Raw genomic sequence first — 144,179 nt, forward strand, 5'->3', positions numbered from 1 at the left:
CGCACTGCTCCTGACACGCATAGGAACTCAATGAGTGTCGGGAGCAGCGCGGGCCATTCAGCGTGGCTTCCCATGCTAAAACCGCTAGTGCGGTTTAGTAGAAGAGGGGGTAGATATATAGCCCTTAATGGAGACTACATAGTTTAACTTGCTTTTTTTACCAAACTTTTCAAATCACTCTCATATACTAGTACCATTACTATTATTGTTTATTGTTTTAGTAGAAGTTACTAAAACAAATTTAGGATATGCTAGATCTGTCCTTGGGACTTATATAAAGGAAATTTTAGAGATAAATAAGAACATAACATAAGAACATAAGAAATGTCTCTGCTGGGTCAGACCCGAGATCCATCGTGCCCAGCAGTCTGCTCACGCGGCGGCCCAACAGGTCCAGGACCTGTGCAGTAATCTTCTATCTATACCCCTCTATCCCCTTATCCAATAGGAATTTGTCCAATCCTTTCTTGAACCCCAGTAACGTACTCTGCCCTATTACGTCCTCTGGAAGCGCATTCCAGGTGTCCACCACACGTTGGGTAAAAAAGAACTTCCTAGTATTCGTTTTGAATCTGTCTCCTATCAACTTTTCTGAGTGCCCTCTTGTTCTTTTATTATTCGAAAGTTTAAGAATCTGTCCCTCTCTACTCTCTCTATGCCCTTCATGATCTTATAAGTCTCTATCATATCCCCTCTAAGTCTCCTCTTCTCCAGGGAAAAGAGACCCAGCTTCTCCAATCTCTCAGCATATGACAGGTTTTCCATACCTTTTATCAGACGTGTCGCTCTCCTCTGAACCCTCTCGACTAACACCATATCCTTCTTAAGGTACGGCGACCAATATTGGAAGCAGTACTCCAAATGCGGGCGCACCATTGCCCGATACAACGGCAGGATAACTTCTTTCATTCTGATAATGATGATAGTAATTAAGACTTGGAGTTGAATATATCAGTTTTCAGAAAAGAGGGGATGTGCACATCGGAGTAAGAATAGCTTTAGAAGTTATCAATAAAATAAAATACATTGAAGTGCAACTGGCTGGGGAGCTATGGAATGGCTTGATGATATCTATGAGTGTTGGAGCTTTTATCATGGTGATCCACCGCGCGTACCTTTTTAAAAAATCTTCTGGCGCCTCACTCGCTGAGAGTGGCGCAGAAGGGTTGCTGGCTACCTGGTCCCCGCTTCCACCGAGAACGGCAGCCGCGTCTGCCGTTCTCAGCAGAAGCGGCAGAAAACAAGCAGCCAGCAACCTTTCTGCCGCTCTGAATGAGTGAGGCGCCAGAAGTTTTTTAAAAAAAAGTACGCGGGGGGGGGGGAATGAGGAGGGAGAGACTGGGGCCTGCTTGCTGCCTGCCTGGGAGGGAGAGGCCGGGGCTTGCCTGGAGGGAGAGGCCAGAGCTTCTACTGGCTACTACACTTAAATCTCAAGAAGATACCCAATGCTGACAAAAAGTTAATCTAACTGTATATATTCTCTCTTAAATAAATTGAATGTACATAACTTCTTATGTTCTTATTGCTAGGAAGTTCTTTTTTACCCAGAGGGTGATGGACACATGGAATGCACTTCCAGAGGTTGTGATAGGCCAGAGCACAGTACAGGGGTTTAAGGAAAGTTTAGATAGGTTCTTAAAGGATAAGGGGATTGAGGGGTACAGATAGAAGCAGAGGTAGGTTATAGAAATGGCCAGGAACCACTTCACAGGACATAGACCTGATGGGCCACCGCGGGAGCGGACCGCTGGGCGCGATGGACCTCTGGTCTGACCCAGTGGAGGCAACTTTTTATGTTCTTATGTTCTTATCACCAGGTGAACTCATAAAATTAGAGTTTAAAGTACTACTTTTTGGCAAAGCCCCTCTTTTACTAAGCCACAGTAGAGGCTTCTACTGCTGCCTGGAATGCTAAATGCTCTGAAGCTCATAGACTTCCTATGAGCATCAGAGCAATGTCAGAGCATTTAGCACTCAGCTTAATAAAAGAGAGCCATAGTAACATAGTAAATGACTGTTTTGACAGCTTTAGCGACAATCGCATTTGCCGATCCGATGCACAAAATGGCTTACAGTGTGTTTTTCCCTTGATCGCCCATTTTCCAGTCTGGCCAGGCAAATTAGCTAAAATCCCATGTAAACTAGTCAAGCGATTGATGCATTAACATCTCTTAGCTGCACACAAAAAATAGGCAAGGGTTTTAGCGATCCCCCCAAAAAATGACAGGTTTGCCTGATCTTTTTTTCCATTTCTTTTTAGTGGCACAGATATTTTGAATGTGTTAAACAATATATCTATCCCATGAAAAAAATGAAAAAAGCCGCCCCACGTGGATGACGGCCCTTCCCAACGAACCCAGCTCAACGCGGTACTGGGCAATCCCACCACCACACTTGAAAAAATTGACAGGAGGGAAGTCCATTCCCTCTTGCTATGCTGCCCCCCCCTACATGAGAAAAAAATGGCAGGAGGGATGCCCACTCCCTCCTGCCACCGAAGGCCCACACCCATGCTAGACACCCCCCAAACATCTCCTACCCTACCCCTTCCCTCATAAAAAGGCAGAAGGGATGCCTACTCCCTACTACTGCTGGAGGTCCCCCCAAACTCTCCTTTACCTTTCAAGGAAGATGGGAGCAGGAGGGATGTTCAGTCACTCCTCCTCTGAGGCCCACCTGTCAAAAATGGAGGGATTTTCCCTCTCCGGTGCATCATACCCTGGGGTTAAAACCCACACTGCTCTTTGTGACCCTGGGCAAGTCATTTAATTCTCCATTGCCCCAAGTACATTAGATAGATTGTGAGCCCACCAGGACAGATAGGGAAAAATGTTTGAGTACCTAAATAAATTCATGTAAACCATTCTGAGCTCCCTGGGGTGAACAGTATAGAAAATTGAATAAATAAATTGTATTAGCCTGGCTGTAGGGTGGAAATGACTGCATTAACAGGCTTTTAAATATGGTCTAAATTAATGCTTTCAGAGCAAGTGCTGAACCCATTTGGCATATAGTGTATACCAGTGGTCTCAAATTCAAACCCTTTGCGGGTCCACATTTTGGATTTGTAGGTACTTGGAGGGCCGCAGAAAAAAATAGTTAGGGGTAAATTCTCTATTACTGCGTTTAACTTAGACGTGCTTTGGACGTCCGATGTAAGTGAATAATTACGGAGTTAAGGGTCTTAATTAATGTTAATTGGGAGATAAACGACACATAGACGTCCCTAAGAGGTAGTTGACGGACTGACGTCTATAGAAAGCATAGTCCCTTCTCCAGCTCTGGACGTGGGTGTTCCGTGGGTGTTCTGTGGGCGTTCCGTGGGCGTGCCAAATGGGGACGCTAGATAGGCACTACCTGAGCGAACGCCTGCGTCTAAATATCGTGTATTATGTAGACGTAAGAAACCCTGGTCTAACTTGGATTTCAATGCCGTTTCAACTTTCGTAATTGCGGCTCTTTGTTAGACGCGAGGCAGACGTTCGCTGTGTTTTTTCATCAATAATTCCAATAGTGAGTTTGAATAGGTAATTTTCATCTTTTCTCTGTCCTAATAAATATAATGTCAATGGAACACATTATATTGCATGGATAACAAACCACATTTCTGCCCGAACAATAATATAATTTACACATGGCTTTTACAACCCCCTTTTTTTTCTCAACAAACAGCACTGCAATTGGCTCTCTTTTGAAAGCAAAGAAAAATCAGCATACATTATCAGCACTTAAAAAGAGAATAAACAGATACACACCTTAACATTCAGCTTCCCTCATTGCAAAATGGAGGTCTTCAGTTGCACAAAACTGACCTCATTGTGACCTCATCAATCTGCACCTTCAAAGTAGTATGCCACAATTAAAAGATGTGCTGGGTGTAGAACTCACAATCTCTGGATGTTAGGAGCACAGGCTGGCTCCTAACACATAGAGCTACAGCTGCTTCTACTTAGGTCCATCTCACCACCCTTTCATATAATACTTGACTGCGCTGTCTATGCTCATTAGCTGTGCGGCCAGTCTCCTGCTGCGGCGAGGCGGCGGTTGTTGGCGAGGCGGCTCCTTATTAAAAATGGCAGCCATTAGGCACTCATTAGGAGTTTTCCACGTGGCGTGGCTGGCGTCCTTTCCCTCCCTAGGCACTCCGTCGGTGGTGATTGGGTGATTTAGGTCTACGACCTCTGGCGGCAGCGGGCCGCGGCCTCCAATGGCCCCATCGCTGCCTCCCAGCCGCCCTATTCCCACAAAATTATTTTAACCTCATGCAAAAAAAAAAAAAAAAAAAATTTTCAAAGGAGGAAAAAGGCCTCCGACGTGACGTCGAGTATAGCTACACCAAAGCTATGGTGGAAAGAGCTGTTCAAACATACTGGCTCCCCCACAACCCTCTATCATCAGACATTAAAAAAAAAAATAAAAAAAAAAATTTTCCTTACTATAAACAACAGCTGGAACTTGAAAAACAATGCTACGGGGGGGGGGGGGGGGCGGCAGGCACTCGCCGCAGCCTCTGCCCAGGACCCCATCTCTGTCTTCCGGCAGCCCAGCTGGCCGCGGCCGCATGGCTCGGCATGGCCGGCGCTGCTGTTTCTTAGTGAGGACAGCCCCGGCTGCCGTGGGAAAAAGTGTACTCCTGCTCCTTCCACAGCAAGTGGAGAGATCAGCAGAATGGATTTTCTTGCTGGTTGTTCCCATCTCTGTGTGTTGGGGATGGCATTGGTCCCGGTGCGGCCCCCTCCTCTATTTGTTTACGGGGGGCCCATTTGAAAGTTGGTGCTGGTCTGTGTGGGAGGATTGCGGGCTTTGTTGGGGAGGAGGAGGGCTCCAGATTCTGGCCTGCCGCGATTGCCTTGGTGCAGTTACAGAATTAGGAGGGACCTCATTGGCACGGGGGGCCCCTCCTCCGGTTTGGGGGTGCATCGCCCGGGTGGCCGCTGGGCCGGTGCCGTTCCGGTTCGCTGTGCCTGGCTCCGAGGCCCTTGTGGTTCCCCTATTGCTATCTGAGTCTAATTCTCTGCAGTCGGTGATTTCCCTATGCCTATCTGAGTCTACTTCTCTGCTGCAATGTGCTGGAAAAAATATAAGACCTTGCCTTCAGGGCTGTGTTACATGGGGATGTTATGCTTCACGGTGTTATTTCTAGTCTTGCCATCTATCCAATCAGCTAATTTAATGATCCTATAATTCTTATCCTTAGGATGTGAAATATTGCAAAATTGCAACATGATCATGATGGAAATAGCTGTTCAACGGGATTTGACTGCCGACAACCTCCAAATGTACTGTGTTTTCATTAATAAGTTCCTGCTATATAACTTTACCTCAGAAAACAATGAAGTGTTCCACCCTCCTTATGCCGTTACTTACTGTCTCATTCTCAAAGTATTTCTCGACAGCGCAAGTCACGATCCCTGTCGCCTGTGCCGAAGAGGCCTGCGGCCATCACACGCACTTCTACCGCGGCTTCTACGGCCGCACAGCCTCTGCAGGACTTCTCCGACTTACTGATTGAGAATAGGGGTTTTCCTTAATACGTTTCTGCTATATAACTTAACCTCCCAATCACTGAAGCCACAAGTTGGAGGCCACTCGGTTTCTTGTACATGACATGCTTATTGGTCCCTCCCTACTCCATTCTCTTAGTATTTCTCGTAGCCATGCCATCTCGGCGCAAGTTACGATCCACGGTACAACAACCGATAGCCATGCTCGGTGTTCACGCACTGACCCAACGCTTATTAGCGGGTTCTTCGCCTGCCGCAATCTACGAGCAAGATACATCAAGCCCTACACACCCGACTCCCGCCATAGGGGCATCCTAACCTTCGTGGTTCCCCTTGATCTTGCGATCTCATTTTCCCTCTTCGTCACCGCTACACAAGTCTCTCTCACGGATGTCTCTCCTAGTACTGCCCCGGACATCCTGTATTCGTCCATCGATTTGTTATTGACATGCTTCTCTTCTTATGTTCCCAACACATAAGTAATTACTGCAGCTACTTTAGCTGCATAGGGCAAATGAGATAGTCCAGTGGCTTAGATAGGATCTCCCGAGATCCACTCGGCGGGGATTTATATTCACAGGTCCTGCCCTTAGACTTCGATTCACGGCTCTGATGCATACTACTGTACAACACTTGCTCCATACGGGGCACAGGTAGTCGGGGTTTCGTCTTCCACGAATCCTACAACCGATGGAACCAGATCCAGGCATTTTACAATGGTATCACTTTATCTTCTCTTCGCGTGGAGGTAAGGAGGAGGCCGTTACAGCATTACTGGGTTATCTGACTGGGCTTCCTTAAATTTTCTTTCTGGACCTTTGCGGGCCCCTTATACGAGGACGCTATACGAGCTCCATTAGCCACACCAGATCGTTTTACCTCACTTCCTGCACACCTCATGTATTCACGGTTTTCTTTCCCACACAGTCTATTCATACCATCTTGCTTACGACCTCATTACCAGAGACCACAACAGCTGACATCTGGAATCCTGTACTCGCAATCAGCATCAGTACGATAATCAGCATCTGGGAGGTAAGTTCGATACATGAAGGGACAGGGCTTTAGAGGGATAGAGATGGAATCGGCGTGCTCACATATCGGCTACAGATAGAACAATTTTACTTTGGTTATATGAAAGTTATAAATGGATAGAAGCTGGGTCCTAAATCAAACGAATTGACAAGGAAGTTGGCTAGATTCTGGCTGTAAATTCACAAATTATATTAATTTACCTTAAGGGGTCTACTTTCGCTTTATCCATTTAACGACTTACATATGGGATTTTATAAGACCTTCAGAAGGAGAGTTTACTTTACCTCAACAGCATCTACGGGACATTATGTCCGATGCCTCCCTTACGGTTTGCATTACTTCCAGACCTACTACACACACATATTAGGACCGAATACACTGCACAACAAAGTTTTTGCTTCCTGAACACTGCTGGGTGTTTCTTATAGAATTTTGGGTGCTGATCATGAATATTACATCAAAAATTACCCATCACGTACCATTTCAGAGAAATCTTCAATTTTGTCGTGATTTTTTCTTATATTTGGATGCAAACAATTTTTTCTCCCATAAGTGTCTTATCAACAACGGTTTGTGCCGCCTGGGTATGTCCATGCATAAAATCTAGCCAGGTTGGAAGCTGTTTTATGGAAGATGACATCCTGGGCATGTCTGGGCAGGTCTGAACGAGCTTGCGCTGTCTCACCATGCTATAATGGTGGCTTCCATACACCGATCCTGCTCATTTGGTTAATATAGATAGTCCGTGTGTGTATATAGTATCAGTATAGTAAAGTATAGTAGTATAGTAGCTGTAGCAATATAACAGTAAGTAAGCTTGATGCTATAGACGTTTTGGTGTCGGGCAATATGTCTCGTCGGTGTCGTAACAGCCGCGACACATTCTGCTATATCTGTGGGGAATATACACTTACGCCTCAGAGACGTTCGATGACTGCCCTTGTAAAGAAAGCCTATCATCTGTATTTTGGCTGCAAAATAGGTGATCAAGACAAGCAATGGGCGCCTCACATTTGCTGTGCGACATGTGCTGTTAGTCTGAGAGCCTGGCTCAGAGGTACTCGAAAGACGATGCCATTTGCTGTTCCGATGATATGGCGAGAACAGAAAGACCATGTGACGGACTGTTATTTCTGTTTGACTAATGTGTCTGGTTTCTCTGCCAAAAACAAGAAGTCAATTGAATATCCTAATCTGCCTTCAGCAATGAGACCCATGCCACATGATGACAGTCTTCCAGTTCCGAAACCACCAGAGGATTGGACCTTAGACGAACCAGATGAAGAAACTGCAGTGCAGGGTTCTAACAGTGACATTGACCCGGATTTTGAACCATCCTCATCAGGCGATCCACATCTGATAACACAGTCCGAATTGAACGATTTGGTCAGAGATTTGGGTCTGTCAAAAGCAAAAGCTGAGCTGCTAGGTTCGAGACTGCAGGAATGGTGTTTGCTATCACCAGGTACGAAAATTTCTGTGTTTCGAGACCGGCATCATGATATAACCAAATTTTTTGCACAAGTCGACAGTCTCTGTTTCTGTTGTGACATTGAAGGATTGTTCTCGGTCTTTGGTTGTGATCACAACCCGGAAGAGTGGCGTCTTTTCATTGATTCGTCAATGTTAAGCCTGAAAGCTGTTCTGTTGCACAATGGCAACGTTTATCCTTCAGTACCTGTTGGCTATGCAGCACATATGAAAGAAACATATGAGAATATGGAAATGTTACTAAAGTATGTCCAGTATACCAGGTATAACTGGAATATCTGTGGAGACCTCAAAGTCGTTGCTCTGTTACTAGGACTGCAGCTTGGCTATACAAAGTACTGCTGTTTCATCTGCGAATGGGACAGCCGAGACAGAGAGTCGCACTATTCTAGAAAGAACTGGCCACTCCGTAAAAAGTTAGTTCCAGGACAGAAAAATGTAGCACATGAATCGCTTGTTGACCCGACAAAGATATTTTTGCCTCCTCTTCACATTAAACTGGGACTCATGAAGAATTTTGTGAAAGCAATGAACAAGGAAGGGGAAGGTTTTCGTTATTTAAGACAGATGTTCCCAAGAATAACTGATGCCAAGATCAAAGAGGGTATTTTTGTTGGCCCCCAGATCAGACATGTTATGAGTGACAAGCGATTTGAAGATCTGTTAGTTGGGCCGGAAAAAATTGGCTGGAAAGCCTTGAAAGACGTTGTTGACAATTTTCTGGGCAATTACAGAGCCCCAAACTACATTCAGCTGGTAGACAAACTTCTCAAAGCATACAAGAGAATGAAGTGCAATATGTCACTCAAGATTCATTTCCTCCATTCACACTTGGACTTCTTCCCCGCAAATCTCGGTGCTGTGAGTGACGAGCACGGTGAAAGGTTTCATCAAGACATAGCTACGATGGAGAAACGATACCAGGGCAATTGGAATCCGTCAATGCTTGCCGACTATTGTTGGATGCTACAACGTGATGCACCAGACACTGAATATAAAAGAAACTCGGGAGCAAAACACTTTTAATTCTGTTTCATTTAGTCGCTTGTGCGAAACGTAAACTTGACTATATATTTTATTGTCAGTAAACATAAAAATGTCTATTTCTCATAGTTCTTACGTGATGCAGTAAAACCAAAACCATATTTGAGCATACCAAGTTGGTACCTGTCATAATCACCAAAAACTTTTCAGGAATCAAGACTTAACCAAAAAATTGTTGTGCAGTGATATTTACTGGTCTCACATGCTTGGATTATTGGGAATATGAGACAATTAGTGTGATATTTACACACTGATCCAGATATGCTCCTGGCTAGGCTCCTGTACATTGCTAGGCTCATCAGTACATTGGATATGCTCCTCTGTACATTGCTAGGCTCATCAGTACAGGGGACATGCTCCTCTGTACATCGCTACGTTCATCACTACATTGGATATGCTCCTCTGTGCATTGGCTAGGCTCATCAGTACATTGGATATGCTCCTCTGTACATTGGCTAGGCTTATCAGTACATTGCATGTGCTCCTCTGTACATGGGCTAAGCTCATCAGTACATTGGATATGCTCCTCTGTACATTGGGTAGGCTTTTCAGTACATGGGATATTCTCCTCTGTATCAGTACATTGGATATGCTCCTCTGTACAATGGCTAGGCTTATCAGTACATTGGTTATGCTCCTCTGTACATTAGCTAGGCCTATCAGGACATTTGATGTGCTCCTCTGTACAGTGGCTAGGCTTATCAGTACATTGGATATGCTCCTCTGTATCAGTACATTGGATATGCTCCTCTCTACATTGGCTAGGCCTATCAGTACATTGGATGTGCTATCAGTACATTAGATGTGCTCCTCTGTACATTGGCTAGGCTTATCAGTACATTGGATATGCTCCTCTGTATCAGTACATTGGATATGCTCCTCTCTACATTGGCTAGGCCTATCAGTACATTGGATGTGCTCCTCAGTACATTGGCTAGGCTTATCAGCACATGGCATTTGCTCCTCTGTACATTGGCTAGGCTTATCAGCGCATTGCATTTGCTCCTCTATACATTGGCTAGGCTTATCAGCACATTGCATGTGCTCCGCTGTACATTGGCTAGGCTTATCAGCACATTGCGTGTGCTCCTCTGTACATTGGCTAGGCTTATCAGCACATTGCATGTGCTCCTCTGTAACTCACATTGCATGTGCTCCGCTGTACATTGGCTAGGCTTATCAGCACATTGCATGTGCTCCGCTGTACATTGGCTAGGCTTATCAGCACATTGCATGTGCTCCTCTGTACATTGGCTAGGCTTCTCAGCACATTGCATGTGCTCCGCTGTACATTGCCTAGGCTTCTCAGCACATTGCATGTGCTCCGCTGTACATTGGCTAGGCTTCTCAGCACATTGCATGTGCTCCGCGGTACATTGGCTAGGCTTATCAGCACATGGCATGTGTTACTCTGTACATTGGCTAGGCTTATCAGCACATGGCATGTGCTCCTCTGGCTTCTCAGCACATTGAATGTGCTCCGCTGTACATTGCCTAGGCTTCTCATCACATTGCATGTGCTCCGCTGTACATTGGCTAGGCTTCTCAGCACATTGCATGTGCTCCGCTGTACATTGGCTAGGCTTATCAGCACATTGCATGTGCTCCTCTGTACATTGGCTAGGCTTATCAGCACATGGCATGTGCTCCTCTGTACATTGGCTAGGCTTATCAGCACATGGCACATTTGCTAGGCTTATCAGCACATTGCATGTGCTCCTCTATGCGGCCTATCAGCACATTGCATGTGCTCCTCTGTACATTGGCTAGGCTTATCAGCACATGGCATGTGCTCCTCTGTACATTTGCTAGGCTTATCAGCACATTGCATGTGCTCCTCTATACGGCCTATCAGCACATTGCATGTGCTCCTCTGTACATTGGTTAGGCTTATGTACATTGGCTAGGCTTATCAGCACATTGCACAGCACATTGCATGTGCTCCTCTATACATTGGCTCTGCTTATCAGCACATTGCATGTGCTCCGCTGTACATTAGCTAGGCTTATCAGCACATTGCATGTGCTCCTCTGTACATTGGCTCGGCTTATCAGCACATTGCATGTGCTCCGCTGTACATAGGCTAAGGCTCATCAGTACATTTGATATGCTCCTCTGTGTTAGTACATGGGATAGGCTCCTCTGTACATTGGCGAGGATTATCAGCACATTGCATGTGCTCCTCTATACATTGGCTAGGCTTATCAGCACATTGGCTAGGCTTATCAGCACATTGCATGTGCTCCGCTGTACATGGCTAGGCTTATCAGTACATTGGATATGCTCCTCCGTATCAGTACACTGGATATGCTTGGCTAGGCTCATCAGTACATGGCCATAGATATATATATTTAATGCGCAGTACCCATGCAGTGGGTTGCATATATAACTTGATTACACTGACACAATGCAGTTATCGGTACCTTGGCATATATATATATTTAGTGCGAGACGATGAAGTTATCCGTACCTTGTCATATATACCATGCAGTGGGTAGCATATAAGTGGTTAGCATATAGGCCGCAGCTACAGCACTTGGGGGAACCCGCGATAAGCGAGGTTTCGCTATCCCGGGTAGTGGAGTGTAAGCACAGCATATGAGTCAACGACATACACCTTTACATTGCTTAGGAAATTGGGCATGTCACCTTGCTTGGACGGCAGGGAGGCCAGGCCATGATCTTCACAGCAACGTACTGCTGATGAGAGGACACATCCTTGAACGGGATAGGTCTAGCGAGCAGGGGAAGCTGTTAAGGCAACCCACATTCGGAGAGGATGGAGAGGCATATGCTGTGCACCTGATCATGTGGTGGTCAGACCTGATTGGTTATTCTGCTCAGTTGATGACAGTTGCGATGTAATAGTGCTGTTATGGCTGCGGCCTAATAAATTCCACACTAGTTGAAAACGCTTGTCTAGTGTCTTTGTTTTCAGGACAGGGGGGTAGAGCACCAAGTGCTGAGTGCACGATTTGTGTTAGCAGCTCTGTTACTTCTAGGTGTGTGTTCTGCCACAACTTCAGTGTTTAATTTTGGAGACATAGGTCTTTGTTAGCAGTTTCTCTCTATTCTTCATTTCAGGTTAACTCTGCTCATCACCTATGTGTTTGCCAGAGAGAGACCAGACGAGTAGCTCAGCACACCAGCTTGCACCTAGCCAAACAGTTGTAGGTGAGAATGATATATGGTAACCTTTATTTGCTTACTCTACTATTCTTCACTTGAGTCACTCTTCTGATGAGTGAAATAAATGTTTCACACTTCTATTGTTCTCTTCACACAGGTATCCTTGATGACTTTCAGGAACAATAGTAAATTGATAATGTTGGCCTCATAGAACACCATGGCACGCATTCCTGCTGTTATATGCACACAAACTTTTTGTTTTCAGTTAGTCTATTCCCTCACATGAGTTCTAAACAGTAGCAGTGGAGGATTACAGGTGATATTAACCCACATCATCAGCGAGTTAAGGCTATTGCTTTAACAACTATATCACAGTGACATCTAAGCAGCTCAATATAAATGAGGTTAACACATTGCTTCAGGGAAGGGAGGACAGATATGGACCTTGGGGGTTGAACCCCCTGTTTGTGAACCTTGTGTAAACCAGCTTCTCCTCTTTTCTGTTTTCAGGTGTCTTAGACAGGCAACTGCAGTATTGTCAGATGGAGTTTTGTATTACTGAGAGCAGTGCAGCTGTGAGCATCTTTGTGGTTTCCACACCTGCTTAACCAAAATAGTGCAGCTCAAGAACCAGGAGGATAGATTGAGGTATCTGGCCTTTACTTCCATCACCTGCAGTGAAAGGAAGAAAAACCCACATGTCTCATTTGGATTCTCCTGGTGTGGAGCCAACTCTTACTAGCAGTAACCCTATTCCTCAACAACAAATCTACCACAGTGACTTATATTCTCTTCCTTTTGTAGCCATTTACTTTGGAACAGGGACTGGCTTACTTTGCACATCATAGCTGAGATGTCGTCATCTACCTACAGTTGCATATACCCTTGCATTCACTTGCTTCTTTCCTAGATTCTGCAATGATTTGACATCAGAGTGGCTAGCAGGTAATAGAATGAATGACAGACCCCAATAAAGATTGTCAAACTTTCTATATGTCACCTTGTTGTTATATTGAAAAGGGCCCATTCAGCAGTCCCTCCTGAACCCCTATCTACCTTGGACTCTGTCCACTAAACTGCTGATGCTACAAGGTTAAAACCACACAGGAAAGTTTAAACTATAAACAATTTTTTTATTCAAATATAAAATTTTTAAAAATGTAAACTTTTGAAAAAAAATAACTATTTACATAACACATAACGCAGGGAAAGAGGGTGGGTGCCCCCCCAAGAGCAGCTTGAGCTACCTCAGGCGAGGGGGGCGGAAGAGGTGCAGTTATTGAGAGGGTGTATGGCTGCTGGCACCATGCCCTCTTTCGGCTACCAGCCGCAAGAGGGCATGTTCCATCCTCTCAACACACCCTCTCAATACCTGCACCTCTTCCAAGAGGGCAGAGTAGGGCTCTATCTCCCTGACCGTCCCCTCCTGAGGCTGGTCGGGCTGCTCCTGGGGGGAACAGCAAGGAAAGGGGGTGGGATGTGAACAGGAAGGGCAGGAGAGTGAGGGGAAGGGCTATGGGTGGGGGAAGGGGAAGGTCCAACAGGGGATGGTGGTGGGGGTCCTGGAGGTAGTGGTGGGGCAGGCGGTGGGGGTCCAGGGGGCAGTGGTGGGGCAGGCGGTCCAGGGGGCAATGGTGGGGCAGGTGGTGGAGGTCCAGGGGCAGTGGTGGGGCAGGCGGTGTGGGTGGCTCAGCAATCTGCCATGGGGAACCTTCCTCTTCTTCCCCCTCCTCTTCTTCCACCTCCTCCTCCTCCGCCGATGACCATGGCGGAGCCCCCTCCCTCACTTCCGGGGTCCAGAGTGGGGTCATGGGTGCCACCTCCTGAGGGGGTGCCTGCGCTGCTGCTTGACAAGAGAGAAATAGGATACAGTCAGATATGTCCACAACACTTTTGAACATGACATTGTTTACTACGTTATTTTCTTCAAATGCTAATAACAGGATGCAAAGCACCTACTCCACTGTAAACATCAAAATGTAGCATAAGTAAGTGAGGCAAGTAGAACACCATAAAGCCATTGTGACATGATATCACAATAGCAGCTTTACTGCAGATTTTATGATTACGAATGGTTTACAGCTACTCAAGCATTTTCATCTATTTATTCTGGTAGGCTGATCACAAAGAAACACACGCTGGACTCATTACTCACCGGCTTCAGCGCGCAATTCCTCCCTCACCCCCTCAAGGAAGGCTCGCTCATAGCGCCTCAGCAGCCGCCCCCTTTTCCTGAGATCCTCAACCTGGATAATAGAGAGAGAGAGAGAGAAAGAACAGAGAGGGAGGGATATGATGAGTGCCATCTAGCACTGTGGCATAACATGTTTACTTAAGTATTGACCTCTATAAGCACATAAAAATGGAGTATGCTATCCTCCAAGAGCCCCTATCCGCTTTGCTGCCTGCCTCCACCCCCTTCTGCCACATGTTTTACATGAATGTATTCAAGTACTCCAGCATTTTCCCCTTTCTGTGCTGGAGGCATCGCTATCTCTCTACTGTACCTGGGACAGTGTGGGGGGGGGGGGTTTGAGGTGACATGGCCAGCATCACAAGGAGGAGTGTGGGATTGAACTCACAACCCCAGGGTGCTGAGGCTGTAGCCTATCAGCACTGCCCCACATTACAGCATGTCCTGGTGAGCTTACAATCATGCAACAGGGGCAATAAAATAGTTTGGTCAGAAGGAGCAGCGTGGCTTGAAACCCCTGACATCAGGGTACTGACGCTGTCACTTTAAACGTCATGCCACTATCTCCCTAGACCAGCAGATTGATACAGGAAAGTTGTAGGTATTTGAAATGACATAGCAGCACTTTAATTTATTTGTTTTCCTTTGGCAAAGTTGATTTCAAGATGTTTCTATTACAAATGCGATGTTCATGACCCAAAAAGTAGTTGTGTGCATGTTGTGAATGGAATAGATGCCTTATAGGAGCTGAATTTGTCATTTAAAATCCTACTACTGCTCCTTTGGGATGTGCTTTAATTTCAGTATTCAATGTAAAAGATTTATTATGCACAATTGTAGTTTTTAAAAGGAATCAAGATTTACCCACAATAACATGACCAATTTGATTGAGACAGGTTTCCATCATCATTACATGATTATTTGTGAGGGCCTGACTTGGAATACTTACTTCCCTGGGACATGAGGCTCTTCTGTTATACCGCCGGGTCAGGCGGGTCCAGGAGTTCCTGAACTGCAGGTATGACCTGCGATGGCCTGCCACTTTAAAATAGTGGTGCTCATGTACCAAAAAGAGCCTGGCCAGCAGCCTGGAGTCCTCTGTTGAGAAATTTGGCTGTCTCCTGGCAGCCATTTTAGGAGAAATAACTGCGTATGAAGAACGGGCGATTCTATGACGTCACAACGCAAAAAAACGCGATGACGTTTTTGTGCTGCTTGGGCGTGCTTGCAGCGGCCACTCCGCGCTACATCAACACTGTTGATTATATCCTAAACCACGCCGATATCGCTGTTATACAAAAAAGTATAGCAGAACGCTTAGAAGCTTACCATGTAAACCTAATGAAACTTCACTTCCCCCAAACACTATGACAAGTTATAAATTAAATAAATAAGGATTGGGAAGTGAGGTTCACATATTTTAGCTTAGCTATGCATGTTTGGGTGGGTGGAAAAAAAAAAGAATATTATGTCTTTGGTAACCTTAGTCAGGACTTGAACCCCTGACCTTTGGAAGATACATGCAGTGCTTTTAAGCACTGAGCTATGTTGGGGACTTGGGAATGGGAGTCTCCAGAAATGTCTTTAGGTACAAGCTTTGACAAGGGGTAATCATTGCAAGTATCTACAGGTGTATTTGATCTGAGAACACCCAATGAACGTCCAAAACGATTTCAAAATTCTAACGGCTTCTATGACGTCAGATGCTACTTTATGGTTAGGGTTAGGGCTACAGTTAAGTAGCTTGGTAGCTCAGTGAATAAACGCGCTGTACCAATCATCCATAGGTTGTGAGTTCAACTCCCGACTTGTCTTTTACTTGATTATAACATGAGGGGTTTATGCTGCAGGAGTGTGTTGTTGGGGTGTTGCAGGGGTGTCTAGGATGACAGAGATTAGTCACTTGCATTTTCAACAATGCATTTGAATTTCTTAAGATGAAACCTTAGTGAGCCGGGGGAGGAAGGTCACCGCAGCCTCGCGCCTCAGATGAAAAGGTTAATTTTTTAGGGACTGTGTAAGCTGATCTGGGACAGTCTTCAGCGACTCGGAGCCCTCCTCCCGGCTGGGCAGAAGGAGGAGGCTTTGGCGGTGGTGGTTTTGGTGGTGAGTGAGCGCAGGAGGGGGGAGTTGCCTGGCTGCTGCATCTGCACTCCTGCTGGCCACAGACCTACTGATCACAGAGCAGAGATTACAGAAGCATGCAGGTATGTGCGCATGCGCGGCTAGGGTTTTATTATATAGGATATACACCTATCGCATCTCATTTTCATCACAAACACATTAGCGAGACTATACACAATACATTACAAAGTTGAGCTTGGGTTTGATAAAATAAACAGCATAATTTTGACTCTGTATTACATTTATTGAACCATACTTAAGAATATGGGTGTTGCATCCGTGACGACGGTTCTTTACACCATTGAGCTACCAGTCTTTTGCCTCAACTGACTGTGATATGATAGCTAAGTAGAGTATACTTTAGCACATCACTAAGGTATGCTATGACAGGGGAACCAGAGACACAGGAGTAGGTCAGTGAGTAAAAGCACTATATCGATCATCTGTAGGTTGTGAGTTCAACTCCCGGCTTGTCTTTTACTTGTGGCATATCTATCTTCCAGGTGCACCTTGATGATGTCACAATGAGGTCAGCATTGTGCTGCTGGCTACTTCCTCTTCCTGTGAACTAGAAGCCACATTCAGGTCTAATCTGTGTTTTGATTCTGTTTCTAAGTTGGGCCAGTGTAAGTTATGGGATTTACCTTTGTTCTGAAGAATGAGCTGATTGTTGCAATGTTTTAAGACCAGGAGAGTGTTCTTTCGAGCAAGATATCACTTCTAAACTATCCTCTCTGAAATAATGTCTCTGGGAAATCGAGAGAAAGCTTATTGGATGACTTAGGGTGCCTTTCCTGCCAGTCTTTGTGGAACTTAAACGAAGTTTATAAGAAGTCTATATGGTGTTCAAAGTCCTATCCTTTCCACTTCTAATAGGAGGTGAGTATGACATTTCTGTACAGCTTTCTGTGTAGGATACATCTACCGGTTCCCACCTTCCATACTGATAATGTAAGTTCAACACCCACTCGGTACGTTTCATCTTCTAGTTCTCCTTTGAAACATAGCATATTTTTTTTTCCTTGTATTAATGGTAAACTGTACAATTCTGATATCCTAGAGGAAAAAGATACAACACAGCAGTGTTCTCTGTCTGCTATTCCCTACCTCACTGATATTGCTAGATCAACTAATATATAGTTTACAAAATGGTATACTGTGTTTTGGTTATCTTTTTCATCATCCTATACTTACAATGCTGAATGAGTGATAATAAAGAGTATAATCTTAAAAAAAAAAAAAATTGTACCCACGTCTATCACGGGTCCATTGGAGACGTCTTAATGAAGTTTCAGAAACCTGCGTCTATCTTGCGCGAAGAGGTTGTAGGGACGTCTACCGCATGCCTAAGTACCGTTTGATTGATACTTGCGTTTGCCGGACGTCTAAAGCACGCCTATGTTAGACGTACTAATAGAGAATTTACCCCTTAATGTCTTATTAAAGAAATGACAATTTTGCATGAGGTTAAACTCTTTATAGTTTATAAAACTTTCCTTTAACAGTTAAAAGGAAAGATATATAAATTATAAAGAGTTTTACCTTATGCAAAATTGTCATTTCTTTAATAAGACATTAACTATTTTTTCTGCGGCCCTCCAAGTACTCTATTTTTTTCTGCAGCACTCACATTTAAAGTTTAATATCTTTTCTTTCTCAAAACTGGCACATTTCAATCACTAAATTGAAAATAAAATCATTTTTCTACCTTTGTTTGGTAATTTCATGAGTCTCTGGTTGCACTTTATTCTTCTGACTGTACATCCAATATTTCTTCCCTTCTTTCAGCCTCCTGTATGCTTCCTCTCCTCCAGACCTCATTCCCTCCCCCAACTTTTTCTTTATTTCTCTATGTCTGTCTTTCTCTGATTCTGTGTCCCATTTTTTGCTTTGTTTCTGGCTCCCTGTCCCCCCCTTCTTTCTTTCTTTATTCCTTCCTGCCCTCCCCCATGCCACCGCCGCCGGGGATTAGGCTGCTGCTGTTGCTGCCGCTGCCATCGGGAACAGGCCAAGATCTCCATGCTTCTCTTCTCCACAGGGCCGACCGCCTGACGTCAATTCTAACGTCAGAAAGGACGTTCCGGGCAGCCAGGCAGCGATTAGCTAGCCAGAACGTCCTCTCGACGTCAGAATTGACGTTGGGCGGCGAGAGAAGCAGGGAGATCAAAGAGCACGGTGCCGGCATGTTCCCCGATGACAGCGGTGAGAAGGGAAGGGAAGCAGGTTGGGCACCACTGCTCTAGACGAGCCGCACTCTAGGGAGAACAGTGAAGGGTGGCCAGCTGTGGGGACCGCCCCCCCCTTGGTACACCACTGGAGCAGCAGCGTGTCTGGCCGGCTCGTTCCATTCAAAGCCGCAGGGTGGCGGCTCCTTGCGAGATCCGCGCCTGCATCTGAAGCCTCTCTGATGTTGTGATGTCAGAGAGGCTTCCGATGCAGGAGTGGATAGCGCAAGGAGCCGCCAACCCGCGGCTTTGAACGGAACGAGCCGGCCAGACATGCTGCTGCTCCAAAAGGAAGAGAATGATCCAGTCCAGACTGCGGGCCGCAAATAAAACCTGGAGAGCCACATGCGGCCCGTGGGCCGCGTGTTTGAGACCGCTGGTGTATACAATCCTCCATTGCCTCAGGTACATTAAATAGAGTGTTAGCCCACCAGGACAGACAGGGAAAAATGTTTAAGTACCTGAATATAAACCACTAAGGCTATAAGTGTTATATAAATACTAAAACTCCAATTACTGCTAGTGGTAATTCTGAACATCAGCCCTTCAGCTATTATGTCATGCAAATAAAATGAAAGATGGAACAATTATTTCAAGTAGGAAAGAGACCAAAAGGAAAAAAAAAAATGCCTCTTCTATAAATAGTCCTTCTTTGGAGAATGTGTATCCATTGGAAGAAGATCATTTTTTCTGTAGGGCTCTCTTCAGTGCCATCTTCACATCTCTGTTCCTGAGGCTGTAAATGAATGGGTTGAGCATGGGAGAGAGAACATTGTACACTACACTGGTGATTCTATCTTTTGTCATGGAATAACTGGAAGAAGGCCTGAAATACATAAAGAAAAGTGTCCCATAAAAAAGCGTTACTACAGTGAGATGGGAGGAGCAGGTAGAGAAGGTCTTCCACCTTCCACCACTGGACTTGATCTTCAGGATGGTAGCGATGATGCGAATGTAGGAGATCAGGATAATCAAAAAGGGTAACATGGCTAACAGCGAAGCCTCTGCAAAGATCACCAGTTCATTAATGAAAGTGTCTGTGCATGATAGTTTTAGCAGTGCTGCAAGGTCACAGAAAAAGTGCTGGACCTCATTGGACTTACAGAAGGAAAGTCGGTATACCAAAAGCGTATGCAGCAAAGCATGCAAAAAGCTGATTATCCAGGAAGCCACGGACATACTTAGGCATACCTTCTTGTTCATTATCGTGATATAATGCAGTGGAATGCAGATGGCAACATAACGATCATATGCCATGATAGACAGGAGTATACATTCTGTGCCAGCAAAGAAAATGGAGAAGTAGAGTTGGGCAATACACTCAGCGAAGGAGATATTTTTGGAGTCAGAGATAAGGTTACTTAACATTTTGGGGACAGTGACGGAACTGAAACACATGTCTACAAAAGACAAATTGCAAAGGAAGAAATACATGGCGGTATGGAGCTGTGAGTTGCTAGCAATCACTAAAATCATGGTTCCATTTCCCAGCACATTCATCATATACATTATCAGGAACACTATAAAGAGAAGACTTCGTAGCTCCTCATGTTCTGTGAGGCCCAGGAGAAGAAATTCATGTACTGTACTCTGGTTCCTCTGTTCCATTTCTATCCTCTTGATATAGAAATCCATGAAATATTAAACTGAGGAAAACATTCATAAGGATAACAATAAGAAGTGTCCTTTTCTTAAGATCAAAGGTGAGATAGTTCTACAAATTAAGACCAGCTTCAGATGAAGTCTTATAAACAATATGAAAATGTCTGGAAAAGGAAAAATAACAGCTGAAATATTTATCTTTTTCATTTACTACTAAACCCCTCCCCCATTATCTTTTTTTACTTAGCCACAGTAGCAGTTTCTACCGCGGCTCAGAGTGCTAAATGTTCTGATGCTGCTCTGACACTCATAGAATTCCTATGAGCATCTGAGTAGCGACAAAACATTTAGGCCCTGATTCTATAAAGGGCATGTCTATAGTTAGGCATGCTGTAGGTGTCCAATCTAAGTAGTTAATGAGCCAATTAAGTGTTTTAACAAGTGATAATTGGTACTTAGGCATCCAAAGGACGTAGATACTACTTTGTAGATGCAGCCACAATTTCATGGATGCCCATGTTTAAAACTAGGTATTCAGTATTGCATATTTCCATCCATAATCTATAGAAAAATAAGTGAGGATGCTATGTTACATTCTGAAGTTCTTCTCCTCCACTTATTATTCTACTTTTCTCTAACTGGGCCTAACCTTAGGATCTCTTAAGTCTGTTCAACGCTGTACAGTGTATTTCCACATCCTTAAAACTCATTTTAAACTGGCCACAGTTCAATCAAACTGACTGTATCTTCCCTGGTGTTCAATTTCTTTTTGTCTTTGAGTTCACTAAGGAGCCTTTTTAAAAATTTTTTTACAAAGCTGTGGCAAAAAGTGTCCTTAACATGACCTTAAGAAGGGCCGCTGAAAAATTCTCAGCCCAACCGAGAATGATGTGACACCATGAAACTTACAAGTCATTCCACACTTTTCTTGATACTTTTCATTTCATTTCATATCATGCCGCTAAATATCCCTTCTAACCAGTCTGCCAGCACTGGCTAAACTGGGGCTGGGCTGGAAGCAGAGTTAGGGCAGATCAGAAACTTAGATAGGTAGCAGTAATCTTCAGTCCACTATCCAACTAAGCAACCGCATAAAGTTAGGACAGAAAAATAGCTGTTCTAAATTTTGCAGGGAGTCAACTGGGCACCAATGTGAATATCAGTCAGTGCCCAGTTAACTTCTTGGTCCTGCCCAAATATGTTACAATCCCTCTCCCTCTCTCCTACCTCCTGGAAGCAGAGAAGTGGTTAGAGCTACAGCCTCAGTACCCTGAGGGTATGGGTTCAAACCCTGTGCTGCTCCCTGTGACCCTGGGCAAGTCACTTAATCCTCCACTGCCCCAGGTACATTAGATAGATTGTGAGCCCACCAGGATAGATAGGGAAAACACTTGAAGTAGCTGTAAGTGAATCACTTTGAGTGTAGTTGTAAAACTACAAATAGGTGGTATAGAAGTCCCAATCCCCCCTCTTTTAGCCCTTTTTCCAATCTCTCTCCCTCCCTGGAAGCAGCTCCCTTCTGATTTCCCCTCTCTTCCTCTCTCCTTCCCTCCCAAGTCTTCCCTCTCGATGGTAAAAATAACTCACCAGACCCACCAACCAACCCTCCCGAATTCTAGAGGCCTCCTTGAGCCTACCGTGATCTGTCCAGACCCACCAACCAACCCTCCCGTTTCTAGAGGCCTCCCTGGGTCTACCGTGAACTGTCCTTGTGTCTAGTAGGATCCAAAGGGCAGGAGCAATGCCTACTCACTCCTCCACATAGTGGCTGCCTCCTTAAAATGACTGCCATGACCTCTTTCAGCAGCCTTGCTGTACTCACATTCATAGGAGCCAACTTTTGAAAATGATTCAGAGTGCTCAACTCCTAACTCACAACAAATTTCCCCTCACTCAGCAAAGAATAAAAAAAAGAAAAAACAAAATACATCTAGTGAATGGTAGTGATGACCAGCCTGTATCCAAATGTCAAAAGCAGGGGCAGGGAATGTGGACAAATCAAAAGCTAGGGTCCAGCTACTCTCCACTTCCCAGTATGTCAGCAACATATTCTCTCTCTCTCTCTCTATCTCCTGCCATTCAAGCCAATTATAGCACTTTCTCCAACCAGTCCCTCTTTTCCCTCAGCCCATCTACCCCACACTCTATTCCCTCAATGTTTTTTATTCTTCCTTAATTTTATCTCCCCTCCTCCATTCTCCCTCTGTACTTTTTCATTTTTCTCCTCCTGCATAGGCATAATTTGATGCTTTATCTATATTTGGGGGCAGGGAATTGAATTACGCTTGGTCTGCTCTACTTCCTAAAGCTGTTCAATATGTTTGTGAGCGATATTGCCAAAGGGTTAGAAGGTAAAATTGCCTTTTTGCGGATGATACCAAGATTTGTAACAGAGCGGATACCCCAGAGGGAGTGGAAAGCGTGAAAAAGGATCTGCAAAATTTAGATGAATGGTCTAACGTCTGGCAACTAAAATTCAATGCAAAGAAGTGTAGAGTGATGCTTTTGGGGAACCGTATGTGATGGGAAGTGAGAGACTAATGTGCATGGATGGGGAGAGGGACCTTGGGGTGATAGTGTTTGAGGATCTGAAGGTGACAAAACAGTGTGATAAGGTGGTGGCTGTAGCCAGGATACTAGGATGTATTGAAAGAGGAGTAACCAGCAGAAAAAGGGAGGTGTTGATGCCTCTGTACATGTCATTGATGAGGCCACACTTGGAGTGCTGTGTTCAGTTGTAGAGGCCATATCTGGAAAGGATATAAGAAGGCTTGAAGCGGTCCATAGAAATATGATGAAAATGGTAGGGTGGTTTGTGCCAAAAGAAGTACGAGAAGAGACTGGAGGACCTGAACATGTATACTCTGGAGGAAGGACAGGGGAGCTATGATACAGACATTTAAATACTTGAAAAGTACATTAATATAGAACCAAATCTTTTCCAGAGAAAAGAAAATGGTAAAACTAGAGGGCATAAAATGAGGTTGCAGGGAGGTAGACTTAGGAGTAATGTTAGGAAATTATTTTTCACAGAGAGGGTAGTGGATGCCTGCAATGCCCTCCCATGGGAGGTGGTGGAAATGAAAATGATGACAGGATTCAAAAAACTGGGGAATAAACACAGAGGATTTCTAATCTAATATAATAAAATGGTAAGCCGCGCATGCACACTTCCTATGTGTGCGCCGGTTTTCCATGAGCTGTAGCGACACATAGGAAGTGCGCATGTGCGGCTTATGGTTCTTTGAAAGACGCAGCGGTGGCTACTCTCACGATCTCCGCCTGCATTGGACTTCCGATGCAGGTGGGGCTCATGAGAGGAGCCACCGCCGCGTCTTTCAACCAAAAAAAAAAAAAAATCAAGACGGATGTCGGCTGCCGCAGCTGTCGGCGGCTGCAGGCCGCGGCAGCTGTAGCCCGCTGCGGCCGAGCACGGAGACGGGCCAAAGTTTTTTTCAACTTCAGAGTTAGACTGCTGGAGGCTCGGGCTGTTAGGTCCAACACGCGAAAAGAAAACAAAAGAAAATAAAGAAAACGTTGGCCCCCGCCGAAGAAGCGGAAGGTGGAGGAGGAGCGTGAGGAGCTGGAGAGCTGTATGTAAGTGTGTGTGTGCATGTGTATAGCCGAGGAGGAAGTGCAGCAGGAGCAAGGAGGTGGGGAGAGTGGATTTCCCCTACTTGGATGTCAGGCATCAAGAGGATTGGAGTAAAAGCTTTGGTCCTGTGATCCTCACTCTTTTCCTGGGGCTACTGCTGGACAGGGGGGGAGCAGCTGGACAGGGGGAGATAAAAGGAGAAGGGCTACTGCTATATGGGGGGAGCAGGGAAAGGGGAGGAGGTGTTGCTGGACAGGGAGGAGGTAAAATAAGGGAAAAGGGCTGCTAGCACCCGTTAATGTAATGGGCTAAACAACTAGTTAGAAAATAAATGGTTTGAACTGAAGAACTAAGGCCGATACTGGGAATGCTTGTTCAGTCTGTGTCCTATATATGCTTGTTCAGTCTGTGTCTAGTAATTCAGTATAGAATGGGCTAGAAGGGACATTGATGGAAACTCTAGTAACTTGAAACATGAGGATGTTGGTGGGCAGACTTTATGGTATGTAACCCCAAACGACAAGATGATTAGATAAGCTGGAATGAGCTTCAACGGGAACTCCAGTAGTTAAAATCTAAGCACAATGGGCTCGATTCACTAAGCAAACCTAACATGTACCGATCGGTTAGCGGTCACTTTCTGACAACGGCTCGATTCACTAACCTTCCTCCAGACTCCGTCCGCACCCGAGCCAATCTGTGCATGCAAATGAGCAAAAAGGCATGTAAATTTCTAAAAGCATCAATTCATTAAACCCCCCACCTCCTGCCTACCTTACCTGCTCCTCTCCGCCGGCGCCGGTCCATATTTCCCCACTGCTCCCTAAGTATGACAGCTCTTCAAACTGTCCGGCGGAGACAGGCCGGCGCTGATCCGGGGAGGCGGAACACCGCACTGCTGCCTAAATCAGCTGCCGCAGCTCTCACCCAACTCAGCCACCATGGCTCCAGCGCCCTGCAGGACACATACGTCCTGTGAGGGAGAAAAACATGCACCACCGCCCCACCCATTGCAATTGGCCTCCCAAAAGGGGGCACTTCCACTGCCTACCTGCCTGCCTCGTGCTACATGCCGCGTGGATGTCCTATTCCACTCTGGGAGGAAAACCATCCGACACGGAAAACTCCCCTTTTAAAACGCGACAAGTATGGGCGAGCAGGCAGCAAGACGCACCCTTGAGGCGAGGAGGAAAACGCCAAGAAGCTCCCTTGGCAAAGTTTGAACTGCAGCCTCCGCCTCAGTTCAGGTCACCTTGCCCCCTTTCCCCGCCCCGGTGCCTATGTCCCTGCCCCTGATTGGCTCCCTGCCTGTTCCCTTCCCCCTCCTCTCTCTTGACCCTTCCTAGCCCCTCCCCCACCACCATCCATTCCCCTCCCCAGGCAATGGTCTCAGCCCTTTTGTCAACGCACCCACCCTAGAAGGAGGGGCGCTTGTCCTTTTCGTCCAAACTGACTGGCCTTTCCGATCCATAAAGTTTTGACTGCTGAGGACCAGTTGCTTTACATCCTCGCCGACTATTTCTGCCTAGCAACTGTCGTGTGCATGTTAAGAACCCCATTAAAAATATATATCTACTTTAAATATATGTAAACTTTCATGTACATAAGCATTAGAAATATTTTTTGGATTTTTTTGGAATGTGCATAGCGAGCGCGGAAATGAATCTCGGATTTGTAATGCGCATGGCAAGAAAATTGCAGATTAACCCCGTGCTCTCTTTGCACATTGTACATTTCATATATCAATGCCAAATTAAAAAAAAAAAAATCAAAAATAACTTTTAAGGGCCAGCTATCTGTCCCCCGCCCACTTCCTTCCAGCTAGATTGTTGCATGCATCTGACGTCACGGAGTCGCCTTTGGTTACTTTTTGCTTCACGGCAGAAAGAGCCGCACAGCCTCCTGGGATTCATAGGCTCTATATAACAGCACGTGATCCCAGCGCATTCAACTGCTGTTAACTGTTGTGCCTTCTACTAACTTAGTTCTTTTCCTGAGAGAAATGGACGGCGCTCATCGGTTACGCTATCTGCTTCTTTTGGACCACAAGTATGCCGAGGAGAAGTTGGTAAAAACTACAGTTCTTATATTGCATTTTTTTACGACAACAATGCTTTACGGTAGGCGCATTCGGAGCCCGCCAATGACGTCCGCAATTAAACCTCGCCCCTTTTCTACTCAGTGAAGTCCTAAAGAGCTAGCGCATGCGTTATGTGCTTCAAAACCAACAAGGATACAGTGCGCATGCGCATCGATCGATGTTACAGCGAGACATGTGCACGAATGGGGACGTGTTTACGATTTGATCATTTGCATGGACAAGCTTTGCTGAATCGATCGGCCAGAATGACTCGGGAACGGATAGGACACGAATAGGATCAATTTGTGGACTTTAGTGAATCTAGCCTATTATCGGGTGGACTTTAAGGTCTATGGCCCAGAAATATGAAAGAAAAAAGACAATTTAATTTATCCATCAATTTATAATGCAGACTGGATGGATCATTCAGGTCTTTATCTGCTGTCATTTACATTTCTTTAAATATGCACATGGGCCCTGATTCTATAAAAAGTGTCTACTGTTAGGCACTTAGATCGTTGCACCTTAGCTGATCTAGGCATCTAACTTAAATTTTCAATTGGTTCAATTGGAACCATTCATTTTTGGACAGACACCTAACTCGATAGGCATCAAATAGACGTTTACAACTAGGCACCTACATAAAAAGTAAACATTGTTAGGGGTGGAACTTGGGCATTGAGTAAGTAAGGTGCCTGCATTTTAGAGCATGAAAACCTTGGCCTAATATACTGGCGCCTAAGTTACCGATATCTACCGGTGCCTATTTTGAATTAGGCACCGCTTGGTGCAATTCTATAAATAAAACCTAATAATAATAAATGGCGCCTAACTTTGAATGACATGCAGTAGGCGCTGTTTTCCTAGGCACCTATCGTTATAGATGCCGTTTATCAGTCCCATGCCTCATATATTAGGAAGGCCTGTCTTTCGCAATGACTGGATACGTCAACAACATATCCCATTTCACCAGCAGAGAAAACATGGAATTCCATCTTCTTTCTTGCACTAATAATAGTGGACCCTCTTTTGAAAAAGTGCACACTCCTTCCAATAGTACACCCATTCAAACCATTACACATATGTAATCCACTGTTCATTTGCATGCTATTGGGGTGATATGATAAAGGTCTCTACAATCCTAAGTCAATAGAATGGGCAAATTTGACTTGATTGTTTATTTTTTCATAAAGGGCAAAGATTAGGGAGATACTCCATGAAGTTACTAAATGGTACATGGAGTCATGTGGTCCGTTCTTCTACATCATACATGAATTTTAGGAAGCTCCTGAAAACTTACCTCTTCCCCTAACCTGATGACCCAGTTTTAAATGAACCCTTGTTGACCCAAGACTAGACAACTTTCACTCATCATCTTACCCCATCATAAACCTCAATTTTTTGTTTATTGTTTTTTATGCATTTGTAAAACTGTATTATTCTAATTTGTTAAAACTTACTGTTCCTGTTTTTTTTTACTACCCTTTACACTGCCTTGAACCAAAAGGCTAATGCGGTATATAAATAAACATTTATGTTTTGTTACATAAAAAAACAATAAGAAAAAATATGCATAGTTAAGCTCTAGAATTCATTGTTGGAGGATATAGTATGAGGTGCCGCTGAAAAGTTCTCAGCCTAACCAACAAAGTCAGGGCAGTATGCATCGAGGGCTACACGTGTAGTCCAGCAATTTTCCACTTTATTCATTGCATATTTTTCTGAAAGAACGAAAAAAATGGAAAATCACTGGACGAAGGGCTCCTTTTACGAAGCCGCGTTAGCGGCTTAATCGCACGTACCTTTTTAGCGCGTGCTAACCCCCGTGCTAGCCGAAAAACTACCACCTGCTCAAGAGGAGGCGGTAGCGGCTAGCGCGGCCGGCAAATTAGCATGCGCTATTATGTGCGTTAAACCGCTAATGCGGCTTCGTAAAAGGAGCCCTAAATGGGTAGCCCTCGATGGAGACTTCCCCAACTTTGTGGGTTAGGCTGAGAACCTTTCAGTGGTCCTTCAAACATTGTTTGTTTATCATTTTTCCTTGGTTTCTTAGTAGGACCAAGCTTCTTGGCTGTCAGCTTTCCCCTGTTGCTTTGGCATTCAAGATGACACTGTGGTTGACGACACGGTAGCATAGGGACAAAGATGGGGGTTATCTACATCTCAATGATATGATATATGAGTTATTCTGTGTAACTTTATGTTAAATATAAAATACTTATTTCTCTTCCTGTCTGTTGAATATTTATTAAATGATATTTATGAAACAAACATATTTTTAACATACTCTCACTCCATCTAAATCCTGGTTGTCAAAATTCTACCTGTCAGGTTGTAAGATTGTCTCCTCTTTTCAGCTTAAGGAGGAAAGAGACTTTCAATAAACATCTGTATACTAGAAAATCCCCAAACACAACTCTGCTAATGCATCTCTCTCCTGCTAGTCCAGTTTTGAGACTCCATGCACAGTCATCTAATGCACCTTAACTCTGCCCAGCAGCACCTCTACAACTCCAGTACCAGACCAGTACTCTTAGCTCAGTCTCAATGTTTACCTCTCTCTTCAGTGATGAAAATGTAGTAAAATTAATCTGTAACAGGAGTTTTACTTCAAAAATTCTGAGCAATCCAAGTCGTGTCCTCTCTGAGACTCTTGGAAATGGTTCCAGAATTGTGCCTAATGAATCCTATATGTTACCCAAAGTGTTATTTATGCATCTTTGAGAGTGTTCATTTCATAGATTCTGAGTGTTGTTGATTGCTTCACTGTGTTTATATAATCTCCTGTGAACAATGAAACTCATTTTGAGGGGTCCCTGATGTTTTCTTGCAGAGAAGGGAATTCCTACAGTTCCCAATAGTATCACTGGATTTTTACATAACGCAAGCAGTAAGGCACTTTGATCTTTATCTGGAAGGGAGGAGGAAAAACTCCTTAAATATTGTTTTGAAAGTCTTTTCATCTTTAATTCACCATTTACATATTATATGGTACCACTATCACTACTACTATGTTCAACATTTCAGTAGCATCCCAGACCCATATAGAAACATAGACACATATAACCCATTTATTACATAAACACAGATACACAGTGCAAAGTATATAAAATATATATTAATTTTAGTAAATACAGTTAATTTTGATAAAGTGATCCCTAGAATACAACAGAGGTTCAGTTGGGGGGAGGGTACTGGAAGCGTGTCAAAAAATCTTACTGTTTCATTTTTTTTGGTGAACAGCAGCAGACTCTGTGAGATGCTTGAAGATAGATGTGACCCTAGAAGAGCTGGGGAGGGGGGGGGGGGGGGGTTGGAGCCCGGAAAAGGTGAGAGGCCGGGTGTTGGCTCTGGAAAAATGGGAGGGCATGGACAGGGCAGTGATGACTCTAATGGAAGCAGTGGTTGGGAGATAGAATTTGCATCTGTTGCAGCCCTGGATTAACCATTAAGCAAAATAGACATGTGCTTAGGGCATCAAGCAAAACATATATAGAGTAAAAAAAAGCATTGCCTAACTGTTGTTCTTTGAGGATCAAAGATGTCCTTCCAACCATGGGATAATGCCTTCAGTTATACAGAGGAACATCTACAGGGATTATTGCAGATACCAGAATCATCAGAACAAGAACAGTGGACTGACATTATCCAATTAAAAAATAAAGTTATTAGAAAAGATATGTGTTGTGTTTTTTTTTTTTTGGGGGGGGGAGGATTGTTGGTAAACTGGACATCTTTCTTACCTTTTTTTGTCTTAGGACATTAAATAAATTTGCATATAATGGAGGCAGTGTACTGTATACAAATCAAATTTATGCATATTAATTGTGGATATCCTGAAAACCTGACTGGCGAGGAGGTACTCCATGACCAAGTTGAGAAACACTATGATTCCCTCCCCTTCCTTGGTGCCCCAGTCAGTGTTTTTATAAACTTTATAAATATACAGTTTATGATGTTTTATTTTCAAACAATAATGATATTTCTCTGCACTTATTGAGTTAATGTTTTGTCAGTGAAGTGATGGAAAGGCATCAGTTGGCCTTAATCCAGCCCTGATCTGTGGAAATAGATTAGGGGCCTGGACCAACTGGAATCTTAGACCTCTCTCACAGTGCATTCTGGGATGCACTGGGAGTGGCCTAATATTACGATTTGCCAGATCCCTTAGGCAAGATTCAAGATGTTACTAGAGGGATGATCAAAATGGTACATGCATACTCTGGATGAATTCATTTTGGTGTTATTAAACACAAGCAAAAAAGAGGCAAAATTATTAATCAATTTTAAAATTATTAGTGAATTTCATGCTTTTGGGAAGGACCTTTTTCAAAGGGATTCTCTGTATTTACCTTAAGCAAATGCACATTTAAAGATTGTCCTGGCCTCTTTTCAGGGGCAGTATTGATGTTGGCTGTAAAGAAGGGATAGGCCCAAAATCCAAGTCCTTGGATTTCTTTTTTAAATCTTTATGCTTGTTTCTTAAATCTTTATGCTTGACCTGTTTAATTTATTCTTGCAATGTACATTATATGGGTTAAAGATCCCCCATTGGCACCTGCCTTTGCAGCTTTTCATATGAAAATATTGCAGGGATTTTTTTCCTTTTAAGGTCTTCTCTATGGATACTAAATTCAAACAGCATAGCAAATTATTTAAATTGGTTTGGGGCCCATTGACATCCTTTGTTACTTCAACATAGTTGTCTTTGTTTAAATTTTTTTGTTTATTTTTATACATATCCAGGATGGGGCGGGTGGGGGTGGGGGGAATAAACATTTTGGCTTATTTCTTAATTAAATTGTTGGATGGGAGGGGAAGGATATTTTTCTTCTGCATTGTTATTGATTGACTTTAAGAGCTTATGTTGATTATTAATGTTTGTACAATTATTGCCACTTTGTATTAGTTTTGAAAATTAATAAAGATTTTAAAAAAAATAAATCAAATTGCTGGAATTTATGAATTTATAACATTGAACATTTTTTTCACTACATTATCAATTTAATTGAGTTTCAAAGAATTAATCTAGGATATATTGTGTTGCCATTTTCTTGGAAGTACTGAAGACATCTCATTCTCTGAGGTGGAAGAGGGAGACTGGATACAACTAAGACCTTTCAAGCACTCAGCTACTGTGAAATATGAATCAGATTCAAGATGGATCTACTATTTGTTAATGTAAATAGTCTTTTTGGGACAATATTTACCTTCCAGAAGAAGATCATTTTCTCTGTAGAAATTTATTCAATGACATTTTCACATCTCTGTTCCTCAGGCTGTAGATGAATGGGTTGAGCATGGGGGAAAGCACATTGTACATCACACTAGTGATCCTGTCCTTTGTTAAAGAATAACTGGAAGAAGGCCGTAAATATGTAAAAATAACTGTCCCATAGAAGAGAGTAACCACTGTGAGGTGGGAGGAGCAGGTAGAGAAGGTTTTCCATCTTACACCAGTGGACTTGATCTTCAGGATGGTAGTGATGATGCAAATGTAGGAGATTAGGATAATTAAGAAGGGTAACACTGTTAGCAGTGAACCTTCTGTGAAGACCGCCAGTTCATTAATAGAAGTGTCTGTGCAAGAGAGTTGTAGCATCTGTGTAAGGTCACAGAAGAAGTGTTGGATCTCACTGGACTTACAAAAGGAAAGCTGGTATACTAATAGTGTATGCAGCAAAGCATGCAAAAAGCTAGTGATCCAAAATGCAACTGACATACTCAGACATACCTTCTTATTCATTATTGTGATATAATGCAATGGATTACATATGGCAACATAACGATCATAGGCCATGATGGACAGGAGCATACATTCTGAGCTGCCAAAGACCATGAAGAAATAGAGTTGGGCAATACAGTCAGAAAAAGAGATAGTCTTGGAGTCAGAAATTAGGCTACTTAACAATTTAGGGACAGTGACAGAACTGGAACACATGTCCACAAAAGACAAATTACAAAGAAAGAAATACATGGGGGTGTGGATTTGTGAGTTACCAGCAATCACTAAAATCATGGTTCCGTTTCCTATCAGGTTCAACATGTACATTGCTAGGAACACTATAAAGAGAAGACCTCTTAGTTCCTTGTGTTCTGTGAAACCCAGGAGAAGAAATTCAAGCACTCCTGTCTGGTTTCTCCATTCCATTTCTATGTTCTTGGTACAGAAATCAACAAAAACATTATGTTAGGGAAACCATGTCATAAGAACAGCAATATGGAGTGCCCTTTTCTGAAGTTCAAAAGTGAGACAGTTGTCGAAAATTAACACTTCAGCCTCAGATGAAGACTTGGAGAGAATATGAAAATGTCTGAAAAACAAGAAAATAAAAATGAAAACATCTCTGTCAATATTCTCCCTGTGGAGGTGAGTGTATTTTAAAACATTTACTGCTGCAGCAAGAATTATACCTGGATAGTCTGTTCCAGGCCATGTCCAGAAACTGGCATTAAATATATTGAGAAAATTGCAAAATTGCTTCCTGCTGGTGCTTATGTCTATCCTAGCCAATATTTAGCTGGGATCCACATATGAAGTTCTCAGCCCAGCCAACCAACTTCTTAAATTTTGAGCGTTATTTTGCCACTGTAGCTGAAAAGAGTGTTATCTTATTTCATTAAGTGCTAATTTGCAGAAACAAAATTCTATGTTTTGACTGTTTCAAATCATTGATTGAATCATATCCATGTCATTCTCTTCTTGGTTGGGCTGAGAAATTTATACAGCCCCCTTGTAAGACCCTTATGTGGACGCCAGCTAAATACAAGATGGTACACACATAATGGATGCAGGCGTTTAGATTCCGATCACTCCCTTATACCTCTTCTCTTCATCTATTTTTCTCAATGTCCAATAACTAGCATAGACTGTTTCTATGTTTTTCTATTATTTTTACATTGTTAGTACAAATATATTCACCAACCCCTATATTTTATTCTACATACTTCTGTTTTGCTGTCTTACCTTTTCTCATTATTCTCCCTTTTTTAACTGTTTTTCAACTCCCTCATTCTGTTCTCAAGCCCCTGATCTTTTTTTGTTTTCATGGTTTCATAAGAACATAAGAACATAAGAACTGCCATCTCCGGATCAGACCTTTGGTCCATCAAGTCCGGCGATCCGCGCACGCGGAGGCCCTGCCAGGTGTACCCTGGCGTAATTTATAGTCCATCATATCTTTATATGCCTCTCTTAAGGAGATATGCATCTAGTTTGCTCTTGAAGCCTAGGACGGTCGATTCCGCAATAATCTCCTCTGGGAGGGCATTCCAGGTGTCAACCACTCTCTGAGTGAAGCAGAACTTCCTGACATTAGTCCTGAACCTGTCCCCCCTTAGCTTCATTTCATGTCCTCTAGTCCGTGTCAAATTGGACAATGTAAATAATCTTCTCTGCTCTATTTTGTCGATTCCTTTCAGTATTTTGAAGGTCTCGATCATATCCCCACGCAGTCTCCTTTTCTCTAGGGAGAACAATCCTAGTGTTATAAGTCTATCCTCGTATTCCAGTTTCTCCATACCCTTCACCAGTTTTGTTGCTCGTCTCTGCACCCTCTCCAGCAGTTTTATATCCTTCTTTAGGTAGGGAGACCAATGTTGGACGCAGTATTCCAAGTGTGGTCTGACCATTGCCCTATAAAGCGGCATTATAACTTTCTCCGATCTACTCGAGATTCCTTTCTTTATCATGCCCAACATTCTATTTGCCTTCTTTGCCGCTGCCGCGCATTGTGCCGACGGCTTCAGGGTCCTATCTATCAGTACACCCAGGTCCTTTTCTTGTTCACTCTTCCCCAGAGTTGCACCTGACATTGTATACTCGTATTCCTTATTCTTATTGCCTAAATGCATTACCTTGCATTTCTCCACATTGAACTTCATCTGCCATTTCTCCGCCCATGTTTCTAACCGACACAAGTCGCTCTGGAGTTCCTCTCTATCCTCCTGCGATCTGATTGCCCGGCATAGTTTTGTATCATCTGCAAACTTGATGATCTCACTGGTTGTTCCTTCCTCCAGGTCATTGATATAAATATTAAAAAGGATCGGCCCAAGTACCGAGCCCTGGGGTACACCACTAGTCACTTTCTCCCAGTCGGAGAACTTCCCATTTATGCCCACTCTCTGCTTTCGGTTTTCCAGCCATTTGCCTATCCACCTTTGTATATCCCCCTCTATGCCATGGCTTTGTAGTTTCCTGAGAAGTCTTTCATGTGGAACTTTGTTTCCTTCAGTTCCATCTTCTCTTCCTTCTTTTCCTCTAAATGCTTTTCTTTTGTCCTAACCTCCTTCCTCTAATTTCTCCAACTTCACTTAATGCCCAAATCCCCACTCAATTCCCATCTTCCATTTTTCCTTTTATTAGAACCTATCCTGATCCTACCTTTTCATCTCAATATCTCCCCCTCTGAAACAGTTCTTCTAATGTTCCCTGCCTACACCTCCTTTTTCCTTTCTGTTTTTGTCTGCCTTTCTCTCTTCATACCCAATGATATTTTGTCCTAGTCTTTTCCCTTTACAATCTATCTTCTAACCCTCTGTGTTGTATTGTTTGCTTGTTTATAATTTTTCTTTTGCTTCTTAGTGGGATCAAGATTCTTGTCTCTGTCAACTTTCCACAGGTATTCTTGGAATTCGAGATGGAACTATGATTGCAGATATGGAAGCACAGAGACAGAGAGGGGGAATATCACATTTCACTGACAGAGAAGAGATTAAGAACATTACATGGTGTTACTCTATAATTTTATGTTTAGGATGAAATACGTATTTCTCTTCCTGTGGGCTGAATGTTAAGGACAGGATACTGCATTTATGAAACATATATTTGTTCAATATTTTTATTATTGTATTACAATCACATACAATAATTCATCCCCCAGGACATAATTCATAAATGCAAACCTTAGAAAAGTACATGCTAACAAGTTGATAAAAAGTGTCCAAAGGAGCTCAAACTTTCATAAAGTTGTGTACACATCATTTCTTAATATCTGCAATTTCTTCAAACTTCCAAATAAGACAAACCATGTTCCATCATGCATTCATTTTAAAACAGCATTATCTTTCCACCCAGACAGAATAAACTGAAGTGTCACTCTGATAAGCAGATCAAACAGCCTAATCTAATCCCTAGGGTGATCAGGTTACCCATTCCAGAAGGGAGACTTTTTCACCATTCCTGGATTTCTGACAACCTCATGCTGGTGCATCATGGGGTCTGCAACACTGATTTCAATGGATAGAATCATGGACTACAAATAGTACACTGCTTTGGGATGTAATTTTAAAACCAGGTCTGGTCAAAAAGTCTCCCTTCTGGAACGGGTAACCTAGAAACCCTACTCATCCCTTTGCAGAAAATGAGACAACTGACTTTAAGATAACTATTTGATAAGTAAAGTCAACCTGAATATTTAATACACATTATGAGGGTCAATTGAAACGTTTTCAGTCTGACCAAGAAAGAGCAAGATTAATACCACAATTCTATATCTGTCCGACAGATGGCATTGACAAACATCTATGGCTAGATTTTTAAGTCTGAACAACTGCTCCACTTTATTAAAAAAAAAAAAGGACAACATTGAGTACCATGCAATGATAAAATTCCTATAGATGAAAGGAAAATTACTTACCAAAATTAAATCTGAGTTAGACGCAGTGTACGGTGATGTGTCTGCTTCATTTTCAATTATGAAAGCATGGGCTGCTGAGTTTAAATGTGGCTAGATAAGCATTGTTGATGAAGAATGCTCTGGATGTCCAAAAACAGCAACAACTGACTAAATGGTTGATTAAGTTCACCAAATAGTGATGGAAGATTGCCGATTGACCCTAAATGAGATAGCAGAGGATGCTGGCATTTTATCAGAACATGTATACACCATCCTACACAAATATTTAGGCATAAGTAAGTTCAGTGTGCGATGGATTCTGCATTTGCTAGCCATCGACCAAAAATGAGTTTGAATGGACATTTCAAAAGCGTATCTTGAGTGTTTTTAGCACAATAAGAATGACATTTTGCAGCATTTTGTGACTGTGGATGAGACTTGAGTTCATCTTATATTCTTGAGACAAAACAACAATCCAGTCAATGGACAACAACATTAACTGACTCCAAAAAAAGCAAAAATGGCTTAATTGGCAGGGAATGTGATGGTGACTGTCTTTCTACGGGTTAATTTTTATTGACTTTCTTGAAAAGGGAAAAACCATTAATTGCAATTATTATGCTGAATTATTACAATGTCTAAGTGCCAAAATGAAGCCAAAACATCCTCATTTGGCCAAGAAGAAAATTCTCATCCAGGAGGACAATGTAACAGCTCACTTATCAGCAACCACGAAGGAAACAGTCCCCTCTGCACACCCAGCACCAAGATCCAAGAAAGGGTGCCTGGTCTTCAAAATCCTTCTTTATTGGTAGCAATTAAAATATATGCAAACAGTCTAAAAAAGTCAGATACTATATATTTTAATTGCTACCAATAAAGAAGGGTTTTGAAGACCAGACACACTCTACTCCTTTTCTTTGATCTTGCAGCTCACATATTAATAATCACAAAGGCAAAATTGCATGAATTGTGGTTCAAATTAATTTCACATCTACCATAATCTCCGGGTTTGGCACAGTGCAACATCTTTCTGTTTCCAAAAATGAAAAAATTGGCTTTCTGGGAAGAAATTTGTTTGGGATTTTGCAGTCATAGATGCTGTAAATAGCTATTTTTGCAGTTTAGACATTTCATATTTTACGGGAGGCATGAATGGTCTGGAAAAATGTTGGAGCAAGTATATTGAGTTAAAAGGAGACTATGTTGAAAATAAATTTCATTTCCCCCTCCACTACAAAAGAAAATAAATGTTGTTTTCTTGATTAGATCAGAAACATTTTAATTGACTATCGTGGTTATCCTCCTCCAAACCTGATCTCAGAACTACTTTAAATTAGTACATGCATATTGCATAGGACAAAAAGTCCCCACCAATGATTTTCAAAACCATCAAATCCCTATCCCATTCTCAATCAAATTTAACACCTTATAAGAAGTCCAATGCTCTCTGTGCACTATATAAAATAAAAATTGAGTAATTGATGCCAAGATAGACAAACATATTTTTAACATACTCTCATTCCATCCAAAACCTAGTTGTCAAAATTCTGTCAGTCTGTACTGTAAGATTTTCTCATTGGGGAATTTATTGCAAAGTTTAAAAGTGAAATTCTATATTTATGCGGATGACATCACTATGGGTTCCTTTTACAAAGCTGCAATAGCATTTTTAGCACACACAGAATTTTAGCGCCCGCTAAACCCATGCTACGCGGCTAGAACTAATGCCAGCCCGATGCTGGCATTAGCGTCTAGTATGCGGGGCAATTAATTGTTCCCCTTACTAACCTGATTCCTGAGATAAAAAAATCATTTATCCTTTATCTTAAACCAGATTGAATTGTGGATGACTGAATTTAAATTGAAACTTAACTCTGAAAAAACCAAATTCTTTCTGGCGAGCCCTAATGACAAAATTAAAGATACGTCGATATTTTTAAATGGTCAGGATTTTCCTATAGATGATTCCATAAAAATTTTTTGCAGTGACATTGGACCGGCATCTCACTTTAGAAAAACATACAGATTTTCTAGTCAGAAAATGTTTCTCGGTCTTATGGAAATTCCGAACCATTTAAAAAAAAAAAAAATATATATATATATAGTATATTTTGATGTAGCATCATTTTGTCTGCTAATTCAGTCTTCCATCTTAAGTATGTTCGACTATTGCAATATTATTTATATGGGTGCATATAAGAAAACACTGTAAAGGCTTTGAATTATTCAAAATTCAGCAGTTCGGCTGATTGTTGGTTTGAAAAAATGGGAACATATTACTCCCTATTATCAAAAACTGCATTGGTTACCGATGGAGGCAACAGTTTTGTTTAAATTTTCTTGTATCTGTTTTAAATCAATATTTGGTATGGCTCCTGAGTACCTGGTCTCTCATTTTTTTCTAGACCGTTTTAACAGGCCTACACGCAGAATCCATATGTTTGCTTACCTAACACTAAATGCTTGTCGTTTTAAAAGATTTCTGGATAGAACTCTTGCATTTCGGGCAGGCAAATTGAATGACTGGTTGGGTAATATTATTATGCTTGCTCCATCTTATTTTACTTTTAGGAAATTAGTAAAAACACAGTTTTTTGATCAATTTGTAATCTGATTCACTGTTTTTAATCTTTTATCTTTTAATCTTTTATGTATTTCTGATGATTTGTATTGTATTTTTTCACTGATTGTCCAGTACTTCTCATTGTAAACCGTCTCAAACTATTATGGCTTTGGCGGAATACAAGAATAAATTATTATTATTTTTACAGCTTCTGTTTGAGAAGAAAAGAGAGTTTCAACATACAATTTTATATCAGAAAACACCACAATTCAACATAAAACAAAACAAAAACCACTCCGCAGGCATCTCAGCCCTGCCCTTCAGTATCTCCTACTATTCCACATTCAATCCTTTCATGCGCCTCAATCCTTCCCAGCAGCCCCCTGCAATTCCAGTACCAGCCCATTACATTTAGCGCAGTCTCCATGATTACCTCTTTCTTCAGTAACAATCTTTTGGCAGAACGGATCTGAATCAATAATTCTTTAATTCTGAGCAATCTAAGCCTTTTCCTTGCTGAGATTCTTGGAAATGGTTCCAGAATTGTGCCCGATGATTTCTGTATGTTACCTAAAATGGTGTTTGAACATTTTTCAGAGAATCTCAAATCCTAGACGCTAAGAGCTGCTGACTGATTTATTGTGTTTATATCATTTCCTGTGAACAATAAAACTACTGTTTTGTAGTCCCTAATGTTCTCACATAAAGAAGCAAGGGAATGCCTACAGTTCCCTATAGTGTCTCTGGAGCTTTAGACGATTCAGTCTGTAAGCAACCTAGGACATTATCTGTAAGAGATAGAAAACAATTTAAAAAATTGTGTTTTGAAAAGCAATTTAGCACATTGTTATTAATATTCAAAGTTACTCGAGAGGGTTCAGAGGAGAGCGACGCGTCTGATAAAGGGGATGAAAAATCTTCCATATGCTGAGAGATTGGAGAAACTGGGCCTCTTTTCCCTGGAGAAGAGGAGACTTAGAGGGGATATGATAGAGACTTACAAGATCATGAAGGGCATAGAGAGAGTAGAGAGGGACAGATTCTTCAAACTTTCAAATAATAAAAGAACAAGAGGGCATTCAGAAAAGTTGAAAGGGGACAGATTCAAAAGGAATGCTAGGAAGTTCTTCTTTACCCAACGTGTGGTGGACACCTGGAATGCGCTTCTAGAGGGCGTAATAGGGCAGAGTACGGTACTGGGGTTCAAGAAAGGATTGGACAATTTCCTGCTGGAAAAGTGGATAGAGGGGTATAGATAGAGGATTACTGCACAGGTCCTGGACCTGTTGGGCTGCCGTGTGAGCGGACTGCTGGGCACAATGGACCTCAGGTCTGACCCAGCAGAGGCATTGCTTATGTTCTTATGTTCTTATGATTTAACTGGCCAAAAATGGTTCCTGGCCAGTTCAATTGCCTATTCCAGGCTAACTACCGTATTTTCTCGCATATAACGCGCGCGTTATACATGTTTTTACAAACCGTGCATAACTTTGCGTGTTATACGCGTGAGCGCGTTGTACAAATTTTTTTTTACATAGTTCCCCCCCTGACGTCCGATTCACCCCCCCCCCGCAGGACCGCTCGCACCCCCACCCCGGAGGACCGTTCGCACGCACCTGCACCCCCACCCCCACCCCGAAGGACAACTCGCACGCACTCTCACCCGCATCCGCACCCCCACCCTGAAGGACCGCTCGCACCCCCACAGCCTCCCGACCCCCCTACCATCATGTAGAAGCTCCTACTGGTGTCCTGCTGCTTCCTCTTGGCGGTCCCGGCCCTTCTGTGAGCCCTGAGCCTGCGCTGCTTCCTCTTCCAGCGGTTCGCCCTTTCTCTAACGTCAAGCCCTCTTGCCCCGCCGACTCCCCGACACAATCGGGTCAAGAGGGAGTTCAAGCCCTCTTGCCCCAGCCAACCGCGGCACCCCCGACACGATCGGGGCAAGAGGGAGCTCAAGCCCTCTTGCTCCCAGACACGATCGGGGCAAAAGGGAGCCCAAGCCCTCTTGCCCCGCCGACTCCCCAACTCCATGACAATATCGGGCCAGGAGGGAGCCCAAACCCTCCTGGCCATGGTGACCCCCAACCCCCAACCCGCACTACATTACGGGCAGGAGGGATCCCAGGCCCTCCTGCCCTCGACGCAAACCCCCCTCCCCCAACGACCCCCCCCCCAAGAACCTCCGACCGACCCCCAGCTGACCCGCGACCTCCCTGGCCGACCCCCACGACACCCCCACCCCCCTTCCCCGTACCTTTGTGTAGTTGGCCGGACAGATGGGAGCCAAACCCGCCTGTCTGGCAGGCAGTCAATGATGGAATGAGGCCGGATTGGCCCATCCGTCCCAAAGCTCCGCCTACTGGTGGGGCCTAAGGCACCTGGGCCAATCAGAATAGGCCCGGGAGCCTTAGGTCCCTCCTGGGGGCGGGGCCTTGGGCACATGGTTGGGTTGGGCCCATGTGCCTCAGGCCCCGCCCCCAGGAGGGACCTAAGGCTCCCAGGCCTATTCTGATTGGCCCAGGCGCCTTAGGCCCCACCAGTAGGCGGAGCTTTGGGACGGATGGGCCAATCCGGCCTCATTCCGTCGTTGGCTGCCTGCCAGACAGGCGGGTTTGGCTTCCGTCTGTCCGGCCAACTACACAAAGGTACGGGGAAGGGGGGTGGGGGTGTCGTGGGGGTCGGCCAGGGAGGTCACGGGTCAGCTGGGGGGGGCGGTCGGAGGTTCTTGGGGGGGGCGGTCGTTGGGGGGAGGGGGGTTTGCGTTGAGGGCAGGAGGGCCTGGGATCCCTCCTGCCCGTAATGTAGTGCGGGGTGGGGGTAGGGGGTCGCCGTGGCCAGGAGGGTTTAGGCTCCCTGCTGGCCCGATATTGTCGGGGAGTTGGGGAGTCGGCGGGGCAAGAGGGCTTGGGCTCCCTTTTGCCCCGATCGTGTCGGGGAGGGGCAAGAGGGCTTGAGCTCCCTCTTGCCCCGATCGTGTTGGGGAGTCGGGGAGTCAGAGGGGCAAGAGGGATTGACGTTAGAGAAAGGGCGAACTGCTGGAAGAGGAAATAGCGCAGGCGCAGGGCTCACGGAAGGGCCGGGACTGCCAAGAGAAAGCAGCAGGACACTGGTAGGAGCTTCTACATGATGGGGGGGGGTCGGGAGGCTGTGGGGGTGCGAGCGGTCCTTCAGGGTGGGGGTGCGGATGGGAGTGCATGCGAGCAGTCCTTCGGGGTGGGGGTGCGAGCGGTCCTGCAGGGGGGTGGTGAATCGGATGTCGGGAGGGGCATCAGGTTTTCAGGGTGGGGACAGGACTTCAAGGGGGAGAGGAGAGTCGGGCGGGTGAAAGGAGAGTCGGGTGGCCAGAGGAGAGTCGGGGCGAGCGAAAGGAGAGTCGGGTGGTGACGGGAGAGTCGGGCAGCATGCGCGGTATACGGGTGTGCGTGGTATATAAAAATTTCTGTACATAAATTTGTGTTTTCCGCGCGCTATACCCGTTTGCGCGTTTTACATGGGTGCGCGTTATCTACGTGAAAATACGGTACTCATTTTCAGCAGCAATTGACCGGTAATGCCACTGGAAATAACCCACTAGGTGCTGAACTGAAAACTGGCTATTTGGGGGTGCATTGGGGAGCACAGTTGGCATTTGACTAGTTACGTGCCGATATTTAGAATTTAACTGGCCAAGTTAACCACATACATAGGGCCACATAAAAGTCATTTTTATGTGGCCCTATCTTTATGTGGTAACCCATAGCCGGTAAAATGCTGAATATCGCAGTTAACTAGGGTTACCAGATTTTTCTGAAGGAAAATCCAAACCCGTGGCCACGTCCCTAGGCCTACCCAATTCTGCCCTGTTCCACCTGTGTCACTTCTTGTTCTGCTCCCCCGGCCCCACCCCTAATCGGCATCCATACATGTGCATATGCGACGCAATGATGTCACCGCATTGCATCCATGCATGTGTAGATGCCTCTTCCCAATGCGATTTTAATGGGAAGCTATATATATATATAAATATTGTGACAGGGAAGCTCCTGTCACCAGTTTAAACCCGGTTTTAAACCCTGCCATGCAAAGGGCTGCCCCTATTCCTAAGCCCAGGAAGCTGCCCAGTAACCCTGTTCCTATCACGAAGAGCCAATAGGCAGGGCAAGGCAGAGAGAGAAGGGCAGAAACCACAATATCTGGTTTAGGGCACTATAATCCCTTTTATATCTCCTTGGGCAGTTCTGCAGTAAAACCTCTGGTAAAGAAAACTAGCCCAGGAAGGGTTAAGGAAAGGGGCGGAGCTGACAGGCAAGAAGAACCTAGAGGGAGAGTGGGAACGAGCCTGCAGCATAAAACCAGCACACCTGGGAACATTCAGGGGAACTCAGGAACTGCTAGAGAGAGACGTGCCGTGCAGAGCAGGAAGGAGCCAGCTAGGAGTTCTCTTTCCCAATCCAGGGCTAAGGAACCGGCTGTCTTACAGCCCTCCCGAACTAACAAACTTCTGGCTCTTAGGCAGAAGCTCAAGGGAGGAGAAAGGCTTCTAGAGCAGGGCTGGCCAGTAACGGGCACTGAAGGGAATCCCTATCCAGCCTCAGAGAGCGGAGAGTCCCTAATGGAAATAGAGGGAGAGGTCTCTGAAGGCAGTGAAATGGATTGCAGTCTAGCAGCCTGGGATCTCCTATCTAATCACAGTCAATAAGGTATGAATGGGGGAGGGGAATGAAAGTTAACGTATTTCTGTGCAGTGTTCTTTCTCCTTTAGGCAGGACTGTAAGAAAGTGTGAATGTGTCAATTAGAGCCTGAGAGATATGCCGGGCAGAGAGTGAAGGAGGTGGGAACCCTAATTAACTTCCCAGAAAAGCCTGAAGTGATCTGATATTACATAACCCTGAATAGGGGAACTTTTGGGAGGGGACTTACACCAGTCAGAAAAGGGTGGATGGTTCCCCAGCCCCTACCCAGGAGCATAAGGGTAGTGGGGGATTGTACTTCAGGTGGGTCAGGTGGGAAAAGCTTCCTGAAGTATCCACAGGCACAATTAGTAAAACTGAAGAGAAAACGTTTTTGTGTATTTTGGCTTATCTGCCTGAGCAACAGGCTGGACTGTATTATAAAAGAGAAACATTGTGGATGTAGTGTTTATTTTAAGTCCACTCAGCCAAGAGGGACTACTGGAGCCCCAGTGCCGTGAACTGGGGATAATAAAGAGGAAAATTTGAACTTTACCAAAAGGGCAGTGTATGCTGATTATTCTATTGAAATTATCCAGCGGGAGTCCTCCAGGGAGCGCTCCGTCCTACGCCTGGGGCGGGAGCCGGGTTGCCAGCGCTAGGCTTATCCCTGGCCCCACCACAATATATATATTTTCATTTTGTCATACCATCTTGCTGTAGCATCTTCCATTTCTTTCAGCCATTTCACCTTATCCCACCAACAAACCATTGAGGGTTCTTGATGCTTCCAGTTGGATGTAACCAACAATCTTGTAGCTAGTAATAAATAACATGCTAAACCTTTCCCTCCTAGACATCTGCTAACTTGGCTTTCATCAAACCTCAGCATCATGGCGGCAGCAGTGAGACAGAGCTGAGGCCCTTATCAGGACAATATTCCAATATAATTTACTAAGATCTCCCTTTTTTAGCAGAGCTGAAACATTTTCTTTTTTACCTTACCTTTTGTTTTTACCTTGTTTCTTTTCTATCTAAAATTGTAATTCTCCCCTCTTATCCTATTGTACAAGTCGGTATGTCACTTTTTTTTTTCTGTCCTTAAATGTATTGGTTATTGTAAAACTATCCGCAAATTTTAACTGTAAACTGCCTAGAAATTATGTATAGGTGATTTAAGAAATTTAAATAAACTTGTAAACTTATATTTTCTCTATATGACCATGTATGTCAGTCCAGAAACTTCATATATATGGGCATTCCCATCAAATATTCCTTTTTGATTACATCCTTGCCAACTGGTATCAGGCATGTCTGCTGTCATTTCATGTAGCCTCACCGAGGTTATATTCTGCACGTTCTGTCTGGAGGTCTAAGTGAGTTAAACAAAGAAAAAGTTAAGGAATATTTTCCCGCACTATTTTTTCCATTCTTTATGCAACCATGCTATCCCTGCCTCACTCTCCCATTTCTGAAAGTGTGCTAATTTGGGATCTGCTATTTTAACATCTTGTTCAACAAGTATTTTATGATTTCTCACTAAACTTTCCCTGCCCCCTTTCTAGTTATAGAAGCACCATCTGTCAAATCTCTAGTGGAGCTGCTTGAGTCATGAGCACAAATCTGGCATTGCCGAGGTCATGTGGAACCTGCCGACCATCTGACACCGAGTGAAAAGTCACTTTACACACAGATAAGCTTTATTGTTTTATTTTACATCATATTTAGTTGTCACATTATATACAGTACACGGTGGCCATTTATAGATTTTAATTATAGGTGGTCGAGACAATGAAACATCATGATTGTCCCAATAGCAAAACTGGTTTGGTTTATATTTTAACCATCACAGTTGCGGGTCTGAATGTTTCACACACATTGAATAATTTACAAGTATGTTAATTGAACACATATTTCAGCTGGTATCTTGAATTTATATCCTAGTGTATAAGTATATTATCCCTAATATATTGTGTCAAATCTCTAAGTTATTCAGCTTTCTTAGAATGTTGGTAGAGCTGTACTTGAAAAATGGAGAATATTCTTGGGGAAGTAGGACACCTACTGTGTGTTCAATTGTTGCCCTGGTAAAGGAACCCACCTTATGTAACAGAATCTCTTGAGTCAAATTTTTAGCCAGCATCCATTGAAACCTACAACAAACTCCACATCACACAAAGTCCTGCTCAAATAGAATGGAATGTTTATATATGCAATAAAACCTTGGATTGCAAGTAACTTGGTTTGCAAGTGTTTTGCAAGACAAGCAAAACATTTTATTAAATTTTAACTTGATATACAAGCAATGTCTTGCAATACAAGTATATACAGTATACACACATCACAACTGTGCCGATGGTTCTCTCTCTGACACTGCAAGAGTGTAGTGATTGTTCTAAAGTAAAGTCTTGCAATACGAGTACAGACAGTATACATGTGTCACATCATCACAAATGAGCCAATGGTTCTTCTCTCTCTGACACTGCAGGAATGTAGTGACTGTTCTAAATGAGCAAAGTCTTACAATACGAGTACATATAGAATTTTGTATTAAAGTTTTTGGGTTGTGGAACGTATCGTCTGAGTTTCCATTATATATATATACTGCTTGGACAATGTGTATTAAGTGGTTTACAATCAGTTACTCAAGCATTTTTCCATTGCCAGGGTCACAAGGAGCAGCATGTACTTTGAACCCACCACCTCTGGCTGTTGAGGCTGTAGCTCTACTATGCCACACTCTTCTCCATCATAATAGAAGATGTGGCAGGATCATACTTAAAATAGTGTTCTGCTTGTAGCAATGCACTACGCACTGGACCCACTAGTCAATTAATTTCTGATCCAGTTCACCATTTTGAGATATTTTCCTAGGCTGATCAGTTTATTTTTAATCCTCCTATGACATACTGTTTTGCTGAAATCTAAATAGGCCTTATCCAGATCATGACCTCAGTCTGGTCACCCTGTTGAAGAAATCTGTTGGATTTGTTTGACATCATTGTCTTTTAGTAAAACCATCTTGCCTAAGATCGCAAAACTCATTGATTATATAATATTTCACTATCCTTTTTTTCAGCAGTGCTTCCATTACTTTTCCTACCACTGAGGTAAGGCTAACTAGCCTATGGGGTCCTCGGTTTCTTTGTTACCACTTTTGTGAAGAGGGAACCAAATCAGCTGCAGAACTATGGAAGCTCACCAACATCTTATAGGGAACCCAGCAGAAATTAAATAGCAGTCATAGTCAATGCCTAAGTAAATATAATATAATAATGTAAATTATATAAGTAATAAAGTGAGGGCTCCTTTTACTAAACTGCAGAAGAGCTTCTTACTGTAGGCTGGTGAGGTAAATTCTCTGATGATCATTCAATTCCTTTGAGTGTCAGAGCTTTACCTTGCAGGTTGTGGTATGAAGCTTATTCACAGTTTAATAAAACCCAGTGTAAATTCAGTGAGAGGAAACACACTCATACCTATACCCATTGTAACAGTAAATACAAAGGAATAGTAAAAAGTGATGTAGAGCTGTTTGGTATTATACCAGTATGATAATAAACAAAACTATAAAGAGTTATATTGAACATTTATTTAGACACACATTACACACAACTTGTTACCACTGTAGGTAGCACACATGTGGATTAACTACAAAAAGGCAGTATACAAGTCCCAGTCCCTTTCCCTGATGTCATAATGCCTGGCAGAAACCCAAATAGTAGCAACATTCCAGAGCTCATATTGTGATGTAATAATGCCTCATTTCAGCAATACCTAAGAGCCAACCTCATCAGTGATGTCACAATGGCTTCACTGTTGTATACTTCGTTCACTTCTGAGCTACTGAAGGAAGAGTCTGGCACAGTGGTTAGAACTACAGCCTCAGGACCCTAAGGTTGGGGGTTCAAATCCCATGCTGCTCCTTGTGACCCTGGGCAAGTCATTTAATCCCCCATTGCCCCAGGTACACTAATAGAGTGTGAGCCCACCAGGACAGAGAGGGAAATGCTTGAAGTACCTGTATGTAAACTGCTTTGAGTATGGTTGTATAACTACAAAAAGGCAGTATACAAGTCCCATTTCCCTGCCTTTTCTCCTAGTGTTTAGAAATTACTGGATTACATTCAGGATAGCGGTACAAGAAATTTTTAAAAATCCAAACACTCATAGATTTCTAATAAAAACAATGAAAATAAATATTTTAAGATTAAGGGCTTCTTTTACAAAGGTGCGCTAGGGTCTTAACGCGCACTAGCCACTACCGCGGTAATTTTGTGCATGCGCTAAAAACCCTAGTGCACCTTCATAAAAAGAGCCCTAAAACTCATTGTTTTAATATATTTCTTGAGTTCACGTTTTTGTATCACAGTTTAAAGGGTGTTAATAAATTCAAATAAATAGATAAACATAGAGAATGACAAGCCCAACTTTTATCAAGAGAATACAAAAATATTTATTTATTTAAGATTAATACATGTATTATTACTTGAATATGCCATATGTGATCACACACTTTTCTTTTTATGAAAGAACTTAAGGAAATTATCACAGACACTTGACAGACCTCCCCACCACCACAATAATAATAATAATAATAATTTTATTTTTGTATACCGCCATACCCAGGGAGTTCTAGGCTGTTCACAACAGTTAAATGCAGTACAAACAGTGTAGTTGGAATTGAAGAACATAACAAAGCAATCATAGAGTCAAACAAGCTATACGTCTACAATTTAAATGAAGGGAAAAAAAGGTACATACACGCCAATAGGAGGGAGCAACAATCTTAAATGTCATAAAAATGTCATAAAAAACGACATAAAGTCTGTCAGCCACGCTAGCAGCTGCCGCTGCAGTAACTGTCCCGAAACCCATAGAGATTTAAAGGGTTTTGAGGGTTTTGCGGTGCAGCAGCTGCTAGCATGGCTTTGTAAAATCAATGGATAATTCACAACATTAATGGTGAGAGACAAACACTTCCACAATCACAATAACACACACTCTAGATGGATTCATTGTGTTGCTGTTATGTATTATTTAAATACAAGCAAAAAAAAAGAGGCAAAACAGTTACTCCCCCTTTTACAAAACAGTAGCATGGTTTTTAGTGCTGGCTGCGGCAGTAACAGCTCTGACACTCATAGGAATTCTATGAGCGTCAGAGCTGTTAAAGCCACGGCCGGTGCTAAAAAAACGCACTATGGGTTTGTGAAAGGGGGTTTAATGAATTTCATGGTTTGGGGTGAAATTTTAAAAGGGATTCTCTGTGGCTGCTTTAAATATTGCTCTGGTGCCTTTTCAGGGTCAGAATTCACATTGCATTATGAGAATAAGATGGGCCAAAAATGCAAGTTCGTGATTTCATTTTCAAATCCTCATGCCTGTTCTCCACAACTTTAATATTCATACTTTGATCTTGTAACTCCTTTTAGGAAATTGAAATCCAATTGCTTGGACATTATGGAGCTCATAATCAAAAGAAAAAAAACGTCTAAAAAGTGGCCTAAATGGCTACTTGGATGATCAAAAAGCCTGATCGTCCAAGTACCCATAATCAAAGCTGGTTTTAGATGTATCTAAAACCAGCTTAGGCCTTTCCCCTGCCTCTAAACACAGAGAGAGAAAAGAGGCGTTTTTAGAGGAGGGGAAAGGGCAGGTGGTGGGCGGGAGGTGGGCCGACCTAGACCTAGGCGTGCAGCAGGTATAACCAAAACTTTAGGCAGGTTGCCTAGTCGGCACTTATACGTTTTGACTTAGACCAAATCAAAACAGGTATAAGTGCCGAAAAGGGGCCGCTGAGCTGATCGTGGCTGGCGTGATCAGTTCAGCGGCCCGACAACCTACCCCCCCATCGTAACCATCGCGGCAGGAGAGATGCCTCATCTCCCATACCGCGATGCGATCACCCCTCTACCTGAACTGCTGCGACCTGTGGCAGGAGAGATGCCCAATCTCTCCTGCCGTGGGTTGTGGCAGTTCGGGTAGAGGAGTGATCGCATCGTGGCAGGGGAGATGGCCAATCTCTCCTGCCGCGATACATCACCCCACACACACACACACAAGCCCTCCTGCCCCGTGATCTCTAATCCCCCTCCCCAAGTTTGATGGGGCCAGGAGGGAGCCCAAGCCCTCCTGGCCAGGTGGACCCCCTACCCCCCACCCCCACTAAAATACGGGCAGGAAGGATCCCAGGCCCTCCTGCCCTCGAATCGCCCCCCCATGACCGCACCCCCTGACCCCCAATTGGCCCCCCGCTGACCCATGACCCCCCTGCCAACCCCACGACCCCCCCTACCCCCAATCACACCCTCCATACCTTGTCAACGTTGGCCGGATGGACGGGTGCCAAGCCTGCCCGTCCGGCAGGCCAGCCGGCTCCGGAATGGGGCTGGATTGGCCCAGGCAGCTTAAACCCTGCCCACAGGTGGGGACTGAGGCACCTGGGCCAACCTGAACAGGCCCATGAGCCTTAGGCTCCTCCTGTGGGCGGGGCCTTAGGCAAATGGGCCCAACCCGGTGGTGGTCTGGGCGTTTAAACAGCTGAATGTAGAAGCAGGGCATTATTTAAAAAAATCCTCCTTTTGGACGTTATTTTGATTATGGACATTTTCCCTGCTTCTACTTTCAATGTTTAAGGCCTTAGGCCAAAGGGGACTTAGACGTTTTTTTTTATTATGCCCCTCTATGAGTTTTAAAATATTAACAACAATTTAATTGAGCTTTATAGAATGAAACTAGAATTTGTTGCTTTTTTCTTAGAAGAATTTAAGACATCTGAAGCAGGAAAAAAAATGAGATAAAACTCCAGGCTCATGGAATTATTATTTGGAGAAGATTGAAACAGACAGAAAAGGTGTATCTTCTATATTGTTAATGCAGATAGTAGAGAAAGACATGAGGACAAATTTGTCCCCATCCCCGTAGGAACTCAAGTCTTCTGTCCCTTCCCCGCATGTTTTGTCTCTGTCCCTGTCCCATTCTTGTGAGCTCTGCCTTAACTGCACAAGCCTCGAACACTTGTGATTTTAAAGTGTTTGAGGCTTGCGTAGATGAGGACAGAGCTTTCAGGAATGGGTCAGGGAGAGGAAAAGTACTTGCCAGGACGGGACAGGAAAATGAGTTCCCACGGGGACAGGGAAAAATTTTTCCCCGTGTCATTCTCTAGCAGGAAGCCCTTCTTTGGAAAATGTTTGCCTTTTGGAATAAGATTCTTTCCTCTGTAAGACTCTCTTCACAGCCCTCTTTACATCTCTGTTCCTCAGGCTGTAGATGACTGGATTGAACATAGGCGACAGCACATTATACACCACACTGGTGATCTTGTCCTTTGCCAAGGAATAACTGGAAGAAGGCCGCATATACATAAAAAAAAGTGTTCCATAGAAAAACGTTACCACAGTGAGGTGGGAGGAGCAGGTAGAGAAGGTCTTCCACCTTCTCTCAGTGGACTTGATCTTTAAGATGGTAGTAATGATGCGAATGTAAGAGATTAGGATAATAAAGAAGGGCACCATTCCTAGCAGCGAAGCCTCTGCAAATATAACAAGTTCATTAATGAAAGTGTCCGTGCAAGATAGTTTTAGCAGCGCTGCAAGGTCACAGAAGTAGTGCTGGATCTGATTGGACTTACAAAAGGAAAGCTGGCGTGCCAACAGTGTATGCAGCAAACCATGCAAAAAGCTGATGATCCAACAGAGAACTGACATGCTTAGACATACCTTCTTATTCATTATTGTGATATAATGCAGTGGCTTACAGACGGCAACATAGCGGTCATAAGCCATGATGGATAGGAGCACACATTCTGAGCAGGCAAAGACAATGAAGAAATAAAGTTGAGCGATACACTCAGAGAAAGAGATTGTCTTAGAGTCAGAGATTAGGTCACTTAATAATTTGGGGACGGTGACAGAGCTGAAACACATATCCACAAAAGATAAATTATAAAGGAAGAAATACATAGGGGTATGGAGCTGTGAGTTACTAGTAATTATTGAGAGCATGGTTCCATTTCCCATCAGGTTCATCGTGTACATTACCAAGAACACAACAAAAAGAAGACTTCTTAGTTCCACATGTTCTGTGAGACCCAGGAGAAGAAATTCAGGTGCTGTTGTCTGGTTTCTCCATTCCATTTTAATCCTTTAGTATAGAAATCAATGAAAACATTACACTAAGGGAAACATGTCATATCGGTAGTGATATGACTTTTTCTCAAGGTCAAAAATGAGATGATTCCTCAAATAACTCTTCAGCTTCAGACAAAGGCTTAGAGAGAACATGAAAAATTAAACCTAATATACTGGATTTTTCGCTCCATAAGACTCACTTTTTTATACCCCCCCCCCAAAAGGGGGTAGAAAAGTAGGTGCATCTTATAGAGCAAATACACCTATTTCCAGCCCTCCCTCCCCCCCCGGCCTCGGTACCTTTTTTTAAACTGGTGTAGTCAGAGCTGGATGGCTACCTTTCTCCCTGCAGAGCGGCACATAAGGCAGGAGCCTGACCTTTGCGCTTCCTGCCTGATCCCGCTCGGCTCCGTTATTGGCTTGCCATCAGTTCTCGTGATTCGCAGGACCAGGTAGGAAGCGCAAAGAGCACTCCTGTCTTATGCGCCACTCTGCAGGGAGAAAGACAGCCTTCCAGCACCAACCACGCCAGTTAAAAAAGGTACCGGGGGGTTTTGGGCTGCAGGCTATGGGCATCGGGCTGCAGGCTTCCCAGCACCTGATGCACCAGACCACCAGAAGCACCTACTTGTAGAGGAGGAAAAACCAAGAAAAAAATTCTGGACCAAACTTTTTTTCTTGGTTTTTCCTTCTCTATAGGTGGGTGTATCTTATGGTCTGGTGTGTCTTCTATAGCGAAAAATACAGTATTTATCTTTTCACCTGTTAATAAAAAGAATTAAAACTTGGTATGCTACATCAGTACATTTATAGCTTTAGGTCTGGATTCTGCAAACGGCGCCGTTATCAGGCGGCACCTCCAACCACAGCACCATTCACTATGTCAATCATGCAATGGCACTGTTTGCAGAATCATGACTACGTGAAAGGTAGGCGCCAGAAATCTAGGCCAGGGTTTTAAAGGACTATATGTCCGGCACCTCCCTTTCATGAGAATCATATCTACAGAGGCACCTAAAGCCATATTTTAAATGGCGTGTTAATTGGTTTTTTCAGCATAGTCAATTACTGCAGCAATTGAATCAATTAAAACAATTAAGTTAGGCAGCATTAGGGCGCCTAATGTTGCCTAACTTACGGCACCAGTATTGGAATTTTGCCCATAATGTCTGGGAAGATAATTGAGGATACAGAAATACAGTATACTTAGAAGATAAATGTGGATACAATGATATATTTAGATCAGGGCTGCCCAAGTCCGGTCCTCGAGATCTACTGGCAAGCCAGGTTTTCAGGATATCCACGATGAATATGTATGAGAGAGATTTGCATACCAAGAAGGCTGTGCAGGCAAATCTCTCTCATGCATATTCATTGTGGATATCCTGAAAACCTGGCCTGCCAGTAGATCTCGAGGACTGGACTTGGGCAGCCCTGATTTAGATCATGTTGCTTCCTCTTATATTCTCATTTTCTCTTAATAAGTCTAACTTCAGGATCTCCTAACCTCTTTGTAACGCCTGTGTTGGCCTATTGAATTGATTTTTTGATTCAATTCAATTTTCCTGCCCAATTGGATAATTGGAACAGGAATATCTTTAGTTGGGTTTAAGGGTTTTTTTCCATATTTGTTCTCTATCTTCTATACCATTGAGTGAATACTGACTTGGACCCCTGAAGAAGGCTTTTTGCCGAAACACGGACTGTGTAGGGTCCATATTATATCATACGTCAGTTATTCATGAAGTGCAGATTATATTATATTTTTTACTTTTATTTGACTTGTCTTAATAAATGCTTTATCAAGATCATTGCATTCCACAGTTTTTTCTTCTTTTGTTCTTTGGACATCCGTTCTCTGACTGTGGAATACCTGTGCTTTTGTTTTGTTTGCTCCTGCCCAATTAGGCAATTTTTTTAAAAATAGCCTGGCGTGTTTATTTTTGTAGCCTCTTCACCTACCCCACCCCCATTTTCCCTGTGGTGGAAACAAAGCAATCAAGACTTTTCCTCTCTCTGTTAGGTCCTAACTCACTCTCTCTAACACTAGCTGTGGCAGGATACACATTTCAAATCTGATATCTTGTAATCACAAAATAGAAAATAAAATTATTTTTCTACCTTTTCTTGTCTGGTCATCTTATTCAAATCATGTTGGTCCCAGGCTCTGGTCTCTGTTTGTCTTCTGTTAACTCACTCCCAGGGTCTCTTGCCCATTTGATGTTTTTTTTTTCTTTCCCCGTGCTCACCATTCATCTTTCATCTCTGTACCTTCCCTTTCACTGCCATATCAAATATTTCTGTTTCTTTCCCACTGTCTACAATCTTTCTCTCTCTCTCTCTCTGTCTCTCGGTTGCTCTCCCTGCATTGTACCCTGGGTCAAACCTCTCTAGTCTCCTCCATGCAGCATCTCTTCCTTCCTCCCCTCCATTATCATGTGCAACATATCTTTCTCTCTCCCATGTACATCTCTTCCTGCCCTATACCCTATAAACAACCTTTTTTTAACTGTGCATATATCCCTTCCCTCCACCATATGCAATATTTCTCCCTCTCACCCCTTTCTACTTCTTTGTTTACTCCTGGCAGAATTCTGTGCAAAAAAATTCAAAATTCTGCGCAAAGAAAATCACAATTCTGTGCACAAAATTAGCAAATTCTGCAAAATTCTGTAAGTTTATTTGTCAAAATTTAAACAATATTTTTTTGCAAATTATTATCCACATTCCATTTAAACAGTTAAAATAAAATGGTTTTATTCTACCTTGCTTGTCTGGATGTTTTATTTTACTGTCATGTTGGTTCATTTTTTTTCTGCTTTCCTGTCATCTGCTAATTCTCCTTGAAGTAGTTTCTATCCATTTGTCTTTTCTACTCACTCCTGTCTATCCCCTCACTATACCTGCCTCAGACATATTGATAATTCCTTTTTAGTCCTTTTCTGTCTCTTTCTTACCCTTCTCTTTTCCAATTTTCAGTTACCTATCAAATATCCATCTCTCTCATTCATTCCTCAGATCTCCATTCCATTTCATCTTCAATGTACCTCCATTACCATATTTCTACCCTCTGTTATATCTATCCTCTTATCTGTTTCCTTGCCAGCCTCTTCTCCCCCTCAGGGTTCTACCATCTTCAGCATCTTCCTTCCTCCACTCTTATAGCCCAGCATCTTCTCACCACCCTCATAGCCTGGCATCTATCTCTTCCCTGCTGCACTCTCCCACTTTCTTCCCTCACTCCCATTTCCAGGCATCTCTCCATCACTTCCTTCTGCTTCTGGATCCAACACCTCCCTCCTTCTCCCCTTCTACCTCCTGTGTATCTCTCTCTCCCTATCTTATCTACCCCATGTCTCTCTCCCTTCCTTGTACCCTATGTCAAATCTCTCTATTCCCCTCCATGTACCATCTCTCCCTTCCTCCCTTCTATTATGTGCAATTTCATCATCTCCCCTCACCATGCATTTCTTCTTCTCCTCACTCTGTGCCACTATATTTCTTTCCTCTTCTCCCCTGTACTCCAAGGTTTGCTTCTCCAGGTTGCGGTATTGGCAGTGACTCTCACATGCTGCCTACTGCTAACCCAGAAGTCTCCCCTCTGGCACAGAGAAACTTCCAGATCAGCGACAGGTAGTATGTGGGAATTGCTGCTGATAGTGGACATGGCAAGATTTGATACTGATATGGCTGGTGTGACGAGATTCTGTGCTGGAAAAGGGAATTCCATTCTTCCCTCCCATCCCTCGGTGCAGTAGTTTTCCATCTCTCCCTCCCATCCCCCTGTGCAGCACTTCTTTTGTTCAATAACTGTTCTTATATCCAAGGTAATCTTTGAGACAACTGTTGAGAATATCTATTCATTTGCAATAAGTTCTGTATTTCATTTGGTTTGGTTTTTTTGAGTGCCTACATGCTGGTGATTTATTTAACCTTTTGTGCCATGGATGAGGCTGAGTAATACCTAACAAAAGAAGATTACCTTGGATATAAGAACACTTAATGAGCAAAAGAAGATTAACTGCTTATTAATCATTGATTGAGATTTAGAAGATTATCTAAACATTTGTAGCTGTATTAAATAAGCAGGGGAGGTTTTTATACCAATGATTGGAGCTCAAGGTATATCATCTGTTTTCTAAGATGGTGCCTCTTTAAATGAGATACATTGCTCTAATTTCTGAGGCTTTTCTTGCCCTCTAGAATATGGATTTTTAATATTCTATCCAGTATATGGCAGAGTACAAAAAAAACACCAAAGTGAATGTTAGGAATTATTAGAAATGGAACAGGGATTAAAACAAAAACTATCACAATACCACTCTAAAACTCTCAAATGCAATTCTACTCAATGCTTCAACAAAATGACATAAAACTATCTATGCAGCAGAATTAGAAAAGATACAGAGAAGAGTAACCAAAATAATGAAGATAGAATGACTCTCATATTAAGAAAAGCTGGGAGGTTGAGGCTCTTTAGTTTAGAGAGGGGACAGCTGAGGGAAGATATGATAGAGACCTATAAATCCCGAGAAGAGTAAACTAGGCAAATGATAATCAACTGTTTACCATTTCTTAAAGTAGGAAGTCAAGAGGGCACTTATGAAATTGCTAAGTAGATCATATAAAACAAATAGGTGAAATCAACTCATAGTTAAATTCTGGATTTCATTGGTAAAAGCAGTTAGAATAGCTGAGTCTAAATAAGGCTCAAACAAATTCCTAGGGAGAAAAAGTCCATAAACCCTTATTAAGGTACACCTGGGGGAAAGCTCCTGTTTATCCCTGATGGTATGTAGCATGGAATTTTGATGCTTTTTGAGATCCTGTCAGGTATTTTTGACCTGGAATAGCTACGGTTGGAAATAAGATGCTGGATTAGAGGAACCTTTGGCCTGACCCACAAAAACAATTCTTATGTTCTTATAGAAGCCAAGTATAACCTACTGTATATTTCCTTATACTATTTAAAATACAGGTTTCAAAATTAGGAAACATATGAGGTCTAATGATTTTTTCCACTATCCCTCTCTTCAACTTGAATAAAAGAAGATATTTATATCTTCTTTTATATAGATAGATAGATGTGTGACTCCTTCACCCACCAAGCACATGCCAGGCCATGACAAAAGAAGGGCTCCATTTACAAAGCCATGGTAGCAATTCCCCCATGGCAAATGCACCAAAGTCTATGCATTTCATTTAGATTTGGGAGCATTTGCTGCAGGAGAATTGCTACCACGGCTTTGTAAAAGGGACCCTAAATTATGGATTTCTCTTCCTGTTTGCTGCTTTTATGAAACAAAATATACATAATTTTGAACATACACTCGTTCCATGGAAAACTTGATTGTCAAAATTCTGCCAATCAAGTTGTAAACCTTTCTCATTTATACAGCTTCTAGTTCCAAAGAAAAGGGCCTTTCGACATATGTTTGCATTTAAGTAAATTCCAAAACATTTACTATTAAAACATCTCTCAGCTGGCACCTAAACCTTGCCCTTCAGCATCCCATGCTTTTGAAGTTTTGAGAATCCACACACAATCCTCTAATGCACATTAATCCTACCCAGCACTACACCTGCAACGTCATTTCCAGACCAGCATTTTTAGCTCAGTCTCTATGCCTACCTCTCTCTTCAGTGATGAACATGTAACAGAATGGATCTGTATTGCGCATTTTATTTCTTTAATTCTGAGCACCTCGAGTCTTCTCCTCTCTGAGACTCTTGGAAATGTAATCCAAAGGATTATTTGAACATCTTTCTGAGAATTCCTTATCTAGACTGAGTGCGGCTGATCGATTTACTCTGTTTATATATTCTCTTGTGAACAATGCAACTCAATTCTTGGAGTCCCTGATGTTCTCACACAAAGAAGGGGATTTCTACAGTTCTCTGCAGCATCACTGGAGTTTTATCATAGGGTGTTTATAGGCTGATGTCTATATGTCACTTTCTCCTAGATTCTACACATGTGCCATGTGACATGTGCACTCAAATTTTGGTATACACCCAAAATGCGTGCACAGGTCAATTGAGTAAGGAGCTCTTAACTATTATTAATTGGGTCCTAACAACCAATTAATGAAGTTAATTGGAACTCATTAAACTTTGCACATACAACTGGTTGCAGCTGTTCTATAAGGCATGGTGCCTAAGTTCTATAAGGCATGGTGCCTAAGTCTACTAGCACATAATTCAAAAGGGGACCTGACGATGGATGTGTCAAGGGCCCACTGAAAATTTGCATATGTATTTATAGACTATTGCTTCAGTGGACCTAACTTGTGTGCTAGCATTTACACCAAGTTTCAGCAGGCATAATTCTGGTACCTAAAGTTAGGCATGGGAATTGGCACCAAATTGTATACTTTAAAGGGTATACACCCTTTATTTAATATACCCTTTATCTAATCATCTATTTTCCTGTGCTGAATTTTGGGTGTCATTTTTAGAATTCCTCCACCCCCCTCCCGGGACTTATCTGTAAGAGAGAGGTTAAACAATTTAAAAATAGTGTATTGAAAAACTCTTGATGCATGCAATTTGTTTGCTCTTCATATTTAAGTCACAGGGATTAGTACTATTTTTAAATCTTGGCAGAAACCCAAATAATAGCAACATTTTTTGATACTAATCTTAGGGCAAGCAGTGACTTCCCCCATGTCTGTCTCAGTAGCAGACTATGGACTTTTCCTCTAGGAGCTTGCTCAAGCCTTTATAATTCCTGGCATTCTGGGGTTTTTTTTGGCTGCTTCCACACACTGGGCAGAAGATTTTAGAATACTGTCTATAATGCCACTTAAATATTTTTATTTGGTTTTGACCCCTAATATTGACCCTAGCATCTGTTAACTATTCTTCCCTATGTGCATCACTTTTCATTTGGCCCCATTTAAAATTTTTAAATTTTAGCTGCCATTTGGATGCCCACTCTTCCAATTCCCACTAATTTCAAATAATCACTTTTTTTTGTTGAAAATAAAAACAAAAGGAAAAAGAAACAGAAGGAAAGAGAGGGGAAATAAATAAAAAGAGATGAAATTGATAGCAGAGAAGTGATTGTGAGTAAGAGTAATTGGAGTGTCTATAAGTGAGCTTGAAAAGCCAAGGTTTAATTCACTTTTCAAAATCAGATAATAGATATTGGTAACCGGTTTAACGGAATGATTAGCGGTGCATAGGTGTTGTGAGTTCATTAACATCTCCTATTATTCTGCCTTCTGCTACACTGGTCCTCAGTTCTGGAATGCCTTGCCTTCAAACATAAAGCTTCAATCTCCAGTGAAGACACATTTTATAAATTTCAACAGTTTTTTACTGCACAGGTAGAAAACTAACTTACTGTAGTCTGTAGAAGGAGATGAGGGTAAATGGATTAAATCATACTGAATTGCTGTCTCAGCAAATATTGAAACTGTATTGGAGATTTGGAGTATTTGCATTGTGCAAGCAATGATATATGTACTTAATGGTGTGCTCTGAACCAACCCAAGCTAGAGAGGAAACCTTGTAAAGAAGCAAGACCAGTTCCTAGGACCAGAAACAGCTTATCTCAGCCAAATACACAGACTCCTGAGGAAGGCCATCTTGGCCGAAACATGTACATGTCGAGTCATTGAGTTACTTTTGGATGAATAAAAGGACATTTAAAAAATATATATATTTGAGTCCACCAGTCTTTATAGGATATTTCCACTCCTAGGGCTCCTTTTATGAAGCCGCGTTAGCGGCTTTATCGCATGCAACTTTTTAGCGTGCGCTAACCCCTGCCCTAGCCGAAAAACTAGAGGAGGCGGTAACGGCTAGCATGGACGGTAAATTAGCATGCGCTATTACGTGCATTAAACTGCTAATGCGGCTTCGTAAAAGGAGCCCCTAGTCTTGTGCTCTTTATGTGACAACACTGACTTTGTCACTGGCATCACCCCATTGCAGCATGATGCCTTGTTGCAAGGAGTCGAACAACATCGCAAGCTTTATCCTGACTATCTCAAGAAATCATTGAATGCTTGAGTGTTTGGAATGGCATTGGTAGATGACTACACCAAAGTGAAATATGTTAAAATTCAGTTATTTTCCAGAATAAAGTGCAGATATTGAAGGTTCATTTATAAAATTACTGTTAGATTTTTTTTGCATAAAATATCTTTTTATCAATGTATCAATGCTGAGTGTGAAAACATAAGTTATAGCTATTATACCAGGAAATTTGCTTCATTAAGCAAAAATAGCAAATTTTAAGAAAAATGCTCATAGATGTTACATTACATTACATTACAATAGGGATTTCTATTCCGCCATTACCTTGCGGTTCAAGGCGGCTTACAAAAGATTTATAAAAAGGGGTTACAATGGGAGAAAAATTGATTTACTAGAGTAGTAAAGAGTAGATCTTTTGACATTTCTCGGGTTGTTAAGATTAAGGCGACTTATAAAAGAATTATAAAAGGGGGTTACAATGGAAGTAAAATTGTCAATTTTAGCGTTAACAATATGTGAAGTTAGGGCCGTTTCAGGAATTTCTTGGAAAGTATAGTTTTTATTTCTTTTCTGAATGTCTTGTAGTCTGGGATGGTCATCAGAAGGTTGCAGATCTGGTTGTCTAGCCTTGCGACTTGAGTGGCCAGGAGGCCGTCATGTAGTTTTGATTGTTTTACTTCTTTGATCGAAGGGGGTATGAATGGGGAATGCGTTTTTCTGTGATGTTTTAAAAAACCCCACTGAAAACAAAAAATTTTAATACCAAATCTCATTTTTGTAATATATTGCTAGAATTTGCATTTCCATATCACAGTTTAAATAGAAAAACAACATATGGAATTATATGAAACACAACTTTTATCAAGCGAATACAATAATATATACAGTATATTTATTTGTTTTAGACTAATACATTTATTGTGACATCTAGTATATAATCACACACAATTTTCTTTTTATGAAAGAACTGAAGGAAAATAATTATTGCAAATACTTGGCGGACCTCCCCACCACAAACTATTTAAATATCATTAAAAAGTGACATAAAGCCCCTCAACCTTTTTATGAAATATGATTCACAACGCTGATAAGAAAGAAACACTTCCACAATCACAATAACACACACTCTAGATGGGTTCATTGTTTGCTGTTATGTACCATTTAAACATAAGCCAAACTACTAGTAAATTTCATGATTTGGGGGAAGAATTTTTAAAAGGAATTCTCTGTGACTGCTTTAAATTTTGCTCTGGTACCTTTTCAGGTATATGGGAATAAGATGGGCCAAAATGCAAGTCCATAGACTTAATTTTCAAATCCTTATGCCTGTTCTCCACAACTTTAATTTTCATACTTTGCTCTTGTAACTCCTTTTAGGAAATTGAAATCTTATTGCTTGGATGTTATGATTTTTAAAATATTAATAATTTTTTTCTACTATAGAATAAATTTAATCAAACTTTAGAGTATAAAGCCTTTTTCTTAGAAGAATTTAAGATATCTGAGGTAGGAGAAGGTGATAGATAAAACTTAGTATTCATGGAACTATTATTGGGACTGAAATGGACAAGGAAAATGTTATCTTCTATATTATTAATGTTTCCCTTCTGGAATAAGATTCTTTTCTCTTAAGACTCTCCTTAGTACCCTCTTCACATCTCTGTTCCTCAGGCTATAGATCAATGGGTTGAGCATAGGAGACAGCACATTGTACACCACACCGGTGATCCTGTCCTTTGCCAAGGAATAGCTAGAAGAAGGCCGTAAATACATAAAAAAAATTGTTCCATAGAAAAGCGTAACTACAGTGAGGTGGGAGGAGCAGGTAGAGAAGGTCTTCCACCTTCGCTCAGTGGACTTGATCTTCAGGATGGTAGTGATGATGCGAATGTAGGAAATTAGGATAATCAAGAAGGGTAGCACTGCTAGCAATGAGGCCTCTGTGAAGATCACCAGCTCATTGATGGAAGTGTCTGTACAAGAGATTTGTAGCAGCGCTGCAAGGTCACAGAAGTAGTGCTGGATCTGATTGGACTTACAAAAGGAAAGCCGGTATGCCAACAATGTATGCAACAAGGCATGCAAAAAGCTGATGATCCAACAGAGAGCTGACATGCTTAGACATACTTTTTTATTCATTATTGTGATATAATGCAGTGGATTACAGACAGCAACATAGCGGTCATAAGCCATGATGGTCAGCAGCATACATTCTGAGCAGGCAAAGACAATGAAGAAATAAAGTTGAGCAATACACTCAGAGAAAGAGATTGTCTTAGAGTCAGAGATTAGGTCACTTAACATTTTGGGGACGGTGACAGAACTGAAACACATATCCACAAAAGATAAATTATAAAGGAATAAATACATAGGGGTATGGAGCTGTGAGTTACTAGTAATTATTGAGAGCATGGTTCCATTTCCCATCAGGTTCATCATGTACATTATCAAGAACACAACAAAAAGAAGACTTCTTAGTTCCACATGTTCTGTGAGGCCCAGGAGAATAAATTCAGGCACTGTTGTCTGGTTTCCCCATTCCATTTCAATCCTCTTAGTGTAGAAATCAATGAAAACATTACACTAACGGAAACATGTCATATGGATAGTGATGTGATATGAAGGGTCATTTTCTCAAGATCAATGATGAGGCGATTCCTCAAATAACTTCAGTTTCAGTCACTTTATCGAATAAAGACTTTTACATTGAACATTTGGTTTCCTCAAATATCCTTTCTGCCATCAGTGGACAGTCGTCTCTGCTGTTTGCTTTTGCATTTTTCTGTAGAGATTTTTGTTCTTCTTGGTTTGGTTTTGTATTGGAGAGAACATGAACTTGTCTAGCAAAAAGGAAAAATTAAGCGTAATACATTTATCTCGTCACCTTTTAATAACCCCCCCTCAAAAAAAAAAACACACATTAAAACTAGGCATGCTATATCAGCACATTTCTACCTATATCTAGGAAGATAAATGAGGATACAGAAATACACTCAGGACCTGATTTTATAAGTGGCACCTAAATTTGGAGTCTCATAGTCGAGTTCTGGATGGAACTCAAAATTAATTGGCTTAATTGGTGGGGTAATTGACCATGCCATTAAAGTTAATTTAAAAAAAAAAGAATATTCAATTAAGAGCTCCACACAGAACTCGGAGCAGTCCCTAGTGACTCCTACATTGAGGCGCCTAGAGGCATCTAACAATGCCTGCTTGAAAAGTAGTCATAGTAGACTTTGGTGTCACTAGGTGTCTGTGTTAGGCGCCTGCAAATTAGGCCAAAGAAACACTGGCCTAACTGGCCAAAGAAATAACTGGCCTAATATTAGGATGCCTACCAGCCCATGTCCTAGTAAAGGGGTGGGCAGTCCACCCCGGGTGATGTCTTGTGGGCACCAGCATCTGTCTTCCCCTCTGACTCCCCCCCCCCCCACTACCACGCAAGTGTGCCCTTTCCCTTCCCTTGTACCTCTTTAATATTCACAGCGTGAATAGCAACTCCAACCTGTTGCTCACGCCAGTGTTGGCTCTTCCCCTGATATCACTTCCTGGACCTGCGCCTGGGAAATGATGTCAGAGGAAGAGCTGACACCGGTGCAAGCAACAGGTTTGATTTGCTGTTCGTGCCGGGAAAGTTAAAGAGGTATGGGGGAAGTGAAGGGGTGCGCGCGCAAGTGTTAGGAGAGGGTGAGGAAGGGGCGGATGTGGGTAGGAGGCAGAGAAGAGGGTGGGGAAAGGGCACCACCACCTTGGAAGCCTCTCACCCTAGCTATGCCACTGCTACCAGCAACTATGTCAGCTTAGGCAGATCATTGATTGAACCATATCCATATCTTCTTGGTTGGGCTGAGCACTTCTCAGCACCCCCTTGTATTGTACAATATACATTTTAGCTTCAGATGTGAGAAATCCTACAAAAGTTTCACTACTTATAGGATCCAATAATGCTAAATGATCCTGAAAAGAAAATACAAATTATTATTAGAATGCTGATCCATAAAGGGTATAATCCTATAAGGAGCCACCTAGTTTTATATTCAACTTATATAATTTATTTATTTATTTTGATTTTTATCCTGTCCAGTAGCTCAGAACGGCCTACAAGCAAACATTCACAATGGAGTATATTTGGACAATGCAAAGATTATACAGTAGTTTAAGTACAAGAATTATATAGCAATTTAAATACAGGTTAAGAATGGACTATACAATAATTTAACTAGAGGTTCAGAATGGAGAAGGGAGGGTAGAAGGAAGGGGGAGTTTAAGGGTTTATTGCAGTTGTAATTTTAGTTGAAGAGGAGGGTCTTTACCGCTTTCCGGAAGATCATCAATGAGTTCTGTAATCTGATTTGCGGAGGGAGTTGGTTCCAGAGTTGGGGGGATGAAGTGGTTGTAGGAGCGTTTGCGGGCGGTTTCTGACAGGAGTGACCTTCCTGGGGGATGCATAGGTGTTTCTCCATTTCCGAGTGGAGGGAGCGGGTGGGGGTGTACGGGGTCAGCTTGGATTCTATGTAGGCTGGCGTGTTAGCGTAAATTCTTTTATGTGCTATTACCAGGGCCTTGAATGCGCAGCGTTCTTTAATCAGAAGCTAGTGCTTTTTGCGGAGGGCTGGGGAGATGGGGTCGTGGCAGTTGAGGCTGTGTAGGAGGCGAATTGCTGCGTTTTGTAACCCGCTGGAGGCACTTGAGGTCTTTTTTGGCTACTCCATTAAATAGGGAGTTGCAGTAATTCATCCTGGAGAGGACATAGGCGTAGAGGAGTTGGGCCAGGTCAGGTGTGGAGATATATAGGTTTTGATCCTTCTCAGTTGGCGGAGGTAGTAGAAGGAGGTGGAGACTATTTAAGATATGTGGATGGACAGGGACAGATGGCCGTCTAATGTGGCTGTCTAATGTTACTCCTAACCTTCTATAAAGGCATAAATGTTTGGCATGAGCTTTTAAATTATTTTTTTTTGCACTTTATGCACATCAATTGTGCACACAGCCAATTTGTATGTACAACTTAATTGTTTAATGAGCCTAACTGGCATCAATAATTGGCAGTACTTTGAACAGTAAGGTGCATGGATAAAATCATGTAAAGTCAAGTCATCTAGTTGTCAATTTGAAACAGTTTGATTAGGCAAGTGTAATCAGATGACAGTGTTGTGTGGACCCACAACACTACCATCTGATTACACTTGCCTATTCAGGCTGTTTTACATTGAAAGACAGACGACTTGACTTTACTGTTAGGGTCCGAACAACACATTTACCTGTCCACAGCTGCTTTCTCATTTTGTACTAATAAATAGACTGCTCCAATATATTGTATTGTTTCCAAGTAGTCCTTGATCCAGGGCAATGGCTATTTGTTTTCAGGGCTGGCCTAACCATTAAACGATACTAGGCAGTCACCCAAGGCAGCAGCTTCTAGAAGCTACCAAAGAGCAGCTGCAGTCAGAGCAAAAGAATAAGTCCTGTAAACCACAGAAATTCAAAGAAACAACAGGCGGCACTTTGAACAGTAAGGTGCATGGATAACCAGGGCAGGATGAATTCTTCGGATGGTCCTAGGCCCAAGTATACTGGAACCCATGGACCTGACCTGCCATGGCTCTGCCCTCTCCCCAACTCTGCTCCCCCCCCCCCCCATGTCCCACCTGCAAGAATATACCTCCAGACCCAGCTCCAGAAGACCAAACAGCACCTTCTCCTACATTATTCGGTGCAGCTGAACTCACAGTCCTCAAAAGACCGTGGGCAGAGGTTCCTACACACTGCCGATGACTGACCTGGAAGCCTTCCCTTTGACACAAAATCCCAGTGTCAGAGGAAAGGCTTCCAGGTCAGCCATGGGTAACATGTCGGAACCTCTACCTATGGGCCTTATGAGGTCTGTGAGTTCAGCTGCACTGAATAATGAAGAAAGTAGTACTTGGATGACTGGAACCGGACCCAGAGGCATCATCGGAACAGGCAGCATTCCGAGGGCCCCTGAAATTTTTGGGCCCAAGTCATGTGCCTACTTGGCTGACCTTATAATCCTGTTCTGTGGGTAGCACAAGGCTATCTACCTGGATTATACTAAATTGAGATGTGTGTTGTGGTGATCATGATTATTGGAGGTAAGCAAGGAGCTAAAGGTTAACTGGGAGGGGGCACAAGGCTAAAAGTTTTCCTAGGGCTCATATCCTTGTTTGCTGACCAATAATTGCATCAGACAAGAAACAGAGGTTTGCTTTCTTGCCCCTCTTCCTAGGCATACATTAATGCAAACCTGGGCAGATGTGAGGCTGAATAAAAGGCTCCCTGAGGAGCATGTGAGACCATATTGTAGGCAAGAGGACTATAAAAGACTTGGGTTCCCTCATGTCTCGTGGGTTTCCCTCTATCAGTTATGCCTTGGAGTAAGGGCTGTCCATCTGGGTGAATACATGTAAGCAATAAACACATTTGGCAACTGTGAGTACATTATTATAAACTCATTTTTAATTTAAATTTAAAACATTTGTTTATTTGGGAGAGGGGAGGTCATGGGGAGGGAAGGAGGAAGGCCATCCATGGGGGAAAGGTAGGTGTTAGGAGGTGTCAGGAAAAGAGACATTGGGAGAGGTAAGATAGATAATGCCAGTACATTCAAAAGCATGTGTCAGGGAATGTTTTATTAGTTGTCTGTGGGACAGGCAATAGTAGGTATTGGATATCTTTCACCTTTTCATTGTAAGGTACTATTACCACTTTCTGAATGCCACTCTCCTTTTCCAGGATCAGCATACAGAATGGCTAGAGAAAAGTGATTTGGGGAGTAGGGTAGAGGATGAGGCGAGGGAACAATAAAGGGTATTAGGAAGATGAAAGGTCAGAAGCTTGCTCTTCATTCTGAGGGTCCCCAGCATGCCCCGTTTCATTCTAGGGGGCAGGAGGTTCCTCAGCTTCTTGCTGTATGTTGGGTTTCAAATGTAGATACAGCTGCTAGATGTGAAGTCCTAGTGGGCACAGCTCCAAATGGTCACCACTGGCTATCCATACTTTGGCCCCTATATAAGTAGCATCGGCTTACGAAGTAGGAATTGAGTATTACAGGAAAACAGGCATTCACTGCATTGTGTGCACTCACTGGAGAGATATCTCCAGGATGCTTGGACAGGGTTGATATTTGGAAAGTCCTTAGATATTGGGAGGAAGGAATAGGTGTTAGGTATGATCCTGGGGGGTTGGAATTGTATGGTGTAAGGCCTGCTTAGTAGACAGGGTAAGCTGTGTGGTTGGCTGCTAATTCAGTTTGGGGGATAGAATTCCCATGATTTTTGCATGTTAGAGGTGCTAATGTAAGGAGAGCAGTGGCTAGGCTAGGTGCAGCCAGAGGCATAGGAGCCAACATTTCAAAATGATAGGTGGAGCTAAACCCAATGGAAATTAGCCCTCCCTGGACACAGTCAAGAATTTTCTCATTAGGGGTATGTGAGCACCCACAAAGTTGGCTCCTATGGCCATGGGGAGGATGAAGCAAATCAAAAAGCATGCGAACCACAACATCAAAGACTGGAAAATTTAGAAACAGGGTAGGGGGAGGGGGGAACAAATTTAGATGTCATACTGAAAATGCCTCTGACTATCTGTAACTAAACCTTTATAAAAGAACCCCTTAGTGTTCAGTGTGTCACATACACGAAAGCTGTCTGTGAGGTGTTCACAAAAGAAGAAAAGTTGAGAAAAGTTGCCTTTTTTATCATATTTCAAAAATTGTTTGCAGTTCTTAAAAAAGAAATATTCATTACTAAAGGTACAGAGAAAGGGAATCAAAATTATAAAGGGGTTGGGACAACTTCCCTTTGAGAAAAAGCCTTGTTGGCTAGAGCTCATCAGCTTGGAGAAGAGATGACTAAGGTGAGATGATAAAGGTTTATAAAATCTTGAGTGGAGTGAAAAGGGAAGGTGAAGAAGCTCCACTGCTTATTCCTGAGATAAGCAGCTTAAAATCAGGTTTACTCTTTTGAGATCTTGTCAGGTACTTATAACCTGGACTGACCAGTGTTGGAAATGGGATACCGGGCTTGATGGACTTTTGGTCTGCCTCAACATGGTGATGTATTTGTCAGACTGAGATACATATTTGTACACACTACACATGGGAAAATATGTGTTTTGGGCTAATGGAATGGGTTGTTTCTTACTGAGCGGGACAGGATGTTTTCTAAGCTATTCTCATAATTTCTGCCTACACTCCACCCTATACCCTTCTACATTGTCATAGCATATACTATTATGCCTATTGGCATTCTATAAGGATCCTTTTATATGCATATGCAGCCAAATACCCACAAAAGATGACTCTATAATATTACTCCCTCAGTGCCTAAATATTAAGAGTCACCACACAAGGAAAGGATCTGGATGTTATGGTGATGAAATATTCTACCTCGTATATGGCAGAGGCCAAAAAAAGCAAACAGAATGTTAGGAATTAGGAATGGGACAGGGAATAAAAACAACAAGAACAAAAAACTATCACAATGCCTCTTTAACACTCCCTAATGCAATAAGATACAGAGATGAGTAACCAAAATGATGAAAGAGGATAGAATGACTCTCATATGAAGGAAGGCTGAGTGGTTGAGACTCTTTAGCTGAGGAGAGATTTGATAGAGGTCCATAAATCCTGAGAAGAGTAAACTAGGTACATGCTAATCAAGTATTTACCATTTCTAAAGTAAAAAGACAAGAGGGCATTCATGAAATTGCTAAGTAGAACATATAAAACAAATCATTGAAAAATCAACTCATAGTTAAATTCTGGATTTCATTGCCAAAGGATATGGTAAAAGCAGTTAGTATAGCTGAGTTAAAAAAAAAAAAAAGAAAAAGACTCAGACAAATCCCTGGGAAAAAAAGTCCATAAACCCTTTTTTAAGGTACACCTGGGGAAAGCTACCTGGGGGTATGTTGCAAGGAATCTGGATCCTATCAGGTACTTATGACCTGGAATGGCTACTTTTGGAAACAGGATTCTGGGTTAGATGGACCTGTGGTCTGACCCAGAATGACAATTCTTATGATCTTATGGACATCAAGTATAACTTATTTCCTGATAAAAATTAGGATGAAATGTGTGAAGTCTAATGATTTTCTCCCCACCCCTTTCTTCAATATAGAAGTGATATGTATATAAGGTTTCCTAGAAAATGTGTGACCTATTCAGCCCACCCATCATATTCCAGGCAATGACAAAATAAATTAGATGTTCTATCTTTTGAAATCAAACAATATATATTGATTTCTAGTAATGTCTACTGGTTAGCACACACTGCTTCTCTTTTTTTCTGATTTTTTCCCACTTTGTTAGAACAAAAATACTCACCACTGTCCATGCTTATCTACCTCTCTTTTGCTGTCTGATCTTCTTTATTTTTCCTGTTTTTCTTTTATCAAACATTTCACTTTGTTTCCAAACCCCCATGATCTCTTCTTATGTTTTCACTTTCTCCTGTTCTATCATATCTGTTCCTTCCATTCCTCCATTCCTTTCCCTTGCCTTCAAAATACTTCTTTTAATCTCATCAGCTTCTCTCAAGCTTCAATTGCAAATATCCATGCCTAGCTCCTTATTCTGACTTTCCTATCTACAACTACTACTACTTATTTCTATAGCGCTACCAGACATACTCAGCGCTGTACAGTTACAAAGAAGAAAACAACCCCTGCTTGAAAGAGCTTACAATCTAAACAGCCAAGACAGACAAATGGGATGTCATGGATACAGTTAAGGGGAACGGTTAATCAGCTGGCTGGGTTGGAGGGCAATGGAGTAGGGTTAAGCATTGAAGGCTATATCAAAAAGGTGGGGTTTCAGCCTGCTTTTAAACAAAGTAAGGGAAGGTGCTTGATGGACAAACTCGGGGAATTTATTCCAGGCATAGGGGGCAGCTAGATGAAAGGAACAAAGTCTGGAATTGGCAGTGGAGGAGATGGGTAAAGCTATGAGTGGCTTATCTGAGGAACAGAGTTCTCTGGAAGGTATATAAGGAGAGAGAAGAGAGGAGAGATATTGAGGGGCAGCAGAATGAACACACTTGTAGGTCAGCAATAGGAGCTTGAACTCTATGTGATGGCAGATAGGAAGCCAGTGAAGTGACTTAAGGAGAGGGGTGACAGAGCGGAGTCATGCAGCAGAGTTTTACACAAATTGCAAGGGGAAGAGATGACACTGTGGGAGACTAGTTAGGAGTAGATTGTAGTAATCTAAGCATGAGGTTACAAGAGCGTGGACAAAGGTCCTGGGTAGTGTGCTCAGAGAGGAAGGGGTGAATTTTGGTGATATTGAAGAGATAGAAGTGACAGGTTTTAGCAGCTTGTGGATATGTGTAGAAAATGAGAGGTCGGAATCGAAGATGACTCCAAGGTTGCAAGCCAATGACAGTATTATTTACTGAGATGGAGAAAGGAGAATCTTTCCTGACCTCTCTTTTTCCTCAGTATCTCCCCTCTCCCACACTCATTTCTTTCTCCAACTGTTCATGTCTATCCATCCTTCCTTCTTACTGCCTTCTTGTCTTCCTACCTACCTATATCCAAGTCTCATTCTCCATAGTCTACATTGTAACATGTTTTCTGCATTTTTTTAGTTTTTTTCTTGATTACATAGTGGAATCATGGTTCTTGTTGCTGTCAGCTTCCCAGAGCCAGGAGGTTTTGTACTTCACATTTCACTGACAAAGAGGAGGTGAAAGGCTTCCCATTGTGTAGTACACAGATTACTCTGTGTAAGTTTATATTAAGGATAAGGCTTCTTTTACAAAGTCATAGACGTGATTCTCAGGTGGCAAATATACTGAAACCCATTCAACTCCTATGGGCTTTGGTGCATTTGCTGCTGGTGAATTGCTACCATGGCTTTTTAAAAGGGATCCTAAATTAGGGCTCCTTTTACAAAGCCATGGGTGAAGTTTCTACCGTAGGCTGGTGAGGTAAATGCTCTGATGCTCATAGGAATACTATGAGTGTTGGAGCATTTACCTCACCGGCCCATGATAAAAAAATCCTCTATTGCAGCTTTGTAAAAGCCGGTGTTAGTTATTTCTGTTCTGCTGCCTTTATGAACCATAAAATACACGAAAAGCTTGGTTGTCAAAATTCTGTCAAATTATATAGCTTTTGTTTCTATAGAAAAGGGAATTTAAGAAAATTCCAAAACATATTACACATTTATTTTTAAAAACTTCACTCAACTGGCACCTAAACCTTGCCCTTTAGCAAGTTTTAAGAATCCACCCACAATCCTCTCTAATACAGTGCACCTGAAACTTCAGTACCAGACCAGTATTTTTAGCTCAGTCTCTGCTTACCTCTCTCTTCACTGAAAAAATTTATCAGACGGGATCTGTATTAGGCATTTTATTTCTTTAATTCTGAGCTCCCCAAGTCTTCTCCTCTCTGAGATTCTTGGAAATGTTATCCAAAGCGCTATTTGAACATCTTTCTGAGAATTTTTTTTTACACTCTGAGTGCTGCTGATTGATCTATTGTGCTTATATATAGTCTCTTGTGAATAATGAAACTTAATTTATGGAGTCCCTGATGTTCTCATATAAAAGGGAATTCCTAAAGTTCTTTGCTGTATCAATGGGGTTTTATAATAAGGTGTTTACATGCTGCTGCTTGTAAGTCACTTTCTCCTGGATTCTATATCTGACACTAAAGTTTGTGCACTCAAAATTGAGTATTTGCCCAAAATGTGTGTACAAATCAATTGAATAATGAGTCCTTAACTATTGATAAGGAAGCATGGTGCTGGACGTGTCAAAGGCACAGTGAACATTTGCACATGTAGTTATAGACAAATATCTCAGTGGACCTAACTTGAGTGCCATCATTTACATCAAATTTAACTCTTATTTTACAAAGCTTGATAGTGCAGGCCACTGTGGTAACTGCCCCAAAGCCCATAGGGATTTTAAAGGCTTTGGGGCTTTTGTCGTGTGGCAGCTGCTGGTGTGGCTTTGTAAAAGGTGTAATTCTAGCACCTAAAGTTAGGTGTGGAAATTACATTACATTACATTACATTAGTGATTTCTATTCTGCCTGTGCCTTGCGGTTCTAGGCGGATTACAATTTAGAAGATATCTGGACATTTCCAGTAGAATTACATAACAAGGAAGTGAATAGATTACAATTTAGATTACAATTTAGAAGATATCTGGACATCTTCCAGTAGAATTGGCACAACAAGGAAGTGAATATATTGCAGTTTACCGTATAGAATAGAGATACATAAACAGGTTACAGAAGATGGTTACATAGAGAAGATTAGTTTGATGTTTTGATTGGCGTTACAATAGGGGTGGTATTTCCGAGGGTATAATCTTGAGGTAATGTTATGGAGGTTAGAATGGTTAGTGTGGTGGGGAAGTATTTTTTGAATAGGTGTGTTTTTATTTCTTTTCTGAACTCTTAATGTCTGTTGTTTTGTTTAGTATTTGGTAATGGAAGGGTCTATTTTAGCTGCCTGTGTTGCTAGAAGGAAATCAGTGCCAAATACAATTCTCTAAAGAGCATGCACATACATTTCTAAACCAATAATTCATAATGCAAAGACATTCTGATTCTAAGACCACTAATTAGAAATCTTGTAAAACCACATTGAATCACTGTAGAAACTTGCGGTATAGTAGAAAATAAATGGTATGTTTTTTTTTAATCACTGATTTTTTTCTGTGCTGAATTTGAGTGCCATTTATAGAATTCTCCCTCTGGGACTTATCTATAAGGTTGGGGAAAACAAATAAAAATGGTATTTTGAAAGACACTTGGGGTGAATTCAACAGATGCTAATCGATTTAGTATGTGGTAACCACATTAGTGATTGCTAATGATTAGCATTTGATAAACACTAAGGCCTAGATTCTGTAAAGGACGTCTAACTTAGGCGTAGTTTAGAGGTCCAGCTGAGTATAATGCATAGATGCATTATAGAGAATCATGCTCAGTGTCGCTGAGCATCGCTCAGCGAGTCTAGATGCATCTAAATAGTTAGACGTCCTTTATAGAAACACCTTTTAGGTGTCATGTAGATGTCTACAGAATGTTTATCGCATTATCATGTCTCATTGTTATGATGTCATTAGAATGGCGATTTTTATGCTGTTTTTCATTAAAACATTATGCAGTGAAATGCCAGCACCGCTATTATTTTATTAATTCATTTTTTAGCCTTTTTTATTTTATTTCTCTTCTGTGAGAGGGAGGAATGGAGGATTCAAACCACCAACGCCAGGGTGCTAAAGCTGTAGCTCTAACCATTGCACCACACACTCAGCTGTTAAATCACATGTGAATTGTAAAACTAGGGGCTCCTTTTATCAAGCTGTGCTAGCGGTTTAACGCGTGTTAAACCGCCGGCCGTGCTAGCCGCTACTGCTTCCTCTTGAGCAGGCGGTAGTTTTTGGCCAGCGCGGGGGTTAACGCATGATGAAAAGTCCCGCGTGTTAACCCCGCTAGCGCAGCTTAATAAAAGGAGCCCTAGGTTTTTTGGGCTCTATTTAGATACAACTTAGGTGTTCTTGAGGCATCCTCTTATAGCTGAACGGGGCTTTTATTTTTTGGGCTAAAGAGGACTCCAGGTTGATTTTAAGCTATGTTTAATAATGCATTATTTAAGTAAAGCACATGAAAGAAATATATATATTGCATATTAAACCTTCTATTTTATAATGTACTTAAACAAAGCACATATATATATATATAATAAACCTTCTATTTTTTTTTTGGAGGGGTAAAGAGGACAAAAATAAAAAATGAGAGAAAATGCAAAAAAACAAAAAAGGATTCAGGGGAAATATATAAAGTCAAAAAGAATCCCTTTATAGAAAAAACATTATCAAAAGCATCCAATACAGTCAGTGTAATGCCATATAAGCATCTTAGACAATTTAAAATTGTACTTTTATTATTGTACTTTTATTATCATAATGGAATATATCATATTGTTAATTACAATCTTATCCAATAACATACACATATAATGAATAGACTAAAAACACACAAATAAAATCCAGTACTAGGACAGCCAGGCATACAAATAACATATAAACTGTAAAGCACTTAGCTTGGGTAGGATATAGATTCCAACTTAATAGCGTTCATGGCGAAGTGCAATAATAAATACTGTTCCTAGGCCATCCAGCAAACGCCAGCAAATCCAACAAGTCCACACCAAGTTTCAAAGACCATTGAGATGTACGCATGAATGTAAAAGGTGAAAGTTGAAATAGAAATGTCACCATCTGTGAAGTGTAAACAGAAGTGCAGGTTCAATATTAGTGCAAAAGCTCCAAGCACAGAAAATCAACACAAGAGTCACCAGACTTATTGCTCTTCCTCTCCTCAACATAAGCCGTGTTTCGATACCAATCTTTATCAAAAGAGAGAACTGGGCTACAAATAAAAATAAAATAGCACACAACACCAACATGAGCATAACCAAAATGAAAAACTAGTGTAACAAAGAAATTTATAAACTTACATAATGACAAGCATACCGGGCAAAGAGACAAAGCAAGGTTTACCAGGAGTAACCCCTGACAGGAGCACGCCACGCAAACAGCATGGCGGCAGAGAAAGGGTATGGCAATAAATAGCCACAAGTGAACAAACTTTAATGCGGCTGTTAGCACCTACAAACGAACAAAACAGCCCAGTCAAAAAGAAACTATAAAGAAAATTGTTTATTAAGGTACCAGCCATTCAATCTCTCTGCCATGCAAATATCAGGCGTTGCTCCTGATAGGTAAGTAAGCGGGAGAAATCCCCCCCAGAAGTAGTCAGATCAAAGGATTACCTGTGCTTTACCTTTTTCTCCTTTATCGGCTCAGGTACAAAACATCATAGATAAACATTGGCATCATGAATTTATCAATAAACCCAGGTTTGCTTTTAAACAGGGTAAAACTCTGGGTGAAAGTCTGAAATATCATGATTCTGTATTTGATCCTATGCCTCATGTTGTTAGGCATACCTCTTGTGGTCAAAGTAGATACTGCCAATATTCAGTGAGTACGGACACGGTCTTCATTCCTAACGTCAACATTTTCTTTACTTTACAACAAAGAACTGATTGTAATTCTAGTCAGGTAGTACATGGTATTTTTTGTCCCTGCCAGAAACTCTATATTGGCCAGACTAAAAGAGCAATCAAGTCACATATTGCTGAACATCTCAGCTGTATAAGAACTCTCAAAAATGAGGCCCCGTTGGTAGAACATTGGGTCCAATTCAATCATACTTTATCTGATTCACGATTTTGTGTATTCAAACAAATGGTGACTACTTCTGGGGGGGGGGGGGATATCTCCCACTTACTTACCTATCAGGAGCAACGGAGTTCTAGGAAACGATGATTCCACAGGAGCTGTTTCAGGAGCCAGAACTGATGGACATAGGTTTGGCTTCTAAGCATTACTGAATAGAAGAGCTATTGCCGGAGATGTACCAGCAAATGACTCAGTGCTTCAGTTCCTGAAGAAGGGAGTTACCTTTGAAATGGAGTTCTGTTGAACTTTAAAACAGCACGTGGAAATGATGTGGCTAACAGTTCATATTTTCATTTCAGCAAGATGTTCGGATGCTTTAATATTGGCCCTGAAGCAGCGGTTAAAGAATAACACCCGCAAAACACTGGCCGCGTCGGCATTCTAGAACAAACACTGAACAAACATTGATTGAGATAAGTAATCAACTGTCAAATGTTTTTCATATCATTGGATCAGTGCATCTCTAGTAGTTTGAAATGCTGAATAATATTTTAAGATATAGTTTAAGTTATAAAAAATAAGAAAAAAATAAAAAAATTAAGACGTTAAGAATAAATATAGATTTCAGGTTTTTTGGCCAATGACTGGAGCATGGAGCAGTGATAACTACGCTGACCTTTCAGTCGATGATAAGACTGTGTGTAGGCTCCAATTCTGAGGCCTTTTCCTGAATAGAGAATTAAGAGTAGGTGTCATATGTAATATGACTCTATAGATGTACCTCCAAAATTGAGTGGAATATTATATATGATGATATATTGATGCACAATCTTGACATCATTGTGCCATCATCAATATGCACCTAGATGGCAGAATGTCACTAAAAAAACATAGGAATATGTGGTGGGGTATCTGCTCATACATGGGATTTGAACCCATGACTGTTGGAAAATAGAAGCAGTACCTTTAACCAGTGAGCCACAGGCACTTTCTTTTAGGCAGAAGTTCTTTGCAAGATGATATGATACATTAGGAGATCCTAGCCATCTCAGAGTAAAAATAAGTTTCCCTCTGGACCCTGGAAAAGGCAGAGTGCATATGTAAATAGCAAAGGCCACAATCCATACTCTGTTATGAGAGCAAAAAGAATCTGTGAATGTATTTGGGGAAGTTGTGTGGATTTGAATCTATGACCTTTAGACCATGGAAGTAGTGCCTTTAACTACAGAGCTACAAGTGTTTCCTTTTAGGTAGGGGTTCCTATCATTCTTTAGTGGCATTCTGCCATCGAGGTACATTTTGATGACATCACAATTATGTCAAGATTGTGCATCAGGCACATCCATTTGCTCTGAAGGATAGCTATTGAGTGAGTAGTGTATTTTCTTTTCTTTTCTTAACCTTTTGGAAATGAGGTTTAGTATGCAGCATATATTTTTTTTCATGTGCTTTGCTTCAGTAATGCATTATTAAACATCTTTTTCTATTATTATCAAATATTTATTTATTTATTCAATTTTTTATACCGTTCTCCCAGGAGAGCTCAGAACATGAGTTTATTCAGGTACTAGGAGTCCTCTTTAGCCCATAAATAGAAGTTTAGAATGCAATATATATATATATATATATATATATTATGTGTTTTGCTTAAGTAATGCATTATTAAACATATTTTGAGCTTAATATCAACCTGGAGTCCTTTAAAACCTAAAAATAAAAGTCCTGCTCACCTATAAATGGACGCCTAACTGCTACCTAACTGCTGCCTAAGTCATGTCCACCTGACTAGCATCTACCTAGTGCCCAGCTCATGCTCAAAAGTGGGTAGATGCATTTGGGTGCTGAGTGGCATACGATTCTGAAAATAGATGTCTACATCAAAGCCACTCCCACGCCTATTTTTTAAAGCACAGCTTTTTCTGATGGGCATTCATGAAATTGTGAGCATCTATTTGTAGAACCGTGTCCAGCGTTTGGATGTCTAAGGTCCAATTAATGCTTGTTAAAGTCATTAATTTGACTCATTAGTCACTTTATTTGGATGCGTAAGTTGATAGATGTCCACATTGTGGACACCAAAAGTTAAACGTCCTTTACATAATCTAGGCCTAAAATGCCCATTATATTCCTATGGGCATTTTAGTGTTTAATGCATGCTAATTGTTTTTGTGCTCTAACATAGTTAGTGCACGCTAAATCACTTAGACCCGGTTTCTGTAAAGGGTGCCTGGTCTCAGAAGCCGCCAAATGGCTTCTGAGAATCGTACACGGGTGGCCTGTATAGAATTTCCCTAAACCGCCTAACTACCATGACTCCCTAACTGGTGCCCATGTTACGGGTGCCAGTTAGAGAATTGTGTTGCCGCTCAGCTGATCGCAGCAAAGGCATCTCCCTGCCACAATCAGTTTAGCGGCCATAGCAACCTGTCTCCCCTACGAAGACTACCAGAAGGAGGGAAGCCCAATTCCTCCTTCTGGAACCCTACCACCCCCACCCCCACATAGATCGTTGGCAGGAGGGATGCCCAATCCCTCTTGCTGGATACCTCCACCTCACGCATAAGTCGTTGAAGGGAGGGATGGCCCAGTTCCTCCTTCCAGAACCCCCCACCCCCCACAAAGATCGCTGGTAGAAGAGATGCCCAGTCCCTCCTGCCAGATACCTCTCCCAAGTAAACATCATCATCATGAGGGATGCCCAATACCTCCTGCCAGAATCCCCCCCCAAAGATCATTGGCAGGGAGGATACTCAGTCCCTCCTGCCACAACCCCCTCACTCCAAAAAGTAACCCACCTGGACCCTCCAAGCTCACCCAGAACCCTTCCACCTTACTGAGATTGCCAGCCATAGACATCTTCCCTGGCCTAAGGACCCTTCCCAAAACTTATCCTGGCATCCTTGACTTTTTGTTTCAATGATATGAAAACCAAATAAAAAGTGTCAAGAAAAGTGTAGAATGATTGTAGGTTTCATAGCTGCCAAATCATTCTCTTCTTGGTTGGGCAGAGAACTTTTCAGTGACCTCTCATATATTGGCCTAGTCAATTATCTACATTTCTGGACAGCACATTTCCATCACAAATTGCTTTAACCTTCATAGAGTGGTTTTTGGAGTTTCAGAGTTGGGAAATCAGGAATTAGGAATTAATGTCTTAATTGGCTGCTTTTTGCTTTATTAAGAATTTCTGTTTTGTTGTTCACCTTGATTCCAGTTGAAGAAAGTTTTTATCCTTCTTGCAGACATAATTTTACTGCTTACATAGCCTTGTATTCATTGTATTGTGAATTGCTATAATTTTCTTTAATTTTTCTGTATCAAGTATTTTCCTGTATATCTTGCTAAATGTTTCAATAAATATAAAATAAAAAGCAAGCATTAATGCATATTAATCCACCTTAATGCAATTTCACATATATACATAAGACATATTATTTTCAGTTCTATCCCGATAGAGCACTCAGCAGAATGTTAAACTTTAAGACCAAATCATGCTTAATAGTGGTCAAATGTGAAGTTGTTTTGTCACATGCTAGCAGTGTTATGGATAATGTCAAAGAGTTGGGGCAGTCCTCCTGTTCTATGGAATGGAGCAAGCATCATAGAAACAGAAGGACATTGGTGCCTACACAAGACTCTGATGAAATGGGGGGCTGAAGGCATCAAGAAAAGGAGTCAACAGTGACTTGAAAGTGTGAAATGATCTAGGTAGAATATAGACAAGGATTCATGTATGCAATTTCATTATACTATAAGTTGCATTCATGTATGTAATTGCAAGATCAACAGAATAAAAATAAGAGAGACAATAATTCAAAAATAGGATACTCAAGCAAAAAATTAATTAGAACATTAATGAACAGTGTAATCATCGCTGATTGTGCGATCTGTTTCAGATAAGTTCTGGGGTTTTTTTAATTTCTGTTTTTCTAAATTTTTGGTCTTATTGAGAATCGTGCTTGCATACCTAGAAGTGTGGATTATTAAGAGTTTGATGTGATATTGGTGTACTGTCCACTGGATATTGCATTCATTTATGTTTATTTTATCTGTAATTAGAACAAATTAAGAATTTATTAAATTATATATGATATAAAGTATGCTGTACAAATGGATTCTCTTTACTAATTAATTATGTAATTGCAAGATACCATTAACTGTTTTTAATATTTGTCCATAATAAATCTACTCTTCTTAAACAATTTGTTGTGTGTTGATATTGTGGTGAATGGGATGAAAGGAGAGTACCAAAGTGTCATCTGAATACATGCATAGTTTCTATTATAGAATAGTGACTAAATCTGCATTTAAGCATATACATTTAGGCTCCCCCATTTACACAAGCTCAAAGGCTGGTATAAATGTGGGCACCAAAATGTGTTAAATAAACATGTAAATGCAGGTGTTCTGTAATTTATATGTGCAAATTCTGGGCATGCCCCTGATTCACCTAAGCTACTCCTACTTCAATGCCATTTTTGAAGATGTGCACCCTTGAATTTATGTGCTGAGGTTATAGTGAAGCATTTAAGGGCAGTTATGAATGCAATTGCAAATGGGTGCCAATCAGGACCAATTAACTCCAGCTATAGTCAGTAACTGGCTAATTCCAAATAACAGCCAATTATTATAGTTATTTATGTGTGCATACAGTCCTTATTCTATAAAAGCTCACAGAACTTTGGGCACTAAGCATCAATTCACGTGATCTTTTTTATAGAATCTGGGGAAGAATCACCATTTTCACCATTTTATGTCAATGTTTTTTTTTAAAAAAGCAATGCACGTAAATAAAGTGCTATAAATAATACATTCAGTGAAAAGGAAGAACACACACAGAATGAAGCAGTATATAAGAAGGAAAAGAATTAAGGACTCATTTTATCAAACAGCATAAGAGTCTTTTACCACAGGCCGGCATGGTAAACACTCTGATGCTCACAGGAATTGAATGAACATCTTAGCATTTACCTTGTTGGCCTGTGGTACAAGACTCTACAGCTGATTGATAAAAGGAGCCCTAAGTTTTCCAGAGCAATTTGATATTATACCTATACGATAAAGAACATATAGCTACATGGAGGAGTGTGTGGTGCAGTGGTTGAAGCTACAGCCTCAGCACCCTGGGGTTGTGGGTTCAAACCCCGTGCTGCTCCTTGTGACCCTGGACAAGTCACTTAGTCCTCTGTAGCCCCAGGTACGTTAGATAGATTGTGAGCCCGCCGGGACAGCTAGGGAAAATGCTTGAGTACCTGATTGTAAAACCGCTTAGATAACCTTGATAGGCGGTATATAAAATCCTAATAATAATACATAGAGGTTTATTTAACATGTATGCAGTCACACAGTACACAGAAATTGTTAACACAATAGGTAGCACACATAAGGATTGTCTTCAGAAATTATTGGTCTACAAGTTTCAAGTTTATTGGGATTTGTTATCTGCGCAATATGATATATTTCAATGCGTATAACAATTGTTATACAATCAGGACGGTGCTGGAAGAATTCATAAAGATCACTCATATGCTTTCCAAAAAAGAAAAACAATAAACCACAAAAAAATACCCTCATTACTTCTCCTATGTATACAGTACACAGTGTTGCTCGCTTTTATGTGCTGGTCTCTTTTTTGTACCACAAGTTTGACGTTGATCAATCAGTTGTATTGTTTCAAGATTACTGAATCTTTTCTGTTTATTATGTTACACACAAGCGACCTGATTGTATCATGTCCTAGTAAACAATTGCATACTTATGTTTTCTATAAAATCAATAAAATATTTTGAACTGAAAAAAACAAAAAAACAAAAACAAGGACTCCTTTTATCAAGCTGTGGTAGAACTTTTTATCATGGACCGGAGAGGTAAATGCTCCAATGCTCATAAAAATTGAATGACCATTAAAGCATTTACCTCACTGGTTCATAGTTCCAAGGGTGCTAAGTACATACAGCACTGCAGAAAATTGATGGCAAAGAATAGACCTCTTTCTGGCTTGCTGGTGATTCATAACATTCCTGAAATGCTGCTTCTTTTGGAATATTGCATTCCTATTGCCTGGAAATTTGGGGTTTATAACAATGCCAATTTTTTCTCACTATAGTATCAATTTAATTGAGGTTTAAGGTATGAAACTAGGGTATTGTGTTGATGTTCTCTTAGAAGAACTGAAGGCATCTAACACTTTAGGTGAGAGAAGAAGACTGGGTAAAATTTAAGACCTGCCCAGCAGTTAACTAGTGTGAGATACAAATCAGATCCAAGACAGAATTATTGGGATTAGGAATCAGATGGAAAGGGAAAATGTATTTTCTATTGTTAATGTAACTAGTCCTTCTTTGGATAATGTTTACCCTCTGGAAGATCTTTTTTTTAGGAGAACTTTCTTTAGTGCCATCTTTACATCTCTATTTCTCAGGCTATAGATGTATGGGTTGAGCATAGGAGACAGAATATTGTACACCACACTAGTGATCTTGTCCTTTGCCATGGAATAGCTGGAAGAAGGCCTAAAATACATAAAAATCAGTGTCCCGTAGAAGAGTGTTACTACAGTAAGGTGGGAGGAGCAGGTGGAGAAAGTCTTCCATCTTCCACCCGTGGTTTTCATTTTTATGATGGTAGTGATGATGCGAATGTAGGAAATTAGGGTAATCAAGAAGGGCAGCATTCCTACAAATGAGGCCTCTGTGAAGATCACCAGTTCGTTGATGGAAGTGTCTGTGCAAGAGAGTTGTAGCAGTGGTGTAAGATCACAAAAGAAGTGTTGGATCTCATTGGACTTGCAAAAGGAAAGCCGGTATACCAAAAGTGTATGCAGCAATGCATTGAAAAAGCTGATGGTCCATGAAACAATTGACATACTTAAGCATGCTTTCTTATTCATTATTATGACATAATGCAGTGGCTTACAGATGGCAACATAACGGTCATAGGCCATAATGGACAGGAGAATACATTCTGAGCCAGCAAAGACAATGAAAAAATATAGTTGGGTAATACAATGAGAGAAAGAGATAGTCTTTGAGTCAGAGATGAGGTTACTTAACAGTTTGGGAACAGTGACAGAACTGAAACACATATCCACAAAAGACAAATTACAAAGGAAAAAATACATGGGGGTGTGGAACTGTGAGTTACTAGCGATTACTGAGATCATGGTTCCATTTCCCAGTAGGTTCATCATGTACATAACCAGGAATGCTAGAATCAGAAGACTTCTTAGCTCACCATGTTCTGTTAGGCCCAGGAGTATAAATTCAAGCATTGTTGTTTGGTTCCTCCATTCCATTTCTATCATTCTACTGTAGAAATCAAAGAAAACAAGCTGAAAAATCATGACATAAGGACAATGATGTGCATTGTCCTTTTCTCAAGATCAGTGGAGAGACAATTACAGAAAATTAGGAGATCCACTTCAGATAAAGACTTAGACAAAATAGAGAAAATAAGCATGAAAATTCTTGAAAAGAAGGACAGCTTTTTTTTTTTTTTTTTTTTAAAGCTTTATAAATTAGAAAGAATATAGGTATGCAGTATCACATATTTCTCCATATTGTGTTCTGGAAAATGAATGAGAATGCAATGACATATTTGGTCTTTTTCAATTTACTATGCTAACCCCTGTTCAGTGCCTTAAATTGCTGCATCCTCATAACCCACCCTAGACTTGCCGTTGCTCAAATAACTGACTTCCTCCACCCCCTTCTTCAAGATGTTAATCTTTTTGCCTTTGAGTTTACTAAATGATTGCTGAGTTGTTCAGGTTTCATATTTCTAGTGGTCCTCAGATTTATTCTTCCTGCAAGGGGAGGAGAAAAGCCAAAAATATCCTTTTTTTTTATTTTCAGAATTTTTCTCAATTGTCTGATGTTTAAAGACATCCAAGTGCCAATAATTGAAACTGCCTTTCTGGACATCTAGTAAGGTATCCCGGTCTCTGTGCATCCAAAGTTTGAGATGGGTGTGGTAGAGTCATATAATGGGTGTGCTTTGGGCATGGCTAAGGGTGGGTTAGACTTGTATATCTTGCAGCAATAATCAAATGTTTGCATGATATCCTGGATAGAATTTAGACGTTTGGAGCTAGACTTGCTTTAGAAGCATCTAAGTGCCACAAAGGTACCTAAACTGACCAGATGACCACTAGATACATTAAGGAATGAACCCCCCCACACTCCCCACACTGTTCACTAAACCCCTCCCACCTCAAAAAATCTGAATGAAAGAGAACATACCTGTCTCTAGAACAGCAGCACTTGGTATGGGAAAGCCTAGTAGCGCATCACACAGGTGTCTTAAGTAACCTCGTGGATGGGCTAGTAAACCATAGAGAGGAGGACCCAGGCTCATAAGCCATTCTAACCACTACATTTATGGTTCAATATGTGAGCCTACTAAAACCCACAAAACCTTACTCTGCTGCCATATTGGTGCTACCTGTAGCCACATGGGCTTTTAGAGTGGTAGGCAGGTAGGTCTAGTAGGTTTGGGGGGGGGGGAAGTTTTGAAGGGCTCAGCATAAATTATAAGGAGAATATGGTGAGATATACTTCTGGCACTCTTTATGTGAAGTTCACAGCAGTGACCTCTAAAATTTTCCACTGCTCTGTTGGCATGTCTGTGTGGCCAGTCCATCACAATGATGGTCCCTCCCACATCCAGTCTGGTTTTGGACATTTTCAACTTGAACGTTTCTTTGGTCAAAAATGGGGTGTAAAGTTAGGCATCCTGAGGGTTGGACGTTCTGTTGTCCAAGATGTCCAAGTAAATGATTTTCAAAAAATAAAAATATTTGGACATATAGTGGTTCAGCTTTCGAAAATGGACTTTTCTATGCTCCTGACTTTGGATGTTTAGTGGGAATCAACCAATTCTAACTTAGATGTTTTGTTCAAAAAATGCCCCTCCACATATACAGAATAAATGCTCACAGATGGGCACCAATTAGGGGCATGAGAATTTACACCAAGTAAAACCTGGTGCAAATTCTTGCATCTAAATTACATGTGGAACTCCCTTATTCTATAACACTGTGTGCAAATACCAGGAATGCTCCCAGTCCGCCCCTCCATGGCCACGCCCCCTTTTTGGGATCTGCGTATAAAATGTATTTGTGAATCCTGGTGCCTAAAGATGCTCACGTAAATTTCAATTAGTTCCCAATTATCAGCAGTAATTGACTTCTTTATCCAATACATTGCATACATAAATTGAGTATGTGACCATATTTGCAGGTGTAATTTTGAGTACCATATATTGAATTAGGTTGACTATGTATACACAAACCTTGTTGTGGAGCAGATGCAACTGTGTGCTGCTTTCCTTGGAGTAATTATATAATGACTCTTAGGTACAGATGTTGCCTTCACAAAACAGGTACAACATATGTGTCTATGTGCCTTGCTAACCTAGGTGCCCTGCTATAAAATTATCTTCCTAGATATTAGAACACACTCTGAAATGTAATGCCCATGATAACTGCTAGGAAATTTTCATGCTAACTATATTAAAGTTAAAATAAAGACTAGACAGAAGGGGTTTTAAGCTGATCTATAGCACCTCTAAAATAGATTTGAATTCAGCCCCCTCCTCCACATCTCTCAGGAGATGTCCTGTCTGTCTGTCCAAATTAGATTGCAAGCTATAGAAATGATAAGTTGTAGAAGTAGTAGCAGCAACATTCTCTTCCCTGTTCAGGGGTAGAGTAGTAGCCCTAATAGTTGCTGCAGTGGGCTGAGAACACTGCAGCTCCTTGTGACCCTGTGCAAACCACTCAGGGGCAAATTCTATAAGAAGCGGTCAAAAGCTAGGCGCCAAAATAGGCACCGTTCAGCGCGATTCAAATAAAATTGGGTGCTGTTTAATGAATCACGCTGAGCGGCACATATTTTGGTGGCGCCCAATAAATAGGCCAGCTGTAGGCACAACTAAAAGTTAGGCACCCATGCGAGCGCTTAAGCACGCTTAAGAGCAGCGGTTCTGCAACAAGGAGCCTAACACGTAGCCACGCCCATGCCTAGCATGCATAGCGCCTATTTTTTTGAAAGCAGCCTAAATTTTTTGAGGCGCCTTGTTACAGAATCACTCTTTCTTGATAGGCGCCTAAGTTTCAATTGGTGCTGATTAAAAAGCTTAATTGAGCTTGTTATTCAATTTAGATAGGCGCTTATCTAGTTGGGCACCTCCCGATTCACGTGGAGCTGCCCTGAAGAGGAAAATCTTTTTGCAAAGGAGCTCCACAAGGGCTGTTGGGGTGGAGCTGATCTCCCACACCCGACCAACTCCTTCCCTAGCGACTGCTGCAGTTGGGCTGGGTTGGGGCAGCTCCCGATCCAAGTGGAGCTACCCTGAAGAGTAAAGTAATCCCAAAAATGGGAAATACAAAAGGAAGGGGAATCTCATCTGAAAGTCAGAGCAAGGAGGATTCATGATGATAACACGGGAAAGATTAAAGATTAAAAGCATCTTTAAAGAGGTTAAATTGTTTTGAATATCAATCCCAATGATTTCTTGTTCTACCTGTTGTTGGTGTTTTTAACAACTTGTATGAGAAGATTGCGTTTTATTAAATGTTGCTTTGTTTGTTTCTATCAAAGGACTGCTCAGATGTCTCCTGCTCTATAAAGACGGCAATGTACAGTAGGCAAAACAAACAGAACACACATGAAGTTTGGCAATTTTGTGTGTTCTATATAAAGGTTCAAATCAACAAGGATATGATCAGAAGAACCAGGGATTATAATTCAAAAGTAGACCTTAAAAGATGGATTTGAAGCAAACAAGAGAGAAAACACAGCATACCAATACATTTTTTCTGGGCGTATGGCACAGCAAGAGGTTATAGATAAAGGAGAAGAGTATAGATGCCTAACAACTGGGCAGACTTACACGGTCTGTCTGTATATGGCCATTTAGTTGAGGATGGGCTATGGAGGGCTTCAGTTGCTGGGAGGGTGTAGTTAGACTGGAGTGAGCTTTGACGGAGACTTCAGTAGTTGGAACCTAAGAACAGTACCGGGCAGAGTTTTGGATTCTTGCCCAGAAATAGCTAAGGAGAAGAAGAAATTAAAAAAAAAAAAAACCCAACAAATTTTTAGATTGAATCAGGTTGGGCAGACTAGATGGACTATTCAGGTCTTTATCTGCTGTCATCTACTATGTTACTATGTTTAGATAGACACCTATTCTCAAGTCTACAAAAGATAGGTGCCTATTGCATGGTGCCTAACACAAAGTAGGTGTATTTAGGAATGGAGAAAGACCTATAATATAGGCTTTTAAATTTTAAGTTAGGTGACTCTGAGCACGATTCTGTAATGGGTGCCTATGTGTGATTGGCATGAAGTAGGTGCCTAACTTTTTGGGTGTCAATTACAGAATCCAGCTAACTGAAATCTGAATCTTTTCTGACTTTAGGAGCAATTTTTTCTTTAGTCACACTTATTTCCATATAACTCATGTTACTCTGTCTTCTCTGTCTATATGTTCCATCTCTGCTTACACGCTGCCATGTCTTTAGATGCCTCTTACAGAATTTTCTCCCAAAAGGTTAGATTATAGGTTAGAGGTTATGCTGCTTGTCCCGGGGATGATTTGCATTGGTGTTCCAAAGCACAGATTGTCACGGCTTTGTTCTGGATGTTGGATACAAACATCCTGTCTGGGTCACTGGTCTTGGTTATGATTAAAATGCTACTAAATGCTGAATCTTACTCAGGGTAGTGCATGTTTGTATTTCTGGGTGGGTACAACTCAGAGCACTGTGTGCTCATGCACTCAGAGGTACTTACATAAGAATTGCCACTGCTGGGTCAGACCAATGGCCCTTCCTGCCCGGCAGTCTGCTCACGCGGTAGCCCCCAGGTCAAACACCAGTGCTCTAAATGAGTCCAGCCTCACCTGCGTAAGTCCCAGTTTATCAGGAACTTGTCCAGCTTAGTCTTGAAACCCTGGAGGGTGTTTTCCCCTACAACTGATTCCGGAAGTGCGTTCCAGTTCTCCACCACTCTCTGGGTGAAGAAGAACTTCCTTATGTTTGTACGGAATCTATCCTCTTTCAACTTTAGAGAGTGCCCTCTCATTCTCCCTACCTTTGGAGAGTGTGAATAGTCTGTCTTTATCTACTAAGTCTATTCCCTTCAGTATTTTGAATGTTTCAATCATGTCCCCTCTTTTCAAGGGAGAAGAGGCCCAGTTTCTCCAGTCTCTCACTGTATGGCAACTCCTCCAGCCCCTTAATCATTTTAGTCGCTCTTCTCTGGACTCTTTCGAGTAGTACCGTGTCCTTCTTCATGTATGGGGACAAGTGCTGGATGCAGTACTCCAGGTGAGGGCGCACCATGGCCCGGTACAGCGGCACGGTAAACTTTTGTATATGTTTTGAATGGTAAGGTAGCAACTATTACAGGCTGTATCCTGTTCTAAAATACATGTGAGATGGTTGTCCATTTGTGACATATTGGCTTGAATATCTATATTCTAAGTTGGATATCCTTTCTAAAATACCCCTTCATACAATTTGACTGAGCTGCTGATGGACAAGGTAGAAGGCAGGCTAGACCCTGGTATCAATCCAGTCTAGGCTTGTGTATATTTAGTATTGTTCCCAAGCTCTTTTGATATCTAATCATAGCTTATGAAGAGTCTCAGGCCTGAAGCTCACAAAGAACAAAGGTCTATTCAGTGTCTTCTCACAAACAAGATGTCATTGGCAAAGCACACACAGCCCATCATGCATTGCAATAGGAATAAAAGGCTGGATGGATGTCAATGTGGCTCATAGGCCTAAGTTAGACTAATGATGCCTTTTGTTATTATATTCTTAATTAGATAAGGACAGGATCTACCCCTAAAAAAGTAGGAAAATAAGTTCTGTTATAGAATGTGCAGCTGGTTAGCCTTTGTGTGTGACTAGTTAGAATCACCAAAGGACCCATATTCAGTGGTTAGGTCAAGGAGGATGAGAATTAAATAGATCTATGGCTTTGGTCATGAAAAGGATACTTGAAACTTTGGAGATAAATGTTTCAGTGGAATGCAGAGCACAAAAGCCATATAAGAATGGATTGAGAATATTGAGATAAAGCTCAGACACTGGAGGTAAACTGCACATTACATTACATTACTGATTTTTATTTCGCCATTACCTTGCGGTTCAAGGTGGATTACTGAATAGGATTTCAGAATTACAGAAGAGGATGTCCAGAGGTGTTACAGAGTAGAGCAGGTTGCTTCAGAGGATTGAAATGTTTCATACGGGTGTTAGTTAGTATTCATGATTTCTTGAATAGCAGGGTTTTTATTTCTTTTCTGAAAGTTTTGTAGTCTGGGGTCGTGATTAGTAGATTGAAGAGTTGGTGGTCTAGTTTTGCGGCCTTTGTGGCTAGTAGGCCATCATACAGTTTTTTCCATTTGATGTCTCTTATTGGAGGGTATGTGAATGGTGTCTGGGTTCTGCTGTGTCTGTTTGTGGTAGTTTGGATTAGGCGGTTTTTCAAGTAGGCTGGGCTGTCACCATTTATGGATTTAAATAACAGACAGTAGAATTTAAATAGTCTTGTTTGAATTGGGAGCTAGTGTGAATCGAGGTATGCCTCGGTGATGTAGTCGTGTTTTCTTAGTGAATAGATTAGTCTCAGGGCTGTGTTTTATACTGTTTGTAGTTGTTTTAGCATTGTTGCAGGGCAGGGGAGATAAAGGATGTTGCAGTAGTCAAGGAGACCTAGGACTAGGGACTGGACCATGAGCTGGAATTGTTTTCTGTCGAAGAATTTTCAAACTTGCATTAGGTTTCTCATGACCGCAAATGATTTCTGTATTGTTTTGTTGATTTGTAGTTCCATGGTGCAGCATCCGTCTATCGTCATTCCCAGAAGTTTTAAAGTGGGTTGAATGGGGTATGTGATTGAGTTTATTACTAGGTTTGTTACGGTAGGGGATTTACTTTTTTTGAGAAGTATGAATTTTGTTTTGTCTGGGTTCAGTTTTAGTTTGTGGTCTTTCATCTATGTTACCACTGTTTCTAGAGTTCTGTGTAGTATGTCTGTCATGGTGGTCATTGGCTGATCAAAAGTAAGGAGAATGGTGATGTCTGCATAGCTATAGGAGGTTAAGCCTTTTTTGTCTAGGCAGGTGATGAGAGATGCAATGTAGAGATTGAAGAGTGTTGGAGATATTGGCAATCCTTGGGGTACGCCATAGAGGTTGGACCTTGGTTCTGAGTTTTCTTTGTTTGTCTTTACTCTGTAGGTCCTGGATTGTAGGAATCCTTGAAACCATGTGTGTACTTTGCCTGTGATTCCTATTGTATCTAGTATTTGTAGCAGGATGTCGTGGTCTACCAGGTCAAATGCTGTGGTGAGATTTAGTTGCATAATCAGTATTTTGCCTGTGCTGAGGTGTTGTCTAGCTGCGTCCAGAAAGGATCCTAGTACTGTGAAGTTGGTTCTGAAACCAGACTGTGTAGGGTGGAACAAATTGTGGTTTTCTAGGTAGTTGGTGAGGAGTTTAGCTATGAGGCCTTCCATTAGCTTGACATATGATGGAATTGAGGCTATGGGTCTATAGTTGGATGGTTGATCTGTTGTTCCTTTTGGGTCTTTTAAGATCGGAGTGACGATGATTTTGGAGAGGTCTTGTAGAAAAAGGCCATCTGTGAGCATGGTTTGTATCCATTGCATGAGGAGAGTGCAGAATTTTAGGCTGGAGGTTTTTAATAGGAGGACATTGGTTGAGGTCGCAAGCTGCGTGGCTGTATTTTTTATAGAGTTTGTTTAGGTCGGACCATTGTATTGTGGAGAAGTGGGACCAGGTTCTATCTGTTGCAGCTGATTCTTTTCCTGTGGGGGGCATTGTGATCTCTTCTAGGTGGGTTGGAGTTTCTGCAAAGTTTGTCCTGGCAATTGTAATTTTGTTTTTCAAGTATTCAGCTAAAAGGGTGGCTAAAGGGGAGAGGGTTGTCGTTTTTGGCTAGGTAGGGTTTGGTGTTTGTGTCACATCTGAGTAGTTTAAATGTGAAGAGAGAGAGAGAAATATGGGAGAATATTTAATGGAATGGGAAGAGTTCCGGAAGAGATTTTCAAGGAGAGGTGTGATCACACAATCACCCCACACTATAATCTACGTTATGTGTCTCAAAAGTTAAGTTTTATACTGGATAGAATAATGTCCTCAAAATCTGAAGGATAATGCTCGACCATAAGCACTTAAGCTTTAGTTAGAGTCTGTTTATTATCATAGGCCTATACGGAAAAAAAAGGAATTTTCAAAAAAATGTTTGGACATCTAGCGGTTTTGCATGTTTCCAAAATGGCTGTTTCTCCACCTCTGAGTTTGGATGCCTTGTAGGAAATGTCCAAAGTCAGACTTTGATGTCATATTGAAAATGCGGAGCAGCGTGGTCATTCAACGCAGCTCTCTGTGCTAAAAACTGCTAGCGCAGTTTAGATTGGGCTAGTGTTTACATGCTTTGAAAATGAATTCCTTTATGTAATAGACTGTGTCAACATTGATGATAAGAGGAGATTACTTTACATTACATTAGGGACTTCTATTCCACCTATACCTTGCAGTTCAAGGCGGATTACAAAAGAGCTAACTGGACATTTCCAGTGAAGTTACAACAGTTTTGGGTTGGTTTTTTTTGATTACAAGGGAGGAGAGATACCTGGATTAATTCCGGAAGAACTTGCAAATTGGATATTAAATTGACTGTACGTTACTGTGTGGTATAACAAATAGATTACAGTTAGAGTACAAATAAGATTACGTTACATTTCAGGGATCTGAATACTTGGTTAGTGTTTTGGGGAGGAAGAGATTATTTAAGTGGAGGTTTGGGGGGAGAATTTATCTAGGAGGAGGGGGAAGGGTTGGGTAAAGATATCTGGATAAATTTTTTGAAAAGTAGGTGAGACAGTAGTGGAGAGAATCCCAGAGTTAGTAACCTAGAAGTTCTTAAAGGTGCTGGTGATGATTGGACAGGACTGTAAGGGACTTTTCCCATATCCAAATAAGTAAAAAAAAAACAACAACAACCCACAGGTGATAAAGTTATGCTAAACTTTAGTCTACTTTCATGAAATATAAATTAGAGTAGGGCTTTAATTAGGAGAAAAGCAATTTTAAAAGTCTATGGAGAGCTTGGAAGCTCTTGGGTACAAGGTACTCAAGTTGATTTTCAAAGGGAAACTCCCAGGAGTGAAAATGAATAATTTGTGCACATGCATTTTTGCAACTGCTTGGAAGCTGATGGAAAACCTATAGGAAAGTATGTATGGGGGCTTTTATAATGAAAACCTAGGTATACTTTGTTACGCTGCACCAGTCTTAGCTTCAGGTCTCATTTATTTTTTGTCTTGGATAAAAGAAGGTGTATTGTGATATAATGCACATAATTTCAACTGGGGGCACAACACCTCATTTTTTGTATGAGTAAACTGCTGATAATATGCACTGATCCTCTGCCTTCAACATCAGGTGTTCTCAACACAGCTCTCAAGACACACATAGCTAGTCAGGTTTTCAGGATATCCACAATGATGCATGAAATAAATTGTCATGTACTGTACATCCTCCATGTTATGCAAATCTCATATATATTCAGTGGGCTTGTATTATTTATTTATTTCAAATATTTATGACCTGAAAACTTGACTGGCTAGAGGGTTATCTCTAGGCCTGGGTTTAGGAACCCGATTTTGTAGATTATTATAATAATACCACAACCTAAAAACAGCACTAAGAATGTTGCAGCTTATACAAAACATAGCTGTAAAGCTACCATCTAATGCCCATTGGTTTAGTCATGTTATTCCACAATTATTCAGTCAATGATGGCTCCCCATTGCCTATAGATGTAAATTCAAGATTCTGTTTTTCCCATGTTGAGTCTATTACAGTAGCCCTCTTAAATATCAATCTAGCATTACTTCTTCCTTACACTTCTATAAAGTCCCTATATTCCTCCTACAGAGCTGTCAAGTTACCCATTTCAGGAGGGGAAACATTTTTTCTGGACCTGGATTTCTACCAACCTTATCATAGTGCATTATGGATCTGCAGCACTGATTTCTATGGATAAAATAATGGATTACAAATACTACACTACTTTGGGATGTAAATTTAAAACTTGGACTGGTCAAAAGTTTCTCTCTTGGAATGGGTAAAGGCAGCTCTGCTCCTGAGATATTTATTTATTAGGATGTATTCATCCAAGAATAGTTAAAGCAAAAAATAGCCAAACATAGGTAAGCAATTGCAGTGGAGATATAGGCTTCTATCTATCCTTCCACTCTTCAAAATTTGCCTGAAGTTATTTCATCTCTTCCTTCTGAAATTTAAACCCCCTCTCTATAGAACAGCTTCCTATTAGCCTGATAACGGAAGCCCCATGACCATAAGTCAAAACAGGCATTTGGGACTTTGCCTTTAACATAGATCAGGTGCCTTTTTATTATTCAACTAGTTTTTTAGCCTGTTACATTAATGGGGTGCTAGAATAGATGTTTAGCACAATGGGGGCGCTGAGGTGTTTCTTTCTTTCTGTTTGTCTTTCTTTTACTCTCCCTGCCCCTCTTTCTTTCTGTCTGTTCTTTCTTTCACTCTCCCTGCCCTCTTCTTTGTTTCTGTCTTTCTGTCTTTCTTTCTCTCTCCCTGACCCCTTTCTTTGTTTCATGTCTTTCTTTCTCTCTCCCTGCCCCCTTTCTTTCATTCTTTCTGTCTCTCTCCCTTCCCCCTGTCTGTCTGTCTTTCTCTCTCCTTGGCCCCCTGTTTGTCTGTCTTTCTTTCTTTCTTACTGTCTTTCTCCATGCCCCCTGTCTTTCTGCCTGCCCCCTGTCTGTCTTTCTTTCTGTCTCTCTCCCTGCCTTCTGTCTTTCTTTCTGTCTCTCTCCTTTCCCCATGTCATGTGTTTCTTTCTTTCTGTCTCTCTCCCTGCCCCCTGCCTGTCTGCCTGCCCCCTGCCTGTCTGTCTTTCTTTCTGTCTCTCTCCCTGCCCCCTTGTCTGTATTTCTTTCTTTCTTTCTATCTCTCTCCCTGCCCCCTGTCTATCTGTCTGTCTTTCTTTCTTTCTGTCTCTCTCCCTCTGCCTGTCTTTCTTTCTGTCTCTCTCCCTCCCTGCCCCCTGTCTATCTTTCTTTCTCCCTGCAGTCTCATGCACTGGGCTTGTGCTTCTGCGCTTACAGCACTTGCTCTTCTTCCTTGTGCAGTGGTTCTAACTGCTGAGGCGGCTCTAAATTTGTCTCCGCAGGCTCCCTGCAGTCTTGTGCACTGGCTTGTGCTTCTGCGCATGCAGCCCTAGCTAACCCTCCTCGCGCAGTGGTTCTAACAGGTGAAGTGGCTCTGTGACCCTCGGTGTGACAAGTGGCACATGCAGTGAGGAAGGAGCAGGAGAGAGTTGTATTATACTGCGCATTGCAGAGGCAACGGAAGCACAGAGGCACGCTAAGGGTTTAATTATTATGGATAACTAGATCCAAACAAGTTACGGTGTGATCTTTGTTTCTCTGGAGCAAATCTGTTTGTCCCTTCCATTCCGGATCTCTTGAGCTCTCTTTTTTCATTTTCCTCTCTATTAATAGTCCCCTCTATTAGAATCTGTTTTAATCTGTTGCTAGTTCTCTTTACCTTTTCACTTTTTTTGTTAATAAAAGACAGTTAGTTTAAATAAACATAAATATCACAATATGATCGTCCACCCCATATTTTAGAAAAAAGGTACTTATCTTCCATTCTCTCATAGAAACATAGAAACACGATGGCACATAAAGGCCAAATGACCCATATAGTCTTCCCATCTGCAGTAACCATTATCTCTTTCTCTCTCAAAGAGATCCCACGTGCCTATCCCATGCCTTCTTGAATTCAGACACAGTCTCTGTCTCTATCACTTCCTCCGGGAAATTGTTCCACACATCTACCATTCTTTCTGTAAAAAAGTGTTTCTTTAAATTACTCCTGAGCCTATCACCTCTTAACTTCATCCTATGCCCTCTCATTCCAGAGCTTCCTTTGAAATGAAAGAGACTCAACTTATGCACATTTACATCATGTAGGTATTTAAACGTCTCTTATCATATCTCCCCTCTCCCCCATTGAGATCTTTAAGTCTGTCCCCATACATCTTATGATGAAGACTATTCACCATTTTAGTAGCATTCCTCTGGACCAACTCTTTTTTTATATCTCCAGTCTCCAGAATTTCTTCTCTCATTGCCTACCCTTCCTTTTATTCTTCTGTCTCTTTTTTCCTTCTGCCTTCATCCCTTTTTACCTAATGCTGTCTCTCACAACCCTTCTATTGACTGTACTGTTTTTATTTTTCCTTAAGTCATTAGTGAGAGAAAAGCTTTTGTCTTTACCAGCATGGCTCTTCCAGTGGTTCAAGTTTCAAGTTTATTAGGTTATCTAAGCATTTTTTTTATAATCAGGTACTCAAGCACTTTTTCCTATCTGTTCTGGTGGGCTCACAATCTACCTAATGAACCTGTGGTGAAGAAGGCATATCCTAAGATATGAGAGGGTGTTGAAAAGTTCTCAGCCCATCCAAGAAGAGAATGACATGGATATGGTTCAATCAATGATATAAAACAATGTCAAAAAACAAAGAATTTTGTTTCTGCAAATTGGCACTTAACAAAATAAGATAATATACTCTTTTCAGCTACAGTGGCAAAATAGCACTCAGAATTTAGGAAGTTGGTTATTTGGGCTGAGAACTTTTCAGCACACCTCCATAATACAATTTATGTTTATGGTCAGAATTCTTCTTCTCCTTCCTGTCCTTTGTGTACGTATTACAGAGTACTTATGATAGAAAAAAGAAATTCTAACATTCTTACACCCTGTTCAAAGCCTATTAGTAAAAAATTGCCAGTAGATTGAAAGGTCTTCTCACTTTTCAGTTTCGTTTGCAGAAAAGAAAAAAAATCACAGAACATATAGAACTGCTCCCCTTCAAATAGTACATTTTTAAAAATTTCACCTCAGTAATGCACCTCAGTTGTGCCTGTTTGCATTCCACCCATGCTCCAATATTGAGATCTACACAAAACTGTTATTACACCTTAGTCATGCGCTGATAGCAACTACTATTATCTCTTTTATTCCTGTATTGTGCCTCGATGCTTGCTTACCTTAATCTCTCTAGTCGCCTTTATTCTTCAGTTATAGAATTGATTTCTGAGAGCGTTAGTGTGCTGTTGATTATATATCTCCCAAAGAAAATGGATTTATTTCTTGGAAGTCCCTGAAGTTCTCACCCACCCGAGTAAGAGAATCCATTGAGTTTTGTGCAGACACGTGATGTATTTAATTGATTTATATGTTATAATTCACAAAAAGTTTATTATACTGTAAAATTATTTGGGATGGGGCTGTCATTTGCAAAGACATCGGAAATATTACTGACACATTCTATGTCATTACAAAACAAAAAATGATCAGAAAAAAAAAAAACACATTTCATGTTTTGTCATTCATCATACAATTGTGCAAATACTTTGCAAATAGGCACCTACGGAGGTACATGGAAAGAGGGTACAGAACATTAGCAATTACACTCCGTCACCGGCAGCTGAAAGCTAAACACCATCAATCAATAATCACACAACTCAATTTTATTGGAATAAATATTTGAATGCAGCTTTATTATCTATCTTAATATTATCTCCACTTACAATACAATCCATGTCCAAAACCAACAAATCCCCAATGCATATTTCACACACCCCAGGGAGCTATTCGGTATCAAAACTAGCTCCTATTAAGTCTTTAAAACTTATAACATTCCCCCAAACTTGACCCAGGCCATGCTTCCCCTCCCCTAAACATGACACACGCTGATACCAGGCCATGCTTCCCCCTCGCAGCGGTCCTCACCTATGCGTGTTATATTTATTTATTTATTAACTGTTCATCTCCCAGATCCAACTTTGCCAAACCCAATTTTCCACCCCGCCCAAAGCTGTAACCACCGTCCACAACCCCAAAAGCTCAACCAAACCCAACCAAGTCCATATTAAACCTGTAACCCTCCCCCCCCCCCCACCATATTAACACAAAACATACCACCCGCACACATGGGAGGGAGGGAGGAATATTTTTTTCCTAAAGGAGGCTACTCGATCTTCCCCTTTCCTCACAGCAGTGGTGTATTAGTACCAAGGGCGGGGTGGGGGGGTGGACCGCTTCAAGTCTTCTTACATCCTTCACCAGATACGGTCTCCAAAACTGAACACAATACTCCAAGTGGGGCCTTACCAATGACCCGTACAGGGGCATCAAGACCTTCTTCCTTCTACTGGCTATGCCTCTCTTTATACAGCCCAGCATCCTTCTGGCGGCAGCCACTGCCTTGTCACACTGTTTTTTCGCCTTTAGATCTTCGGACACTATCACCCAAAGGTCCCTCTCCCCGTCCGTGCATATCAGCTTCTCTCCTCCAGCATATACGGTTCCTTCTGATTATTAATCCCCAAATGCATAGACTCTGGCATTTCTTTGCATTGAATTTTAGTTGCCAGGCATTAGACCATTCCTCTAACTTTTGCAGATCCTTTTTATTATTTTCCACTCCCTCTTCGGTGTTTACTCTGTTACAAAATCTTGGTATCATCCGCAAAAAAGGCAAACTTTCCTTCTAACTCTTCAGCAATGTCATCACAAACATATTGAATAGGTATTGGCCCTAGCACCGAACCCTGAGGAGACTCCGCTATTCACCTTTTCCTTCCTCCGAGCGATTTGCATTAACCACCACCCTCCTGGAGTCTGTCCCGACAGCCAGTTTCTAACCCAGTTCACCACTTTGGGGTCCTAACTTCAGACCTTCAAGTTTGTTCAACAGCCTTCTATGAGGAACCGTATCAAAGGCTTTGCTTAAATCTAAGGTAAATTACATCTAGCATATGTCCTCGACCAGCTCTCTGGTCACCCAATCAAAATATTCAATCAGGTTCGTTTGGCATGATTACCTTTGGTAAAGCCATGTTGCCTCGTATCCTATAACCCATTAGATTCAGCAACACTTCCATTTTTTTTCCTAACAACCGAAGTGAGGCTCACCCGGCCTCTGAGTTTCCCGCTCATCCCTATGACCACTTTTGTGAATAGGGACCACATCTTACTCTACTTCAGTAACCCAGGATACCACTCCTGTCTCCAGAGATTTGTTGAACAAGTCTTTAATAGGACCCGCCAGAACCTCTCTGAGCCTCCCTCAGGTATCCTGGATGGATCCAGTAAGGGTCCCATCACCTTCTCCACCTCAGTTTTTCAAGTTGCTCATAAATACTCTCCTCTGTGAAAAGGGTGCAGAATCTACTCCATTTTCTCATGTTACTTTGCCAGACAATCTCGGTCCCTTCTTCCAGGGATTTTCTTCCATGAACACAGAACATAAGTATTTGTTTAGCACATTTGCTTTTTCCTCATCACTCTCCACATATTGGTTCCCAGCATCTTTTAGTTTAGCAATTCAATTTTTCATCTTCCTCCTTTCACTGAAAAAAAATTTATCTCCCTTTTTACATTTTTAGCCATTTGTTCTTCCACCTGCAGATTTCGCCAGACATATCTCTTTCTTGGCTTCTTTCAGTTTCACCCTGTAGTCCTTTCTGCACTCCTCTTCTTGGTTTTTTTTTATATTTCACGAATGCCAACTCTTTTGCCTTTATTTTCTCTACCAATAGTTTGGAGAACCATATCGGTTTCCTTTTTCTCTTGTTTTTATTTATTTTCTTCACATAAAGGTCCATAGCCATTTTTATCGCTCCTTTCAGCTTAGACCACTGTCTTTCCACTTCTCTTATGTCCTCCCATCCTAACAGCTCTTTCTTCAGGTACTCTCCTATTTCATTAAAGTCCACACGATTGGAAATCTAGGATTTTAAGTCTCATGCGGCCGCTCTCCACTTTAGCCGTTATATTAAACCAAACTGTTTGATGATCGCTACTTACCAGGTGAGCACCCAACTCGAACATTAGAGATACTCTCTTCTCCATTTTGTGAGGACCAGATCTAATATCGCTTTTTCCCTCGTGGGTTCAGTCACCATTTGTCTGAGCAGAGCCTCTTGAAAGGCATCCACAATCTCCCTACTTCTTTCCAATTCCACAGACGGAACATTACAGTCCCGCATGCCGGCATGTTGAAATCTCCCAACAGCAGCACCTCCTCTTTCCTTCCAACCTTTGGATATCCACAATCAGATCTTTACCAATTTGTTGCGATTGAGTTGGTCAGTAGACTACACCCACATAGATAGAAGTTCCATCTTCTGTTTTCAGAGCAATCCATATCGCTTCTTCCTCTCCCCAGGTCCCCTTGCATTTCGGTCGCTTGGATATTGATCTTTACATAGAGAGTTACTCCTCCACCTTTTTGACCATCTCTGTCCTTCCTAAAAAGATTATATCCCGGTATTGTTTACATCCCATCCATGCGACAATATCCAGATCTTGAAATTACATCATGTAGGTATTTAAACGTCTCTTATCATATCTCCCCCTCTCCCCATTGAGATCTTTAAGTCTGTCCCCATACATCTTATGAAACCGCCAGACCAAAACGATTCTCCTGGCTTGTTAAATACTAAATTTCCTACTAACGTTAGATAGCCCTCGTCTATCTTTCAGTAAGGAACATTTCCAAGCAGGAGGAGTGTTTTGTTATCGTTATCTTTATTTTTACTTTCACTTTTAGTTTCAGCCCTCATTCACTCTCTAAGAGTTAATATTTGGAGAACTGCAAGCATTTTGTCACCCATGCTGTTTTGGATCCATGGACCCGTTTTTCAGCGTATATGGACATCATCACGTTTTTTTAAAGTTAGTAGGAAATTTAGTATTTAACAAGCTAGGAGAATCGTTTTGGTCTGGCGGTTTCAAAATTTGGAAGGCACTTTGTTCCCGCAGCGTATGTACACTTTAGTTGAGTTTACAGCATTCTATATCCAGTGTATGCCTGAAATGTATCACCTTTTGTCAGTGTGGGGTCTAGTATAGGGATTTACTCACACGTGGCATGTTTTTGTGTTTGTTTTAGAGTTTTCTTCAGCTGCATGTCACCACAGCAAATTTTTACCAGCATGAAAGTAATGGATACCTGTTTAGAGAATCAGCCAATCGGGTCCCCTGAAGCAGGGTATCGAAACGGGGCTGCGTGGGACCCCCCCTAAACCTGCTTATAAGTTTAAGTAAACCTGTTAGAACTTGCCATAAGTGCAAGTGACAATTGCAAGTTTTAAACCAGTACCTTTATTTGGACATTCTTTGAAGTATTTTGAAGTGGTTTTTCATATAACACCTTTGGAGGAGTGATTAAACATTTTTCATAAGAGGACTATGACTGGAAGGTAAACTCTTTCCCTAAGGGAGGCCTCAAAACCTTCCCTTCAGAGTTTCAAATCTCTGAGCTTTCTTATAATTTTGTTTCAATCACCCTTCACTGGTTTATTATTCACAAGGCCAGTTTTTTTTGGTATATATTGATAGCTTTTTCTGGCTTTGAGTCTATAAATTTCATATCCCTGAAAGTATTTCAGCAAATTCGTTTGGACTTTAGTATCAGGGTAGAACTATGGCTACCATGGGATAGGGATGCACACATCCTATGACGACCAACTAAGCCAGCGACCTCCTGGCATCTTTTCATTTATATCACATCAGCTGATAGTGGCACTATACCTACTGATTGGGATCATCTAGAGACTTTACAAAAAAGAATCACCCGAGCAGAGTTGCATGCTTCAAGAATGCAGAATACTACCGGTTGAAAAGAATTCCACGTGGGCTGAGAATGAGAACTGAACTCAGACTTTTTTTGGGATAATGGATCTTTTTTGGATAAGTGGAATGCAATACTTAATAAGTGTTTCTTGGACTTGATGTTATTAGTAATAGAGACTACTAAAATAGAATTATCAACATACAATTGATGATTTTCAGCAAGCTAAGGACATCCTAATTGCCAATAGTACCACGGAGGAAATATGGACGCCAAATTAGTGGAGTTCAATAACAAGATGCAAGCTTTTAGAGAAGACCTGAGGAAGAATAAGATCAAGAAAAGTTACGGCGAGATGATACTTGATTACACCAAAGGCTTTGTCTACACATGGATGGATAAATCTCGTAGCAGCAAACGTATTGAAGCGTCCTACATATGCGCAGACTTCTTCTGATTCTTCAGACACTGATAAACAACAATCCCCAGAACCTTGCTCCAAGCCACAATGTCCATTTTCAAGTGGGCCCCAAACCCGGCGCATGCAGACCAGCATGGACCAAGCCAGCCAGAATACAATCGTGTACGTCCAATGTATTCATACCTTTCTCACAGACAACTAACTTTAGTGGAATTATCCGTGCTGAACCAAGGTCTCTCATTTGTTCCCTACTAGTCTTTATCGATCATAGATACTAGGATAGCCATTGTTTAAGTTTATCCGAAAATGCAAACTTAAAATCATTTTTTTCAGGACAGAGGGAGAACCGGTTCATCAAGACACCACAGATGTGGACCCATTACGCATACCATCATCATGGTGCCCACCGGGTATTCCCGAATTCCCCATATACAAACTTTTGAGAATTTAGTGTTGAGAGGACATGAGGAGCTTGAACAAGGATCTTTCTCTACCTACTATAACCTGTCTAGGGTCCAACAGCAAGCATTACAGTCCTTAAGTACAGATCAGAGGTATTATTATCCGTCCCGCAGTACAAAGGTGGAGGGGTGGTGGTTGCAGGAGTTAGTCCAGTACATCATGTGAGGCACATAGGCAATTGTCTTATCATATATATTAATACACCTTTACAATCTGATCCCACTGAACACATAAAAGATCTTATCTCTCATGTAGTGGTTCAAGCGTTTGAATCTGGTATTATCTCTGACCGTTGATGTAAATTTTTGACTTGTCTTCATCCAAGAACACCTGTTATCTACTTTGTGCCCAAAATTCACAAATCTCTAGTCAATCCTCCAGGTAGACCCATTGTATCGGCATAGGTGTCTATATTGGAACCTCTTTCCAATATTCCTTGGATATTCACCTGAAGGACAGAGTCCCCTTCGGCCGCCAGGCCCACTCATATGTTGCAGACTCAGCCAATATGATAAACCTTTTGGCTGATATGAGCAATGTACCACCGCATGCCATACTACTCACCTTAGATATAACGGCATTGTATACTAATTGTACCTCATAAACGCTCTGCGATTCAAGTGATTAGCTGATGAGCTTAGAGCTTTAGAATTATCACAAAATCGAATAACTATTTTTGCTTCGCATTGCTCCAACATTGCATTAAGTATGAATTATTTCCAATTTGGATAGGGTATTTTTACCAATCAAATCAAGGGTACTGCTATGGGGTGCCAAAATGGCCCCATCCATAGCATGTTTGTATGTTTCGAAGTTCGAACAGCAGTTCCTATACCCCTCACAACATTGGGCACACATGCACATATGGAAAAGATACATAGATGATATCTTTGCAGTATGGGTTTGGTTCGTCTCCACCCAACATTGATGAATTTTTTTACATGGTTGAACACCTGTGATATAAACTTACATATTCACTATTGCATACTGATTCACATCAAGTTTCTTTCTTAGACATCAACAATTACCCTTACCCAGGGTCACTTTGTCCACCAGGTATCTATCGTAAGCCTACCGATAGAAACAATCTGTTGCAATATTCCAGTTTCCACCCTCAACATCTTAGAAATAACATCCCCACAGGGCAGTTTTTACGATTACGCAGACTATGTTCTACCACCCATGAGTATGTACAGCAAGCGACGGAGGATGCAAGCCCGTTTTGTAGAGAAAGGGTACCCCCCATCCGTGATTCGCAAGGCTTACAAAGGGCCTTGGTATGCCAACAGGACATTGTTGTTAAATCCTAGCAATCCTCAAGACCCATCACCCTTGGTATGCATTCTTCCTCTACTCTATTCATGCATTTAAGATCAAACGTATCATCAAACAGCATTGGAGTATCATGAGATACCATTCTGAGTTTATGGAATTTCCTAGGTTTGCCTTCTCCAACTATCAAAATCTCAAACATAGTGTTGGTGCATTCACAGTTTATAAGTTCACCACGAAAGGCAGGTGACTGGCACACACAATCCATGTGGCCATAGTGTAAAGTATGTGGCATACCAGTGTTGAATTATCAGAAATGACATTTGGGGCTCCACCTAGAATCCGTAGCTATGGCCACCAATTGTAACACAGAGCAGGTTGTATATATCATACAGTGCCCTTGTAATCTTCAATACATAGGCAAGCACTATTCGCAGTATCAAAGTAAGAACAGGGGAAAATCTGAGTAGAATTAGATCATGGGGTAAAAGATAATGCCCCGTTGGTATCTCATTGGACAGAATTTACAGCACCAATTGTCAGACCTAAAATTCTCCGTTTTGGATGTAGTTTCAGTTACAATGAGGGGGTGAATGTCGCTAAATACTGTGGAGGAAAGAACAAAAGTGGATTACAATCTGCACACATTGAGCCAGCCATGGTCTAAACCAAGAATAGAAGTAGGTATAGCATTTCTGTGAGTATCACCATGCATGTTCCTACCTATTTTGCAGTTGTGGTTTCCTAGCCCTCATCTACATTTTAGTATGGGCATTTTTTTGAGTTTCATTTGGGGTTTCTAGGCCCTCAATACTACTTTTCAGTAAGGTAAATGTCGAGTAGAGAGAGTACTTCACTAAAAAATTCTTTTTCCACATTTTATTTTTTCTACACATATATTTGTTTACACTTAATGCAGTTGGGGTTTCCTAGCCCTCATCTACACAATTCAATAGGTATAATTTCAACTTCAATAGTGGGTTTTCAGCCTTCACCTACTCTCTTAGTAAGCGGTTTCTTCTTAAGCAGGGGGAGGTTTGTGTCATTTTTACGCTTGTATTCCATTTTTTCATACACTATCACATTCCACAGCCATTCAGGTGGGGTTTCTCAGCCACTCATTCACTTTGGATATCGGAGTAGGGCTCCCTAGCCCTTGTCTATCTTTCAGTAAGGAACATTTCCAAGCAGGAGGAGTGTTTGTTATCGTTATCTTTATTTTTACTTTCACTTTTAGTTTCAGCCTTCATTCACTCTCTAAGAGTTAATATTTGGTAGAACTGCAAGCATTTTGTCACCCATGCTGTTTTGGATCCATGGACCCGTTTTTCAGCGTTATGACATCATCACGTTTTTTTAACGTTAGTAGGTAAATTTAGTATTTAACAATGCCAGGAGAATCGTTTTGTGTCTGGCGGTTTCAAAATTTGGAAGGCACTTTGTTCTCAGCAGCGTATGTACACTTTATTTGAGTTTACAGCATTCAATATCCAGTGTATGCCTTGAAATGTATCCCTTTTGTCAGTGTGGGTCTAGTAAGAGGGATTTACTCACACGTGGCATGTTTTTGTGTTTGTTTTTAGAGTTTTCTTCAGCTGCATGTCACCACAGCAAATTTTTACCAGCATGAAATTGAATGGAAACCTGTTTAGAGAATCAGCAGTCGGGTCCCATGAAGCAGGGTAATCGAAACGGGGCCGCGTTGGGACCCCCCCCTAAACCTGCTTATAAAGTAAGTAAACCTGTTAGAACTTGCCATAAGTGCAGTGACAATTGCAAGTTTTAAACCAGTACCTTATTTGGACATTCTTTGAAGTATTTTGAAGTGGTTTTTCATATAACACCTTTGAGGAGTGATTAATACATATTTCATAAGAGGACTAATGACTGGAAGGTAAACTCTTTCCCTAAGGGGAGGCCTCAAAACCTTCCCTTCAGAGTTTCAAATCTACTGAGCTTCTTATAATTTTGTTTCAATCACCCTTCACTGGTTTATTATTCACAAGGCCAGTTTTTTTGGTGTATATTGATAGCTTTTTCTGGCTTTGAGTCTAATAAATTCATATCCCTGAAAGCTATTTCCGACATATAACATGTGGCAAGGGCACATTATAATGTACACCACGTGGTCTGTTGTACATGTGCTGAAGATGTGATTGAATTTATAAGTCAATTAATAGGATTGACAAAAAATTTTGTTTGAATTGAAAAATCACAGTAACTGCAATGGCCACATTTAAAGTGCCCTACGCAGGTCGGGGTAATGCCGAATGTCTTGGAACTTATTTGAACTAAGAAATTACCTTTAGATTTTTACCTCTTGAAAAAGCGAGAACGTAATTTTTGGATTTTCAATTTCAGGAAGAGATTGAATGATGGTCCAGTGTTTTCTAATAATCTTCTTCAACATGAGCACTGGAGATGGAAATGTTTTAGAACACATGTCGAGACACGGATCGCTAGAGGTATCCTGGTCGATGTTTTGATTCGTCAAGTAGCAGGTCTCTGTTGTTGGTACCTTTGCTCGTCTGTAGGCATTAAGAACATAAGAACATAAGAAGATGCTGCACCGGATCAGACCCGGGGGTCCATCTAGTCCGGCGTTCCCGCACACGCGAAGGCCCAAGCCAGGCACACCCTGGCGAATACAATGTCACTCGTATCCCTCAATGTCTTCTGCAAGAAGATGTGCGTCCAATTTTCCCTAAATCCTAGAACGGTGGTTTCCCTGCCACCAGCTCTTACGGAGAGAGTTCGTTCCAGGCGTTCACCACTCGCTGTGTGAAGCAGAACTTTCTGACGTTTGTCTTGGCCGTGTCCCCTCTCAGCTTCAGGCCATGACCTCTGGTCCGAGACTGGGTTACATTTGCCAATGTGAATAACGCTGTTTCTTGCTCCACCATCCTTTCCCCCTGTTGGTGAGTGTAGCTTGCTCCTATTATGGTCAATTCCTTTTAGCATTTATAAAAGTCTCTATCAGATCCCCTCTCAGTCTTCTCTTCTCAAGGGTGAATAGTCCCCAGTTTTACTGAGGCGATCTTTGTAGCTCAAGTATCTCCATACCTTTTACTAGCTTCGTCGCTCCTTCCTCTGCACCCTCTCCAGTAGTGTTATATCCTTACTTCATGTATGGAGACCAGTGTTTGGACACAGTATTCCAGGTGTGGTCTGACCATTGCATCTATATAAGCGGCATTATGACCTCCCTTGATCTACTCGTGATTCCTTTCTTTATCATGCCTAACATCCTGTTAGCTTTCTCTTTGCCGCCGCTTGCACATTGAGCCGATGGCTTCACGGGTTCTATCTATCAGTACTCTCCAGGTCTTTTTCTTGATCGCTCTTCCCCAATGTTAATACCTAACAGTTTTGTACCCATGCTTCCTTGTTTTTACTGCCCAGGTGCATCACTTTGCATTTTTCTACATTAAAACTCATCTGCAATTTTCTGCATATCTCTCAAGTTGCTTCAAATCTCTCTGGAGTTCTTCGCTGTCTTTTTGTGACCTGATTGCTCGGCATAGTTTTGTGTCATCTGCAAAACTTGATGATAGCACTGGTCGTTTCTTCTTCCAGGTCATTTACGAAGATATTGAATAAGATAGGCCCAAGAACTGAGCCCTGAGGCACACCGCTATGTTACTTTCTTCCAGTCTGAGTACTTCCCATTTATGCCCACTCTTTGTCTTCTGTTTTCTAGCCATTTTCCTATCCATCTCAGTATATCCCCTTCTATTCCATGACTTGTAGTTTCTTGAGAAGTCTCGCATGAGTACTTTTGTCGATACGTCTTTCTGGAAGTCCAAGTATATTATGTCAACCGTTCTCCGCATATCGTACTTGTTTGTTCACTCCCCTCGAAAAACTGAAGTAAGTTTGTCAAGCATGACTTCCCTTTCCTGAAGCCATGCTGACTACCTCTCAGCAGGTCATGGTTATCCAGGTGCTGTACAATGCTGTCTTTAATCAAAGCCTCAACCATTTTCCCCAGGGGGGTACCCGATGTGAGACTCACTGGTCTATAGTTTCCCGGTTCTTCCCCTTGATCCTTTTTTGAAGATTGGTATTACGTTACGCTATCTTCCAGTCTTCTGGTATCTGTCCGGTTATAACTGACAAGTTAGGCGAGGGTTTGCAGTAGTTCTACGCTGATTTCACACTCTTTAGTTCTTTTAATACTCTCGGGTGAATTCCGTCTGGGCCAGGGGATTTGTCACTTTTTAGTTTGTCAATCTGATAGTAATACCTGGTCCAGATCCACCTTCACTGTGGTGAGGGCTCTCCTCTATTTCCCCCTTGAATACTTCACTGTTTTGGTATCGATGTGGTGGTCTTCCTTGGTAAAGACAGAAGCAAAGAAGGGAATTTAATCTGTCTGCAATCTGTTTGTCCTTCTTTGATGTATCCTTTTCTTCCTTGGTCGTCGAGAGTGGGCCACTGTCCTCCTTTGCAGGGTTTTTTTCCCTTTAACATATCTAAGAAAATGGTTTGAAGTTTTTGGCCTCTTGGGCTATCTTTTCCTCATAGGCCCTTTTAGCTTCTCTCACAGCCTGTGGCTACTTCTTCTGGTCGTCCTTTATGACTGTTCAAGCCTCGCAGTTGTTTTCTCAACGCTTCCATTTTTTTGAGTACGAGTCTTTCTTTTCCCTAACTGCATCCTTCACCTCTTTGGTTAGCCAAGCTGGTTCTCTTTTGGCTTTAGTTTTCCTTCCTTGGCTATCTGCGGGATGTATAGATTCTGTGCTTCGGGTGATAGTTTTTTTAGTAGGGACCATGCTTGTTCTTACCGTTTCGAATTGGATATCCTTTCTTGATCCGTTTTCTTACCATGGCTCTCATGCTATCGTATCTTCCTTTTTGTAAAGTTGAAGGTCTTGGTTAGGGTCTTAGTTCGCTTCCCCCTTACCCGATGTCGAGTTTTAAAATAGATCATACTGTGGTCGCTCGTTCCTAGCGGGACCGTGACTTCTACATCTTTAGTTTGCCCAGTTATGCCATCTAGGACTAAGTCCAAGGTGGCGTTTTTCCTCTTGTCGGTTCTCCTACCATTTGTTCTAGGAAGCAGTCTCCCATCATTTCCAGGAACTTTATTTCTTTGCCGCAGCTTGAGGTTACTAGGTTCCAGTCTATTCCTGGGAAATTGAAGTCTCCCATGATAGTTACATTGCCCGTCCTACATTCATGTCGTATTTCATCTATCATATCTATCATTCATTCTTTATGATGTTAGCTGGATACCCTCTCACTTCAAGTTTCTTGCTCAAATTTTTTGCCTGAGTTTTGAATTCAGTTTGAAGAGAGCAATTCCTTCTTATTCTGAGCATCTGCGAGAATGGCAAACTGTTCTTCAAGTGTCTAGGGTGACAACTGCCATTATTCAAGAAAAGTGTTTTTTGCTGAGGGTTTCTTGAAAGTACGTGTGTGAAAATATTGTTGTTGGAGAGTGATTTCTATATCCAGGTAATGAATGCGTACAGTGGAAAATGCATAAGTGAATTGTTATATGTGGTATTACATGTGTTGAGCCAGGACACAAAGTCCCATAATTTGATTTTCAGATCCTTTCCAAAGCATGAAGACATCGTCAATGTATCGCCATCCACGAAAATATTAGATGTTCAAATGGGGGAAAATTCAACCCATGAAGTTTCAAATGCAATCATGAAGAGGTTAGCAAACCGAGGGGACAATAAGTAGCCCCCAGGCTACCCCTTGTGTTTGTTTGTAGAGTTTTCCATCGAAAATGAAGTAATTTTCACACATGGCTAATGTTGCAAGCGCCATAATGAATTCTGTGGGTACAGATTGTGGCTTTGGTTGGCTTTCAAGTGTGTTTCTGATGACTTCTAAGCGTCATGTTTGTGGAATAGACGTGTATAGTGAAACTACATCAAGTGTGACCATTGTGAAAGGTCCTTCATTTCACATCCACTGAATTCAATTTGTTGAGAAAATGTTTGGAATCTCATGACATATGATTTGCATTTTGAAAACTTCATTTTTTATGAATTGGTCCACAAATCTGGATAGTGGTTCAAGAACAGACCCTTTAGTTGATAGTAATGGGTCTGAATGGTGGATTGACTGGATCTTTGTGTATTTTTTGGTAGAAAATATATATTATAAAATAACTGGATGATTCACAATTCAAAAAAACGGTAATCTCTGTTGGTAATAATCCTGTTTTTTAAAGCTATATCTGTCATTTTGCATACTTTGTTTTGTAATTTTTTGGTGGGATCTAGTTTTATCAGCATATATGCTGCTGGATCTTGTAAATCTGTGGCTTTTCTTGTATAGGTAGAAGTGTCTTGAGATCACAATCCCTCCACCTTTATCGGCTGATTTTATGATGATATTTTTGTTGTGTTGAAGGTTGGTTAAAGCAGTGTGTTCTTGGTATGTCAAATTGGATTTAAATTTAGTTTTTTTTAGATTGACTGAAGATTTTTTTTGTAGTCTTTATATACTAGATCTTTGAAAACTTTGATATTGACATCCATAGGACCAGAGGGTTTCCATGTTGATTTGGGTGCGATTGTAGTTCTGTCTGCAAATCTTTTTTGGTGGCAATAGAAAAGTTTTATTTCCAAAACTCTAATAAATCTTTTCAAATCGATGTTAAACTGAAATTCATGCTGGGAACCGTCGGAACAAATGATAGTCCATGGTTAAGTAGTTCTATGTCCCCAGAAAATTGAGTTCATATTGTGAAATGATTGACTGTTGTTATTGATTCTTTTGTTGAGATCTTGTCCAGGTCTGCTTCTGTTGGCAGTCCGGCCTCATCTGTTTTTTGTCTTGCTTGAAATCCACCCTCTTGCTCCTAAAAAAGGTTTTCCTGATGGAAGAGCTTCCTGAAGATCTATAGGCGGCCTGAAGACGTTCTGGAATCAATATTGTTGGTTGAAGCCACAGCATTCTGATTTTCATTGGTCTGCATCCAGTGATACACCTTTATTGGTTCTGGTAATCTTTCTCATCTCTGTAGAATTTTTCAGTTTAAATTTTTTAGTATTATCTTTGAACTTTCTGTAGGTTATCATTGGTTGTGGTTAACTGACTGTGGAATAATTCTGGAGATTGTATTGATTTTAAAGTTGTTAGAGTTTTTCTCTAACTCTTGTTAAGTTCATCGACTATGTCTACTTTTGTCTATAATTAACAACATGAAGTCGAAGGAACATTATTTAGAATCATAATTCCATTTGGTCAGAAACTCTTTGTCTTCCTTGAAGTTCTGGGGTTTCTTTTGTTGATTCTGGAAAAATGAAAAATAAGTTAATGGCTGTTCCGGTTCCCTGGCTGGTCAGTCTTTCTTTGTGTGAATAGAAAGAGACCCCCACCTTTTTCCTCCCTCGATGCCTTCCACAGAGCTATCACGTGAGCTTGAAGGCGGGCTTTTTGAGCTTCTCTTTTGTTCACTTACCAGGCAGAGGGGAAGGGGGGAGGAAAGAGGAGGAGGGAAATTCCACAGCATGGAGATTTTCTTTGTCCGAACTGCTGAGATATTTTTCAAACACAGATATCGATTTATGCTGTTGTAAATATTAGCTAGCAGAGGGATTTCAAATGTAGTAACTTGCAATTACCTTGTTAGCAGCAGAGGATTTTTAGAATGAAAACTTTACGAGCTACACAGGGAAATGCATGCTGTTTGGAGGTTCCGATCATGCCGGTATAACTGGGGGAAAAGTTCTTGTGAATTTCTCATTGTTTAGTAAGGCACTTGAAGTTAATTCAAGTTGTTTTTGATGTTCAAGGAAACAAAGAAAGTTTGCGTATGTTGATTTAAGTTCAAAAGAGTTTTTGCAATGTAGATCAGTAGTTTCAGAGCTGTTTTGTAGCCTAGGGCTATGTAAACGAATGCATTCTAGAGAAAAAAAACAGACGTTCTGACATTTTTTCCCTTGTTTATTTATATTTTAAAAAGATTATAAGAATGTTGGAAGAACAGAACTGTAGGATCAGAAGGAATTGGAAAGTGGATATTTAAACAAGATGGTTAAGTGAAAAGAAAAAGAAAGTTTTAATATCTGGCTGTGTTAAAGCAGGAAGTAGAACGTACAAGAATGTGGAAGAAAGTTTTTGTGAGAACTTGTTAAGGAAGGATGTGCTATGAATTATGACCTGATTAATAAGGGATATTTTAAGTGGGAATCGGCAGAAGATGAGGAGAAGGTTCATAGGGAAGATGGAAGTGTAAAAATCTGCTGGATTTGGGAAGGTACTTAACAGTGAAAAGAATATGTTGTGAAAAAGAAAAAGATGGATTCCAAAGGGTAGATAACCATTGCTTAAAAGAAATATTGCTTTGTAAGCAGGCCGAGTGTGCATTGAGAAAAAAATTCCTGCCTTTTTATATTTATCTCAGTGTTTCAAATTAGTTTTGAATATGGAATTTTTGTTGCCCCTGCATGGTTTATAATGTATTTTTAAACTTGTGCATTGTCTGAAATTATGATAGGGAGTAATTAAATTTAAATGCATTTTAAAAATTAAATTGGGCAGTTTAATAATAAAAAGTATAACAAAAATAGAGGTTAAGTACCTATATGTTTTTGAAAATTAAATATATGTGAAACAAAGGGCTTGTTAACCTTGTTATCCGGATATGAACAATTATAATAAACTTTTATGTAAGTGGATGAATTCGGAATTGAATTTGCTTTACTTTTTACTAGCTAAGCTCTTCAGGATAGGAACCTAATAAAGAATATGGATTGAGAATAATTCCCTGGTGTTAGGGAAAAAAAAGTCTAATTTACCATTAGAGTAGTGTCTGCATGTTTAAATTTTCCTGTGGCCATAATAGGTACCACATGGACCCTGAAAAAAAATCTATTTAATCTGGGTGTTTTGTGTTTCAGTTAAGAAACAGTCCTTTGAATCTTTCACAATTCAAACACAGTACTCTGCGATGCAAGAACTAGCACTGTTTGCAGAGGGAAAACGTGCCATGTGTTTCTTTTCTTTGTTCTTTTGTAATGAACATGTGCTTTCCTTCAGGATTTACACACTGACCGCTACCATCATTCCACCACTAGAGCTGTGGAGAACACAGAGAAAAATTCCGAAGCTGATTTCTCGGCGGGAATTTCAGTGTTCCTTTGTCTCTGTTCAACTAATTAGTATGCTTTTTTGCAGTTGTAACAGTACGGGTGTGTTCCCTTGGGCAACAGAAAGAAAGACAGAACACAAACAGTTCCATAGTTACAGAAAAGCCAAGCTTGAATTATGAAAACGTTGCAGCATGAACTTTTTAAAGTCATGATTTAAATTTCCACTGAAATTAATTTAGATGACTCCGACCTTACAAGTTGCTAAAACTATTTGCAAAAGACATTTCTGACTCCTAAAAAAATTTGAAAGAAAAAACAGACTTTATCTTAATACCACGTTACTTTAAACCACTTCATTTGAATTATGATTTCTGAACTATTAATTATGCTTTTGCATAATTCAATAGGCTTATATGATATTGTCGTTTAACAACTGTATTTTCTTTATCATTTGTCTTCATGCATTGTTCTCAGAAAATATTTTGTTGTATCCTGTATTTTAAATTTATATTTCATATGACTTTATTTCCATACACAATGGCGCTTCTAAGCTGTTACACAGTGCCACAATATTGTTAATTGGGTTTAACATCTGATATCATCAGTCCTTTTAATGATTTTTAATTTAAATTTAGTGCATTATCTGCACATGAGTTACATTTCCTTATTAAGCATATATTTGGTTTTCTTAACACTGTGCATTATTTTACACTTTATTGATTTAATTCCAGGGTTTCTATAACATAACACTTTTGAGCATAGGACTAATTAAATTAGGTAATACTGAGGTCTCTTTTATCTTAGGGGACTCTAGGGGTTCTATTTTTTCTGTAAATATACTTTCTCTAAATTTTCTGACTTTTTAAACTTCAAAAGTACTGGAGTTTCATGAATACCTCTATGAATAAACAACAGACACTAGGTTAGTCTCTGCTCTAGGACTGTACTGCACCTAGAACAGACTGTCTAACTACCACTGGAATGGTAAGTTTCCTATATGGATATGGTTTAGGCTGCAACTTACATAAATGTACACTTGAATGGGTTTTATTCTAGAATAGTGGATGGATTTGGCTTGCATTCTCACTAGAGAATTCAAGTACTACTTTGGGTAGAATCTTCTAGGCACCTGCCGTTGCAGGCCTAGGTAGTACATTTTTCTGGCTTTTGCCTATCTAATTGGCATTAAAAGAATATACTTGCACAGACCACACACTGATCCATAAGAAGAACCGTACCCTGAGTAAACCCCAGCGCCACAGATAAGACCACGAGCTCAATTCTGAATATTACTTCATAAATTCAGTAATATTCAAGAGGGGATTGGAGTAGTGGCTCGTGGCCAGCAGGGGGTGCTGGTTATGGGACGGAAATGGGAATGGATGTTAGGACATGAATAAGTGCAGTATTTTTTGTGGAGTTTTTTTTCTACAAAAGGCCAGTATTTCGTATGATTCTGGGTAATTGCTAGTTAGACAAACATCTGTGTCAGTTAAGGGACCACGCCCAAATAGAAGCGTACGGAAAAAAACAGGTGAATAAAAATTAAATATAATGTAGCTAAGGCCAGAGAAAAACACACTAAGGATTAATATAAGGAAAAGGCATAATAATATCTGTGTATGTACTTGTTGCTGTTGAGGCCAAATCATGGTGGAAATCAGGATTACATGGAATCCATATTGGGGTTCTTTGTATTTACCAGTGACTAGTTTCTGCCTTCTTTGTCCTCTCTGAGTTTTTCCCGCTCCCAGCAGCGTGGTGTTAAGTAATACCACATGTACTGTAGACTGGCTAGGAAGATCACGTGTCCTAAACTAAGAGATAAAATGCATTAAGTATGAATGTGTGCAAGGGGCCCCGAATGAATGAAGGAATGATTGATATATGAGAGATATATGAAAGAATGGTGTGTACTTAATTTCTAATATTTTATATATTTTAAACCTGAAGAAACACTAAGGAAAATCCTGAGGCAACATCTGGGAGTAATTAGAGTCAGATACTGTTGCTTCAGTCTCCAGCATAGGAAGGGGGGGCATTGGAAGCCCATGCTTATCACTGTGTGTAACATGAAACTGTCAGCTTTCCTCTTCCAGACTAAAGTTACTGTCAATTTAGGGAGAGGTTGAGAATTTCTCAGCACCCTGTTAATAATTGTAGAATTCTTTTGAATATGTTAATTTTAATTCAGAAATCAAAAGTACCGTATTTGCCGGCGTATAAGACGAACTTTTTAGTACCTTAATATCCTCCCCCAAAGTCAGGGGGTCGTCTTTATACGCCGGGTACACAGTTTACATGCCTCTTACTTGCGGGAGGCTGGATGTACTCAAGGTCCGCAGCCGGCTCTTCTTCCTCCCTACCTTCTCTGCTTGCAGCCACAGAGCCGAACGGATAGTCTTCCCGACGTCAGCGCTGACGTCGGAGGGGATGGAGGGCTTAAACAAAGCTTAAAACAAAGCCCTCCCTCACTCCGACCGTCAGCACTGACGTCGGGAAGCTTCCGTTCAGCTCTGCTGCAGGCATGGCAGGTAAGGAGAGAGAGAGTACCAATAGAGAGGGGCGGCCCCGCCCCCGCCCGGTTGCAGCACAGCCGGCCAGGTCCCCTTACTTTTGTGGCACTTCCCCGACCGACGATAACAGCCCGGGGTCCGACAATCCTCCCTGCCCTGTAGCCCGCGAATCTAAATTACCTTCTTACAGCAGCTGTAAGAAGGTAATTTAGATTCGCGGTTAAGGGCAGGGAAGTTTGTCGGACCCGGGCTGTTGTCGGTCGGTCGGGGAAGTGCTACAAAAGTAAGGGGACCTGGCTGGCTGTGCTGCAACCGGGGCGGTAGAGAAGGGGGGGGGGGGAAGGACTCTGAAAGCACTTGAAGACAGAGGAGGGAGAAGAACGCTGATGAAGCACATGGGGGAATACAAAGGAGTGGAGAAGGAAGAAGGGGTCGTCTTATACGGCGAGTATAACACAAAACTCTATTTTTTAACTAAAAGTTGGGGGGGTCGTCTTATACGCCCAGTCGTCCTATATGCCGGCAAATACGGTAATTTTCTGAAACTTTGTCTAACTTTTAAATGTGGTAGGAATGTTTCTTTGTCCAACTTTAAGACCACCCATAGGATTGTTATTTGGCTATTATGATGATGATGTCACCGAAAAGCCAACAGTATATAATAGAAACTCTGGAGCTAGAAAACGAGACCGTTAGGAGAAGGCCAGCATTTTGGCCACTATTAACGATCTCCCATTAGCGCAATCGGTAAGCAATGATGCTGTTCTTTTGATCTAATAATGGAAAAATAGAAACAATATTCAATAAATCTTGGTTATAATTTTTAAAACCTTGCGCTGGTGTCCTTTTTGCATGTATAATTATTTAAAACCTGAAGTTTTCACAAAGGCGTCAATGACCCTTGCTCAGCACCCCTCCACTTTACTTAACAGAGATCACGCCGGCGTTGTGGGGGGTTTGTGGGGTTGTAACCTCCCACATTATACTGAAAACTTCACTTTTTCCTTAAAAAGAGGGAAAAAGTTAAGTCCCCAAAACCCCCCACAACACCGGCACGATCTCTATTAAGTAAAGGGGGGGGGGGGTTTTCCCCACCAACACCCCCCGTCGGAGCCCCTTAAAATAGTTTTTTTCTTTGGCGCGCTTCCGCCTTGTGCTCAGTTGTCTGCGCTGGTTGTCAACGCGCGCTTTTGTCTATGAACCATAGCTTACTGACAATTGATTGAAATTTTCAGTGATTTTCAAGAATTTATGTAGAACACACAACATTCCCAAGTATTTTCTAAATTTATGATGCATTGTGATATAGTGGTACCTTAGCTTGTAGATAAATTCCCCTATGTGAATTTAGCAACTTTCACTTCTCTGTCATCTGAGCAAATGACAAAAAATGCCCCTTTTCCTAACTCAATTAATTATGTTATGTTCCTACAGTGGTAGTCGTTCCATTCATTGAGGGACGCTGGATTATTTACTAATAAGCCCTTTTATTATGGGCCTTTTGCTAAGCGAGTTACTGTTTTGTGGTATTGTGCCTATTAACACAGGGTAACCTGCATGATTGGGGTTTTTTTTTTTTTTTTAATAGTTATGGGTGGACAGTGGGATTACTGTGTTATCCAGCTAGGTGTTAGGATTGGTGTGCCTAACTGGATAGGCAGGGTTGTCTGGGTGGAAAAAAAGTGCTTTTTATGGAGCGAAAAATATGGTAAACACACAGAATGAAGCAGCATATAAGAAGGAAAAGAATTAAGGACTCCTTTTATCAAGCAGCTTTAGAGCCTTTTACCATGGGCCAGCGAGATAAATGTTCTGATATTCATAGAATTTGAAATGTAGCATTGGAACATTTATTTTGCCATCCCACGATAAATACTCTACCGCTGCTAGATAAAAGGAACCTTAAGTGTTCCAGATGTGACACCAAGCTACTTCAGGCTTCATAACAGCTGGTGGAGCACAATTTCTACCATCACAGTCCCCCCAATAGCTTAGTAATGGTGCAGAGAGAGAAAAACAACCACTTGTCAAATGGCTTAAAAAAAAACCAAAACAGTTCCTTTATTCTTACAGGAATATCACAATCCAGCAAGGAATGGTGCTCAGATATGAGACAGGGAATTGCTAGTCCCCAAATCTTCATGTACTTTGCAAGCAAAAAAGTATAGCAATTAAGCTTCAAAATTTTCCCCCAAACAAAAAACCCCTTCCCTCAGCTATTTACCCAGTCCAGGCCACAGCTTGGAGGGAAGACAGGAAAAACAAGCATTCAAACCCAAAACACAGTTTCTTCTGCTTAGCTTTATTACAGTCCTTCCAGAGACCATTCCCTTTAGGAATGTAGGCTGTTTGCCCAAGCCCCACTGTTTCCTAGCAGGAACTTTTGCCCTCTTATCTTTCTTTCCTTCTCTTCACAAACTGTCTCTTGTCAACTCAGTCCTTTTAAGAACCCACAGCACTGCAGTGTCTCATAGGGGAAAGGGCGAGAAAAAAATCCCTGATACTTCCACCCTCCCCAAAACTGAATTGCCTCAGTTTGTTCTACCCTTCTGTTCTCCCATCCTTGAGATTCCTGGGGCATGTTGCAACAAACAACTTTTCATCATGAGAAAAAAACCAAAACACAGCTGTTTTCACACATTGCAGCTTCAGTACTTTAACTTTATCCCCTTTCAAACCTGTGTCCCCAAGAATGTCCATGGGTATTTTTGCCACCCTCTGAGAAGGCGGGGCAGTCTCTTCCAAAGCTAGCTCTGTGGAAGCATCCTCAGCTTCAGGCATTTCTCCCCTGGACAGGGATCTCTCAGCCACACAAGTAGGTGATGTCCCCTTGACGGAGGCCGAACCGGTAGTCTAATAGCTGCAAAGCTAAAGAGCTCCTGCGCATGTGCTAGCCTCCCCCCCTCAAGTAGCCCACCTGGCCCCCCTATATTAAGACCACCCCCAACCGGCACACCCAGTTTCTAAGTTTCCGCGATACTCTCCGACTCGGTAGTCGTAACGGGGGCAACACCGTTTTTTCCTTATCGCTTCAACTTTCTTTAAACAATTATTTTACTTTCGATTACAAACATGCCTGAAAAAGCCATACCGGGCTTTAAGCGTTGCTCCACGTGCGACCTCAAGATGTCGGCGGACTGATCCACACGCGTCCTGCATCCGCTGCTTGGGTCTCCTGCACCGGACATCTTCATGCGCTCTCTGCGCTCAAACTAACAAGCGCTCGCTAAAAATCAGAGCGCTGAAAATCAAGGACTTGGAACTACATAATGCGGCATCCCGCTCTCCCCTCCGCCTGTCAGCAAGGGGCCATCGGAGCCGCAGGGAACCACGCCTAAGGTGCCGAAGCTGGTCATTCGCAAACCAGCTCAGGCACCAGCGTCTCCTGCGTGTGTCTCGTCGGTACCGATGACGTCACACGCAGGGACGCTTACTATAGGCTCCCTGGCTTCTAGACTGCCTATTGGTCCAGTGATTGCCCCCCACTGGCCAATCCCGGTCGGTCCCGCCCTCTGCACCGAAAGAATCCAGCCATCGGCACCGTGCTCCGTCTGCTACAGAGCCTGCAGCCCAGTGTTCTGCCTCCCAGCCCGACAAATCCACACTGAGTCAGGCAGCCCAATCAGGACACAGAAGAGGAAAACTAAAACATCATTTCATCTAGTTCCTCCTCCTCCTCGGGCTCGCCGCCTACTACTGACTGCTACTGCTGCTGCTGCCCCAGTACTGGAGTCTCCCCAGCTTTCTCATCCTGTTCCATTGATGCAGCCTGCACTGTTTCAACTTTTTTCAACAATTCCAGCTATTTCAACAACGCTAGCATCTGTCGGCATCTACTCCGCTACTCTCCCGGCTTCAGGCCCTATTGCACATGACACTCATGCTTACATCTTCTCAGCTGGTCCAGCCTGATGCCCATCTCTCGGACTCAGTCCTCCACACCACCTCTTCCATGGCGGCGGAGCTAGGAATCATATTACTACTTCATCCTCACCGCTCACCACCTCGCTGATCTACAGACGGATCCCTTGCTCTCTTCTCTGGCTCATGAAGACACTCCATCTGAGCGGGAATAGAGCCTCACCCCCGGAATGACACATCCTACCCACGCTTCCCTATCCAAAATGGCGTCTGCTTGCTAATTGACCACCACGGCCCAGCCAGAACCCAAGGGAACAGAGACTTCAGGTCCTTAAGTATCTTAACATTCCTAAAGAAGTGGTCTCTTTGCCCCTTCATTCCACTCTAGCTGATTCACAGAAAGCTATCTGGAACACCTCCATACTCGTCCCGGGTCACGAAACGCAAGTCTGGAATCTATAATACAAAGTTCAGGATTCTGGCGGGGGTTTGGGAAAACTCAACTACCTCACCATCCCTTGGTAGTCCGCTCTGCCTTGCGAAAATCCAAATCCTCCATGGACTTTGCATCTACCCCACCAGTCCGCGAGATGCGCATCATGGACTCCATGGGTAAACGAGCTTACCAAACCTCCATGTTGTCTGGGCGAATTGCCATCCATCAATTCTTCTACACACAATACCTCTATTTCGAACATGGAGGAATATGAAGTAACTGGTCGAGCCCTGCCGGGGCCTACGCAGGAGGTTTTTAATGCCATACTCTCCAACTTCGAAGATTGCTCCAAGAACCTGATACGGGCAGCTGACGATGCCTTTGATACAGCTATGCGGGGGAGCGGCTACAGGTATTTCCACCCGCAGACTGGCATGGTTGCAATGCTCCAAACTGGGGGTGGATTTCATGCGAAGGTGGCGGATGCCCCATGTCTCGGAGACAGCTTGTTTGGAGACAAGGTTAAGATCTTATTAAAAGGCTTAAAGAAGATTGCACCACACTGGATGCTCTGGAAGGGATACAGCCCATCACTCAAAACAGCCCTTTAAGAAGCACTACTACCATCCCAATCGGCAGTTCAATCCAAGGAATGTCGTTTTCCTGCGCGCAGACAGTATGCTCCATACCCGCTAGAAACAGCTTTCGTTCCTATCGGCAACAATCCTCCAACAGAGCCCCACGAGACCGTCGCTCTCCTAAAACAGCTCAACCTACGGGCCTGAAAGCCCCAACCCTCCTTTTGAAAGCCTCCCCTGCCAGATGTTCCGGTGGGATGGTCGGCTAAATTTTTTCGCCAGGCCTCGCAAGAGATAACCACGGACACCTGGTCTTGCACATCATTCAACATGGATACCGCCTTCGCTTCCTGACTCCTCCTCCTTGGTACCCCCCTTCACACCAATCACTTCAACCATCTCACCTGCTACCTTTGCAACAGGAGCTGTCTCGGTTGCTGGAAATTCAGGCTATAGAGCCGGTCCCCGACCACCAGTGGGGCCAGGGGTTCTATTCCCGTTACTTCCTCATCCCGAAGAAGACGGGAGGCGTCCGCCCAATTCTAGACCTACGGAACCTCAACAAATTCATATTGAAGGAGAAGTTCCGCATGCTCTCGATCTCAGCCATTGCTCCTCTGCTCCAAGTAGACGCTTGGCTCACGTCTATAGACCTTCAGGATGCATACCTCCATATTCCCATACATCCCTCACACAGACAATACCTCCGGTTTGTGTTTCAGAACCTTCACTACCAATACTCGGTTCTCCCTTTCGGCCTCTCGTCATCACCAAGGGTCTTTTCCAAATGTGTCATAACCGTAGTAGCACATCTGCGAAAACAGGGCCTGTCTATCTTCCCCTACCTGGACGACTGGCTCATTTCAGCTATGACACCCGACCTCACAAGCCAGGCGTTGAGCAAAACCATCAATCTCCTTCTACAACTGGGGTTTCTTATCAATTTTCCAAAGTCTCACCTCCTCCCATCACAGTCGCTGCAATTCATCGGAGCAACATTTCAAACTCAGCGAGTTATGGTTTTCCTTCCATCACTACGAGCACAAGTCTTACAACAGCTGATGGCCACCTGGTACCCAGGGCTCTGGGTTACAGCCAGGGACGTTCTCACTTTGTTAGGACACATGGCGGCCACAGTTCAAGTACTGCAGTTTGCACGCCTAAAGATGAGACCAATTCAATGGTTTCTCAAGACACATTGGAATCAGTTCCTTCAACCTCTTTCCACGCCAATACAATTAACGCCCAAAGTGCTGCAGGACTTGCAATGGTGGTTTCACGTGGATCCCCTATCGTACGGGATTCCGTTTCATCCTCCTCAGCCTACTGTCACGATCACAACGGACGCCTCCAAGAAAGGTTGGGGCGCTCACCTCCTCAATTGGTCCACGCAGGGCACCTGGTCCCCTGCAATGACCCGATACAGCATCAACTTCATGGAACTGCATGCCATCCATCTCGCTCTGCAAGTGTTCCAATCCCACTTACACAATCAGGTCATACGAATCCGCACCGACAACCAAGTTGCCATGTTCTATGTGAACAAACAGGGGGGGATGGGCTCCGCTCACCTCTCCCAAGAAGCAGTCTCCATTTGGAACTTAGCTCTCCAGCTTCACTCCACCCTGCAGGCTGTCTACCTTCCGGGCACGGACAACCAGCTCGCAGACAGACTCAGCAGGCAGCTCAGTCCTCACGAATGGTCACTTCAGAACACAATTACGCGAAAAATTTTTGCAAAATGGGGCACTCCACACGTCGATCTCTTTGCATCCCAGACGAACGCCAAATGTCCCAAATTTTGCTCCAGGTACGGAGAAACACTCTGTCTGGCAGACGACGCGTTCCTCCTCCACTGGTCTCAGCATCTCCTCTATGCGTTTCCTCCGATTCCTCTGATTGGAAAAGTCCTTCAAAAAGCCATCACAGACAATGCCTCCATGATCCTCATCACGCCGTATTGGCCACGACAAGCCTGGTTCCCCGTCCTACTCAACCGGGCATCTCAGGCCCCTTGGATTCTACCGCAGTTCCCGGATCTTCTAACACAACAAGACGGGCAACTGTTACACCCCAATCTTACGTCTCTCAGATTGACAGCCTGGCTACTGCTCCCACGCTGACTGGAGACTCTACCTTCTCTCCGGAGGTTCTACACATCCTTCTTGCCTCCAGAGCTCCGGCGACTCAACGATCCTACAACGCCAAATGGACCCGGTTCCAGAGTTGGTGCTCCACCCATCGGTTGCACCCAAGCACCTCTCCCTTAGCCCAGGTCCTCCGCTACCTTACCTCACTGCAGATGGGCGGACTATCCTACAACTCTATTCGCCTGCATCTGGTGGCCATTTCAGTGTACCATGACCCAGTGGACGCGATTTCGCTGGTACGCCATCCAGTGGTCAAGCGCTTCTTCAAAGGACTTCTTCGTCTTCATCCTCCCCTACGACCTCCTTCGCCAGTCTGGGATCTCAATCTCGTGCTGCAGGCTCTCATGGCTCCACCATTTGAATCTCTCTCAGTTACACCACTCAAATTTCTTACCTGGAAGACTCTATTCCTTGTAGCTATTACCTCGGCTCGCCGCATTGGAGAGCTACATGCCTTGGTATATTATAGTCCCTATACACAATTTCTTCATGATAAAGTGCTATGAAGGACTCATCCTAAATTTCTGCCCAAGGTGGTCTCGGCATTCCATTTGAACCAATCCATTGTGCTGCCGACTTTTCATCCACCACCTCACCCTTCGCCGGAGGCCGAACGACTCCACACACTGGACTGTGCCAGAGCTCTCCGCATCTATTTGGACAGAACTGCGACTCCTCAGCGCCCGTCTCAGTTGTTCCTCTCCATACGCCCATCTTCCTCTCCTAGACCTGTTGCGAAGCTGACATTGTCCTCTTGGATTACACAGCTCATTGCGTACTGTTACGCATCTGTCTCCAGTCCTGCTCTTCTGGAGATCCCTCCGCATGTCACGGCTCATGACCTCCGAGCTATGGCTACTACCTGGGCTAACCTTCGCCTCGCTCCTCTCCAAGAGATCTGTAGAGCGGCTACCTGGTCCATGATTCATACCTTTGCCAAGCACTACTGCCTTGATGTGGAATCCGGCGCAGATGCATCACTGGGTTCTACTGTCTTGCAAGCGGCTATATGAGGCGTCAACCTCCCTCCTCCTCTCCGTCTCAGGTAACAGATCTTTATTATTATTATAATAGCATGATGATATTCTGTTACCTTCAGCTCGGGAGGCACCTACTTGTGTGGCTGGAAGATCCCTGTCCAGGGAGAAATAGAAGTTGCTTACCTGTAACGGTAGTTCTCCTTGGACAGATGGATCTTACAGCCACACAATCCCGCCCATCCTCCCCTATTGTTGCCGCCAGCTTTATACCTAACTGGGTGTGCCGGTTGGGGGTGGTCTTATATAGGGGGCCAGGTAGGCTACTTGAGGGGGGGGAGGGCTAGCACATGCGCAGAGCTCTTTAGCTTTGCAGCTATTAGACTACCGGGTCGGCTCCGTCAAGGGGACGTCACCTACTTGTGTGGCTGTAAGATCCATCTGTCCAAGGAGAACTACCGTTACAGGTAAGCAACTTCTATTTCCACATCTGTGGACTGTGAGGATCTGTGGTTGCTCTCTCAGTCCTTCCCCTGGAAACTTCTCCTTAAACTTTTTTGTTCCTCCCTCCTCATAGGACTACTGCTTTTCTGAAAAATCTTCTCTCTTCTAGGTTTTAGTGTTTTGGATTTGCCCTCCACCTGCTTAGCTCTTTTGGCCATAGTGTACTCCCTCTTTCTTTTCCCTGGGGAACCTGGAGTTTCCTGATATTACTCTTCCCCTTTTCCCTTCTACAAACTGGGAACATTCAGGTTCTTTTGGCCAGGAATATAGGTCCTGGGCTTTGCTTTAGTTAGGGCAGTTTGGGTCTCAAGCTTCCTTGCACTGCTCTGTCTGTGACACAGAACAATTTAGTATTATACCTATTTGACAAAGCACATAGCTAAACAGAGATTTATTCAACACGTATGCAGCCACACAGTACACACAACTTGTTAACACAATAGGTAGCATATATAAGGATTGTCTTCAAATATCCAGAAATTTTTGTTCTACATCCAGAACGGTGCTGGAAAAATTTATAAAGAACTCTCAGAAGCTTCTCAAAAAAGTAAAACAATAAACTAAAACTTAAAAAAACCCATCATAACTTTTAATACTAAATTAAGTTTATTAATTTTAAGACTAATACATTTATTGAGACTTGATCATCCAGTTTGTGATCATGCACTGTTTTCTTTTTGTAAAAGAGCTGAAGGAATTTAACTGAAGCATTAAAAGGTGACATAAAACCAACAGCTGTTGTGACAGGCAATTGCCTGTCTCAGGTAGAAATACCCCTTCTGACACTGCCAGAGATAAAACTGTCCCAACTCCAGTTAAGAGAGACAGCCCAGGAGATATAAGGCAGAAGGATAAAAACAGAAGGGAGATTTCTACCAGAATCAGACAGGATAATCTATCTCCCTATTATTCCCATGCTAGGCAGACTGAGCAGAATATCTGGGAGCCCCAGATAATAAGATCTGACACTGAAAGAGTTAACAGAGGAGGTGGGTTTCAGTCTAGTGAGAAACACGCCGTGCAGCCAATCAGAGAGAGTTTCCCCAGCAGGCAGAGAACATGCAGGTAAATTGAGCCCAGCTGGTCTATCAGGGAGGCAGAAGCTGATGCTGCAGCCGAGGTTTTCAGAGCCATGGGGAAACAGGAAGATACAGACAGCCTCCATAGGCAGAAAGCTGCCTGCTCCTTCATACCCCAGCCACTTGAATTCCCAGCAGAGCCTTACCAAGAGAAAGAGAGTTCTTAAATCCCAGGTAGCGGTGTGGGAGGAGGTGGGGGGAAGGGGAAGCCTTTGAAACTGCTGAAAATGTCCGTTTGTCTCCTGAGGCAGGGGGACAGGGAGAATTATGCAGAGCCTGATTGCCTAATGGGTTATGAAGATATGGAATCTGTTTATAGTGATCCAAGGCAGTGAATGGAATGACTGAATGAAGGGGATGTCTATGTAGATGAAGATATGGTTGAATGAAGCCTCAGTTTAACTTTAAACCTAGGGGGTATGAAAGCAAACACTGCAGTTGGTTTCAAAACGGAAAGTGTGTGAGTGAAGACTATTGAATTCCCCAGCCAGGAATGGGGGAAGGGAATTCAATGCACAAGAGCTAGGTGAGGAAACGGAGCTGAAAGCTGCATTTATTACCAGAGCTACAGGGCACTTATCAGGGGACCAGGAGAGCATGATTCCAACTGTTATGCAGGGAGGAGTGTCCCCAACACTCTGGCCATAAGTAAATGGGTCAGTAGTGCCATTGCCCAAGTAGGGCAAATGTGCTGAGAGAATCATTGCAGTAAGCTAGGCTGTAGCCTGAATAGGAATAAAAAAAGAGAGAAAAATAAAAAAAACCTTTTCCTTGAGAAGTGGAGAGCAATGAGGAGGGAAAGCCTTATCCCAGCTAGGAGGCTAGGGTCTCCTTTAACCCACTCTTGGTGGAAGGGAGAGGCAGCTGATGGAACTGTGTTTAATGCAAAGCAGCCTTTATAACAAGCACTGCCATTGTACAGAATCCAGATAATGGTTGAACTGTGGAAAGCTTATTTTTGAGTATTTGGAAGTTCCTGGTATGGACCTGGTATGGTATAAAGTAAAGCCAAGGGCTACCTGAGAGGAACTGCCTCTAAATGAGAGGAAATTTATTTTGTTTCCAAAGAAGAATAAAAAGATGTGGGTTTTTTTTGAGAAATAATATTAACTGGGACCTTCTTTCCTTGGGGCCCAGAGCCTCACTATCACTGGCACTCCAAGAGGCATGGATCTGAAGCATGTGGCGGACGCCGTGGTTGATCCTCAGGCACCCACGACCCCGTCACACTGTTTTATAAATAAGATTCACAACATTACTGGTGTGAAAGAAACACTTCCACTATCAAAATGATAGAATGGGTGGGTTCATTGTGTGGTGTTATTTATTAATCTAATCTAATCTAAACCTTAGGTTTGTATACCGCATCATCTCTACATTCGTAAAGCTCGACACGGTTAACAAGAGTTAGGGTAGAAAGGAACTCCAGTAGAGGGAAGAGGCAAAATGAAGAGAAAATTTAGAGGACTAGAATAACCAGAGAGGGAGGAGGAGTTACATTTTTGAGAATAACCAGGTTTTCAGATGTTTACGGAAGAGTTGGAGAGAGCTCAGATTCCTAAGAGGGGAGGTAAGGTTGTTCCAGAGCTGAGTGATTCTGAAAGGGAGGGAAGAACCTAGTTTTCCTACAAGTGAAACGCCTTTTAGAGAGGGAAAGGAAAGTTTCAGTTTTTGGGTGGATCTGGCGGAATTGGGTTTAGAGGAGTTCCAAGAAAGAGGAATGAAGGGAGGGAGGATACCGTGTAGGATCTTGAAAGTGAGGCAGGCACATTTGAAGTGGACTCTGGAGATAATCGGAAGCTAGTGGAGCTTGCATAAAAGCGTGAGACGTGGTCGAATTTGCTTTTTGCGAAGATAAGCTTAGCAGCGGTATTCTGAATCCACTGGAGTCTTTGATATGCAAAACAGAGGAAAATTATTTTTGATTTAGAGGCATAATTATTATTTTTTTTAGTACTTGGGGGAATGGGACATTTTTCAAAGAGATTCTACATTGGTAAAGAGGAGCTTAGCTATAGAGAGAGACCCCATTAAAGATCACTGAGGTCCTACTGAGGGTTAGGCTAAAATTGCAAGTCCTTATATGTCAATTTCAAATCATGTTTGTTTTTAGTAACCTGCATGCTTTGTTTTTGGAATGCATGTGTGTTAAAAATGCCCCACATTTGCAATTTTCTTATGGAAATTCCATGTGGAGCTCCTCTTTCAAGATAAACTCACAGTTCCATGGGTACTAAGTACACACAGCACTGCAGAAAATTGATGGCAAAGAATAGACCTCTTTCTGGCTTGCTGGAGACTCATAACATTCCCAAAATGCTGCTTCTTTTGGAGAATTGAAATCCTATTGCTTGGAAATTTTGGGTTTATACCAATGACAACTTTTTCCATTACCATATCAATTTAATTGAGGTTTAAAGTATGAAACTACGGTATTGTAAACTAAACTAAACCTTGGGTTTATATACCGCACCATCTCCACGAATGCGGAGCTCGGCATGGTTTACAGGAAGAAGGATGAGAGAGGAACTACAGTGGAGAGATTAAAGAGTTAGGTGTAAAGGGGGAAGGTGAGAGGCCTAAGAGGGGGGAAGTGCTACAGTTTTGAGAATAGCCAGGTTTTTAGGTGTTTGCGGAAGAGTTGGAGGGAGCTTGAAGTTCGGAGTGGGAAGGTGAGGTTATTCCAGATCTCAGTGATTCTAAAGGGGAGGGATGACCCAAGTTTGCCTGCATGGGAAATACCTTTTATGGAAGGGAAGGATAGTTTAAAAATTTGGGAGGATCTGGAGGAAGTAGGGGTTGGGGAGTTCCAGGATAGAGGGATAACGGCAGGAAGGATGCCATGTAGGATCTTGTAGGCCAGACACGCACATTTGAAGTGGATCCTGGGGATTACTGGGAGCCAATGGAGCTTAGACAGGAGTGGTGAGACGTGATCAAATTTGCTTTTCGCGAAAACAAGCTTAGCTGCGGCGTTCTGAATCCGCTGAAGTCTGTGGAGGCTTTTCTTGGTTAGGCTGAGGTAGATAGAATTGCAATAATCCAATCTGGAGAGGATGATGGATTGTACTAGGACTGCGAAGTGTTTTTGGTGAAAATAGGGTCTGACTTTCCTTAGCATGTGAAGGCTGAAGAAGCATTTCTTCACCAGGGATTGGAGATGTTCGTTGAAGGATAGAGAAGAGTCTAAGGTGACACCCAGAACTTTGCTTGAGAACTCGAGCTGTAATGGGGGCCAGAGGACAATGGGATGGAGGAAGGTAGATGGTCTAATTTTGGGCCGAGCCAAAGGAGTTTTGTTTTGGACTCGTTTAGTTTCATATGCATTGTGAATGCCCAGGATTGGAGGTTCTTTATGCATGAGGATATGTTCGTGGAGAGGTTAGTGAGGTTCGAGTCGGTCTCAAGGAGGACGAGGATGTCATCAGCGTAAGTGTAAAGAGTTTCAAGGGGGGATAGTTGGAGTAGTTTCAGGGAGGACATGTAAATGTTAAAGAGGATTGGGGAGAGGGGTGAGCCTTGTGGGACACTACAAGTCGGGGTCCAGGGGGAGGATGAGGTGCCGCTCATGTTAACCATGTAAGAGCGGGAGCGCAATAATTTGGAGAACAAATCAAGAACTATGGAGCTAATGCCTATCTCGGAGAGTTGGAAAATTAGAATGTCGTGGTGGACAACGTCAAAAGCTGCGGAGAGGTCGAATTGTAGAAGGACAGCAAACTTGTTACGAAAATGCAGTTGCTGAACCTTAGAGATTAGAGATGCCAATAGGGATTCAGTGCAGAAGTTGGGTCTGAAGCCATATTGGTAAGGTAAGAGGATGGAGAATCTTTCTAAGTAGGAAGAGAGCTGGGTAGATATGATAGACTCGAGCAGTTTGGTGAGGAGAGGGATATTTGCTATTGGACGGTAGTTGGATGGTATGGAGGGGTCTAGGTCAGCTTTTTTCAGTAAAGGGGTCAATGCGATGTGTCCCATTTCAGTGGAGAATAGGCCTGATAATAGGGCAGAATTTATGAGTTTGGTAAGAGATGTGATGGCCTGTGCAGGGATTTTCTCAAATAGGTAGGAGGGAAATGGGTCCAGGATGCAGTTGCATGATTTTAACTTGAGGCAGAGTTTAAGGGTCTGAGAATCAGATATGAGCTCGAAGACAGTCCAGGATCTGTCGGCAGGGATGGGGTTGAGAGCAGCTAGGGTGGGGTTGGGTTCGGGGGGCACCAGAGAATTGTAGGAGATTGCAGGCAGGAAGGAGCGCCTTAAGGTATAGATCTTATCATTGAAGAATTTTGCTAAGACCTCGGCTGAAGGGGATGAGGGAAGAAGGGTGGAGTCATTTTTAGTGGTTAGGGAGCGCCAAATGTTGAACAATGTGCCATTCTGGTTTTTGGATTTGGAGATCTTGTCTCCATAGAAGTTCTTCCTTTTTTTTTTAATATTGAGTTGTAGAGTTTGATATTGACTCTCCAGGCCTGTCTGTCAGATGAGGATTTGGATTTTTTCCATTTTCGCTCTAAGGCTCGACATTTTTGTTTCAGGTCTCTATGGAGTGGAAGGTACCAAGGGGCTTTATGGGGATAGGTGATGGATTTAGTGGTTTGGGTGGCGAGGGAGTGGTAGGTGGACTTGGAAAGGGCGATCCAGTTGTGCCAATTGTTTTCAGAGTCTGCAAGCTTGGGAATGGAGGGGAGGAGGTTGAGGAATTTGGTCCAGAACAGATCGCTCGAAATTTTTTTCCGGAAGGTAATAGAATTGGGGGATCGGGGTGGGGATCCGAGATGAGACATGAAGATGGGGAGGCAGAAGGCCCCTAGGAGATGGTCTGACCACGGGATGTGTTCCCAACGGGTGTCTTCGGCAGACGTTTTATAAGCGGTGAGGTCGAGGAACTGGATGAGGTCTAGGGTGTGCCCTTTTTCATGGGTAGGAGCGGATGTGGGGGGGAAGAAACCTAGGGAGATGAGGAAGTCATTGAATTCTATCGTGTCCTTGCTGGTGGAGTCGTCAAGGTGGAGATTAACGTCTCCGATGATTAGTAATCTTTGGAATTTGAGAAAGGCATTAGTTATGGTCTCGAAGACAAGGTTAGAGGAATTGGACCAAGGGATAGGTGGACGGTATAGTAACAGGATGCCCAGTGGGTGAGGACGGAGCTCATCATTGATTGAGGCTAGCATATATTCTAATGAAGCGTGGGTGCCTCTCTCGAGGAGCTGGACATCAAAGAAGGATTTGTAGAGGAGTGCCAGGCCACTTCCTTTGCGGTTGATTCTGGGTGAAAAGAGGCCTTGGTAGCCATGGGTGCAGAGTTCGTTTTGTGTGAAGAGGTCGTCTTTTGAGATCCATGATTCTGTGATGCACAGGAATCCAGGATCAAGGTCCTCAAGGAGGTCCTTCAGAATTTGAATTTTATTGCATGCGGATCTGGCGTTGCAGTAAAGGGTCGGTACAGGGGTGAGAGAGTTAGAGGCATGGCAGGGGAGGTTAGCATGGGGGACAGGCTTTAGAGAGGTGGGATTGACTTTGCGGGGGGTTTTTCTGGTAGGGTGATTCCTGGGGTGCGTCAGGGTGGGGATTTTGGTGCCAGGGCCAGAATTGTGACTATTTGAGGAGTCGAGCAGGTTGGGAGAGGGAGAGTTCAGGCAGAGGGAGGTGTTGAGAGATGAGCAGAGCAGGAGTATAAGGACCCAAAGGGGTGGCTTCATGGTGGGGTTTTTTTTTTTTTTGGTCAGAAAAGGGCCTTAGCAATGGGCAGAGACTAGTAACTGGACAAATTCCAGTGGAGGGGCTTAGCGATGGCTAATTGGGTAAGAGCCTTTATAATGCATAATTGTATTGATAATAATAATTGTATTGATGTTCTCTTGGAAGAATAGAATGCATCTATTATTTATTTATTGAATTTTTTGTACTGTTGTCCCAAGGGAGTTCAGAATGGTTTACAAGAATTTATTCAGGCATTCAAGCATTTTTTCCCTGTCTGTCCTGGTTGGGCTTACAATCTATCTAATATACCTAGGGCAATGGGGGATTGGGTGACTTGGTACCACATGAAGATGAAAATGAGGTTATTCAAGCCTTAACAAATCAAAACTCCACCTCACTTCTTGAGAAGAGGAAATCAAAAGTTTTCACGGCGAAATCTCAGAAAACTGAGATATGCCACAACATCCACAATAGTTATGTTGTATATCTTAAATATATACTGTAATCCGTCATCTTCTAATCATTTCAGAAGTAAGACAAACCCATGGCATTTAATAGTTCATCCATTTATTTATCCATCATAGTGCAGAGTTACTAGCATGCCCCGACGGGACCTGTTTCGCCCAGACAGGGCTTTCTCAAGGGTTTACAGTAGACGCTCTTTCTTTGGCATCCTCACATTTCAGGAGCTAGATCAGTTTGTTGAGGCTGTAGCTTTGACCATTGTACCACATTCTACCCCCACTCTGATGTGAGAGAAGAAGACTGCGAGGGTCATACCAATGAATAGGGTCGCTAGGATATAGACTTAATAGAGCAGGTCAGTAGAGTTAAGGGGGCCAGTAGACTTAAAAGGGTGGATCAATGGTATGGGCAGACTTGATGGGCTGTAGCCCTTATCTGCCGTCATCTTTCTATGTTTCTATGTTTCTAAAACGTAAGACCTTGCCAACAGTTAACTTGTGTGAGATGCAAATCAGATCCAAGATGGAACTATTATTTGGATTAGATATCAGATGCAAAGGGAAAATGTGTTTTCTATTGTTAATGTAAGTAGTCCTTTTTTTGCATAATGTTTACCCTCTGAGAGATATTTTATTTTGTAGAGCTTTCTTTAGTGCCATTTTTACATCTCTGTTCCTCAGGCTATAGATGTATGGGTTTAGCATAGGAGACAGAACATTGTACACCACACTAGTGATCTTGTCCTTTGCCATGGAATAGCTGGAAGAAGGCCTAAAATACATAAAAATTAGTGTCCCATAGAAGAGTGTTACCACAGTGAGGTGGGAGGAACAGGTAGAAAAGGTCTTCCACCTTCCACCAGTGGACTTGATCTTCAGGATGGTAGTGATGATGTGAATATAGGAAATTAGGATTATAAAGAAGGGTAGCACTGCTAGCAATGAAGCCTCTGTGAAGATCATCAGTTCATTAATGGAAGTGTCCGTGCAAGAGAGTTGTAGCAGTGGTGTAAGGTCACAAAAGAAGTGTTGGATCTCATTGGACTTGCAAAAGGTAAGCCGGTATACCAAGAGTGTATGCAGTAAAGCATGCAAAAAGCTGATAGTCCAGGAAGCAACTGACATACTTAGACACACCTTCTTGTTCATTATTGTGACATAATGCAGTGGATTACATATGGCAACATAACGGTCATAGGCCATGATAGACAGAAGTATACATTCTGAGCCAGCAAAAACAATGAAGAAATATAGTTGGGTAATACACTGAGAGAAAGAGATAGTCTTTGAGTCAGAGAAGAGGTTACTTAACAGTTTGGGAACAGTGACAGAACTGAAACACATATCCACAAAAGACAAATTACAAAGGAAAAAATACATGGGGGTATGGAGCTGTGAGTTACCAGCAATTACTGAAATAATGGTTCCATTTCCCAGTAGGTTCATCATGTACATAACCAGGAATGCTAGAATCAGAAGACTTCTTAGCTCCTCATGTTCTGTTAGGCCCAGGAGTATAAATTCAAGCATTGTTGTTTGGTTCCTCAATTTCATTTCTATCATTCTAGTGTACAAATCAATGAAAACAAGCTGAAAAATCATGACATAAGGACAGTGATATCCTTTTCTCGAGATCAATGGCGAGACAGTTCCAGAAAATTAGCAGTTTTGCTTCAGATGAAGACTTGGACAAAATAATTAGAGAAAAAAAACAACAACATAAAAGTGCTTAAAAAAAAGGAAAAATAAAATGCTTAAAAATAAGGTAAAATCTAGATATGAAGCATCAAACATTTCCCCATATTTGTATAGGAAAATAAATGAGGATACAAGGATGCATTCAGAAAAAAACCCTCTTCTCGATTACTATGTTACTGTTCTCTTACTGAACCTAACATTACACTCTCCGATCCCCTGTTAAATGCCCTAAATTGCTGACTTTACCCCTTCCACCCTTGTTCTTTACGTTGTTAATCGTTTTGCCTTTGAATTTTTTAAATGAGTGCCGAGTTGCTCGTGTTACATATTTCTAGTGGGCCTCAGAGCTCCTTTTACTAAGGTGCGCTAGCGGTTTTAGAATGTGCCTAGCATGCGCTACAATGCTACACACGCTAAACGCTGACGCCTCCATAGAGCTTGCGTTAGTATTTTTCATTTAGCGTGTGGTTAGCGTGCGCTAATCTTTAGCACGATAAAAAAATGCTAAAGCACCTTAGTAAAAGGAGCCTTCAATTTTATTCACTCTATAACAACAAATGTTCAGGGTCTCAAATCGTGCACTCAGCACTTGGTGCTCTACCCCTTGGTCCGGAAAACAAAGACACTACACAAGCGTTTTCAACTAGTGTGGAATTTATTAGGCCGCAGCCATAACAGCACTATTACATCACAACTTTCATCAATTGCAGAATAACCCATCAGGTATGACCACCACATGATCAGGTGCACAGCATATGCCTCTTCATCCTCTCCGAATGTGAGTTGCCGTAACAGCTTCCCCTGCTCGCTGGACCTATCCCGTTCAAGGATGTGTCCTCTCATCAGCAGTACGTTGCTGTGAAGATCAGGGCCTGGCCTCCCTGCCGTCCAAGCAAGGTGACATGCCCAATTTCCTAAGCAATGTAAAGGTGTATGTCGTTGACTCATATGCTGTGCTTACCCTCCACTACCCGGGATAGCGAAACCTCGCTTATCGCGGGTTCCCCCCAAGTGCTGTAGCTGCGGCCTATATGCTACCCACTGCATGGGTATGCAAAGGTACTGATAACTTTTCGTACTGAATCGCCTCAGTGTAATGAACATGGATATGCAAAGGTACTGGTAACTTTTTGTACTGAATCGCCTCAGTGTAATGAAATATACGCAACCCACTGCACGGGTACAGCGCTACAACTATATATGCCAAGGTACGGGTAACTTCATCAACTGATATTTGCAAAACTTCATCAACTGATATTTGCCGAGGTCCAGCTAACTTCATTGTCTCAGCTTACTCAAGTTATATATGCAACCCACCATATATATATGGCCCTGTACTGATGAGCCTAGCCAATGTAGGAGCCTAGCCAATGTACCGAGGAGCACATGCTATGTACTGATAAGCCTAGCCAATGTAGAGCACATGCGATGTGCTGATAAGCGTTGCAAATGTACCGAGGAGCACATGCAATGTGCTGATAAGCATTGCCAATGTACCGAGGAGCACATGCAATGTGCTGATAAGCGTTGCCAATGTACCGGTGGCCGTGGAAGCCCATGCTGTTAGAGCCGCTGATGTTGTATATTGCTGATATTGTGCTGCCGTAGAAGCTGGCGCTGCAGTTGAGGCCGTGGAAGCCTCTGCTGTGCCTCTGCTGTTGTATATTGCTGATATTGTGCTGCAGTAAGCCTCTGCTGTTGTATATTGATGATATTGTGCTGCCGTAGAAGCTGCCGCTGCAGTTGAGGCCGTGGAAGCCTCTGCTGTAATAAGCCAATGTAGAGCATTTGCGACGTGCTGCTGCCGTAGAAGCTGCCGCTGCCGTTGAGGCCGTGGAAGCCTCCTCTGCTGTAATAAGCCAATGTAGAGCATTTGCGATGTGCTGATAAGCGTTGCCAAAGTACCGAGGAGCACATGCAATGTGCTGATAGGCGTTGCCAATGTACCGGTGGCCGTGGAAGCCCCTGCTGTTAGAGCCGCTGATGTTGTATATTGCTGATATTGTGCTGCCGTAGAAGCTGGCGCTGCAGTTGAGGCCGTGGAAGCCTCTGCTGTGCCTCTGCTGTTGTATATTGCTGATATTGTGCTGCCGTAGAAGCTGCCGCTGCAGTTGAGGCCGTGGAAGCCTCTGCTGTTGTATATTGCTGATATTGTGCTGCCGTAGAAGCTGCCGCCGCAGTTGAGGCCGTGGAAGCCTCTGCTGTTATAAGCCAATGTAGAGCATTTGCGATGTGCTGATAAGCGTTGCCAATGTAACGAGGAGCACGTGCAATGTGCTGATAAGCGTTGCTGATGTACCGAGGAGAACATGCAATGTGCTGATAAGCGTTGCCACTGTACAGCGGAGCACATGCAATGTGCTGATGTAACGAGGAGCACATGCAATGTGCTGATAAGCGTTGCCAATGTACCGAGGAGCACCTGTAATGTGCTGATAAGCGTTGCCAATGTACCGAGGAGCACATGCCATGTGCTGATAAGCGTTGCCACTGTACAGAGGAGCACGTGCAATGTGCTGATGTACCGAGGAGCACATGCAATGTGCTGATAAGCGTTGCTGATGTACCGCGGAGCACATGCAATGTGCTGATAAGCGTTGCCAATGTACCGAGAAGCACATGCCATGTGCTGATAAGCGTTGCTGCTGTACAGAGGAGCACATGCAATGTGCTGATGTACCGAGGAGCACATGCAATGTGCTGATAAGCCTAGCCAATGTACAGAGGAGCGTATCCAATGCACAGAGGAGCCTATGCGATGCACTGATAAGCCTAGCACATGCAATGCGCTGATAAGCCTAGCCAATGTACAGAGGAGCGTATCCCATGTACTGATAAGCCTAGCCAATGTACAGAGGAGTATATCTAATGTACCGATACAGAGGAGCACATCCCATGCACTGATAAGCCTAGCCAATGTACAGAGGAGCACCTGCAATGTGCTGATAAGCCTAGCCAATGTACAGAGGAGCATATCCAATGTACCGATACAGAGGAGCACATCCAATGTACTGATAAGCTTAGCCAATGTACAGAGGAGCACATGCAATGTGCTGATAAGCCTAGCCAATGTACAGAGGAGCACATGCAATGTGCTGATAAGCCCAGCCAATGTACAGAGGAGCATATCCAATGTACTGATAGAGGAGCATATACCGAGAAGTATATCCAATGTACTGATACCGAGGAGCACATGCAATGTGGCCTAGCCAATGTACAGAGGAGCATATCCAATGTATTGATAAGCCTAGCCAATGTACGGGGGAGCGTATCCAATGTGCTGCCTACCTAATGTACAGGGGAGCCTAGAAAATGTACAGAGGAGTATATCTAATGTACTGATGAGCCTAGCGATGTACAGAGGATCCAGAGTACAATGTACTGATAAGCCTAGCCAATGTACCGAGGAGCATATCCCATGTACTGATGAGCCTAGCCAATGTACAGAGGAGCATATCCAATGTACTGATGAACCTAGCCAATGTACAGAGGAGCATATCCCATATACTGATGAACTTAGCCAATGTATAGAGGAGCATTCAATGTACGGATAAGTCTAGTAGCCTATCCAATGTACTGATAAGCCTAGGCAATGTACCGATGAGCATGTACTGATATCCCCTGTACTGATAAGCTTCGCCAATGCACAAGGGCGCATAACCAATGTACTGATGAGCCTAGCGATGTAAAATATCTGGATCAGTGTGTAGATATCAAACTAATTATCCCATATTCCCCATAATCCAGGCATGTGAGACCAGTAATATAGTAGGTCCTAATATGTGTGAATATATTAAAATGATTTGTGAATTTATATTAATTTATTGTTGTGTTATACACCCCAATGTAAGGGCCGATAAAGCCATGTCCCTTCATGTATCGGACTTACCTCCCAGATGCTGTCTCTGAGCTCTCGAATGAAGCCAGTGTTGTACAGTAGTATGTCTCGGATCCATGAATCGAAGTCTAAGGGCAGGACCTGTGAACCGAAGTTCCCGCCGAGTGGATGCTGCCCCAATCTCGGGAGATCCTATCCTAGGCTAAGCAATTGGACGATCTCATTTGCCCCTCTAGCTTAGGGGGGTTAAAATCGCGGGCGGTGCTGAGCTCTAGCTGAGATGTGCGGCCGTAGAAACCGCGGTGGTAGCGCCTCTTTGGTGCTGGTGGCTTCTTCGGCACGGCGGCATGGATCGTGACTTGTGCTGTCGAGAAATACTTATAGAATGATACAGTAAGTACCGGCCTAAGGAAAGTGGAAACATGATTGTATATCAGCATGTCATGTCAAAGGAAAACAGAGCGGCCTCCAACTAGTGTCTTCCTTGTTTTATGAGGTAAAGTTATATAGCAGAAAATTAATAAGGAAAACACAGTACATATGTAGGTTGTCGGCAGTCAGTTGTTCCCTATTGCAAGTTATAGTTAAATTAACGGCAATAAGAAATTTATCAATAAGATAATTCCCGGAAATAAGAAAGTTATAGTTAAAGAAAATTCATTGAATGAAGAAATGTGATGAGTCCAGTGTCATCGCTGTCTCATTAATTGGAATAACAGGAAGGGTAAATGCTTTTAATATTTCTCACCCCAAGGATAAGACTTATCGGATCATTAGATTAGCTGATTGGATAGGTGGGAAGACTAGAAATAACCCGTGAAGCATAACTTCCTCATCTAGCACAGCCCTGAAGGCAAGGTCTTATATTTTGCCCAGCGCATTGCAGCAGAGAAGTAGACTCAGTAGAAGTAGGAGTAGGAAGTGATCAGGCAGAGTACGGTACAGGGATTCAAACAGGGATTGGACGGATTCCTGAGGGATAAAGGGATCGTGGGATACTGAGAGAGATGCTGGGATGTAACACAGGTATAGAAAGCTAACCAGGTAATAAGTATAGAAACCCAACAGGTCGTACATGTGCAAGACCGGAGGGTTAGGACTACGATGGGAAGATAGGACTTAAATGAGAAACCAAGGTGGCAAGGGAGCCCCTTCTGGTGATGCAGACAGGTCGTGACCTGTTTGGGCCACCGCGGGAGCGGACTGCCGGGCAGGATGGACCTATGGTCTGACCCGGCGGAGGCACTGCTTATGTTCTTATGTTCTTATGACTCAGGGGAATCACCGAATGCAGGGAATTGTCAAGCTAATTAAATTTGTTGATCCCTCCACTTGCTATGGAAGGGGTCGGAACAACGTTTTCCCCACGGCAGCCGGGGCTGTCCCTAAAGAAACAGCAGCAATGGCCGTGCCGAGATCTGTGGCCGCGGCTGGCGGCCTCCCGGGTGCCCAGAGCGGTCAACCGCCATCCGACACAGGCAGGCAGATATGCAAAAGTACTTTTCTATAGTTAAAAGAAAATTAGGACAAGTTCCTGGAGGAACAGCTCATGGCTGCTACTGAGACCGACATGGAGAAACCTGGGATTTGGCAGCACGGAATACTGTCACCATTTGGGTGCCCTCCAGATACTTGTGACCCAGATAGACCACTGTGGAAACAGGACTCCAGGCTAAATGGATCATTGGTCCGACCCTGTATGGCCACTTTCATGTTCCCACTCTGAAAGTGTACCCGCCACTGAACCTGGTCCTTGGGACGTATATCCAGGCATATGTATAGATATGAGTTTCTTAAATTATGCCGACACATTCTCTAGTACAGAGGGGCAGCTGAATGCAGTGGACTTTAAATCAAGGTGCCAGGGTTAAAATTCAAATTAACTCTTATTTTGTAACTATGAGTTCCAAGAAGATAAATATATATAAAATGAATCTGAATGTACTCGCTTCAGTGCAGGTAACTAATATATTTAGGTTCAGTAGGTATTTGCTGTTTATGTACTGTGCACAATAAAATTATTATTTATTTATATTTATTTAATTTTTTTTTTTTTTGTTTTTTTGGTGTACTTTCCTCTCCTGCGTCCTCTCTCCGGCAGGTGCACACCGGAGTGTCTCGGACCGGCGTCGGCCTCCCCACGGGACTCCGGTGCAGCTGCCTGGCGGAGAGGTAGTCGGGCCGCCGCACACGCGGCCAGGGGGCGCGCCGCCCTGGAGCGCCGGCCAGACTCAGTCGGTGCCGAGGGCCGCCAGCCCCAACGCGGCCCGCGGCCCAGGAGGAGGGAAGTCGCCGGCCCCGAGCGCCGGCGCCCCGGAGCGCCGGTCGGAGGCGGCCAGCGCCGCGAGCCGCCGCCCCAACGCGGCGCGCGGCCTAGGAGGAGGGGAGTCGTTGGCCTTGTGGGCCGGCGCCCCGGAGCGCCGGTCGGAGGCGGTCAGTGCCGCGAGCTGCTATCCCCAACGTGGCCCGCGGCCTAGGAGGAGGGGAGTCGTTGGCCTTTAGCGCCGGCGCCCCGGTCGGAGGCGGTCGGCGCCGAGAGCCGCCTGCCCCAACGCGGCCCGCGGCCCAGGAGGAGGGGAGTCGTTGGCATTCAGCGCCGGCGCCCCGGAGCGCCGGTCGGAGGCGGTCGGCGCCGGTGCCGCTTGCCCCAACGCGGCCCGCGGCCCAGGAGGAGGGTAGTCGTTGGCCTTTAGCACCGGCGCCCCGGTCGGAGGCGGTCGGCGCCGCGAGCCGCCTGCCCCAACGCGGCCCGCGGCCCAGGAGGAGGGGAGTCGTCCGCTCGGCGCGCGGGAGGCCGGGCGGCGCCCCGCACTCGGACGCCCGGACCTCAGAAAGGCAGGAGAGAGAGCAGCAAAGGTGGCCCAGTGCGGCCGCAGGCTGCCATGCTGCCTGGTTCGGGTGTGAGCTGCGCGCCGCTCCGTAGGGGTGAGTGCATGCCGGGAGCGGATCGAGCCGGCGATGCACGTGAGGAGACAAACCTGGAAATTAGGAGACACGTTGCCATGGTCTCCCGCGATCTCCCTTCCGCTCCCCATGGATAGAGGACTACTCCTTGCCGCGTGTGCAGCGGCCCCAAGTCTCGGACACTGTAGTCGGAGACACCCAAAGGACGCCCTGCCAGCCTCCCGCTTCGCGGGAGCGCTCCAGCCAGGTGAGAGACAAATCTATTATTGCAGTGGGTGAGCGGAAGGGAAGCCGCGTCCGCCTCATGTGAAGCCGGATCGAAAGGGGCGACCTCCCCTCCGCTCACCCTAATCTATCCTACCCCCTTCCCCCCCCCCCCCTGCACCTAGCCGATTGGCCCCCAAGGCTTCGGCCGATTTGTCATCGCTCCTCCCTATGTGGTTCGGAGCTTGTTCTTTTTTCTCAATTTTCTACACCCTGGCTTTGCACTGGCTTGATAAAAGGAGCCCTATATGTCAGAAAATAAGAGTCATTCATCTATATTGAAAGTGATAAGAATTGTATCATACTTAACCCATATATTTCATTTACAAAAAAATTGATTTTGTCCTATTTTATATTCAATGTTTAATAAAGGTAACAAATATAATACAACTTTCATGGCACTGCCCACATCGCCAACACTCAATCTAGTTTTAAAATGAGATCTTCTGCTAAAAATAGAAATGTACAGAATTATTACCAGCAGGGGGCAGACATTATCTAAACTATCAAAACATAAAGGGCTCCTTTTACTAAGCTGCGCTAGCAGTTTTAGTGTGCGCGCTAGACGCTAACGCCTCCATTGAGCTGGCGTTAGTTTTTCCGTGTAGTGCGGGGCTTAACGTGCGCTAATCTGCAGCGTGCGCTAAAAACGCTACCGCAGCTTAGTAAAAGGAGCCCAAAGTATCTTCCTGAATATTAAAAGTTTGGGAGGAAGTAGCATTACAACTTGAATGGCCTTGCACTGAAAGAGCGCCTCATGGGTGGAAAGAAAAGTAAAAAAGAGGGAACTACAAGTGAAAAGAGTAACTAAGGTCAAAATGGCACCTGTCACACAAATAGTAGTTTAGACAATGGACTTTCAATACCAAAGCAGTTTATTGAACAAGGCACATTAATGATTCAACATGGATCCGTTTTTCAGTGGAAGGTCCACCTGATTCAGAAGTCGATAGACTGGGACAATAACAAGAGCTTAGAAGTAGAGATATAAAGATATAGAGCGGATGTAAGAAAAGAAAGTTTAGAGGCCTTCCTATTATTGTGTTTTTGACTAATTCAGGTTGCCAGCATGTGTTGAGAAAGCTGGAAAATTACGAGTTTATCAGAAGCCTCACAGCTACTAGCATTGATAAGAGTGAAAGCCCTGGTAAGAAAATGGTATATGCAGCCTCTCCTAGGGACTTATTTTATAGGCTCTTGAAAGAGGTGTTTCAGTATTCTGAAGAGGGTTTTCCCTCTCTTCACAAGGTATATTTGTTACCAAATCGAACAAAGCGATCTAGACCTATGATTGGTGACTCTATTGTACATGTCTCTGCAGGTACTTTGAAACATACTAATATTTTGGAGTCTTCAGAAGAAGTTATATTAAGATCTACCCTATTAGTATCTTTTGTGTTTCAACAAGACAAAGAGGCACTTATGAGACTTTTTTTTTCATAATGAAAGAAGTACATTTGCTGGATATTTCCTGATATTTCTAAATGGACTTAAGTGAGGAGGAAACGATTTCTATTTTTAAAGCAGTATGTTATTACCTTGGGGGCTAGATGTCAGTTACGTTATCCTTGTAAATGTATGGCATTTTTTGTCCAGCATTCTTACATTTTGGGGGTTTTGAGCCTACTCGATTATAATTTATTCTTTGAGAGAAGGGAATTATAATAACTGGTTCCAACTGATATTACAGGTTATTAAAATAAGAAGATTGTCACTACTAATTCCTTTATTTTTATTGTATGTATTAGCTCCTTCATAGATTTGAATTGTCTCTCTCTCATATGTTGACTATTCAGAGTTAATTGAATTTATTAATTTCCTTGTATAATGGGAAAATGAGCTATTTGTGATTTGATTCTGCTTTTCATTGATTTATTATCTATAGCACATAATAAAAAAGAAGAAAAATAGCATATCACAGTGCAGATGGGAAGGAGAACTTGACAGAGAGATGGAGGCGATATTGGTATCTTCTAGAGATGTACTACAGTTGCTTTGAGAATTCAAAACAGTAATGAAATTGATACATTTGGATATAAGAAATGCAATAAAAGATATTAACAGCCTGTTTCACAAAGCCGCTCTAGCGGCTGCCGCAACACAACAACCCTGAAGCCCTTTAAATTTCTATGGGCTTCGAGGTCATTATCACGCAGCAGCCGCTAGCGCAGCTTTGTAAAACAAGCCCTAAGAGAAAACTGACTGATCTAGGGGTAAGGCAGGAAGAACTAGAAACATGCATGAATAGCTACGGAGACAGTTGGAGGCTGTTAAGCAATAAGTTGTAGGCATGGAGAAGTAGACTAGTGACCTTTGGGACAGGTTATAAGACCTTTAGAGCCAGTCAAGAAGGTGCAACCTCAGACTTGGAGGAATTCTGGAAGGTGACCAATTCATGGATACTGTAGTAATATTTGGATATGCCAGATGTTCCTACAGGAAAGCAGGAGTGCTGTCAAGGAAGTACCCATAGTTCAGCTTGAGAGAGTCCATCGAGTACTGTGAAGACCTTCTGAAAATCACCCATGCAACATAATTACCTGCCTCTACAATTATGCTATTAAAGAAGAAACATATTGCCAAGCTCACAAATTGCCTCAGATAGTGTGGAAGATCTTTAAGTTGGATATCTACTAAGACCTCTCTCCTGTAGCACTGCAGAGGTGGAGGGATTTGATTAGAGTTACCAGATTTTTCAGACAAGAAAGACTGAAATACATGTGGCTCCATCCCTTTGTTTTCTCCTTGACTGCTAAAGGACAGAATAAGTGGGTACAAACCCCTTGTGAAGCATGGAAGGAGTTGCTTGCCCTGAAGGTGGCTAATTTGCTGGAAGAAGCAAATCCATTTACCAAACAGTGGGAGGAAAAGCAACTAACAATGAAATGGCAAAGGGTCCATTCTGACAAGTGACTAAGGAAGGCGCTGGAGCAAGGGCATACAATGGACTAACACTTAGAACTGACGGTCACATGCAGTGAGACATTCAATAGCATTATCTTAGCTTTTCTTGATTGAATGGTAGTTATATTACATTGACTTATATTAGTACTGGATTAAAACCTCTCTCCAACCCATTTACACAATTCCTACCTGCAGGTGCTCATCTCAGTTAATTTTATTAACACACCAGATTAGTCTAGTGTGTTTTCTTAACCCTTTCAGGACCATAAGGATCGTAGGCCAATTTTTGTGGTTTTGACGACATTTTTATGGTAAAAAGGGCTTGCAGATGCCAAAAAATTGATTTTTTTTGTGAAATATCATTATTTTTATTTAAAAAATCAAACTTCTGGCTTATGGACAGTGTGGCAAGTGAATCTTCTCGTCAATCTGGCAACGACGCTAATGAATGAATGTCGGAACCAGTTTGTTTACATAAAGGCAGTATCATATGGAATCCGTACATATCAAATTTAGAACTGTAGACTATCCCAATCAAAATTTATAGGATTTTAAAGTTATGGGACAAATATGTCCCTTGGTCCTGAAAGGGTTAACCAGCTATGGTGAACTACATTAAGACAGGACCTACCTTTATGCAGTCCTGGTTAAGTGCTGAACATCGACACTTAACTGGCCAAGTGCTAACTCTACCATGGAACACCCCCCAAAATAGCTGGTTTCACCTTTGGCATTAACTGGGTATTTTTAATGGCACTAACCAGATAAGTACCATTGAATTTGACTGGTTAGCCCTGAATAAACTGCTTAACTAGCCATTTCTAATTTGTTAAATCACTTTGAATAGCATCCCCAATAATTTCTTGCTCTATTGTTGCTGGTCATTTTAACAACTTGATTGAGAAGATTGTCTTTTTAAAATTTTCTTTATTTCTATCACAAAACTGTTCAGATGTCTCCTGCTCTATAAAGCTTGCAATGTAGGCAAAACAAACAGAACAAATATGTAGTTTGGTCATTTTGTGTGTTATATAAAAAGATTCAAATCAACAAGGATATGATTAGAAGAAGCAGGGATCAAAGGAATGAGCACTATGGGAGGAACACAAGATGGCAGACGCTATGTAGCTGTGCTCGGCAGGCTTAGCGTTTTTTTTCTTCATTTCAATAACTTGCCAGATACTTACACTATCAGAATGCCTCATACGAAGAGGAAGGGGAGTGTGAGAGCGGGGCAATTGCCGCTGCTCACATCGTCTCCTGCCCAGCAGACAATTCAGCGGTTTCTACAGCCGCTGAGCCCAGCCAACGCCCAGATATCCCCGTGGCAGGAGAATTCCGCGTCGGACCTGAGTGAGGGAGCACTCGGGTCTCTGGACTTGATGACATCACTGTCTCCACCGCATATCTCTGCGCCCCCATGTCCAGCAGAGGCGCAGAGTGTTGAGCTTGGCCCCGAGGGAGAGGAGCTGGAGACCCCGGAGCAGGCAATGGGAGGAGCTAATGCCCTAGCTGGAACGCTGGGTGGAAGGGCTGCTGAAGGAGAAGGAGCACCAACAAGCACCCTGGCAGTGACACTAGAGATACTGTTGGAGGCTATCAAGAGACTGGATGTGAAGGTGGAAAAGACTGCCTCAGATATTGAGGTAATGGTTAAGAAAATGGATAACTTTTCTGAAAGTCTGGTAAAAGTCAAGCAAGAGTGCATGGACAAAATACAAACTGAGTCAGCTTCATTGAAAAATTCAATTACCACTATTGTTAAAGAACAAAATTCTACTGCCCGTAAAATAGAAATGATTGAGAACTTTAACAGAAGATTGAACTTGAGAATCCTAAATTGCCCAAGGATTTCGGCAATATCACCCATTGAGATTTTTAAAAAATTTCTGGTAGAATGTTTGAATTATCTGCAAGATCAGATTCCGCCCCTAAATAAAGTATACTTTCTACCTACTTCAAAAAGAAATTCAGATATACCTAAGGGTGAGAACTTGGTCACTGATAAAGACTTGCAAAATCTTAGGCAATATTAGAGGAATCATCTATGGAAGTTAAAGAAAGAGGAACTTTAATTGCTAACTTTATCTTTGAACAAGATCTAAATGCAGTTATGAGGTTATTCTTTAAAAAGTCTGGATCATTTTTTTGTGGTCAACGTTTATGGTTATATCATGATGTAACTAGAATAACCCAGGAAAGACGGAAAATGTTTTTGGGCATGAGAGAAGAGACAAGGAAGCTAGGTGCTACTTTTTTGCTAGCTTATCCATGCAAATGTGTTAAGTTTAAGGGTCTGAAATATGTGTATTTTACACCAGATCATCTACGTTCCTTTTTAGATCTCAAAGGTTTATCTAGTGGAGGGAATGTAGCTTAAAGGAAATGCTGGGTTGTAGCGTTTAAGTCTTTACTTTTTCATTGTATTATTGTAATATTACTCCCTATAATATCTTTGTTTTCTTTTTCCTCCTCCTAATTGAGGTCTAAGGAAGAGTTAAGTTTCATATATATATTTATTTTAAATACTGTAATATTTAATGATGTTTTTCTTTTGGAACATGATTCTGTATTTCTAAACCAAGTAGTTATACTTGTAAAGTATGTTAAATTAAATAAAAATAAAGTTAAAAAAAAAAGAAGAAGCAGGGATTAAGATTTAAAAGTAGACCCTTAAAAGATGGATTTGAAGAAAACAAATGAGAAAATATGGCATATCAATAAGTTTTCACTGGGCATATGGCATAGGTGAACGGTAAAGTTCGCAGTTAAAGATAAAGATAAGAGTATAGATGAAAGTAACTTACCTGATGAAAGTTTTCATGAGGAGGTATATACTGTACAGTAGAAGGAAAAAAGTAAGCTGAGGTATAAGGAACTGCAGAATGAATTTACATTACATTACATTACATTAGTGATTTCTATTCCGCCTGTGCCTTGCGGTTCTAGGCGGATTACAAATTATAAGAGATCTGGACATTACCGAGAGAATTGCAAAACAAAGATTAACCAGAGATATTACATAACAGATTATCTAGAGATATTACTTAATAGATTATCTAGAGATATTGAATAACCGTGATTCATGTATTTTATATGGTGTGGTAGAGGATTCAATTGTAAGAATAACATTCAATTATAAGAATTACATTCATTTATAAGAATTACATTTAAGAGAATCCAGTGATTACAGGATATAGTGGAGAATATCAGTATATGCGGGTTACAGACGAGAAATTACCTAACAATGACGTAAGAAGTTTGTTGGATTGTGAGGTTAATGCTTATTTAGGAATCTTAGTATTTTTGGAGGGAAAGATTCTAGGAGTTGACTAATGTGATATTCAGGAGAGGGAGAGCTTGTGCGAAAGGGGAGGAGACTAGTTAGTAAGGACGTGTTTTTTGAATAGAAATGTTTTGATTTCTTTTCGAAACACTTTGATGTCTGTTGTGTTGATCATTAGTTTGGTGATGGTGGGTTCAATTTTCGCTGTTATAAGCATTTACTTGGAAGTGAGTAAGTGAACCATGAATTTTATATAGTGGCAGACAGAGACCCTTTCAGTGATAAAAGAAGAGGGATTAAATGAGTATAACAGCATTAGTAGAATATAAATTATAAAGCTGGATTTTGAACAGGCATTTAAACAAACAGAATGATAGTTGATATTGGATTCCTGGTGAAATGTCTATTGTAGAGAAGTATGGTAAATCTGAGAGTTATAAGCATTAGGATGATATCAAAAGCTATGGGAGGAAAACAGAATACTAAAGAAACAAGGATAGAGAGAAGAGGGTCCAGAATAGACCCTGAGATATATTCATTGTTAATCAGAAAGTGATGAATAAGGATTCACCAAGGAATTCCTCAATTATTCAGTAAGTGCTGGCTCCCATTGCATACAGATGTACCGTATTTTCACGCATATAACGCGCGCGTTATACACAATTTTACAAACCGTGCATAACCATGCGCGTTATACGTGTGAGCGCGTTTTACAATTTTTTTTTTACATTCTGATCCGGCATTCCCCCTGCGAACCAGCATCCTCCCCCCCCCCGCGATCCTACATCCCCCCCAGCACCGCAAATACAACTCTTACCCGATTGGGCACCGGCACCAGCACCAATGCACAGCATATG

The 144,179-nt window shown here is 42.3% G+C and overlaps 6 protein-coding genes across 6 annotated transcripts; all 6 read right to left on the reverse strand.

Moving 5' to 3' along the window:
* Positions 1 to 19,427: 19,427 nt before the first annotated feature.
* LOC117350247 (olfactory receptor 1-like) lies at positions 19,428 to 20,354 on the reverse strand. The gene has a single exon (XM_033924415.1). The coding sequence runs from the start codon at positions 20,352 to 20,354 to the stop codon at positions 19,428 to 19,430; it is 927 nt and encodes a 308-aa protein (XP_033780306.1).
* Positions 20,355 to 31,247: 10,893 nt separating this feature from the next.
* On the reverse strand, positions 31,248 to 32,174 carry LOC117364777 (olfactory receptor 1361-like). Its single transcript, XM_033954423.1, has one exon. It carries the CDS (start codon positions 32,172 to 32,174, stop codon positions 31,248 to 31,250), a length of 927 nt encoding a protein of 308 aa, XP_033810314.1.
* Positions 32,175 to 50,016: 17,842 nt separating this feature from the next.
* Positions 50,017 to 50,997, reverse strand: LOC117368560 (olfactory receptor 1-like). Its single transcript, XM_033962295.1, has one exon. It carries the CDS (start codon positions 50,995 to 50,997, stop codon positions 50,017 to 50,019), a length of 981 nt encoding a protein of 326 aa, XP_033818186.1.
* A 9,573-nt stretch (positions 50,998 to 60,570) lies between these two features.
* Positions 60,571 to 61,521, reverse strand: LOC117368570 (olfactory receptor 1-like). The gene has a single exon (XM_033962302.1). It carries the CDS (start codon positions 61,519 to 61,521, stop codon positions 60,571 to 60,573), a length of 951 nt encoding a protein of 316 aa, XP_033818193.1.
* Positions 61,522 to 80,562: 19,041 nt separating this feature from the next.
* LOC117368579 (olfactory receptor 1361-like) lies at positions 80,563 to 81,513 on the reverse strand. The gene has a single exon (XM_033962313.1). The coding sequence runs from the start codon at positions 81,511 to 81,513 to the stop codon at positions 80,563 to 80,565; it is 951 nt and encodes a 316-aa protein (XP_033818204.1).
* Positions 81,514 to 126,763: 45,250 nt separating this feature from the next.
* Positions 126,764 to 129,991, reverse strand: LOC117350253 (olfactory receptor 1361-like; the record flags this gene model as incomplete). Its single annotated transcript, XM_033924430.1, has 2 exons — positions 129,078 to 129,991; positions 126,764 to 126,779 (listed from the first exon to the last, which is right to left on the reverse strand). Coding segments are annotated over exons 1-2 (930 nt in total), but the record flags the coding sequence as incomplete, so codon positions are not given.
* Between the last annotated feature and the right edge of the window lie 14,188 nt (positions 129,992 to 144,179).

The sequence above is a fragment of the Geotrypetes seraphini genome, chromosome 1 (assembly GCF_902459505.1).
Source record: "Geotrypetes seraphini chromosome 1, aGeoSer1.1, whole genome shotgun sequence".
NCBI lineage: Eukaryota > Metazoa > Chordata > Amphibia > Gymnophiona > Dermophiidae > Geotrypetes > Geotrypetes seraphini.

Coding starts and splice junctions, on each gene's coding strand:
- LOC117368560 (XM_033962295.1), bottom strand. CDS start 50,997: ATGGAATGGAGAAACCAGACAACAGCACCTGAATTTCTTCTCCTGGGT.
- LOC117350247 (XM_033924415.1), bottom strand. CDS start 20,354: ATGGAACAGAGGAACCAGAGTACAGTACATGAATTTCTTCTCCTGGGC.
- LOC117368579 (XM_033962313.1), bottom strand. CDS start 81,513: ATGATAGAAATGGAATGGAGGAACCAAACAACAATGCTTGAATTTATA.
- LOC117368570 (XM_033962302.1), bottom strand. CDS start 61,521: ATGGAATGGGGAAACCAGACAACAGTGCCTGAATTTATTCTCCTGGGC.
- LOC117364777 (XM_033954423.1), bottom strand. CDS start 32,174: ATGGAATGGAGAAACCAGACAGGAGTGCTTGAATTTCTTCTCCTGGGT.